A 144,179-nucleotide genomic window follows, 5' to 3' on the forward strand; every position below is an offset into this window, starting at 1 on the left:
TCTGGGCCTTTCTTGTCCTTGTTACTTTTGGTATCTCCTTTGCATTCAAAGAGTTCCTTTTATTATTTTTTAAAATTTTATTTAAAGTTTATTTATTTATTTTGAGAGAGAGAGAAAGAGAGAGCACGATCAGGGTAAGGGCAGAAGGAGAGAGAGAAAGCTAAGCAGGCTCCACACTGTTAGCACAGAACTTGAGTCAAGGCTTGAACCCATGAACCATGAGAGTATGGCATGATCGGGATCCCAGGCTACTCAGGCACCACTTGAGTCCTTTTTAATATTTCTTGTAGGGATGGTTGAGTGGTCATGAACTCCTCTAGTTTTTGTTCGTGTGCAAACTCTTTATCCCTCCTTCTATTCTGAATGATAGCCTTGCTGGAAAGAATATTCTTGGCTTCAGATTTGTTCCCTTCAGCACTTTGAATATATCATGTCATTCCCTTATGGTTTGCCAAGTTTCTGTTCAGAGAACTCCAGCTAGCCTTATGGGTTTTCCCTTGTAAGTTAAGCAGTTCTTTTGTCCTGCTGCCTTTAAGATATATTATTTATCACTATATTTTTCAAATTTCATTGCAATATGTCTTGGTGTTGGCCTGCTTTGCTGATTTTTATTGTGGTTTCTGTCCTTCTTGGATCTGGATGTCTGTTTTCTTCCACAGATTAGGGAAGTTTTCAGCTATTATTTATTCAACTAAATTTTCTGTCCCCTTTTCTTTTCTTCTTCTGGGATGCCTATAATGTGAATGCTATTATATTTGATGTAGTCACTGAGTTCCCTAAGTCTGTTCTCCTGTTGCATAATTCTTCTTTCTGTCTTTTGTTTGGCTTCTTTATTTTCCATTATTTTCTCTTCTATGTCACTAATTTATTTCTCTACTTCTTTACAGCCTGATGTTTTTACATCAAGACTGTTTTCAATGTCATTTACTGCATTCTTTATTGATTCTTTTAAAACTGTTTTATCTCTATGGTAATTTTATCACTTATCTCTTCTATTCTTTTCTCAAGCCCAGTACACTACAGGGATATCCACTCTCACAGCTGTTGTTTAACATAGTGTTGGAAGTTCTAGCATCAGCAATCAGACAATGAAAGGAAATCAAAGGCACCAAAATTGGCAAAGAGGAAGTCAAGCTTTCATTGTTTGCAGATGAAATGATATTATACACGGAAAACCTGATAGACTTCACCAAAAGTCTGCTTGAACTGATATATGAATTCAGCAAAGTTGTAGGATACAAAATCATGTACAGAAATCGGTTGCATTCTTATACACTAATAATGAAGCAACAGAAAGACAAATACAATAACTGATCCCATTCACAATTGCACGAAGAAGCATAAAATACCGAGGAATAAACCTAACAAAAGATGTAAAAGGTCTGTATGCTGAAAACTATAGAAAGCCTATGAAGGAAATTGAAGAAGATATAAAGAAATGGAAAAATATTCCATGCTCATGGATTGGAAGAAGCAATATTGTTAACATGTCAATACTTCCCAAAGCTATCTACACATTCAATGCAATCCCAATCAAAATTGCACCAGCATTCTTCTCGAAGCTAGAACAAGCAATCCTAAAGTTTGTATGGAACCACAAAAGATCCTGAATAACCAAAGCAATTTTGAAGAAGAAGACCAAAGCGGGAGGCATTACAATCCCAGACTTTAGCCTCTACTACAAAGATGTAATCATCAAGACAGCATGGTATTGGCACAAAAACAGACACATAGACCAATGGAATAGAATAGAGACTCCAGAATTGGACCCACAAAAGTATGGTCAACTAATCTTTGACAAAGTAGGAAAGAATATCCAATGTAAAAAAAAAAGACAGTCTCTTTAACAAATGGTGCTGGGAGAACTGGACAGCAACATGCAGAAGAATGAAACTAGACCACTTTCTTACACCGTTCACAAAAATAATCTCAAAATGGATAAAGTACCTGAATGTGAGACAGGAAACCATCAAAACCCTAGAGGAGAAAGCAAGGAAAGACCTCTCTGACCTCAGCCGTAGCAATCTCTTACTTGACACACCCCCAAAGGCAAGGGAATTAAAAGCAAAAATGAACTATTGGGACCTCATGAAGATTAAAAGCTTCTGCACTGCAAAGGAAACAATCTATAAAACTAAAAGGCAACCGATGGAAAGGGAAAAGATATTTGCAAATGGCATATCAAACAACTGCCTAGTATCCAAAATCTATAAAGAACTCACCAAACTCCACACCTGAAAAACAAATAACCCAGTGAAGAAATGGGCACAAAACATGAATAGACACTTCTCTAAAGAACACATCCATATGGCCAACTGGCACATGAAAATATGCTCAACGTCGCTCCTCATCAGGGAAATACAAATCCAAACCACACTCAGATACCACTTCATGCCAGACTGGTTGAAATGAACAAATCAGGAGACTATAGATGCTGGTGATGATGTGGAGAAATGGGAACACCCTTGCACTGTTGGTAGGAATGAAAACTGGTGCAGCAGTTCTGGAGAACAGTGTGGAGGTTCCTCAAAAATTTAAAAATAGATCTACCCTATGACCCAGCAGTAGCACTGCTTAGAATTTACTCAAGGGACACAGAAGTGCTGATGCATAGGGGCACTTGTACCCCAATGTTTATATCAGCATTTTCAACAATAGCCAAATTATGGAAAGTGCCTTAATGTTCATCAACTGATGAATTGATTAAGAAATTGTGGCTTATATACACAATGGAATACTACGTGGCAATGGGAAAGAATAAATTCTGGGTTTTTGTAGCAACGTGGATGGAACTGAAGAGTGTTATGCTGAGTGAAATAAGTCAAACAGAGAAAGACAGATACCATATGTTTTCACTCTTATGTGGATCCTGAGAAACTTAACAGAAGACCATGGGGGAGGGGAAGAAAAAAAAGGTTAGAGAGGGAAGGAGGCAAACCATAAGAGACTCTTAAAAACTGAGAACAGGGCGCCTGGGTGGCTCAGTCGGTTAAGCATCCGACTTCAGCTCAGGTCACGATCTCACGGTCCATGAGTTCGAGCCCCGCGTCGGGCTCTGGGCTGATGGCTCAGAGCCTGGAGCCTGCTTCTGTGTCTCCCTCTTTCTCTGCCCCTCCCCTGTTCATGCTCTGTCTCTCTCTGTCTCAAAAATAAATAAATAAAACAAATAAAAAAAAAAACTGAGAACAAACTGAGGGTAGATGGGGGGTGGGAAGGAGGGGAGGGTGGGTGATGGATGTTGAGGGGGCACTGGTTGGGATGAGCACCGGGTGTTGTATGGAAACCAATTTGACAATAAATTCCATATTAAAAAAAAGAACTGGAAGTTATTATGCTAAGTGAAATAAGTCAGTCCGAGAAAGACAAATATCATATGATTTCACTTATATGTGGAATTTGATAAACTCAACAGATGAACAAAGGAGATGGGAAGTAAAAATAAGATAAAAACAGAGGGAAGCCAACTATAAGAGAAGATTAAATACAGATAACAAACTGATGTTTGCTGCAGGCAGGCATTAAGGCATTAAGGAGGGCACTTTTCAGGATGAACATTGGGTGTCACATGTAAGAGATGAATCACTGGGATTTACTCCTGAAGCCAAGACTACACTGCATATTAACTGACTTGAATATAAATAAAATATTTTTCATTAAAAAATAAGTTCATAACACAGGATTATTTATAAGCACAATATTTTACAGCAGATCTCCAGAACTTAATCTTGCATCATTGAACATTCTTTCTAGAATACATTAATTATTTTCTCCGGTCCCCACAGTTCTCTCAGAGTGTTATCAATTGCTCCCTTGTGAACAATGACAATTTTGTATTAAAACCATTTACTACTGAGGTGTAATTAGCTCAGACTTTAGTCAACATGAGGGAGCTTTGGAAATTGAGTTACTTATAAGGAAAATTAATTAAGAAAGATACATAAGAGTTGGAAAAACTCTACAGAGGTACATGGAAGGTGGAGATTTTTGTCTGCTAACTCTCCTCCTACCTTCGCATGAAGGCAAAGTTTTAGATATTAGTTATCAGCTTGGTTATGAGGAAAGGTATTCAAAAAGATTTCCCCTGAAAATATAGCTAGGGTTAACTACCATCCTTAGAGCTGGTCAGACACCTGGAAGCTAATCTCAGAGAAGGCTTTTTACTTCTTCCTTAGAAAAGGATTACATTTCTGGTCATAAACTACATTGCCCTTTATAAAAGCCCTAGTTAGCACCCAAGGCTCAGCAAAGACTAGGCTTAAAGCAATGTCACAGTTAAGAACCCCTGGATGTATCTGATTTATTAACACTTCCTTGCCACGTATTTCTAGAATATGATTAATATTGTTTTGGAAAAGTTGACAACCATGCCTATATCAGTTCTCATTAGCCACTCTACAGAAAAGAGACAAATGAGACAAATTTCTGAACCAAAAGTAATGAAGGCCCTTTTATTTTCCAAACTTTTACATGGAAGCCTGCTGATATAGGTTGAGTTGTGTCTTCCCAAAAATATTACTCCCCAGTACTTCAGAATGTGATCTTATTTGGAGATAGAATCTTTACAAACATAAGTTAAAATGAGGTCATAACGTTGGGCTTTAATCCAATATGACTGTTGTTCTTATAAAAAGAGGAAATTTGGATACAGAGACAGACATGCAGACAGAAGACGATGTGAACAGACACAGAGAGAACACCATGAGAAATGGGGGGTTATAGAAATACATCTACAAGCCAGTGGAGGCCAAAGATTGCTGGTTAACCACCAGAAACTAAGATGCAAAGATTCTCTCCTTATAGGTTTTAAATGGATCATGTCCTGCAGACACCTTGATTTTGTACTTCCAAACTTCAGAACTGTGACACAATTAACTTCTGTTGTTTTGGGCAACCCAGTTTGTGATACTTTGTTGTGGAAGCCCCAGAAAACAAATAGAGCTAGTATGTAAAATACAAGATCTTTTCTCCCTGAATAAGAGGTGTGGGATGTAAAGTCCAATCTGACAGCATCCACTATTTTCTTTGAGGTGTCCCTGCAAAATCTTAATACAACTCATAACGCATTTGAAAACCACTACTTTGATCCCCTTGTGTTTCTGTGGAGAGGTATGCTTTATAAGTTTTATAGTATAATAAAGTGAAATATTCAGTTTAGTCTAAAAAGACTTCACTTTCCCTCCCAATTTTACAACAAATTGACTCTAAACTAGAGAAAGTCCTTTTTCTCTGGATCTTGGCTTCTTCAACTCTAGGGTCCTTTTTAGTCCCCAAATTTTATAATTTTAAACATTGGTAGAAAGTAAGCAAACCTGTTTCCTCCTAGGAATGCATTCAGTTTAGCTAAATAAACTATGAGCCCACAACCCCAGAATAATTAGGAAGAATTATTTCCTAATGAGTTCAGTAAATTCTTTCTGAAGCTCCATCTAGTTTTGTCCTATCTTCTAGAAACATAAGCCATGGTACTTCACCCATTTAAAGTAGAGAAATGAAGCTCCTAACTGCTTGTTGACAAGGGTAGATCCTGCATGGACTTTTGTAGCCCTCTCTCTCTCTCTGCCTCTGTTTTGTACACAAGTGGTGTATTGAAAGGTGTGTGTTAGTGACTTGGGGAACAATGGGGATGACCCCTTATACATACTCCACAGAGTTCTGTTTGTGCCAAGACTGTTTGAAAAGTGACACATATTTGTGTACTAGAATGAGACCAGCAGTAGATAGGAGAAATTCATTTAAAGTAATACTGGGATTTACAAAGAAGTAAGTCTTCTGGAGAGGGTGCACCAGTCAGGAAGGCTGATATATGCTCTAAAAGTGTAGGCAGCTGATGTCTTTACAAACTGTGACATTGACAACAGGTCTAATGCTGTCTATAGTTACTGGGAATGTAGTCTCAGAAACATGACAAGTGCTACATAATTTAATTCTCACAATTATCCCCTCGTTACAGATAAGAAATGTGAATTTTAGTGATAATGAGTAACTTGGCCAAAGTCACAGATCTGGATGGTGGTTGACTCACACTTCTAGCATAGACAATCTGACTCAAACACTCAAAACCACTAGGGTATAGGTATCTATGCTAAGGAGTATACAAAAGGCATGTATTAGTTGGATTTTTTTTCTTTTCATGGTACTTTGTGTATATCCTAAGCCTGAGTTTTCTTTAATCCATGAAGGGAGGATTTTGGGGTCCTCAAATGTTTGGTTTTTTCAGACGCTATACTTGGGAGTACCTATGGGGCCAAAGATTGGGGAGAAGTAAGGATCAACATTTTTAAGGCTTAAGTTATAGGAATAAGCTTTCTCACAGTATTATGAGGGACAGAGAGGAATCAGACACCACTACTATTCCCAAGGAGTTTCTTACCTAGCAGAGGAGATGAGCCAATAGACAGAAATGGGAATGTGGTCAGTGCAACAGTCAGCAGAGAATTGAGTGTGGAATTGTATGTAACAAATTCTAAGAGTTAAAAAAAGTTTCAAGAGGAGAAGGTAAAAACAGTATACTGGTGGTCTGCGTGGGGAGATGTAATGGATGAGGTTTGTTTTGTTTTGTTTTGAAGGATAGTTAAACTTTTAGAGGTAGAATAGGAGGGATGAAGGGGAGAGGACATAGCAGGGTAGCTAAGTGTACTTAAGTAGTAAGATAAGAATAGTATAGTGTGTGTGCACATGTGCATGTGTGTGCATGCATGTGTGCACAAGTGCTCATGTGTTTCAGTAAAGGAACAATGTTCTACACCAGATTCTATCATAGACCAACCTAAGAATAACTAGTATATGAGTGTGAGTGTGGAAAGCATGAAACATGTTGAGAAGAAAAATGCAAATAAATAATAACTTTATTCTTGAATACTTTTTCTATTCCTATCTACCATATTCTCCTTCCAAAACTGAGGCTCATGCTATGTCTCATCCTAGTGACCTGCCTTGATCTCTATGTACCATACAGTATATACAAAGGGCTTATCAGATGAGAATTCAAGGCCCAGTATTTAACCCTTGCATTTTAGTATGCAATTTTGGGAAACTAAGCTCCAAAGGATTAATTCTATACTGGTGAATTTTTGACCCTGTAGTATGAATGGAGGAAGATTTTTGGTGAGTGGACTTGCCAGTGTACTTCAAACCATGCCATTTGTCTACTATGCTTTCAGAACTAATCTTTATTTCTTATGTTTAGTTATTTATTTTTGAGATGAGAGAGACAGAGAAACAGAGACAGAGAGAGACAGAGAACCTTAAACAGGCTCTGTGCTCTCAGTACAGAGCTCAACCTGGGGCTTGAACTCACAAACCACGAGATCATGAGCTGCAACCAAGAGCTAGACACTTAACCAACTGAGCCACCCAGGTGCCCCAGAACTAACTTGCTTTCAATACTAAACTGTGTTCCACTATTTTTAATGTTGTGGAAACTTTAAAGAAAATGGGGATATAATTATTATGTACATTTGACCTTACTTCTGTCTCATGGTATGAGGATGCTGAGGTAATGCCCACATCCATGAATTTCCCTACATGCATAGACACCCAGGTTGAGACATTTGAAGTCAGGACTATTCAGCTCCTATCCCCATAAGTTACACTAGGGTCACTTACATAGGAGCTACTGGGAAGTTAACGTGAAGTAAAACTATCATTTATTTAATTGCTGCTGCGTGCTATTTGCACAAACTTTACTAAGCACTTTTCATGTATTATCTTGGGCACAAGCATATTATTGACCAGAGTGCTAACATACTACTCATTTGTGGCTTTAGGCAGTTCTGTTTTTCGCAGGAATCTCCCTTTCTTGCTCTCCTTAACCACTTTTTTATGCATTTCTAGTTGATATCTTAGGGATTAGTGTGTTGTGAAACCACTTTTTGGGATCATGTCCAGAAGTTAACAAAAATAGGTTAGGGTAAAAAGAGATAAAATTGGTTATAATAAAAAAGAAAAATAAAAGATTAGAGGGTCTCACATATAGTAAAGATTAATATTCTTTCATGAAACTATTATTGTCAGTATGTGTGTCTGTGTGTATGCCCTACATAAAAAGATTTTCTGTGAGCTGTGGTTCAGAAAATTTGAAAATCACTTATATACAGTGGAAGTAAAGGGCTATCAGGAGCAAACAAAAAACAAGGTTGTCCAACAAGGACTTGCGTTTTACACATAATAATACCACGTTTGTACATTTTCTTTGAGGTTCTAACATTTCTGTACAGGTGAGTGTACAGTCTTGCTACTCAAGATTTTTTGTTGGAGCGCTTGGGTGGCTCAGTCGGTTGAGCATCCGACTTAGGCTCTGATTCATGATCTCGTGGTTTGTGAGTTCGAGCCCTGCATCAGTCTCTGTGCTGACACCTAGGAGCCTGGAGCCTACTTTGGATTCTGAGAGGGAGTTCTCTCTCTGTCCCTCCCATACTTGATCTCTCTCTCTCTCTCTCTCTCTCTCTCAAAAATAAATAAACATTAAAAAAGGGACTTTTTGTTATTTAATACAATAGCCACATATGACTATTGAACACTTGAAATATGTCTTCTATTAATTGAAATGTGCTGCAATTGTAAAATACAAATCAGATTTTGAAGAAAAATATTAAAAAAGATAAGAGTATCTTATTAATAATATTTGGTTTGATTTTATGTTGTAGTGGTAATATTTTTATATATTTGTTACATAAAATACATTGTTATTAAAGTAAGTTTCTGTTATTTCTTTCCGCTTTTTAAATTTTTTCCAGCATTTTATTATAAAAATTTTCAAACATACAGAAAAGTTGAAGAATTGTACAGGGAATATCCACATATCCATCATCTAGATTCTGCCATTTAACATTTTACTGTACTTGCTCTATCATTTGTATTCACTCATTTCTTTGTCCATCTATAATTCTATCATAATTTTATAGTATTGTTTTATTGTTTAAGAATTCAAAATGGAAGGAAAAATAAGATAAAAACAGATAGGGAAGGCAAAACATAAGAGACTCTTAAATACAGAGAACAAACTGAGGGTTTTTGAGGGGAGATGGGTGGTGGGATGGACTATATGTGTGAGGGGCATTAAGAAGAGCACTTGTTGGAATCAACACTGAGTGTTATATGTACTTGATATGTCACCGGGTTCTACTTCTGACTGTAGTAGAGGTCAATACTAGACTGTAGGTTAACTAACTTGAACGAAAATAAATAAATTAAGAATAAATTAAAAAGTAAAATTAAATAGATGTGTCTAGGCAGAACTCACAATAAATGTTGACTAGACTGTAAAAAAGTAATTTCAATAAATGGCAGCATGTACTTAACTTTTTGCAATGTAGTTTTTCTTAGTATTGATTTTTAAAGATAAATTTATACCTGTTCACCCATTTTCCCCACCCTGTACCTGCCCCACCTGGCAACTATTCTAAAGGTGGCTATAAAAATTTTGAATTTACATGTTTAACTTGTATCATATTTATTTTGGACATTATTGATCTATACAACAAATATGCATATAAGAAAAATTTGATAATATCATAATTTGATTATTCTGTGATTATGTCCCTAAGGTTTCAAGAAGGTCCTGTACCCAGATATGACCTCTATATATTTTGTTAAAGGGACAAGGTGCAATGCTTCCCATTCAGCCTTCTTGCACAAATTCTACTTTGTTTGGGGGCTCTAGAAATCACTTAAAATTTAATCTGATCTAATCTCAAAGATCGAAAAGGAAGTTTACTCAGCCTGTATCTCTGAATGTGGCAGAGAACTTATCATCTTTGGGGACAACTTGTTATTTAGATTGACCCCATCTCCTTCTTGTACCTTGTGATCTTAGTTCTATCATTTAAACCTATATACAGCATATCCCTCTTTCATGCTACTGCTCAAATAGTTATCAAAAATGACTATTATTTCTTCCTACTAAGTCTTTTCCAGTCGAAATAGTTTTAGTTTTTGCAGCTTTTCCTCATGATATGATTTCCATCACCCTCATCACTCTATCTTTTCCCCTCTGAACATTCTTCAAATTATCATTGAGACTGTTAAATTATGAGACCTAAAATTGTATTAAGTGGGGCACCTGGGTGGCTCAGTTGGTTAAGTGTCTGACTTCAGCTCAGGTCATATCTCACAGTTTGTGAGTTCAATCCCTGCATCAGGCTCTGTGTTAACAGCTAAGATCCTTGAGCCTGCTTCAGATTCTCTCTCTCTCTCTCTCTCTGTCTCTCTGTCTCTCTCTCTCTCTCTCTCTCTCACACACACACACACACACACACACACACACATAAACATTAAAATTTTTGTTAGGTAAAATTATTCCTTTCCTACTTTGGACATTATGTTTCTTTTAGGGCATCCTAAATTTGACAAAATTAGTTTTCTGGACATTCATATCATTTGTATTCTGGCGTATTGAACTGCACTACGTTGATATTTCTATGTCTTGCTGTTGTTTGTCCTCAACCATTTTATAATCCTTATACAAGTGTAGAAATGGTAATACGTCTCTCTGTGATGCTCCATTTTGTGAGTTTAAATCTATCATTTGAGTGTGCTAAGAATTATTTTTTTAATGTTTTTATTTATTTTTGAGAGAGAGAGAAAGAACAGGGGAGGGGCAGAAAGAGAGGGAGATACAGAATCTGAAGCATCCTCCAGGCTCTGATGTATCAGTACAGAGCACAATGTGGGGCTCGAACTTGAGAACCGCGAGATCATGACCTGAACCAAAGTCGGATGCTTAACTGACTGAGCCACCCAGGTGCTCCAAGAATTTTTTTTGGATCCTTCCTGCCATATCATGAAATTTTAATCTTTCCTGTCTTAAAACCATTTACCGATCTGATTAGCCCCTGGTGCTATCTTTCTGTCTCTAGGGTCAGCCAGATGCCTCTGCTCCCAGAGACCCTCTTTTAATTTTTCTTACTTTCCCTTACTCCTGGTAATGCAGGCTAGTGATGGATGTCCATGCTCTGTGTGCTGCTGAGTCCTATTTATTTCATGTTGGACATCATCAAATCCTTAAAAAAATTCTCCTGCCTATCTTACCCTCACTCTCATTTTCCATCCTGTAGTTCTGTGATAACCACAATTTTCCTCTCATGTTCAGTTGAGGTCTTGGGCCTCCATGAGCTCTGCTTTTCTACATCATGGTCAGTTGGCTTTGAGTAGTCTGTTCTGTCAGTGGTAGAGTCTCTCCAGCAGCTGAAGATAAGAGCTGATCTCATAATCATGTACTAAGCCACAAGCCTTTTTTTTTAAAAAAAATTCAGCTTTATAAGATGTAATTGAAATATAACATTGTATAAATTTAAGGTGTTACAATGTGATAACTTCATATATGTATATATTGTAAGATAATTATCAAAATAGAGTTATTTAGCACATCATCAATTCACATAACAACCTTTTTTTTGGTGAGAACCTTTAAGATATAATCACTTCGCAACTTTAAAGTGTACAACATTGGAGTTTCACTTGGTGCTTTGGTACCCATCTCCCAAGGCACCTGCTTATATTTTTTATTATGGCCAGAATGATGTTCAGAGAGAAAACATATGGTACGTTTATCCTGCCATTTCCTCAGTGGACAGTTATGATTTTGAGAGAGATATTCTGGAACATCTAGATGGGAGGGGTGGCTTTTTAGTCCATTTTAGTCCCTACTATTGTCCATCTCCTGGTGAACACCCCTTTAAAACAAGGACATCAACCCACCACAATTGCTGGCTGACTCCTTCTGGACGTTAAGATAAAGCTTAGAGTGTTGGATTCCATGAAATATTTTCCTCACATGCTTAAAGTAGACCTTGACTCCAGGCTTTCTTGAGCAAAACCAGACTTAATAGGCAATCTGTCTTTACACTGACCCAGAATGGTTTAGGGAGAACACAGTTCTCCCTGACCCAGTTGACTATGCCACAATGGTGTATTTTTAGGATGGCATGGAGTTTCTCTAGAGTAGACAAGCAAACAACCATACTAAGACCCAAATAAAGGTAACAAGTTCATATAGACATAAATGCTAAGGGAATTCCTATGGTGAGTCAAGGAACTGAAGTCCAAAATTTAAAGGAAAAGTTGGAGGTAATTGTATTAATAAAAATAATTAAGTTATGCCTACTTCTCAAGCATTGTGCTAAGTTCTTTATATACTCTGTCTTATTTAGTCCTTACAGCAGTCTTGTATTACGAATGTTATTATTTACATTTTACATATGTAGCATCTAAAAATCCCAAAAGTGAAGTTATTTAGCCAAAGTTGTATGGTCAGAGGGAGACTGAGCTGAAATTTGATTCTCACTATGATAAGATCCAAAGCCTTTCTTTGCTCTTTGCACTGCACAACACTGCCTCCCAGGGGAGGGACAAGGGTTGACATAGGAAAATAACGCATTCAAAGAAAAGAGAGCAGGCTGTTGGAATTGCTTCAAGTGAATATTGGACAGATACCCCAGTATTTCGGGATTGAAAAGCTCATTCAAAGTACCTTCTCCCCTATTTTGAGTGGAATTTGTAAGTTTAAAGAAGTGAAAAAATATCAGTTGATGGAAAATCATGATGCTCTTTCTCTTGAAGAATTTGGAACAGGGCTGTGGGCATGGAAGAAACGTTCAGAAAGTTATAAGGTGCCTGGAGGGTAGATGCTGTGCTATCTCTAATGAGAGCTGGGACACATTTGCTCTTAATTCTCAAACCTACTCTAAACTCACTGTGAAATTAATTTTTCTAGTTCTGTAAGCTCTTTACAGGGCACAGGCTAGTATATGGAGGCTGTAAGATTTTGACTGTTACATGTACCCTTGCCACTTCAAAGAAAGTTTAAAAAGGATAGGATCACTCAAGGTTTCTGCTTGGCTTAATTCTCACTTATTATCTTTCATAGAATCTGCCTCACTCTTCCCAGATATACATTTAGGAAACATGAAGAATATCCAATCTTTTTCCCATATATTAAACCTTCAGAGTTTGAAGGTGATAAACTATGTATGGGTTTTGTCTTTTCAAGAATAAGATATTTTCATTTATTCAGCTTTTCTATCAAAGCCATAGCTTAAGTTGTGCTTCAACTTTCTCAGGATGAGCTCCAATGTTCCAATGACTTTCATAAATGTAGAGTCAAGAACTAATTATAGGACGACTTTCATGAATGTAGAGTCAAGAATTAATTACAAGACTTTAATGGAGTACAACATTGACCTGTCCAAAGCAGAGAGGATGCCACCCCACAAAAAAAAGAATTACAGGCCAATATCTCTGACGAACATGGATGCAAAATTCTCAACAAGATACTAGCAAATCCAATTCAACAGCATATAAAAAGAATTATTCACCATGATCAAATGAGATTCATTCCTGGGCTGCAGTGATGGTTCAATATTCACGATTAATCAGTGTGATACATAATATTGATAAAAGAAAGGATAAGAACCATATGATCCTGTCAATAGAGGCAGAAAAAACATTTGACAAAGTACAGCACCCTTTCTTGATGAAAAACCCTCGCGAAATTCTGGATAGAAGGAGCATACATAAACATCATAAAATTCATATATGAAAATATCACCGCTAATATCACCCTCAATGGGGAAAGGCTGAGAGCTTTTCCCCTGAGATCCGGACCATGACGGGAGTGTCCACTCTCACCAGTGTTGTTTAACATAGTGTTCTAAGTCCTATCATCAGCAATCAGACAACAAAATGAAATAAAAGGCATCAAAATTGGCAAAGAAGAAGTCAAACTTTCACTTTTCACATACAACATGATACTTTACATGGAAAATCTGAAAGACTCCACCCAAAGTCTGCTAGAACTGATACATGAATTCAGCAAAGTTGCAGAGTACAAAATCAATGTACAGAAATCGGTTGCATTTCTATACACCAATAATGAAGCAACAGAAAGATAAATCAAGAAATCAATCCCCTTTACAATTTCCCCAAGAATCCTAAAATACCTAGGAATAAACCTAACCAAAGATGTAAAAGATCTGTATGCTGAAAACTATAGAAAACTTATGAAGGAAACTGAAGATGATACAACAAAATGGAAAAACATTCCATGCCCATGGATTGGAAGAATAAATATTGTTAAAAATGTCAATACTACCCAAAATAATCTACACATTAAACGCAATACCAATCAAAATTGCACTGGCATTCTTCTCAAAGCTATAACAAACAATCCTAAAATTTGTATGGAACTACAAAAGACCAGGAATAGCCAACGTAATGTTGAAAAAGAAAACCAAAGCGGGGGGGCATCACCATCCCAGACTTTAGTCTCTACTACAAAGCTGTAATCATCAAGACAGTATGGTATTGGCACAAAAACGGACACATAGACCAATGGAATAAAATAGAGAACCCAGAATTGGACCCACAAATGTACAGCCAACTAATCTTTGAGAAAGCAGGAAATGGTAAAAAGAGTCTCTAACAAGTGGTGCTGGGAGAACTGGACAACAACGTGCAGAAGAATGAATCTAGACCACTTTCTTACACCATACACAAAAACAAGCTCAAAACGGATGAAAGACCTAAATGTGACACAGGAAACCATCAAAACCCTAGAAGATAAAACAGGTAACAACCTCTTTGATTTCAGCCACAGCAATTTCTTGTTTGACACGTCTGTCTCCAAGGGCAAGGGAATTAAAAACACAAATGAACTATTGGGACCTCATCAAGATAAAAAGCTTCTGCACTGCAAAGGAAACAATCACCAAACCTAAAAGTCAACAGACATAATGGGAAAAGATATTTGCAAATGACATATCAGATAAAGGGTTAGTATCCAAAATCTATAAAGAATTTACAAAACTCAACACCTGAAAAACAAATAATCCAGTGAAGAAATGGGCAGAAGGTATGAATAGACACTTTTCCAAGGAAGACATCCAAATGGCCAACAGACACAGGAAAAAATGCTCAACGTCACTTATCATCAGGGAAATACAAATCAAAACCACACTGAAATACCACCTCAAACCTCTCAGAGTGGCTAAAATTAACAACTCAGGAAACAACAGATGCTGGCGCAGATGCGGAGAAACGGGAACCCTCTTGCACTGTTGGTGGGAATGCAAACTGGTGCAGATGCTATGGAAAACAGTATGGAGGTTACTCAAAAAATTAAAAATGGAACTACCCTATGACCAGCAATAGCACTAATAGGAATTTATCCAAAGGATACAGGAGTGCTGATTCATAGAGGCACATGTACCCCAATGTTTATAGCAGCACTTTCAACAATAGCCAAATTATGGAAAGAGCCTAAATGTCCATCAACTAGTGAATGGGTAAAGAAGATGTCATTTATATATATAATAGAATACTACTTGGCAATGAGAAATACTGAAATCATGCCATTTGCAGAGACATAGATGGAACTGGGGGATATTATGCTAAGTGAAATAAGTCATACAGAGAAAGATACCATATGTTTTCACTCATGTGGATCTTGAGAAACTTAACAGAAGGCCATGGGGGAAAGGAAGGGGAAAAATAGCTACAAACAGTGAGGAAGGGAGGGAAAACATAAGAGACTCAACTACAGAGAACAAGCTGAGGGTTGATGGGGGGGGTTAAGGGAAAGGGTAAAATGGGTGATGGGCTTTGAGGAGGGCACTTGTTGGGATGGGCACTGGGTGTTATATAGAAGCGATAAATCACAGGAATCTATCCCCAAAAGTGAGAGATCACTGGACACACTATATGTTAGCCAATTTTACAATAAATTATATTTTAAAAATAAAATAAAATAAAATAAAATTAAATTAAATTAAATTAAATAATAAATTAAATAAACTAAAGTAAAATAATGAAATAAATAAAATAAATAAAATAAATAAAATAAAATTAAATTAAATTAAATTAAATAATAAATTAAATAAACTAAAGTAAAATAATAAAATAAATAAAATAAATAAAATAAAATAAAATAATAAATTAAATAAACTAAAGTAAAATAATAAAATAAATAAAATAAATAAAATAAAATAAAATAAAATAAAATAAAATAAAATTTCCTGGGGAAAATGCAACAACTTTCCATTATCTGTGCAACTATTTAAGAGCCCATATTATTAGAAAGTTGTTTTTTTTTTTTTTTTAATCTGGCCTATGTCTGTCATGCCACTTTGTTGACCCATTCTTATTTCAATAAAAATGCATATGAACTTTTCACCTCCTTTCTTCAGAGATCTTCTCCCTCCCAATCTATATATAGTTTTCTTTAAGAAACACAATTCCTGGGGCGCCTGGGTGGCTCAGTCGGTTAAGCGTCCGACTGCGGCTCAGGTCACGATCTCACGGTATGTGAGTTCGAGCCCCGTGTCGGGCTCTGTGCTGACTGCTCAGAGCCTGGAGCCTGTTTCAGATTCTGTGTCTCCCTCTCTCTCTGACCCTCCCCCGTTCATGCTCTGTCTCTCTCTGTCTCAAAAATAAAGAAACGTTAAAAAAAAAAAAGAAACACAATACCTAATCTTTCAAACTAGTCCTTCTTGTTTCTTAATGGAGTCTTGGTCCAAGATAGTGGAAATCATGTACATGGAGACCTGTGATAACAAATAGAGGCACAGCCCTCAGCCTGACCTTTGATACTCACAGGAAGGCAAGAGAAATTTCTATAGTTCTGGGAGCTGGGAAGTTTAATTAAGGATGGCCTTTCCTCCCTTTGTTTTTATGCCACTTTATAAATTTCTAAAAAAAAAAAGAGTAGCAATAAACTAGTGCATTAAGAGAGTGATTCCAAGGCAGCCTCAGAGGAAATGGGAGAAGTTCTGCAAGAGTCTGGCAAAGAAACTTTGGGGTGTGAGAGTGTAGGCAAGTAAACCATGAACTAAATTATAGTACTGGATTGAGTTGTGGTCATGGTGATGATGAAAATATAATAGACCAAATTGGGGAAACAGATTTAGAGTGGGAGGATTGAAAGGAGGGGGGCATTACAGAAATCACCTGTGCTAACCTCTCAGACCTCTGAGCTTAATTTTCTTGGCCATCAGGAAACGTAATTTATAGTTCCCCCATTTGACAGCTTTCATGTGTCCTCCGTCCTTTCCTAAGTGAGACTCCCTGTGCAGTGAGGCTTCCCCACTTCCTTTTACCAGTTCTTGCCTTGGTTCAGCATTCTACCAAGACCTCACCAGTAGCCTAAACTTAGTTCCACTTGAGAGATGAGAAAAATACTCTGTTCTCTTCCTTCTGTTGTACTCCAAGATCACCAGGTCCAGAGATATACCACTTGCCACGAGAAGTTGCTTCAAGTCCACTCAAGCAGAGGGGTCAAGCCTGGGAAAAAGAAGCATGGAGGAAAAGAGCATAAAGTGTACAAAGAGTAGGAGAAAGAAAAAGAAAGAAGAGAGAGAGATATATAATTAGAGTATCTGAACCAAAAAAGTGGGAATAAAAAAAAGGAGAAAGAAAATGAAGGCATGAAAGAGACATAAAATGGGCTTGAATTGAGTGTTTTCCACAATGCTGAGGTACAGTAGAACAGCATGTCCCTGGCAAAGCTGAAATTTTGGGCTCTAGCTAAATTGTTCTATTCTAGTGACCTTTAGATAGCTAACTGTCTGTTCAGCACAAACCAAATAGATAAATAAATAAATAAAATTTAAATACAAAAAAAAAAAAAAAGATTTGTAGAAAAACAGTCCAGTAAAGGGGAACTGATCAAAGGTCCCCTGTTCCTCATTATGGTCTGCGGTTAGCTTGCTGTTCCAACCTGCAGCCTGTCTTCCCTGCCTCAGCTTCCTAGGAGGAATGGGGGCATGAATGATGATGCAGGCTGATAATTCCAGAACCTTCCCTCCTCCCTGCCACCAGAAAATTTCAATGAAAACAGAAGTAGAAAACTGTCAGGCCTCATGAGGATTTGTCCTCAAGAAAAGGAGGTAGACTCCAGGCTCTAGCCAAGTAGTGCTGTGGTGTCAACAAACAGAATCGCTTGGGTTGTCAAAATGGTAGGGGACTTTGGAGTGGCAGAAGAAACTCCATGGTTACTGACTCTTCTTCTTATTCCTTTCCAAAACTCACTGGTAAGTACTTACATTTGCCACAATACTTCCTGGTGGCATTTTGTCATCTATAACCTCAGACTTCCCTGCCTTTCTCCTCAAGCTGTCTTTTAACACCACTTAATCAGGTGACTATTGTTTTCCCTGAACCCCTTTGCCTCAGAGCACATACAGGCTCCTGTTCTCATTCCTCAAGATATAGGCAGAACTAGATTATGGTGTCTTATAAACTTTCTTAAAAGGAATTACAATGTAAGAAAGGAAAATATTTAAACTGGACACTAGAGAGGAATTCTCCCAGAGTCGATCTACTATGCCCCATTTCTTCAGTCTATCTTAATGTTGCTAGATGATGTTTCTCTCTGGCCCTGTCAATTCTCAACAAAAACCAGAACCCTGAATCTATCTTCTAAACCTTAGAGGAAGCCAGGTCCCCAAGCCCCATAAATAAACATAAAAGAAACAAAGTTTGCTCCTTCGTTGCTCATTCCAGATTAATATCATGGTTTTAACTTTTCATATCTCTAAGGAACATTGTTCCTTCAAAATAGAACCCATGCCCTCAAATATGATTTTAGGCCTCAATTTCCAGTAGTACAAAAAATCAGGAAATATCTGATGTTAGCTTTGTTTTTTTCCATAAAGTCTTCCATAAACCCAGGTTCATTTCTAGAGCAAGGACTAGAACTGATCAAAGGCCCTCTGTGGGAAGCCTTCCACAGAGGTGAGTAGATCTCTTTAATCCTAACCATTTCAGACTACACCACAGAAGCTTTCCCTACTGCACATCCATCACAGGCGAATCATCTTTCCTATCAATTATGTCATCCCCAAAGCCTTAAAATTATTGAATCAGGTCAGGGGTAGACATCTTTACAGGAAAAATCTATGTAATGGTAAATATTCCCAGTGAGCTGATGTGACAGAAAGAAGTCACAAAGATCTGAGCTCCAATATTAACTGCACCATTTTCTGGCTGTATGAAACTTTGATTAGCCTCTATTTCTTCATCTGTCAAATGGGGATAACAAAACCTAGTTCACAAGTGTGTTGTGAGGATCAAATATCTATTATTGGCCTAGTACATAGGCAGAACTTCATCAACATTTAGCCATATTTTCTTTCTGACAAAATCTTTCCTCTAATCTTGGGAAAAAGCAATGAACTGAGAACTTCAGATACCACAATATAATTAATATCACACTTGGAGGTTTCTTCCCTCTCTATTGCCTTCCTTAGGAGCACAGTTCTTCTAACAAGAGTGGCTCTCAAACCTTCCATGATATTTTTAACTTTTTGCTGACCTCAAATTCTTAACTGTTTGCTCTCCATTTCAATCTTGCTGTCTTAGATTTCTCATTGAACCACTCTGGCTCAACTTTGTAGCCACCCAGGCTTAATATCTTAGCATTGTCATTGACATTGTTTGAATCTTCCATTATCATATGCAACTGTAACACAACTCTGTTAATTCCTTCTTCATGACAGTTCTAGACCCATTCTTAGTCTCCATGATTCTAGTCTCTGTCCTTGTCTTGCTCTTTATCTCCCTATTCTCAAAGCTCTCTGCACTCCCTGTTATTCTTTAAAATATCCTGCATGGTGTAGCTAGAATAATCATTCAAAAATATTCTTTCAAGGCATTATACTCTCCTGCATAATTTTTTCTAAAGACTTCATAACTAACAGGATGAGGCCTAAACTGCTAGACTTAGCATTCAATAGTTGCCATGATCTGGGCCCATTTAACCTTTCCACAGAGAAATAATGTGATTAGTGGTGGCATAATAGAAAGCATAGGGAGTGAGGCCAAACCAGAAGGGTAACCAACCCAGCTGTTTGTTGCAAAGAAGTTACAATCTGAAGATTGAGTAGATATTAGCAAGTAAATAGTGGAAATATAGGAAAGAAAAGTTTTTGAAACAAATGTAGAATGTTCATGCATTTATTTAACACATATTTATTGAGGATTTATCTTATTAAAGGTACTGTGCTAGTCACTAGAATTGTCACAATGAGCAAAACACATGAAATTGAGAGGCCTGAAAAAAATAAAACTTAAAAGCTTAAGTTATGGGAAACTGAAACCTAACCAAGCTTAACCAGCTTGTTCTGTTTCTGTACAATTGCTTGGCGCGCCCATGTATTCCTGATCAATCATAGTTGCCTGGCACAACCGTATATTCTTGATCAACCATTGTTACTTGGCACATCCGTGTATTCTTGATCAATCATAGTTGCCTGGCACTTATCAACTATTGTAACTTGGCACATCCGTGTTATTCCTGATCAATCATAGTTGCCTGGCATATCCGTGTATTTCTGATCAACCATTGTTACTTGGCACATCCGTGTAGTTCTGATCAATCATTATTGCTTGGCACATCCGTGTATTCCTGATTTCCCCATGACTTGTTTGTACCTGTCTATAAAAGGGGTGTGAAAACCTCTCTCAGGACCTCTCGGCGTCACCGGCAACGAGGGCGCAGAGGTCCAGGTTCGAACCTGTAATAAATGACCCTTGCTGCTTAGCTTTGACTCTGGACTCTGGTGGTTCGTTTTTGGGGGTCTCTTAGACTCTGGGCATTTCAAAATGAAGTCTCTGCTGTCAAGGAGCAAATATTCTGGAAGTGGGGGATACCGTGTGTGTGTGTGTGTGTGTGTGTGTGTGTGTGTGTGTGTCTATATCTATAGATAAAGGTGTATAAATAATAAGAAAGTATGAAGAAATTTAAGCACAGCAAGAAGCTAAAGAGTGACAGAATGGGTGGGGTGCTATTATGGATAGAATTGTGTTGATGTTTGGACTGGGTTGTGGAGGAAATGAAGGTGCCATGTGTAAATGGGAGGGGAGAGCAACTCAGGCAGAGGGAACACCAAGTGAAAAGACTGTCAGGTGAAGAGTGTGCTTTGTGTTTTCAAGAGACAGTAGGGAAGCTGGTGACTAAAGTAAGAGTTATAATGTATAATGCCTATAGGCCACGGTAAGGACTTTTAAACATTGGAATATGTAAAAAGGTAGAGAGAGAGAGACAGAGAAGAAGGAGGGAAAGAGGGAAGGGGAAGAGAGAGAGAGAGAGAGAGAGAGAGAGAGAACTCTAAGTAGTTCAGTTTTACTGGAGTAGAGTGTGTATAGTAAGTAGCCAGAGATGAGACTGAAAAAGAAAGCAGGAGTAGACATAACTGACTGGCAAGCTCATTAAGGAGCTTTATTATACCACAAGCATTATGAGGCACCACTGAAGGGTTTTAAGCTAATGAGTGACACGGTTCAATTTGTATATCCGAAAGATCACTCCGGACAGTGGGGAGGGTAGACTGAAGTGGGGAAAGACCAGAGAAGATTAATTAGAAGGATCTTGTAGCCATCTGGATGAGAGGTATGGGGTTTACAAATGAGGTGATATATTTGAGGTATTTAGAAAATAGAATAGTCATGTTCTTAGTCTTAGAAAAAAAAATATTCACCATTTTACTGTTCAACATTCTATAGGTGTCAATTTTGTCTTCTCAAAGTCACTGGCCAGAAGCTATGTATCCCAGTATGTATTATGATATTTTCCTGTAGTTAGTCCATGATTGGAATTATAATCTCTGTGAAAATATGGAATGAGGACGAAAACTAATATATTGGGGGCCTCTACTCAATGACAAGCATACTGCTAATTGTCTTATGTACATTATGCTATAATATCATATATATATATATATATATATATATATATATATATATATAATTGAAATACACACACACACACACAACTTTGTGGAGGGTTTATTCCTATATTACCTATAGGGAAAACAAAGCTCAGACATTCAGCTCACTCAGTGTCAAATAACCAGCAAAACGTTCTATACATGCAGCAGTAAAAGTCTAATGCAATGACTGTGTAAATTACTTTGTAATTTTAAAGCTTTTAATTATTAAGCCTGAAGGAGTGGATAACTATGCTAGAATCCATCTATAATCTTCGTGAAGCAATAGTCAACTGTATTCTCACAGCTGATAGAGACTTAAGTTAGGAGAATCAGAGCACACAGTTTGCTTTCTTGTCTCCAATTGTCTTTTTGTCTTTGGCTTGCCACAGGGTCTGATATAAAAATACATTGTGTACAACCTTTAATGCAGCTTCCCTAAATCTTAATAAATTTATTTTAAAGTGTTTCTTATGCTTTTACTAAAGCAGCTAAATAAGGTTTGATTCAACACACATTAACTGAGTAGACCTACTACATGCAAGTTTCTATAGATGACACAAATGCAACGGAAGAGATATTCCACCTTCTCCCTTCCCTAGAGACCAAGGACTATAATGAAAGAACTAACTATATGAGAAGGAGTAAAATGTCATGGTTAAGCATTTGGACTCTGGAACAAGACTACCTGCTTTGGATTGAATTCTGGCTCCAACAATAGTCCTTGATATGTAAAGAAAGGTCTGTAGCTAGTGTGAAATAAAGAACAGCAAAGAGCTCTATTTGGTTAGAGCATGGACTGTGAGAAGAGTACTTACAAAAGATGAGGGTCAGAGTACAGCCACTCCTGAAGGCCAACCAAAAGGCCTTGGACTTTATTCAGAAGACCAGACCCAGTGTCAACACACTAATGTGTTGAAAGTAATTTGTTACCCATAAGAGTTAAAGTACCAAAGTTTGCAAATGGTTTACCTAAAAAGAAAATCAAGTAAAGTACACTCATGGTTATCCTACAGTAAGATCATCTTCACTAATTTGCTTTCTGATGTGCTTTATTGAGCAGGAAAGAAGGTTGAGTGGAGTTATAAGCTAGCTTACTAAGAATTACACATAACCCTCACCTTTATACTTAGCTTTATTTCTGATTAATTCTGTAACTGGTGGTCTTGATTGTAAGGATTTATAAGCTGCAAATTTGCAGTTATTTTTTTTTCCTTTTTGTTTTTCACCTTACATCTAGGTACAGTCCTTATCAGAAAGAAAGCAATGATAAATAAAGAAAGAAATGTAGCACCCCTACATTTATTTTACACCTGAATCAGAATAAAACTATGAATGCTTCTGTTAATAAGAATACAACAGAAGATAGTGCCTAATACATAGTAAATGCTCTATAAATATATGCTGTGTACATTATTATGTACACAAATGCGATTTTATAAATTCCAGGTTTGTTTGGAGTGATGAAAAAGGCATTTCAAACCACAATGCCTTGTTGGGGGTAGTGTCCAGTAATGGTTGAGGTGTGTGTGTGTGTGTGTGTGTGTGTGTTTGTGTGTGTGTGTGTGTGTGTGTTAAATAAGTTTATTTATTTTGACTTCACTTTTAGTCATCATTTCTCAGCTCATTTTCAAAGGGGATAGAAAAATGAATTGGCTACTAATAAGACTCAGTTGAAGTCTAAGAAATACACTTTGAAAAGTACATTAAACCTTTCAAGAATGTTTTAGCAAACAGTTGCAAAGGTCACAGATGGCTGACTCTTTGAGTTAATGACATTCTGTTAGGATTGCATCTATATAAAATATTATTATGGATTACATAGAGAAATAGCCTGTAGCAACAAATAGCCACACTTTCTAACATTTATTGGCCATATTCAGACTACATAAACTATTCCCAGTTATTTCTTTCTTTCCCAGTTATTTCTTTGCACATATCCCACTAGCCAATACATGTGCTGTTTCAGGTGTCTGATCGAATTATAATCTGTCTGAATTCTAGTGGTCTTGTTACAAATAAGTCATGTTGACTTGATCAATGGTTTCAAACAAGTTAGAGACATTTAAAATAAAATTCTGAGCAAGTTACCCAGAACCTGGCAGGTTACTTCCATCAATTTTATTGCTCATATAAAAAAAAACACTGAAAATGATTTTCAAATGTTAAAAATTATCAAGTAAATATCTTTTGACATCATTAAAATAGTCAAGTGAATTTAAATGGTTAAATTCATTACTCACAGTCCTGTAGGATGCTTCTATGAATAATACACCAAAAATCTGCAGTGAATGTCCTTCACTGCCCTGAAAAATCTGTTTGGGGCCTTACCAAAATCTGAGAATTTTTATGAGAGATTATTGTACATGTGAGCATTGTTTCATTTTAGAAAAGTGGATGAGGACAGCTGCTGTGATTAATATAAAGCCATCGGTGGGGTGTGATCAGGAATGGAACATGATGATCAGTAGGCTTAGGGTTAAGACTCCATCAGAGGTATATATGCTTGGAAGATTAGTGTAGGAAGAGAACCAGGGGTTTGGTAGACCAATAGAAGAATTATTGCTATAACGGTCTAAACTTAATAGCCTAATATAGGAAATGAATGAAAAGATTTGTGAAATTTTGAGGAAGTGTTAGTTACAAAATTACTGCCAACACTTTGTATTCTACAGAAATGGGAATTAAATATGGCTTGACCTAATAAAATTCAAGATTCAGTAACTGACCTATTGTGAAGAATGAGAAAAACAAAGAAGTTAGGATATTGAATACATCATGTCTTCACGACTTAGAGGATAGAGTATAATTGAGTATAAGACCGTTATAATTGTTGATTATACTTATTAAACTTTTATTACGTTGCAATTGCCACTTAAGTGTTTTACATGTATTAAATCATTTAATATTCAGATCAACTCCACAAAATGAGTACTGTTTATCCCCATTTCACAGACGAGGAAACTGAGATATAGAGACATTAATTTCATGTGAAGTAGAACCAAGGTCATGTGCTACTAAGTTGAAGAGCTTGAATTCAAACCCAGGCAGTCTGACCACAGGGCCCAAAGTCGAGTCTATGTTACAAAAGTTTCTGTATATATACCTCTGCGGTGGCTGTTGTAAATGAGGGAGAAGAGGGGACAGATCAACTTGGTCAACTTGGTTTCATTAGCTATCTTTTCTTTTCATAATGTTAAAGTATTTTTTTTAATTTGCAAAAGTAATTCATACTTGTTGAAATCAATAGAGAAGATTATAAAGGAAAAAAGTGAAAGTCTCTCCAAGCACACTTCTCAAAGGTAATTTAGTATATATATTTCCAGATGTTTCTTGTGCCTGTAAAATTTCCATTTACATATAAAGACACTCATATATAATTTTATTTTCTTTACAGAAATGAAATTATACAGTGCATATTAATTTTCAACATACTTTTTAGCTTAATATACCTTAGGCATCTTTCCATATTATTACATAGATATACTTCAATCAGTGCTTGCATTTTATCTTATAGTATGTTTATATTAAATTTCTAAAATCAGTGTTCTTCTATTTTTTTATTTAAAAATAACATCAATGTTCTCTTACTGAACACTTAGGTTTCTCCAGGTTTTTCCTATTGTAAGCAATTACAGTTATATAAATATAGATGCTATAGATATAGATATAGATATAGGTATAGATAGATACAGATAGATGTTGCTGTTTGTATAGAATGGCACCTTCTAGAAGTAAGGTTACTCAGTCATTGGGTATGCATATTTCAAATGTTTGTAGATGTTGCCAAATAACTATCCCAAATCTCTGCCAATTAACAGTCTCATCAGTAATATATGAAAAAGTATGAACCGCTCCTCACTTTCTCCTTAAGTCTAAGCAAGAATAGGTCCAGATGATCACAATCCGGGAGACAGGTAGAGTCTGCTTCATGAGGAACATTTGAAGAATATGGAACTATAGAAACTGGAAAAGAAAAAACTCAACTTGATATAATTGTGGTCTGCAAACATCTGAATGGTAGGGGATATAAGCCTAATACGAATATCCTCAAAGGACAGAAACTTTAGAGAAGCAGATGTTTGTCTATTCAGTATAAGAGTGATTTCTAGGGCCGCCTGAGTGGCTCAGTTGGTTAAGCATCCCACTTCGGCTCAGGTCATGATCTCACAGTTTCTGGGTTCGAGCCCCTCTGGCAGCTCAGAGCCTGGAACCTGTTTCAGATTCTGTGTCTCCCCCTCTCTCTGCCGCTCCCCCACTTATGCTCTGCCTCTCCTTGTCCCCTTCTTAAAAATAAACATGAACAAATAAAAAAATAGTTCTTTCTAACAGATTTGTCCTGAGATGGAACAGTCTATATCTGAGGAAAGTGTGCTCCCTGTTGCTGAAGAAGTACAAGCAGGGGTTGAAAGGCCATCTGACAGGTGTACCAAACCTTGTAAGCAGAATTGGATTACAAAAACTTGTGTACCTTTATTCTGCCCTGAAAGTCTATTAGAAACTACAATTTTTAAAGTAGGAGAGAGAGAGAAGGGGAAACAAGAGTTCTACTTCCCACACAGAATTTCACTGAATTTGGGTAAACCTGGGGCTTCTTGTACTGTTGAATCCCTAGGTGATGGCAGATTTCCAGAAGGCCAGCAGACATTTTATAAACTGCAGAAAACTTCCAAAAGCTTCTCTTAGATTGTTTTCCCAAATCAGCATCATGGGATAATTTATAGGTCAAAGGACTCATCTTTAATGAAGCCAAAAAGTCATTGTCTATACAGAATGGCACTGGGTGACTGGGCCTGATTCTCTAAAGTAGAAGTCCAGCTCTGCCATTGGCTGGTTAAGCATCTTGCACAAATCCCTTCAATATTATGGGTCTCACTTTTGCCATCTGTACAAATAAGGGATTGGGCTGCATAATCTGTTTCTTCCCAACTCTGATGCTCTATAAAATGTCTTTCAGTCATGTACCCCCCAACCTTTGCTTCTGTGGCATGCTGTCATGACCTCTATAACTCCGCTTACTGCTTTGTGTTGAAATTCTGTTTACTCATCCTCCCATTAGGCCATGAAATTCTTGGCTTAACACATGTTCTGATAGGCACTCAGTTCAATGTTTATTGAAATGGACTTGAATTCTTTACGATAACATGTCTATAAGTCTTGGTTTCTGGACAAACTTGAAAATTGATATTACAGAGCCCAAGGGGATTCTACTCTTGAGCTCTACTCCTTTTTCCATTAGCTCCTCAGAAATGAGTAAGTGGAGGCAGGAATCAGTAGTGAAAAGAGGCAGCAGACTGAGAGAGGAATGACTCCTTGCATCCTCTGACATCATGTTTGCTGCTTCTTTTCCCAGCTTCTTTCACCAGTTTGAGCTCAAAGTTCCTTTCTCTTTTCTTAAGCTCCATTGGAATCTGCTGGAATATAATTTCTAAGGATTCTCATTCAGTGTCTCACACTTGGTGAGCCATATTCTTGCCAAAAATATTTATGTCTTCTGTAGAGGTTTATATTTTTTGCACCTTTTCCCTTGCTGAAAGAAAGAGAATATTCTCTACCCATTATGTTATTTGGCTCATTCTCTACCCAGCCCAGCATCAGGATTCCTGGTAGGAAGCACAGGCCAAGGTCTGCCCTTTCCCCATCCTCCTTTGAGACACCAGATGTAAAGCAAGTGGTGACAGCAGCACAGTTCCCTGTACTTTGGAATCTGGCTGGAGATAATGACCAGCTGGGGTAGATTTCATTTATATTAAGACTTGTTCCAACCCAAAATTAACAGAATAATAAATAAAGATAGAAGGAGAGATATTAGGGAGCATATTTTGGGGAGAGAAACATTTCATGTCTGTTTACCTTCCAGTTTTGGAGCCTGGCCCATCCTACCTAAATAGTAAACCCCTCCCACATAGTCCTGAATACTGCACAGTGGGAGCGGACAAAAAAAAATTATGAAAATGTTCAGGCTCTTCCTTTCTGCCTCCACAAAGCTAGAGATCAGGAATTAAACAGACTAAGGGTGTGCCAACACTATAAGGCTGAGATCAGTCAGCTATAGCCTTCCTTTGCCTGCATAACAGCTATTCCTAGGAGCAAGAAGGGTGTCCCAATGCAGTACTCTTCATGTAGGACACTCATCTCTATGCCTTCATCTGCAGACTTTTAGACTGTCAGCGCTATGGATTTCAGGATAATTTAATTTGTTTGGGATTTTTTGTTGTTGCTGGTGGTGGTGGTCAGTTGGTTTGTTGGTTTTTAGTGAAATCATTCTTCCAAATGAAATCTAACATTTAATTAAATATCTATGAAAGAAAAGGCAGAGCTGCTTTGTAAGAGCAGGGATATGGACACAGCCCACTTTATCAGTCTCCTTTGATTTTGTGAAGTGCCTTATAAAATAATTCATGAGGGTTCCAAGGAAACATATTCATCTAGCCCAATTTTCTCATGTTGTAAATGGAAAAACTAAGGCAAAAAGTCAGACTGAGGTTTAGTTCATTTCCAGATCTAGAGCCCACACTTCTTGATAAACTAAGGGCCTTTTATGGTTCCATGCTTTATCTTCTTATAAACTTATTCTTAAATTCCTATGGGCTAGAATACTTTTTCCAAAACAACAGGAATGAAAACTGAGGTCCCACTGGTAATTGGTTTTGCAGAGAGCATTGAAGTGATACATTTTGTGATCTATAAAAATCAACAATACAATACCAGATTTCAGAAGCTTGTGAAAAAATTAATGCATGATGTTAATAGAAAACATATTTGTCTGACTAAAGTGGAAACAATGACTTAGTTATAATTTAATCATCTGTATCACTATGTAAAGGGAGAATGTGTGAATCTGGAAGAGAAGGGATCATTATGGACAGAAAGATACAAGGTATCGGAAAGATCCTAGTTGCCAATATCTATTCATGAAAATCTAAGCAACCATAAGAATCTCAAGGACATTCAAGTCACTAGAAAATGTGTTCTTAAGAGGTAAAAATGGTTTAAACAAATTATGCCTTAAATTTATCCCTTTTTTTGTCTGGCTCTTTGCTCATTAAATAACCTTCTCATCTACTTAATAATTTGGCTTTCCATAAGGTGAAAGTAGTCCCTTGCAGGTTCTTTTCTGTATTTTCTGTCTCCCTTTCACTCTGCACTCTCACTGGGCAATTATCTCTACTGCCACAGTTTCCACTTCCTCCTATAACTAATGAATCCCAAATCTCTAGATCTAATTTAGTCCCCTATCCTCAACTCCAAATCTTTTGTCCAATTCTTTTTTAGTGTATGTCTCCAAGCTCCACATGACCTTCAAATGCAGTCTGTTAAAAATAGTGGATTAGTTAGGGTCCAAACCAGAAGCCCACAGCATGTGCAATGTAGAATTATTTAAGCCAAGGTTGCTTTTTTTTTTTTTTTTTTTTGCTTGTTTTGTTTTGTTTTACAAAGATACTATTTACAAAGGGGTAGATGTAGGGTGTAGGAGAACAACATGGAATTAGGGCACTATGCCAAATTAGTAGCCCTTGAGCTGTTATCACCCCTAGGGGAGGACTAAGGGAGGGAGCAGTTGCTAGAATCTGGAAGAAGATACAGTTCTGTAGAGTAGGCCACCTTGAAAGGAGCAATTTTTTTCAGTTGAGAGACTCATGCAGCCCCAGGAAAGTTCTCAGAGGGAAAATCAAGGGAATAATAATTATTTCTCACTGTTTTTCATTAAGCTTTCTGATAGTGCCTCCTGTTGGCTGAAACCTGAAGACATGGCAGCCCCAAAATGAAATTCATCCATGTCAGCCTTTCTGGAATTGGATTTTGAGGAGCAAATAAAATCTATCTGGCATGAATGTATTTTTGTGTATGCACATGTACACATCACACACACACACACACACACACAAACACTATTCTTGATACCCAACCTACATCAAAAAGACACCATACTGTGGAAGGCACACCAGGCCTTGCTTAACCAACATCAGAGTCTTCAAAGGAAGAATGCAGCTCTCCAAAAGGGAGTCTTATAAAACAGCATTTTTATAGGATTTAATAAAAAATTTATTAAAAAATGAGGGAGCCTGACTAGCTCAGTTGGTTAAGCATCCGACTCTTGATTTCAACTCAGGTCATGATCTCATGGTTTGTAAGTTCAAGCCTCTCATCGTGTTCTGCACTGAAAGTGCAGTTCCTGCTTAGGGTTCTCTCTCCCCCTCTCTCTGCCCCTCCCCTGCTCCCTCTCTCTCTCTCTCTCTCTCAAAATGAATAAATAAACTTTAAACAAGTTTAAAAAAAGAAAAAATGGACTCTGATTAGATAAGCTTGAAAAATACTGGGTGAAACAAGGTTTAACAGTATTCTATACTTTAGGACTTTCAAGACTTTCCATGTAATATTCTAATAAGCTTTATACATCTCTAAGAGAAACATAATATTTAACATTTCAAATAATTCTGTTATTAAATCTCTTTTTGCAGAGGATTTCATGGAACTACTGTTACCAAGAATACACTGTGAAATTTTGGACTAATCTAATCCTCCCATTTGATAGATAAAAAAATCATGTTCAGAGAAGAGAATGAGGTTTTCCTAAGGTTACAAGGTGGCTCATTGAGAGGGTCAGAACTCAAACCGAGAAAGCAGGCATCTGTGTTCCACTGGTTTTTTTTTGTTTTTTTGTTTTTTTTGTTTTTTTGTTTTTTTTTTTTTTTTTTTTTTTTTTTTTTTGCAGCATATCGCATTGCCTTACTAGCTTAACTTAATGACAGCATATTATACATTTATTTTCTATGACTTTACTTAGACCTTTTTGGATTTTATTTCAATTTCTACTTTATACTACCTGTTGGAGTAACAATTACTTAAAATTGCTATTTTCTGTGTAAAATATCACTTTATTATTTGACTTAAAATGATCTTTTTCAACCTTTAAGGAAGAGGCTCCAAGTTTTCTTATTCTGGGTTTTGCAAGCAAAACTATTTCTCCCCTCTTCATGTTTTTCATAATGATAGTCTTTGATATTTACTCCCTCTTAGTCTGTCTTTTAATCCCGAAAGCACATAGAATTAGGAGTTAGGAGTGGAAATAAGGCTAAGCTCTGCTAATGAGCTGCACAGTAATCTTGAGCAAGGCATATTTGTGGTCCTCAGTTCCTTGACCTGTAAAATTACAGTAACAGGGGCTGGCAAATGGTTTGGTAGATGCTCAGATGATGTTTTAGAATCTGTAATTTAGAATTCTTAGTCTTCACATAGTACTCTCAATGTAGCTGCCTCTTACGTTACATAAGAACAAGATGATGATGGGTAGGGGAGGTAGTATGCTGTTTCTTATTTTTTTTCCAATTATGATTAAGGATGAGTAAATTTTACTGATTTCACTCATCGTTATATAGGTGTAATTTCAAACCTTTTACTGTGTTGCCTTATATTTACCCATGATAAAACCCATCGTACCATGTTCCTACTCTTTCACATAGCCCCTAGAAAGCACCCTGATATTTATGCTTGTAAGGTGGTCATTTTTCTACCTGCAAGAATTATATTTAAGCTTCAATCCCTATTCCACATAATTTATAGGGATATTAAGATGCACTCAGAACAACAGAAGAGTTTCAAGTTTTTAGCTTAAAATGTGAAATGATTTCTCCTGATATTTTATTCTGAAATTTTTAAAATATACAGATAATTGGAAAGGTAATGAGTATCTCTATCACTTCATCATCATACTTAAAAAAATTATCACAATTTAGTGATGTCATTTAATATATAATCCATATTGAAATTTCCCCAATTGTCCCCCAAATATATTTTTTTTAGTTCTTGATCCAATCAAGTTTCATAAGTGCATGTTTGAGGTCTCCCTAGTTTCTTTTAACCTAGAAGAGTTCCCATGATGCCCCCTTTATGATGATATCTTCTTCCTCCAAAAAATTAAAAATATAAATACCATATGACTCAGTGATTTCACAACTGTTTACCCAAAGAAAATAAAAACACCAATTCAAAAAGATATATGCATCCCTATGCTTATTGAAACTGTATTTACAATAGCCAAGATATGGAAGCAACCCAAGTCTCTATCAATAGACAAATGGATAAGGTAGATGTGGTATATATATGCAACAGAATTTAATACTACCATAAAAATATGAAATTATGTCATTCGAAATAAGATGGATGAACCTAGTAAGTATTATACTAAGTGAAATAAGTCAGAGAAAAACCACTTTTCTTCTTTTTCTTCTTCTCCTTCTCCTTTCTCATCCTTTTCCTACTCTTCCTCTTCCTGCTCTTCTTCTTCTTCTTCTTCTTCTTCTCTTCTTCGTCTTCTTCTATTCTTCTTATTATTCTATTCCTCCTCTTCCTCTTATTGTTTCTTATCCTCCTCCTCCCCTTCCCTTTCTCCCTCTTCTTCTTTCTCCTCTTCCGTTTTTTGTCTTTTCTTCTTCCTTCTTTGTCATCATCATCATCATCATTGTCTTTGTCTTAGTCTTCTGTTTTAAAAAATTGTAAGCTCCTTAATTTGTCATATAAGTTTTAGAATTTGCAAACCAAGTCTCCATCCATAGATAGATGGAAAAAGAAGGTGATATATGTGTGTGTGTGTGTATATATATATATATATATATATATATATATAAAATATTATTCAGCCATAATTAATAATGGACTGTTGCCATTTGGAACAACATGGATGAATTTAGAGAGTATACTGCTAGGTGAAAAAAGTCAGAGAAGAACAAATACCATATGATTTTACTCATGTATGGAATTTAGGAAACAAAATAAATGAAGGGAAAAAAGAGAAAAAAAACACACTCTTAAATATAGAGAACAAACTGGTGGTTACCAGAGGAGAGGTGGGTGAGGGGAAGAGTGAAGTAAGTGAAGGCAGTTAAGATTACACTTATCATGATAAACACTAAGAATATATAAAATTGTTGAATCAATATATTTTACATCTGAATTTAATTAGCACTGTTTGTTAATTGTACTTCAATAAAAATAGCAGTACCTTGTAATTTCTTAAAAGAAGAGAATTCTCCTGAGATATTGAGATTTAATTTGATTGAGATCTGTATATCAATTTAGGAAGAATAGATATCTTAACAACATTGAGTGTTTTAAGCCATTAATATGATATAGCTCTTCATTTATTATGGCTTTTTAAAACTTATCTCAAAAATATTTTGTAGTTTCTGTGTGCATTTTTTTCAATATATTTTCCTAAAATTTCCCTGAGCACTTAATTTTGGTATTTATTGCAAGTGGTAATGTTTTTAAATATTATTTTCCAGTTGTAGCACATAGAAATACAAATATTTTTTGTATATTGACTTTGTAACCTGTGAACCTGAAGTTACATATCAGTTCTTATAGTTTTTCTATAGATCCTTGTAATTTGTTTGGTGATGATGTCACCTGTGAATAAAGACAGTGTTTTTTTTTTTTTTCTTTTAAACTGTTGAGGCAGGAAGCCTTTTCTTGCTTTGTTGTACTTTTTAGGACCTCTAGAACAATGTTTTATTGGAGTGATGAGAGTGGAAATCCTTGACTTATTTCCTATTATGGGAGAAAATCATTCTGTATTTAATCATTAAGTATTATATTAGCTTTAGGTATTTGTAGATACCCTTTATAGGGTTAGTGAAGTTTCTTTACATCCCTAGAATTTTAACCACAACAGTTTTATTCCTTTATTATGAATGTGTGTTCATTTCACTTACCAAACCATTTATAATGAATAAGTTTTGTGGCATGACTTTTAAATATCTATTGAAATAATCAAGTGTTTTCCTTTTGGTAGTCTGTTAATATAGTGAATTAAATTGATTTTTAAAACACTTTTATTGAAATGTAATTTATATATATGCCATAAAGACCATCTACATAAAGTAAATAATTCAATAGTGTTTTGTATATTCACAGAGTTTTGGAACAATCACTACTATATAATTTTAAATATTCTCCTCATGAAAAAGTAAGTTCTGTAAGTAATGACTTCCTATTAACACCCCCTCTCCTACTCCAGCAACCAGTAGTATGATTTCTATCTCTATGGATTTGATTCACCTATTTCAGGCATTAAAAAAATGTAATCATGCAACATATGGTGTTTTATAACCAGACTGTTTCAAATTACCATTATGATTTCAGAGTTCATTGTAGAATGTATCAGATATTCATTACTTTTACCTCTCTGGTAACCATCAGTTTGTTCTCTACAGTTAAGTGTCTGTTTCTAAAAAAAAGCCACCTGGGTGGCTCAGTCAGTTAGGCATCCCACTTTGGCTCACAGTTCCTCGGTTCAGCCCTGCATCAGGGACCATGCTAACAGCTCAGAGTCTGGAGCCTGCTTCAGGTTCCGTGTCTCCCTGTCTCTCTGTTCCTTGTTTTGTTTCCTTCTTTAAAACTGCTTATTTATGGGAGAAGCAAAGATGGCAGAACAGCATGGAAGTTTTTTTGCATCACACATCCATGAAATATAGCCAGATCAATGCTAAACCACCCTGCACACGTAAAAAAAAAAAAACTGATTTGAGGATTAACACAACAATCTGCATAACCTGAGCCACAGAACTAAGCAGGTACATGGTGTGGAGAGTGAACTGGGGGAGAAAGAAGCTGTGAAGGTCAGAGAGTTGTTTTGGCTTGCAGAGAGAGGACAGAGATGGGGGGAGAGTACAGGTAAATCATCCCCCCAAAGAAGCTGGAGTGAATGTAGAAAAGTGGAAAGCACTGCAGGGACTGAACTAAAAAGGAGAAAGAAGAAAGGAGAGGGTTTAAATTCCATTAAGACTCTATAAACAGGGGGAGGGCAGAGTCTGAAACTCTGTAACTAGATACCTGGTGGTGCTCTGGTGAGAAGGGCGAATCCACAGGAGTACAGTGAAGTCTGGAGGATCTTCGGGCCACATGGGGAGAGGCAGTTACCCTGCTGGAAGAACATTTGGTAGAGGCTGTGTGGCCACCTGATCCCAGCAGACCCCAGAGAGCAACCACATTCACTGGTGCTGGAACAAGGTCCTTAAGGGTGAAACCTGGTACCAGAGGTATGTTGTGATTTTCCACAATCTCTGAAACGCTGATGATACACGATCCCATGAACTTTTTCTGGCACCGGCTGGCACCCAGATGCAGTCTCTGGGCATTAACAGCAGGACAGACCCATGGATGTTCCTGGGTGGGGCTGGGACCCGGCCATTGCCCGGTAAGACCCTTCCCCAGAGAGTCTGAGTGGGTCAAAGCTGCAGTCCTTCAGAAGTGAGGCGTCAGGAAACACAGCCGATCTGAGATATAGCACAGGAAGGAAGTGCCACCTGGCAATCTGAGGAGTAGGTCACAGAGTATAAAAGCAGGGAGTGGACAGAAGCCAGAGACAAAGGATGGGTGCACGGTTGCTGATCAGGGAGAGCACAGAGTTCAGATATTAAAAACTGGGTAGCTGGGTGATCCCATTTTCACCCCTGCCACATATGCACATACACAACTACATGGACCACAACAATCCACCCCAGTAAGCTAAGCAGCACCATGGAGTCGTCACACTAAGCCCCGCCAAACACCACAAGTCTCTTCTCCTGCTTAGTTTACGAACTATAAAGTGCTTCATAGATTGACTTCTAGGGGAAAACGATGCAATTTCTATTGTATTTCAGTCTATTTGGTGGTCCATCTATTCAATTTTTTTCCTTATTTTTTGTTTCTTTGCTTTTTCTTGAGTACAGAAAGAGAAAAAATTATTTTTTAATTTTTATGAAAAATATTTTTCTTTAATTTTTATACTATATTTTTACATTTTTTGTAAAATTTTTCAAATTCTATATTACTTCCATCATTTCATATTATTCTATTTCATTGTATTCATTTTGTCAGATTTTCAAACGTTTTCTTTTTTCCATTTTTTTCTGTAACCTATCAAGCTCCTTTCAACAACCATATCAAAACACACCTACGATCTAACATCATTTATTTGATGTTTCTGTATGTGTGTGTGTTGTTTTTAATTTTTAATTTTAATTTATTTTTCTACCTTATTAATTATTTTTTCCTTCAAAATGATGAAATGAAGGAATTCACCCCAAAAGAAAGAACAGGAAGAAATGACAGCCAGGGACTTAATCAACACAGATACATGCAAGATGTCTGAATGACAATTTAGAATCACTATAATAAGAATATTAGCTGGAGTCAAAAATAGATTACAATCCCTTTCTGTGGAGATAAAAGAGGTAAAAGCTAGTCAGGATGGAATAAAAAATGCTATAACTGAGCTGCAATCTTTAATGGATGTCATGGCAGCAAGAATGGATGAGGCAGAGCAGCAAATATGAAATATAGAAGACAAACTTATGGAGAATAACGAAGCAGAAAAAAAAAGAGGCAGACTAAGGCAAAATAGCACGATTTAAGAATCAGATAAATCAGTGATTCATTACAAAGTAACAACATGAGAATCATAGGGGTCCAGGAATATGAAGAGAGAGAAAAAGGGGGAGAAGGGTTATGTGAGCAAATCATAGTGGAAAACTTTCCTAACCTGGCAAAAGACACAGACATCAAAATCCAGGAAGCACAGAGGACTCCCATTAGATTCAATAAAAACCAAGCATCAACAAGGCATAGCAAAGTCAAATTCACAAAATACTCAGTCAAGGAAAGGATCATGAAAGCAGCAAGGGAAAAAAATGTCCTTAACCCACAAGGGAAGACAGATCAGGTTTGCAGCAGACCTATACACAGAAACTTGGCAGGCCAGAAAGGAGTGGCAGGATATATTCAATGTGCTGGATCAGAAAAATATGCAGCCAAGAATTCTTGATCCAGCAAGGCTGTCATTCAAAATAGGAGAGTTAAGAGTTTCTCAAATAAACAAAAATTAAAGGAGTTCCTGAACACTAAAACGGCCCTGCAAGAAATTTTTAAGGGAACTCTCTGAGGGGAGAAAAAATGGGGGAAAAAAGAAACAAAGACTAGAAATGACCAGAGAACACCGCCAGAAACCCCAACTCTATAAGAAACATGCCAATAAACTCATATCTTTCAGTACTCACTCTAAACGTCAATGAACAAAATGCTCCAATCAAAAGACATAGGGTAACAGAATGGATAAGAAAACAAGATCCATACATCCTTCTCCAGTGCACATGGAACATTCTCCAGAATAGACCACATCCTGGGACAGAAATCAGCCCTCAACATGTACAAAACATTCGAGATCATGCTGTGCATATTTTCAGACCACAATGCAGTGAACCTTGAAATAAACCACAAGAAAAAAAAATTGGAAAGGTATCAAATACTTGGAGACTAAAGATCATCCTATTAAAGAATGAATGGGTGGGCTAACCAAGAAATTAGAGGAAATTAAAAAGTACACGGAAGCCAATGAAACTGATAACACCACAGCCCAAAACCTGTGGGACATAGCAAAGGCGGTCATAAGAGGGAAGTATATAGCAATCCAGGCCTTCCTAAAGAAGGAAGCAAGGTCTCAGATACACAACCTAACCTGAAACCTTAGAGAGCTGGAAAAAGACCAGCAAATAAACCCCAAACAAGCAGAAGACAGGAAATAATAAAGATTAGAGCAGAAATCGATGCTATCAAAACCAAAAAAACAAAACAAAACAAAACATTAGAACATATGAACAAAACCAGAAGCTCGTTGTTTGAAAGAATTAACAAAATTGATAAACCCCTAGCCAGTTTGATCAAAAAGACAAAAGAAAGGACCCAAATAAATAAAATCAAGAATGAAAGAGGAGAGATCAAAACCAACACAGCAGAAATAAAAACAATAATAATAGAATATTATGGGCAATTATACGCCAATAAAATGGGCAATCTGGAAGAAATGGACAAATTCCTAGAAACATATACAGTACCAAAACTGAAACAGGAAGAAATAGAAAATTTGAACAGACCCGTAACTGGTAACGCAATCAAATTAGTAATCGAAAATCTCCCAAAAAACAAGAGTCAAGAGCAAGATGGCTTTCCAGGGGAATTCTACCAAACATTTCAAGAAGAGTTAACACCTATTCCCTTGAAGATTGTCCAAAAAATAGAAATGGAGGGAAAATTTAAGCTTTCTATGAAGCCAACATTACCTTGATTCCAAAACCACACAAAACCCCACTAAAAAGAACTATAGACCAATTTCCCTAATGAACATGAATGTACAAATTTTCAACAAGATACTAACCAACCGATCCAACAATATATTCACCATGACGAAGTGGAATTTATACCTGGGATGCAAGGATGGTTCAATATCCACAAAACAACCAATGTGATTCATCACGTCATTAACAGAAAAGACAAGAACCACATGATCCTCTCAATAGATGCAGAGAAAGCATTTGACAAAATACAGCATCCTTTCTTGATAAACCCCTCAAGAAAGTAGGAATAGAAGGATCCTACCTTGATATCATAAAAGCCATATGTGAAAGATACAATGCTAATATCATCCTTAATGGGGAAAATTTGAGAGCTTTCCCCTTAAGGTCAGGAACAAGACAGGGATGTCCACTCTCATCACTGTTATTCAACATAGTATTGGAAGTCATAACCTCAGCAATCAGAAAACACAAAGAAATAAAAGACATCCAAATTGGCCAGGAAGAGGTCAAACTTTCAGTCTTCTCAGTTTACATGATACTCTATATGAGAAACCCAAAAGATTCTACCAAAAAACTGCTAGAACTGATCCATGGATTCAGCAAAGTTGCAGAATATAAGACCAATGCACAGAAATCGGTTGCATTCCTATACGTCAATAATGAAGCAACAGAAAGAGAAATCAAGGAATAAATCCCATTTACAATTGCACAAAAACCCATAAAATATCTAGGAATAAATCTAACCAAAAGGTAAAAAAATCTATACAAAGCTTATGAAAGAAACCGAAGAAGACACAAAAAATGGGAAAAAAAATATTCCATGCTCATGGATAGGCAGAACAAATATTGTTAAAATGTCAATAATACACAAAGTAATCTACATATTCAATGCAATACCTATCAAAATATCACCAGCATTCTTCACAGAGCTAGAAAAATCCTAAAATTTGTATGGAACCAGAAAATATCTGGAATAGCCAAAGAAATCTTGATAAAGAAAACCAAAGCAGGAGGCATCACAATCCCAGACTTCAAGCTATACTACAAAGCTGTAACCATCAAGACAGTGTGGTACTGGCACAAGAACAGACACTCAGATCAATGGAACAGAATAGAGAACCCAGAAATGGACACAAACGTATGGCCAACTAATCTTTCCAATGCAGGAAAGACTATCCAATGGAATAAAGACAGTCTCTTCAGCAAGTGGTGCTGGGAAAACTGGACAGCGACATGCAGAAGACTGAACCAGGGCTACTTTCTTACACCATACACAAAAATAAACTCAAATGGATAAAAGAACCAAATGCAAGACAGGAAACCATCAAATTCCTCCAGGAGAAAGCAGGCAAAAACCACTTTGACCTTGGCTGCAGCAACTTGTTACTCAACACGTCTCTGGAGGCAAGGGAAACAAAAGCAAAAATGAACCATTGGGACCTCATCAAGATAAAAAGCTTCTGCACAGAGAAGGAAACAATCAACAAAACTAAAAGGCAACTGATTGAATGGGAGAAGGTATTTGCAAAGGCCATATCAGATAAAGGGTTAGTATCCAAAATCTATAAAGAATTTATCAAACTCAACACCAAAAAAGCAAATAATCCGATGAAGAAATGGGCAAAAGACATGAATAGACAATTCTCCAAAGAAGATATCTAGACGGGCAACTGACTCATGAAAAAATACTCAACATCACTCATCATCAGGGAAATAAAAATCAAAACCACAATGAGATGTCACCTCACACCTGTCAGAATGGCTAACATTAACAACTCTGGCAACAACAGATGTTGGTGAGGATGTGGAGAAAGATCTGTTTTGCACTGCTGGTGGGAATGCAAACTGGTGCAGCCATTCTTGACAACAGTATGGAGATTCCTCAAAAAATTAAAAATAGAACTACCCTATGACCCAGCAATTGCACTACTAGGTATTTATCCAAATATTACAGGTATGCTGTTTTGAAGGGGTACATGAACCCCAATGTTTATAGCAGCAGTATCAACAATAACCAACATATGAAGAATCCAAATGTCTTTTGATGAATGAATGGGTAAAGAAGATGTGGTATATATATACAATGGAGTATTACTCGGAAATCAAAATGAATGAAATCTTGCCATTTGCAACTACTTGGATGGAACTAGAGGGTATTATGCTAAGTGAAATTAGTCAGTCAGAGAAAGACAAATATCATATGATTTCACTCATATGAGGACTTTAGGACACCCAACAGATGAACATAAGAGAAGGGAAGCAAAAGTTATATAAAAACAAGGAGTGGGAGAAAACATAAGATACTCTTAAATATGGAGAACATATAGAGGGTTCCTGGAAGGGTTGTGTTAGATGGGATGGGCTAAATGGGTAAGAGGCATTAAGGAATCTACTTCTGAAATCATTGTGGCACTATATGCTAACTAACTAGGATATAAATTTAAAATTTTTTTTAAAATGCTTATTTATTATTTACTTTGAGGGAGACAAAGAGAGAAAGTGAGAGAGAGAGAGGGAGAGAGAGAGAGAGAGAGAGAGAGAAGAATCCCAAGCAGGCTTCATGCTGTTGGTGCAGAGCCCTTACATGGGGCTCTATCTCATGAACTGTGAGATCATTACCTGAGTTGAAATTAATAGTTGGATATTTTAATGTATGGTATAAATGTATGGTAAAAATAAGGAATTTTACTTCATTTTTTGTATGTGTATATATACTTGCCACAGATCATTTGTTGCAAAGACTATTCTTGTTATTAGTTCCAGCAGTTTTTTAATAAATCCCTAGGAATAGGGGCACCTGGGTGGCTCAGTCGGTTAAGCGGCCGACTTCAGCTCAGGTCATGATCTCACAGTTTGTGAGTTCGAGCCCACGTCGGGCTCTGTGCTGACAGTTCAGCGCCTGGAGCCTGCTTTGGATTCTGTCTCTCCCTCTCTCTGACCTTCCTCTCTCTCTCTCTCTCTCTCTCTCTCTGTCTCTCTCAAACATAAATAAACATTAAAAATTTTAAAAAATAAATCCTTAATATTATCTGTATACAAGATCATGCTATATGTTAATTTAGTTTTAATCATTCTTTTCCAATCTGAATGACTTTAATTTTAATATTTTGCCTAATTATTCTGTTAGAAATTCAAGTACAATTTTTAATAGTAGTGGTAAGACTGAACATCTCTTGTTCTTTATCTTATCAAGAAAACAGTTTTTTTACTATTAAGTATGATGCTCACTGTGAGTATCCCATAAATGACCTTTGTCAGATTGAGGAAATTTCTATTTCAAGTTTTGAGTGCCTTTATCATTAGAGTATTGGATTATGCCAAATGCTTTTTGTGTGTCTATTGAGAAGATCGTGTAGATTTCTGTCATTTGTTCTCTTAATATGGTGTATCACATGAATTGATTTCCATGTGTTAAACCAACCTTGAGTTTCTGGGATAAATTCCAGGTAATCATATTTTGTAATCTTTTTTATATATTGCTGATTTGGTTTTCTAGTATTTAGTTCAGCATGTTTGCATGTATATTCATAAGGGATATTAATTTGTAGTTTTCTTTCCTTTTGATGTCTTTGGTTTTGGTATCAGAGTAATAGTGGCCTTGTAGGATAAGTTGAGAAGTGACACTACATCTTCTATTTTTTTGAAAGTATTTGTGAGCTATTGGTATTAACTCTATGTAAATGTTTCATAAAATTAACCAGTGAAGCCATATGAGCTGGGGCTTTTATTTGTAAGTTATAAAATTTCTAACTCATTATCTTTACTCAAACTATTGAGATTTTTGTTATTTCTGGGTGAATTTTTATTGTGTCTTTATAGAAATGTGTTTATTTCTTCTAAGTTATCTGATTTATTGTTATACAGTTTTTCATAGTATTCCTCTCTGATCCTTTTTATTTCTGTAAGATTTGGAGTGATGCTTCTTCTTTTAATCCTGATTTTAGTATTGTAAGTCTTTTCTTACCTGTCTAACTATCATTATCTATCATCTATCTATCTATCTATCGATCTATCTATCATCTGTCATCTATCTATATACTTATTGATGGACAATCTAAGAGTTTGTCCATTTTGTTGATATTGCCAAAGAACCAGATTTTGGTTTTACCGATTCTATTGTTTCTCTATTCTCTTTCTTATTTATTATACTCTCACCTTTATTATTTCTTTTATTCTGATTGCTTTAGGTTTAGTTCTCTCTTCTTTTTCCACTTGATTAAGTATTTGTTAATTTAAGATGTTACTAACTTTTTCCCACCTTAGGTGTAATCGACATATAACATGATGTTAGTTTTTGGCATGCAATACAATAATTTGATATTTATATACACTACTAAATGATCACCACAATAAGTCTAGTTACTATTAATCAAAATACTATGTTAAGTTTTTTTCTTGTGATGAGAACTTTTAGAATTTACTCTCTTTGCAGCTTTTATTTATGAGCTATAATGTTATTGACTACAGTCACCATGATGTACATCACATCCTCATGAATTATTTATTTTATACCTGGAAGTTTAAACCATTTTATGGAAGCACAATTAACATACAGTTTTATAATTGTTTCATGTGTACAATATAATGAGACAACAATTCCATACATCCTCAGTGTTTATCAAGGTAAGTGTACTCTTAATCCCCTTTATCTATTTCACTTACAATCCTCCCTCCTGGCAACAACCAGTTTCTTCCTTGTATTTAAGTTTCTATTTTTCGTTTGTTGTTTCTTTGTTCATTAGTTTGTTTTGTTTCTTAACTTCCACATGTGTGTGAAATCATATTGTGTATGTCTTTTCCTGACTGACTTACTTCATTTAGCATTATACTTTCTGGGCCCAACCACATTGTTATGATTGGAAAGATTTTATCCTTTTTATAATTGTACAAATTTGCATTCCCACCAACAGTGAAGGAGGGTTCCTTTTCCTCCAAATTGTTGCCAACACTTATTATTTCTTCTGTTCTTTTTTTTTTTAATTTTAGTCATTCTGACAAGTGTAATGTGACATCTTGTGGTTTTGATTTGAATTTCCCAGATTATTAGTGAGGTTGAGCATTTTTCCATGTGTCTGTTGGTCATCTGTATGACTTCTTTGGAAAAATGTCTATTCAGGGGTTCAGCCCATTCCAATTGGATTATTTGTTTTCCCAGTATTCTGTTCCATATTTTCTTTATTTTTGGATATTAACTTCTTACCAGATATATCATTGGCAAATATATGCTTCCATTCACTAGATTGCTTTTTTGTTTTGTTGATGGTTTTCTTTGCTGTGCAAAAGCGTTTTATTTTGGTTTAGTTCCAATAGTTTAATTTTAATTATTAATTCTTTAATAGCTTACTTTTCCTTGCCTGAGGAGACATATAGAAAAAATATTTCTGTACCCAATGTCAAAGATATTACTGCCTATGTTTTCTTCTAGGAGTTCCATGATACCATGTGTTATGTTTAAGTCTATAATCCATTCTGAATTTTTTGTGTATGATGTAAGAAAGTGATCCAGTTTCATTCTTTTACATGTAGCTGTCCAATTTTTCCAGCATCATTATTTGAAGAAACTGTCTTTTCACCATTGTATATTCTTGCCTCCTTTGTCATAGATTAATTGACCTTATAAGTGAGAGTTAATTTCTGGATTTTCTATCCTGTTCCATTGATTGATGTGTCTATTTTTGTGCCAATACCATATTGGTGTGGTTACTACAGCTTTGCAGTATATCATCAAATCTAGGATTGTATTAGCAACAGCTTTGTTATTTCTCAAGATTGCTTTGGCTATTTGGGTCTTTTGTGGTTCTATTCAAATTTTAGGATTATTTGCTCTAGTTCTGTGAAAAAATCTGGGTTTTTGATAAGAATTGTATGAAGTCTATAGATTACTTTTGGTAATTTGGAGGTTTTAACAATATTGGTTCTTCCAGCCCACTGGAAAGATAAATATCTTTCCATTTATTTGTTGCACCCTCAGTTTCTTTCATCAGTGTTTTATAGTTTTCATGGTACTGGTCTTTCACCTCCTTGTTTAAGAAGTTTTTTTTATTGGTATTTTATTCCTATTGGTACACTTATAAATGGAGTTATTTTCTTTATTCCTCGTTCCACTACTTCATTAATAGTGTTACAAGTGCAGCTGAATTCTGAATATTACTTTTGTATTCTACCACTATACTGAATTCACATATCATTTTTAGTAGTTTTTTGGTGGATACTTTAGGGTTTTCTAAATATTATATGCCACCTGCTAATAATAAAATTTTTACTTCTTCCTTATAAATTTAGTTTTTTTATTCATTTTTCTTGTCTGATTGTTGTGGCTAGGGCTTCAAGTACTATGTTGTATAAAAGTGGTGAGAGTGGAACTGTGAGGAAGATGGAGGCATAGGAGGACTCTAGCCTCACGGAGTCGGCTGACCACTTAGATTCCAACCACATCTGCCTAAATAACCCAGAAAACCTCCAGAAGACTAGCAGAATGGACTCTCTGGAGCCAAGTGTAGACGAGAGGCCCACGGAAGAAGGTAGGAAGGGTGGAGAGGCAGTGAGGCTACATGGACTGGCGAGAGGAAGCTGGGCAGTGGAGGGGCAGCCTGCCCAGCAAGGCAGAGCCCCCAAGTCTGGCTTTCAAAATTGGAGGGGCTGGACTGCATGAGTTCTGACAGCCAGTGGGACTTAACATCTGGAATGTCATACGTCAACAGCTCTGCTCCCAGAGCAGGAAGACTAGAGGACAACAGGAGGGAGAGCTGTTGAGCCTGTGAGGACAGAACTCAGCTTGGTGGAGAAAAAGGTGCTCGCCAGCGCCAGCTCCCTTGCCCATCCCCCAGCCAAAATCCCAAAGGGAACCAGTTCCCCTCACCGAACTTGCTTGCACCGTGCAAATACCCAACGCTGTGCTTCTGTGGATCCATCCCTCTGACGGATCTTTCTCACTCCCTGTGGCACAAGGCCCCTCCTTAAGCAGACCACTGAAGGCAAAGCAAGCTCAGTCTGCCCCCCACCCCGCCCCTGTGCACCTTGTGGATCCACCCTGGCTAATACGCCAGATCCCATAGAAGTAGCACCACAAGCCTGGCAGTGAGCAAGTAGCCCAGACATGGGCTACACCACACCACAGTGAGTCCTGCCCCTTGGAGAGGGGAAGAAGAGGTACACACCAGTCTGACTGTGGCTCCAGCGGTGGTCTGGGGGCAGACATCAAGTCTGACTGTGGCCCCGCCTACTCACGCAAGTTACACCAGACAGCACATGGGAAAAGCCCTGCAGTTCCCCGCGCTTCCAGGGACTATCCAAAATGACGAAATGGAAGAATTCTCCTCAAAAGAAACTCCAGGAAGTAGCGACAGCTAACGAACTGATCAAAAATGATTTAAGCAATATAGCAGAAAATGAATTTAAAATAATAGTCATAAAATTAATCGCTGGACTTGAAAAAAGTATAGAGGACAGCAGAGAATTTACTACTAAAGAGATCAAGGGACTAAGAAACAGTCAGAAGGAGCTAAAAAATGCTATAAATGAGCTGCAAAATAAAATGGAGGCGACCATAGCTCTAATTGAAGAGGCAGAGAATAGGTGAAATAGAAGATAAAATTATGGAAAAAGAGGAAGCTGAAAAAAAGAGAGATAAAAAAATCCAGGAGTATGAGGGGAGAATTAGAGAACTAAGTGACACAATTAAACGTAATAATATACGCATAATTGGGATTCCAGGGGGTGAAGAAAGAGGGAAAGGTGCTGAAGGTGAACTTGAAGAAAACATAGCTGAGAACTTCCCTGATATGGGGAAGGTAAAAGGCATTGAAATCCAAGAGGTACAGAAAACTTCTTTTAGACATAACTTGAGTCAATCTTCTGCATAACATATCATAGTGATATTGGCCTGTAGTTCTCTTTTTTTACTGGGTCTCTCTCTGATTTAGGAATCAAAGTAATGCTGGCTTCATAGAATGAGTCTGGAAGTTTTCCTTCCCTTTCAATTTTTTTTTTTGAATAGTTTGAGAAGGATAGGTATTATTTCTGCTTTAAACGTCTGGTAGAATTCCCCTCAGAAGCCATCTCTTCCTGGACTCTTATTTGTTGGGAGATTTTTGATAACTGATTCAATTTCTTCGCTGGTTATGGGTCTGTTCAAGCTTTCTATTTTCTCCTGATTGAGTTTTGGAAGGGTGTGGGTGTTTAGGAATGTGTCCATTTCTTCCAGGTTGTCCAGTTTGTTGGCATATAATTTTTCATAGTATTCCCTGATAATTGCTTGTATTTCTGAAGGATTGGTTGTAATCATTCCATTTTCATTCATGATTTTATCTATTTGGGTCATCTCCCTTTTCTTTTTGAGAAGCCTGGCTAGAGGTTTATCCATTTTGTTCAGTTTTTCAAAAAACCAACTCTTGATTTAATTGATCTGCTCTACAGATTTTTTTTAGATTCTATATTGTTTATTTGTGCTCTGATCTGTATTATTTCTATTCTTCTGCTGGGTTTAGAGTGTGTTTGCTGTTCTGCTTCTATTTCCTTTAGGTGTGCTGTTAGATTTTGTATTTGGGATTTTTCTCGTTTCTTGAGATAGGCCTGGATTGCAATGTATTTTCCTCTCAGGACTGCCTTCGCTGCATCCCAAAGCGTTTGGATTGTTGCATTTTCATTTTCGTTTGTTTCCATATATTTTTTTTAATTTCTTCTCTAATTGCCTGGTTGACCCATTCATTCTTTAGTAGGGTGTTCTTTAACCTCCATGGTTTTGGAGGTTTTCCAGACTCTTCCCTGTCGTTGATTTCAAGCTTCATAGCATTGTGGTCTGAAAGTGTGCATGATATGATCTCAATTCTTGTATACTTATGAAGAGCTGTTTTGTGACCCCATTCTCCACCTATGTTGGAGAATGTTCCATGTGCACTCGAGAAGAAAGTATATTCTGTTGCTTTGGGATGCAGAGTTCTAAATATATCTGTCAAGTCCATGTGATCCAATGTATCATTCAGGGCCCTTGTTTCTTTATTGATCCTGTGTCTAGATGATCTATCCATTGTTGTCAGTGGAGTTCTAAATGCAATTATCACATTCTTATCAATTAGGTTGCTTATGTTTGTGATTGTTTTATGTGTTTGGGGGCTCCCATATTTGGCGCATAGACATTTATAATTGTTAGCTATTACTGATGGATAGACTCTGTAATTATTATATAATGCCCTTCTTCATCACTTGTTACAGCATTTAATTTAAAGTCTACTTTGTTTGATATAAGTATGGCTACTCCAGCTTTCTTGTGACTTCCAGTATAATGATAGATAATTCTCCATCCCCTCACTTTCAATCTGAAGGTGTCCTCAGGTCTAAAATGAGTCTCAAAGCATAAGAGACTCTTAAAAAGTGAGAACAAACTGAGGGTAGATGGGGGGTGGGAGGGAGGGGAGGTTGGGTGATGGGTATTGAGGAGGGCACCTTTTGGGACAAGCACTGGGTGTTGTATGGAGACCAATTTGCCAATAAATTTCGTATTAAAAAATAAAATAATATAAAAGTGGTGAGAGTGGACATCCTTGTCTCATTTCTGATCTTAGAGGGAAAGCTCTCAGTTTTACCCAATTGAGTATGATGCTAGCTGTGGTGTTTTCATATATGGTCTTTATTATATTGAAGTATGTTTCCTCTAAACCTATTGTGTCGAGAGTTTTTATCAAAAATGGATGTCATATTTTGTCAAATGTTTTCTCTGCATCTATTAGGATTATCATGAGGTTTTTATTATTTTTCTTGTTAATGCAATGTATTTTATTAGTTGATTTGAATATATTGAACCACCCTTGCATCCCTGGAATGCACCACTTGATTATGGTGAATAATTTTTCATGTGTTTTTTTATTTTTTTTACTAATATTTTCTTGAGGAATTTTGCATCTATGCTCATCAGAGATACTTATCTTAGTAGTCTTTTCTTCGTTTATTTTTTTCTGTGGTGTTTTTGTCTGGTTTTGATTTTAGGTAATGCTGACCTCCTAGCCTGTTTTTGTAAGATTTCCTTTCTCTTGTATTTTTTGGGTGATTGAGAAGAATATATATTAATTCTTCTTTAAATGATTGTAGGGTCACCTGGGTAGCTCAGTTGGTTGGGCAGCTGACTTTGGCAAGAGTCATGGTCTTGTGGTTTGTGGGTTCCAGTTCTGTGTCAGGCTGTGTGATGATGGCTTGGGACCTGGGGCTGGCATCGTATTCTGTGTCTCCCTCTCTCTCTGTTCCTCCCCTGCTCGTTCTCTGTCTCTGTCTCTGAAGGATGAATAAATGTTAAAAACAATTTTTAATTATTGTAATTGGTAGCATTCATCTGTGAAGCCATCCTATCATGGACTTTTGTTAATTGGGAGGTTTTATATTAATGATTCAATTTCATTCCTAGTAATTATTGTGTTAAAATGCTCTATTTATTCTTTATTGATTCAGTTTTAGAAGATTATATGTTTCTAGGAATTTATCCATTTCTTCTACGTTGTTCAATATTTGGCATATAATTTTCCATAATATTCTTTTATAATCCTTTGTAGTTTTCTGCTAGTGATTATTATTTCTTCTCTTTCGTTTTTTATGTTATTTGTTTTTTTTTTTTTTCCTTCTCTCTTTGTCTCTCTCTCTCATTGACTCTGGCTAGATGACTATCCATTTTGTTTATCTTTTACGGGAATCAGTTCCTGGTTTTATTGATCCTGTTTTTTCCCATTTATTTCATATATCTAATCTTTAGCATGGCCTTCATCCTACTGGATTTGGGCTTTGTTTCTTCTTTTTCTACTTTTTTGTTGTTGTTGTTGCTGTTTTTGTTGTTCCAATAAGGTTAGTCTGGTATTTCAAATAGTGCTTGTTTATTTTTTTAAATATAGAATTTATTGTCAAATTGTTTTCCATACAACACCCAGTTCTCATCCCAAAAGGTGTCCTCCTCAATACCCATCAACCACCTCCCCTCTCTCCCACCACCCATCAACGCTCAGTTTGTCCTCAGTTTTTAAGAGTTTCTTATGGTTTGCCTCCTTCCCTCTCTAACCTTTTTTTTTCTTCCCCTCCCCCATGAGCTTCTGTTAAGTTTCTCAGGATCCACATAAGAGTGAAAACATATGGTATCTGTCTTTCTCTGTATGGCTTATTTCACTTAGCATCACACTCTCCAGTTCCATCCACGTTGCTACAAAAGGCCAGATTTCATTCTTTTGCATTGCCCTGTAGTATTCCATTGTGGATATAAACCACAACTTCTTTATCCATTCATCAATTGATGGACATTTTTAGGCTCTTTCCATAATTTGGCTACTGTTGAGAGTGCTGCTATAAACATTGGGGTACAAATTCCCCTATGCATCAGCACTCCTATAACCCTTGGGTAGATTCCTATCTGTGCTATTGCTGGGTCATAGGCTAGGTCTATTTTTAATTTTTTGTGGAACCTCCACACTGTTTTCCAGAGTGGCTGCACCAGTTTTCATTCCCACCAACAGTACAAGGGTGTTCCCGTTTCTTCACATCCTCGCCAGCATCTATAGTCTCCTGATTTGTTCATTTTGGCCACTCTGACTGCCGTGAGGTGATATCTGAGTGTGGTTTTGATTTGTATTTCCCTGATGAGGAGCGACGTTAAGCATCTTTTCATGTGCCTGTTGGCCATCCAGATGTCTTCTTTAGAGAAGTGTCTATTCATGTTTTCTGCCCATTTCTTCACTGGATTGTTTGTTTTTTGGGTGTGGAGTTTGGTGAGCTCTTTAAAGATTTTGGATATTTGGATACTAGCCCTTTGTCCGATATGTCATTGGCAAATATCTTTTCCCTTTCCGTTGGTTCCCTTTTGGTTTTGTTGATTGTTTCTTTTGCAGTGCAGAAGCTTTTTATCTTCATGAGGTCCCAGTACTTCATTTTTGCTTTCAATTCCCTTGCTCTTGGGGATGTTTCAAGTAAGAAATTGCTGCGGCGGATGTCAGAGAGGTTTTTCCCTGCTTTCTCCTCTAGGGTTTTGATGGTTTCCTGTCTCACATTCAGGTCCTTTATCCATTTTGAGTTTATTTTTGTGAATGGTGTGAGAAAGTGGTCTAGTTTCAATCTTCTGCATGTCGCGGTCCAGTTCTCCCAGCACCATTGGTTAAAGAGACTGTCTTTTTTCCATTGGATATTCTTTCCTGCTTTGTCAAAGATTAGTTGGCTGTACTTTTGTGGGTCTAGTTCTGTGGTTTCTATTTTATTCCATTGGTCTATGTGTCTGTTGTGCCAATACCATGCTGTCTTGATGATTACAGCTTTGTAGTAGAGGCTAAAGGCTGGGATTTTGATGCCTCCTGCTTTGGACTTCTTCAAAATTACTTTGACTATTCGGGGCCTTTTGTGGTTCCATATGAATTGTAGGATTGCTTCTTTACTTTCGAGAAGAATGCTGGTGCAATTTTGATTGGGATTGCATTGAATGTGTAGATAGCTTTGGGTAGTATTGACATGTTGACAATATTTATCCTTCCAATCCATGAGCACGGAATGTTTTCCCATTTCTTTATATCTTCTTCGATTTCCTTCATAACCTTTCTATAGTTTTCAGCATACAGATCTTTTACATCTTTGGTTAGATTTATTCCTAGGTATTTTATGCTTCTTGGTGCAATTGTGAATGGGATCAGTTTCTTTATTTGTCTTTCTGTTGCTTCATTATTAGTGTAGAAGAATGCAACTGATTTCTGTACATTGATTTTGTATCCTGCAACTTTGCTGAATTCATGTATCAGTTCTAGCAGACTTTTGGTGGAGTCTATCAGATTTTCCATGTATAATATCATGTCATCTGCAAAAAGTGAAAGCCTGACTTCATCTTTGTCAATTTTGATGCCTTTGATTTCCTTTTATTGTCTGATTGCTGATGCTAGAACTTCCAACACTATGTTAAACAAAAGCGGTGAGAGTGGACATCCCTGTTGTGTTCCTGATCTCAGGGAAAAAGCTCTCAGTTTTTCCCCATTGAGGATGATGTTAGCTGTGGGCTTTTCATAAATGGCTTTTATGATCTTTAAGTTTGTTCCTTCTATCCCGACTTTCTCGAGGGTTTTTATTAAGAAAAGTTGCTGAATTTTGTCAAAGGCCTTTTCTGCATCGATTGACAGGATAATATGGTTCTTTTCTTTTCTAATGTGATGTATCACGTTGATTGATTTGTGAATGTTCAACCAGCCCTGCAAGCCAGGAATGAATCCCACTTGATCATGGTGAATAATTCTTTTTATATGCTGTTGAATTCGATTTGCTAGTATCTTATTGAGAATTTTTGCATCCATATTTATCAGGGATATTGGCCTGTAGTTGTCTTTTTTTTACTGGGTCTCTGTCTGGTTTAGGAATCAAAGTAATGCTGGCTTCATAGAATGAGTCTGGAAGTTTTCCTTCCCTTTCTAGTTTTTTTAATAGCTTGAGAAGGGTAGGTATTATTTCTGCTTTAAACGTCTGGTAGAACTCCCCTGGGAAGACATCTGGTCTTGGACTCTTATCTGTTGGGAGATTTTTGATAACTGATTCAATTTCTTCGCTGGTTATGGGTCTGTTCAAGCTTTCTATTTCCTCCTGATTGAGTTTTGGAAGCGTGTGGGTGTTTAGGAATTTGTCCATTTCTTCCAGGTTGTTCAATTTGTTGGCATATAATTTTTCATAGTATTCCCTGATAATTGCTTGTATCTCTGAGGGATTCGTTGTCATAATTCCATTTTCATTCATGATTTTATCTATTTGGGTCATCTCCCTTTTCTTTTTGAGAAGCCTGGCTAGAGGTTTATCAATTTTGTTTATTTTTTCAAAACACCAACTCTTGGTTTCGTTTACCTGCTCTACAGTTTTTTTTTTTTTTAGATTCTATATTATTTCTGCTCTGATCTTTATTATTTCTCTTCTTCTGCTGGGTTTAGGCTGTCTTTGCTATTCTGCTTCTATTTCCTTTAGGTGTGCTGTTAGATTTTGTATTTGGGATTTTTCTTGTTTCTGGAGATAAGCATGAATTGCAATGTGTTTTCCCCTCAGGACTGCCTTTGCTGCATCCCAAAGCGTTTGTATTTTTGTATTTTCATTTTCCTTTGTTTCCAAATATTTTTTAATTTCTTCTCTAATTGCCTTGTTGACCTATTCATTCTTAAGTAGGGTGTTCTTTAACCTCCATGGTTTTGGAGGTTTTCCAGACTCTTCCCTGTGGTTGATTTCAAGCTTCATAGCATTGTGGTCTGAAAGTATGCATGGTATAATTTCAATTCTTGTAAACTTATGAAGGGCTGTTTTGTGACCCAGTATGTGATCTATCTTGGAGAATGTTCCATGTGCCCTCGAGAAGAAAGTATATTCTGTTGCTTTGGGATGCAGAGTTCTAAATATATCCATCAAGTCCATCTGATCCAATGTATCATTCAGGGCTCTTGTTTCTTTATTGACCATGTGCCTAGATGATCTATCCATTTCTGTAAGTGGAGTGTTAAAGTCTCCTGCAATTACCACATTCTTATCAATAAGGTTGCTTATGTTTGTGAGTACTTGTTTGATATATTTGAGGGCTCCTGTATTCGGCACATAGACATTTATAATTGTTAGCTCTTCCTGATGGATAGACCCTGTAATTATTATTTAATTCCCTTCTTCATCTCTTGTTACAGCCTTTAATTTAAAGTCTAGTTTGTCTGATATAAGTATGGCTACTCCAGCTTTCTTTTGACTTCTAGTAGCATGATAAATAGTTCTCCATCCCCTCACTTTCAATCTGAAAGTGTCCTCAGGTCTAAAATGAGTCTCTTGTAGACAGCAAATAGATGGGTCTTGTTTTTTTATCCATTCTGATACCCTATGTCTTTTGGTTGGCGCATTTAGTCCATTTACATTCTGTGTTATTATAGAAAAATATAGGTTTAGAGTCATTGTGATGTCTGTATGTTTTATGCTTGTAGCGATGTCTCTGCTACTTTGTCTCACAGGATCCCCCTTAGGATCTCTTGTAGGGCTGGTTTCGTGGTGACGAATTCCTTCAGTTTTTGTTTGTTTGGGAAGACCTTTATCTCTCCTTCTATTCTAAATGACAGACTTGCTGGATAAAGGATTCTCGGCTGCATATTTTTTCTGTTCTTCACATTGAAGATCTCCTGCCATTCCTTTCTGGCCTGCCAAGTTTCAGTAGAGAGATCAGTCATGAGTCTTATAGGTCTCCCTTTATACGTTAGAGCACGTTTATCCCTCGCTGCTTTCAGAATTTTCTCTTTATCCTTGTATTTTGCCAATTTCACTATGATATGTCGTGCAGAAGATCGATTCAAGTTACGTCTGAAGGGAGTTCTCCTTGCCTCTTGGATTTCAATGCCTTTTTCCTTCCCCAGATCCGGGAAGTTCAGCTATTACTTCTTCATGTACCCCTTTAGCACCTTTCCCTCTCTCTTCCTCCTCTGGAATACCAATTATGCCTATATTATTTCTTTTTAGTGCATCACTTAGTTCTGTAATTTTCCCCTTATACTCCTGGATTTTTTTATCTCTCTTTTTCTCAGCTTCCTCTTTTTCCATAACTTTATCTTCTAGTTCACCTATTCTCTCCTCTGCCTCTTCAATCCGAGCCGTGGTCATTTCCGTTTTATTTTGCAGCTCATTTATAGCATTTTTTAGCTCCTCCTGACTATTCCTTAGTCCCTTGATCTCTGTAGCAAGAGATTCTCTGCTGTCCTCTATACTGTTTTCAAGCCCAGCGATTAATTTTATGACTATTATTCTAAATTCACTTTCTGTTATATTATTTAAATCCTTTTTGATCAGTTCGTTAGCTGTTGTTATTTCCTGGAGATTCTTCTGAGGGGAATTTTTCCGTTTGATCATTTTGGATAGTCTCTGGAGTGGTGTGGGCCTGCAGGGCCCTTCCCCTGTGCTGTCTTGAATCACTTGCATTAGTGGGTGGGGTTGCAGTCAGACCTGATGTTTGCCCCCAGCCCACCGCTGGGGCCACAGTCAGACTGGTGTGTGCCTTCTCTTCCCCTCTCCTAGGGGCGGGATTCACTGTGAGGTGGCGTGGCCCATCTGGTCTACTTGCACAATGCCCCGCTTGTGGTGCTGGGGATCTGGCATATTAGCTGGGGTGGTTAGGCAAGTTGCATGCAGATGGGAGTGGCTGGCTCAGCTCACTTCTCCTTCGGTGGTCCGCTTCGGGAGGGGCCCTGCAGCAGCGGGAGGGAATGAGACCTGCTGCCAGAGGGGTGGATCCGCAGAAGCATAGTGTTGGGTGTTTGTGTGGTGCAAGCAAGTTCCCTGGCAGGAACTGGTTCCCTTTGGGATTTTGGCTGGGGGATCGGCGAGGGAGATGGTGCTGTCAAGCGCCTTTGTTCCCTGCCAAACTGAGCTTTGTTGTCCCAGGGCTCAGCAACTCTCCCTCCCATTGTCCTCCAGCCTTCCCACTCTCCGAGCAGAGCTGTTAACTTATAACCTTCCAGATGTTAAGTTCCGCTTGCTGTCCGATCACACTCTGTCTGGCCCCTCCACCTTTGCAAGCCAGACTTGGGTTCTCTGCTTGGCTGGTGGGCCGCCCCTTCACCCAGGCTCCCTCCCACCAGTCCGTGTAGGGCACACCACCTCTTCGCCCTTCCTACCCTCTTCTGTGAGCCTCTAGTCTGCACTTGTCTCTGGAGACTCTGTTCTGCTTGTCTTGTGGTGGTTTTCTGGGTTATTTAGGCAGGTGTAGGTGGAATCTAAGTGATCAGCAGGACGCAATGAGCCCAGCATCTTCCTACACCACCATCTTCCCCTGTCTCAAGAAGAAAATTTTTTATTCTGAAATTTAAAAATTTTATCAGAATGTGAACTGGTGTTTATAAGTCTGTCTCTTTTTTCTCCTGTAATATAGCATGTTTCTTGGTTAATTCTTTTTCAGTTCAGAAATCTTACATTATGTTTTCAGTGTTTTTTAAAATTCCATTTTCTGAGTAGTCTCCTTGCTGGACAGCAGTTTTCCTAATGGTAGCCCAGTGTTGACCCCCTTGCATTGCTAACTTTTCTTTAATTTTTTTATGATTGTGTATTTGCTTTGCATTCACTATGAATATTTCAATACCCTTTTCCCTGTCTTCAGCCATGTACATTACTTTTTTGCATTTTTGTTTTCTTAAACTTATTTTTTAAGTTTATTTACTTGAGAGACAGAGACAGCATGAGTGGAGGAGGTGCCAAGAGCAAAAAGAGAGAATCCCAAGCAGGCTTCGCGTTGCCAGTGCAGAGCCTGATGTGGGGCTCAAACCCATGAAGCCATGAGATCATGAACTGAGCTGAAACAAAGTTGGATGCTTAACAGACTGAGCCACCCAGGTGCCTCATATTTTTGGTTTTTAAATTATCTCTTTTGTGATGTTGTTTTGGTCCTCTGCTAATTAGCTCTGCAATCTCCTTTTTTTTCACTTTCAAGTTTTCTTTTTTACCTAATGTTTGAAGTCTTGTCTCATTAAATTAATATGTAATGTAATTACCTCTCTAGTTTGAGAGAGTGATAGAATTGTTCTTTCAGTTTTTGTACCATTCTCCAATAATGAGTTCTTCATATCTTAGTGTTGACTCTTTCTTTCCTTCTTTCTTTCCTTAAATGGTTGTAATATTTTTGCACACCAGCCAAAACATTTCTTTGAATTGTTTATATTTTCAAATTGGGTAGGCTAATCAATGTCTTATATTTTCTCAGATATAATATAGGTAAATCCTTGACTTCTGTTCCAGTTTATGTGGGTCTGTTTTTCCTCAGAATTTTCATTTAAGGCCTGGGTATTGCTAATTTCATTGTTTTCTGTGACTAGAGAGCTTAAGTAGCCTGGAATGGTATTGCTTGTGTTGCAATCATGATTCAAGAATCTGGACTTGGCTTTCTTTTATGTAATCTTGATATATACCCTGTGCACAATTCATTCCACCTTAGCTAAAGTGTATCCTATTCCTATATATGGAGGCTGCCACTTCACTCTATACATGTCCCTAATTTATGGTGAAACATTGGTAGCTTAGTCTCCAACAGGGACAATCATATTGTTTACTTCTTCCATCTCACCCTTGTCTCCCTAACAACTATGTTTATTATCTTCCAAAAAGTGATGGAAAATATATGTAAAACTCATGGGCTATGACCTAGGCATTATTAATTCAAAAGGTTTGGAGGGGCTTTAACTGTCATTTTCTTTGTGAATCCTCTCCATGGCTTGTCTACTCCATTGAATAATCTTTTTCTATTTACTCTTTTTTCTTTTGAGCTTCTCAATCCTCAAATATTACTGGAATTAATTATCTATTATTGTTTGTGATAATTCTGTTTGCCATCCCTACCTTTCCTTCCAGTTAGGTGAAATGAAAATGGCAGGCCTCTGCTTAGATACTGAGGTTGAGGGAAAAAAAAAGAAGGTGTTTGTTCTCAAGGGATTTGGAGTGTACCTACACAAACCCTTCTGCTTTTTCATATTAAGTTTGAGGTTTATTATTAATCCTTTTCAGTATATTGTTTACTTATCTTCTCTCCCTCTATCAATAGTTGCTTTAAATAGGCTGTGATTCTTTCTTCAGAAGTATTTATCAGAATATTATATTAGATCATGACCCTTTCCATATTTGTTCTGCTCCTTTCAAAATGTATCACTATCGTAAACTTCTTTTTCCTTTACTTATTTTGATTTGGAAACATTCTATAATATCTATCCTGGTAACAGTTATGGAGTTCTTACTATATTCCAGGCACTAGTGATGCACAAAACACCTACATGCCTCTGGTAAGTGAAAAATTAAGCTTGAGTTTTGTTTAGTTGTTCTTATACAGAACTTGACACATAAAATGTTCTACTTTTGAAAAAAGTGCATATGTTTTTCTATTATTTTATGTTATTAAAAAGATCTGAAAGGATATATATCAGTTAATACTATTATTTTAGGGTGATGATAAGGTTTACAGAAGACATTCATGTTATATTTCATTCATGTCGGCATTTTTAGCTCTTTTATGAGAAGATATTTTATTTTATAATCAAAATAAAATGATATTCTTAAAACTATTAAGCTTTAATTGTTAGTATGTTATTTAAGACAGAAGATTTTTATCTCCCGTAACTGTCCAAAGGTGAGTAGTCTAGGCTTATAAAGCCTCTTAGATTTATGGGTTTATTTAGGAGAAATTTCCAGAGATAAAAAAGATGAAATGAGCTTGTTCTGTGAGACGTTTTCTAGAAATAGAACAGCTGAGGCCTTCCCTTTAGTTACTCCACCATTTCTTGAGATGTTTTATATATCTGAATGACTTACATTAATTCACAACCATCTATACTTTCAAGCCCATGGGGTGAGTGAGTAAGAAATTTTGTGACAACAGATTCATCTTTAAGAATACAATCAGGAGATTGAATATATCATGGTCCATTTGCAGCCTATTGGATAGAAGTCAGTAGCATTGCCATACATATTTGCAAAGGAAGCTAGAAAATTTTGCCTCTAACTGGAGCCCCATGTATTTAGCTGAAGTTAGGGACAATTCTATTACTAAAAGAAAAGAGGAAAGAATGAATACTAAGGGATAGTTAGCGGTCTCTTCAACAGTACAGTTCCCAGTTTTGATATAACTTGGGTTCATTGTTGATATTCAGCCATTACTGGAGACGGTTAACTTACCAGGGATTTTTTTTTTTTCCTATAAAGGACAAATAAGTGTCCTGAAAGAAAAAAAAAACTCACCCTAAAAGAACAGAAGACCAACAAACAAGGTTAGATCAATAACACAGTTCAATTAAAGAGAAAAAATGATACCAAATTCAACATGGCAAAAGTAATTTGTATTTTTCCAATGGTTCAGATCTTCAAGCCCTCATTTCTAAGCCCTTCAGAGAGGACACTGTGAATAAAAAATTGAATAGATGGTTTCATGAAAACTTCTAAATAAACAAGGTAACAAAGTGTGACAAAATATAACACCAAAGGGAGAAGGGATACTCTTTCCTTGTCTGCTTACATATATCTTGGTTTCTATACCCCTAGTGTATCCTAGAACACAGTATAGAAACCACACTAACTAGTACAACCTCAGGGATCTTGCTCCTTAACTATTCTTTAAAATTTATCAAGCACTTGCTATATGCAAGACCCTGTATTAAAACCTTTTATGTGTATTTTCTTATTAAATATTCAGAACAACTGTGTAAGTTAGTTCTTTTGTTAGCTATTAGTAAACTAAGGGACATAATATTTAAAATTAACTTTTCCAAGGTCAAAAGCCAGTAGGTGGTGAAATTTGCATTTAACTCAAGTCTCTCCCAACTACACAGTCCTTACATATAACCACTGTATGGCAAAAAATCATTAAAGAAAGAAGTAAAAAACAAAACAAAACATGAAGGGTGCTTGAAATCCTTAAATAGTAGGCAAGAAGGAGGACTAGAGAATTGCAGTTGATTACTTAAAATTCCAGAGCAGCATGATCTAGAAAAGTACAAATTACCCTGAAAATTATCTGTTTAATGGTAACTACATTGAACTATGATAGTGTCGTCACTGAGTTTTGCAAAAGAGACTATCCCAACACGTGGAGAATCATTAACTCTGCTTATCTAAAAGGAGAAATGGCAGAAATTAAAGAATTTTCTAGAAGAAAAACCCTTCAAAGGGAGAAAACAAATGCTTGAGGTTTTAATTTAAGAGAGTGTATTTGCCTAAGGATAGAGAGAAAGTCACTGGTAAACTTTAAATGTCCAGTGGACACACATAGTACTTATTTGCATGGTTCTCTTTCTCTGGGAATTCAATTTCCAGTATAATATTTTAAGTTTCAGTTTGGTATTTGCTCTTTGTGACATTTTGTGTACTAATGCTTAAATGGAGATTTTACATTTTCCCTTAAATATGTGATTTGGGGGTGGGGCACATGGGTGGCTCAGTCACTTAAGCGTCTGACTTCGGGGATTCAGCTCATGATCTCATGGCCCGTTACTTTGAGCCCTGCATCAGGTTCTGTGCTGACAACCAGAGCCTGGAGCTTGCTTCACATTCTGTGTTTCCATCTCTCTCTGCTCCTCCCCTGCTCGCACTCTGTCTCTCAAAAATAAATGTTAAAAAACACTTAAATATGTGATTTGGAAAAGCTTTCTGTTTGGGAAATATGAGTTAATTTAACTGTTTTAAACATAATGTTTATGTCTATTATAGATTATGCTTTTTATTAATAGATCCTTTAATTTATTTATGGTATTTATTTATGGTACTGTTATGTTTATTATTGAGCTTTTGAAAATTATATTTTTGTATACGTCTAAATACATCTTCATTTATTATTGTTATTTACAAAGTTGGCATCTAAAAACTAATTATTGGGGCACCTGGGTGGCTCAGTCGGTTGAGCGTCTGACTTCGGCTCAGGTCACGAACTTGAGGTTTGTGAGTTTGAGCCCCTGTCGGGCTCTATGCTGACAGCTCGGAGCCTGGAGCCTGCTTCGGATTCTGTGTCTCTCTTTCTGCCCCTCCCCTGCTCATGCTCTCTCTGTGTCTCTCAAAAATAAATAAATGTTAGTTTTTTTAAACTCATTACTAAGAAAAATATATATTTAATTTTTGGTAGAATGTTTTTCTTTTCTCAGGAAAATATGCACTTCATGAAATGAAGCATGCATTTAACATCTGTTTTTGTTTTTTAGTGTTTTGGTGTATTATGTGGAAAGGGCATGCATCTGCTGAAAAATACATCAATCATAAAAGTGATTCCAAATAATTGAAATGGGATCTGTAAAATTAGATAAAATAATTCTCTGTATCTTCCACACATTTATGCTTAACATTGAGAAGACCACTTTCCCTCTGTAGGCCTTAGTTTCTCCATAAAGCATAATGACAAAGGACTTCTATAACTCTAATATTCTTGGAATTTAAGAAACATAATTTTTGTCTGGGGTAGGCTAGATAGTTTCTTTATTTATGTTTAAATGTTTATTTTTGACAGAGAGAGAGACAGACAGACAGAGTGCGAACTGTGAAGAGTCAGAGAGAGGGAGACACAGAATCCGAAGCACGCTCCAGGCTTTGAGGTGACAGCACACAGTCAGATGTGGAGCTTGAACTCATGAGCAGCAAGATCATGACCTGAGCCAAAGTCAGACATTTAACTGACTGAATCACCCAGGCGCCCCAGATAGATACCTTCTATTTTTCCCTTCAAATCTATGTCCCTCCTTCTGTTCACTAGGAGACTGGCCCAAGTAGAGTTTTTGATTGGGTTTGTTCAATGGGTGGCCTGGAAGGAGATTAGCGAGAGAGGTATCTAGGGTATTTATGGACCCTGTTTTCTCCCGTGAGGGAGGGGTTTTTCCATGACTGCATCTTCAGGTGTTCCTCCTTTTTTACAGTAGTGGTGGTGGCGGTTAAGCATCCTATACTGCTATAGTCTCAAGCTACTACACTACCCTATCTGTATCTTCTGTAAACAGGCTATTTTTCTTATTAAGCTCACTTTAAATTCCCAATTGATTGTGACATCCATTTCCTGTCAGAACCTTAGCTGACAGAAGGGGTGACTTGATACTCTTAGAGAATCTGAAGATTAACTCCAAGAATGGTGCTGGCAAAGTGTTTTATCTCTGTTGAAGAGAGAAGAAGGGATAAAGTTCAGATATTGTAATAGAAGAACATTGTATTTGGCAGAAAAATGATATGATGAAATGATTTTAGTCTCGATTGGTAAGATTATTCAAAACATAATTTAGCCTAATATTTACAAATACTGGTGCCCAAGGGCTATGTGGCTATATTTGCACTGGTGCATTGTAAATGATAAAAATGAGAACTATGCTGTAAGTTTGCATAAAGCTACATTTTACTAGTTAAAAAGCAATTGACTCTACTGAGATTAACCATACCTACTTTTTTGGTGTTGAAATATCCCTTAAGAAATGGTGGAATCGGTAGTTTTATTATGGTAATGTCCTTTCATGGCAAAACAAAGAGCTGACAGCCTTATGAAGATCCCACTAAAAGAAAATGTGTTAGTTTATGAAATCCACAAGTCTAAAAAGCACTGGGCAAGGTTGCCCACCTCTCCAAGGATTGCAGAGTTAAGTTTTTCTGAGGCAGAGAGTTAAGATACACATTATTATCTGAACTTTTTTTTTTTTTTGGACGGGGAGAGAGAGAGAGATTGAGTATGAACAGGGGAGGGTCAGAGGGAGAGAGAGAGAGAATACTAAGCAGACGCCACACTCAGTATGGAGTTGGATGCTGCGCTGGATCATGACCTGAGTTGAAATCAAGAGTCAGGCGTTTGACTGAGCCACTCAGGCACACTTATCCTATTCCTGTTGAGTTGTTTGCAGCTGAAAACTCAAGTATGAATCAAAGATTGTTCTGCCTTTTACAAATGTCTATGACTTCTTTTTAAAAAAAATGTTTATTTTTGAGAGAGAGTGAGAGAGGGAGAGAGAGAGCATAAGTGGGGGAGAGGCAGGAGAGAGGGAGACACAGAATCTGAAACAGGCTTCAGTCTCTGAGCTTGCAGCACAGAGCTCAACGCAGGGCTCGAACCCATGCACTGGGAGATCATGACCTGAGCCAAAGCCAGACGCTTAATTGACTGAGCCACCCAGGCTCCCCAAGTGTCTATGACTTCTAAGCATATCTTGATATCCAGGCTATAGGAGGAGTGGGAGACTTTTATTTTTGTTCTACTACTTTTTTCATTTGTAATGTAAAAGAAAAAAATAGTTTCACAGCCTTGTATTAGTGTTCTTTTCAAGCCTCAATAGGAACTTCAAAGTTCTGAAAGCTCAAATGTTTTTTCCTCATAACTAAATTCCTTATCATCTCCTTGATAATAGGCTTGCTTTGATGATTTTCCTGGTGGACTTAAATGTAGATGCATTTTCCACTCCCTCCCTTTCATTCTCCTTTTTATCTCTTGCAACTGCCTGGCTCACACAGAGGCTTGATTCCTAAACAGGGCAAGTTTACCTGGCATTCAAGGTCAGTTCAAGAGGTTATTAGCAAAAGAGAAACCACCAGGACCCTTCAATATCTACCATCCTACATAAAACCATTGACTGTCAGATCTGAAAAGATTCCTTTGATAGTATCACAGGCTTCTATCCTGTGTGTCATGGATCACTGTGGGATCCTAGAGTTATGAATTATGAGTTATGATAAGAATTCCTTGAATCCATAGGTACATCTATAGGTTAAACAAACTATCTTTCTTGAATATCAAGGGGCTACAGGTTTTAAAAGATTTGTAGATATAGCTGTGTTACGGAGTTAGTGTGGCTTTCAGTATATGCATGTTTTTTTCTCAATCACCTTATACTAAAATATTAACAATGATCTTATAGAAAACCTCAGAGTTTTAAAAATAAAAAAGGAGACTATAAGAAAAGACTGCCATGATTTTTATTAAGTGAAAAGGGCAGGTGATAGAACAACATGTATAGTATAATTCCATATACATTTTCAAAAAATTAGTCACACAAGAAAACTGTGGTATCTTGGGAAAAGATAAAGAGGAGGTTCATTATTTATTTTACTCAACTACTATTTGAATTTTTACAATAACTATATATTATTTGCTTTGGATGAGTTCCCAGTCAAGTAGGGGGAGAAGTGGCACAAACTAATAACGATGATGCCAGTACATGTGAATAACACTGGAATGATGGCAATAAAAGTAAATACTTCTGTAGCACCTATCTTGTGTGTGCCACTGTTTTAAGTGTTTTAAATACATTTACTTCATTATTATCTTAATTTTAGAAACTGAAGCCTGAAAATTAATTCTTTTGCATAAGGTCACATAGCTAAGTGATAGAGCAGGATTTGAACCCAGTCAGTCTGAGTCCTAAATCCATTCTTCTAACTACTAGATTAAGCCTGAGGATTCATACTGATTAAGTGAGTTTCCTAAATACTGTACCTCATATTATCAACAGAGGATTAGAACAAAGGGCAGAGTACCATACCAGGCTCAAAACTCCCACCTGTTGCTTCTGCTACCTTTCAGCCTCTGGATACATTGTTAATTAGGGAATTTCCTGTCCAGTCCCCTACTGATGCTGTGGATGGACTAAAAAGTCAAATGCTTCCTTACCATCTTTTCATTTGACACTCACTATAACCTTATGGGACAGATAGTGTCATATTTACATATGGAGAATCTGAGCTTCAGAGAAGTGTCTTGCTCAACTTCATACAACGAAGAAGTGTTTAGAATTTGAAATCCAAGTATTCTGATGCTAGAGTGATTTCTCTTGACTACCTTATGGTATTTTGGATAAATATGTTGACTGTGGCAGTGGAATGGGCCCCCCGACCCTTCCCATGCATTGCACTGGTGGTCCAGGAGCTTCCTTGTGTGACTCAGTTTCATTTGTTCTCTAACCTTGCCTCTCCCACTTCTGTCCTTATATGATTATGACCAATAGTCTAGTGCCAAAGGTGGAATTAGAGTTTTTCCCTTTCTAAATGAGTGAACCTTTACAGAAAAAGCACAGACTCACAGAAGTGAATAAAATAAAGATGACTTTTAGGGTCACTTCTTGTCTAGACCAGGGAAAATAAAAGAATTAGAGTTTCTTCTTCTTGCATAGACTATAGAAAAGGAAGGTAGGTCTGTCTTCTTTGATTATAGAAAATAAGTGCAATGAAAGTTTCTAGCAAGAATAACATTGTGCCCAGCTATATTAGGCTGCTCAAAATAGAAGGCCTTGGGAATAGCCACAGCTTTCATCAAGAGCAGCCAGGCATTTAGGACCTAGGTTTACCAGACACTAGTAATCCACCAGTCCTTTTCAATAATATTACTAAAAGTCACTATTACATTTAAAAATGTAGTATTTGGGTCCTAATAATACTGAGGAATTATAATCAATTTGTTTTTGGGTGTCTGGGTAGCTAAGTTAGTTGAGAGCCTTGTTCTTGATTTTGGCCAGGTCATGATTTAATAGTTCATGGGTTCAAGCCCCACGTTGGGCTCTGCACTGACAGTCAAAGCCTGCTTGGGATTCTCTCTCTCCCTCTCTCTCTGCCCTTCCTCTCTCAAAATAAGTAAATGAAACTTATAATCAATTTTTTGGCTGCCTTTCATTTAAGGCTTGTAGCGTTTAAATCATTAAAAGAACACTGTTTTTCAGGATCAGTTCTAGCTGCTTTTGGCAGAGTCTTTCAGGTTTTTCAAGTTATGTCACCTGTGAAGAGTGAAAGTTTGACTTCTTCCTGGCCAATTTAGATGCCTTTTATTTCTTTATGTTGTCTCCTTGCTGAGGCTAGGACTTCCAACAGTACGTTGAACAACAGTAGTGAGGGGAGATATACCTGTCATATTCCTGACCTTAGGGGGAAAATTCTCAGTTTTTCCCCATTGAGGATGGTATTGGCTGTGGGTATTTCATATGTCGCCCTTTGATCTTGAGGTATGTTCCATATAACCCTACTTTCTTGAGATATTTTTATCAATAAAGGATCCTGTATTTTGCCAAATGCTTTGTCTGCATCTACTGAGAGGATCATATGGTTCTTCTCTTGTATTTTACTGTGATGTAATATGCTGATTAATTTGCAGATATTGAACCAGTCCTGCAGCCCAGAAATAAATCCCACTTGATTGTGGTGAATAGTTCTTCTAATGTATTGTTTGATTCAATTAGGTAGTATCTTGTTGAGAATTTTTCATCCATATTTATCAGGGAAATTGGTCTGTAGTTCTGCTTTTTAGTGGGGTTTTGCCAAAGAAGTAAAAGATCTGTGTGCTGAAAATTACAGAAAGTTTATAAAAGAAATTAAAGAAGACACAAAGAAATGGAAAAATATTCCATGCTCATGGATTGGAAGAACAAATATTGCTAAAATGTTTATACTACCCAAAGCAATCTACGCATTTAATGCAATCCCTATCAAAATAACAACAGCATTCTTCACAGAGCTGGAACAAACAATTCTAAAATTTGTACGGAACCAGAAAAGACCATGAATAGCCAAAATAATGTTGAAGAAATCAAAGCTGGAGGCATCACAAGTCTGGACTAAGCTGCATTACAAAGCTGTAATAATCAAGAAAGTGTGCTATTGGCACAAAAACATACAGGTAGATCAATGGTACAGAATGGAGAACCCAGAAAAGGACCCATAAATGTAAGGCCAACTAATCTTTGACAATGCAGGAAAGAGTATCCAATGGAAAAAAAGTCTCTTAAAAATGGTGCTGGGAGACCTGGACAGCAACATGTAGAAGAATGAAACTAGACCACTTTCTTACACCATACACAAAAATAAACTCAAAATGGATGAAAGACCCTAACATGAGACAGGAAATAATCAAAACCTTAGGGGAGAACACAGGCAACAACCTCCTTGACCTCAGCCACAGCAACTTGTTACTAGACACATCTCTGGAGGAGAGGGAAACAAAAGCAAAAATGACCTATTGGGATAACATCAAGATAAAAAGATTCTGAAAAGAGAAAGAAATGATTAAAAAAAAAAAACAACTAAATGGCACCCAACGGAATGAAAGAAGATATTAAACATGGCATGTTGGATAATACGTTAGTATCCACAATCTATAAAGAACTTTTCAAACACAACACCCAAAAAACAAGTAACTCAGTGAATAAATGGGCAGAAGACATGTATAGGCACTTTTCGAAAGAAGACATTCAGATGGATAACAGACTTATGAAAAGATGCTCAACATCACTCATAAACAGGGAAATAACAAATCAAAACCACAATGAGATACCACCCCACACATGTCACAATGGCTAAAATTGACAACTCAGCAAATGACATATTTTGGTGAGGATGCAGAGAAAGGAGAACATTTTCTGGTGAGACGGCAAATTGGTGCAGCCACGCTGAAAAACACTATGGAGGCGACTCAAAAAATCAATAATATAGCAACATTATGCCCAGGAATTGCACTACTAAGTTTTTATCCAAAGGATAAAAAATGCTATTTCAAAGGGGCCCATGCACCCCAATGTTTATCACAGTGCTATCAACAATAGCCAAATTATGGAAAGAGTCCAAATATCCATCAGCTGACAAATGGATAAAGACAATGTGGTATTTGCATCAAGAATCATAAAATACCTAGGAATAAACTTAACCAAATATGTAAAAGATATATATGCTGAAAATTATAGAAATCTTATGAAGGAAATTGAAGAAGATATAAAGAAATGGAAAAACATTCCATGCTCATGGATTGGAAGAATAAATTTTGTTAAAATGTCAATACTACCCAAAGCTATCTACACATTCAATGCAATCCCAATCAAAATTGCACCAGCATTCTTCTCAAAACTAGAACAAGCAATCCTAAAATTTGTATAGAACCACAAAAGACCCCCGAATAGCCAAAGTAATTTTGAAGAAGAAGACCAAAGCAGGAAGCATCACAATCTCAGCCTTTAGCCTCTACTACAAAGCTGTAATCATCAAGACAGCATGGTATTGGCACAAAAACAGACACACAGACCAATGGAATAGAATAGAAACCCCAGAACTAGACCCACAAACGTATGGCCAACTAATCTTTGACAAAGCAGGAAAGAACATCCAATGGAAAAAAGACAGCCTCTTTAACAAATGGTGCTGGGAGAACTGGACAGCAACATGCAGAAGGATGAAACTAGACCACTTTCTTATACCACTCACAAAAATAAACTCAAAATGGATAAAGGACTTGAATGTGAGACAGGAAACCATCAAAACCCTAGGGCCGAAAGCGGGAAAAAACCTCTCTGACCTCAGCCGCAGCAGTTTCTTACTTGACACCTCTCCAAAGGCAAGGGAATTAAAAGCAAAAATGATCTATTGGGACATCATGAAGATAAAAACTTCTGCACTGCCAAGGAAACAATCAACAAAATTAAAAGGCATCCAACGGAATGGGAACAGATATTTGCAAATGACATATCAGACGAAAGGCTAGTATCCAAAATCTATAAAGAGCTCACTAAACTCCAGACCTGAAAGACAAAAAAATCCAGTGAAGAAATGGGCAGAAGACAAGAATAGACACTTTTCTTTTTTTTTTTTTTTTAATTTTTTTTTTCAACGTTTTTTTTTTTTTTTATTTATTTTTGGGACAGAGAGAGACAGAGCATGAACGGGGGAGGGGCAGAGAGAGAGAGGAAGACACAGAATCGGAAACAGGCTCCAGGCTCCGAGCCATCAGCCCAGAGCCTGACGCGGGGCTCGAACTCACAGACCGCGAGATCGTGACCTGGCTGAAGTCGGACGCTTAACCGACTGCGCCACCCAGGCGCCCCAAGAATAGACACTTTTCTAAAGAAGACATCCAGATGGCCAACAGACACATGGAAAGATCTCAACATCATTCCTCATCAGGGAAATACAAATCAAAACCACACTGAGATATCACCTCACACTGTTCAGAGTGGCTAAAATGAACAATCAGGAGACTAGATGCTGGAGAGGATGTGGACAAATGGGAATCCTCTTGCACTGTTGGTGGGAAAGCAAACTGGTGCAGCCGTTCTGGAAACAGTGTGGAGGTACCCCCCCCCCGCCCCGCCAAAATAAAAATAGATCTACCCTATGACCCAGCAATAGCACTGATAGGAATTTACCCAAGGGATATAGGGGTGCTGATGCATAGGGGCACTTGTACCCCAATGTTTATAGCAGCACTTTCAACAATACCCAAATTATGGAAAGAGCCTAAATGTCCATCAACTGATGAATGGAGAAAGAAATTGTGGTGTATATACACAATGGAATACTAGGTGGCAATGAGAAAGAATGAAATCTGGCCTTTTGTAGCAACGTGGATGGAACTGGAAAGTGTTATGCTAAGTGAAATAAGTCATACAGAGAAAGACAGATGCCATGTTTTCACTCTTATGTGGATCCTGAAAAACTTAACAGAAAACCATGGGCGAGGAGAGGGGGGAAAAAAGTTACCAAGAAGGAAGGAGGCTAACCATCAAAGACTCTTAAAAACAGGGTAACCTGAGGGTTGATGGGGAATGGGGGGTGGGGAAAGTGGGTGATGAGCAATGAGGAGGGCACCTGTTGAGATGAGCACTGGGTGTTGTATGGAAACCAATTTGACAATAAGTTTCATATTAAAAAAAGAAAAAGAAAGTGGGGCACCTAGGTGGCTCAGTCGGTTGAGCATCCGACTTCTGTTTAGGTCATGATCTCGCGGTTTGTGGGTTCAAGCCCCGTGTCGGGCTCTGTGCTGACAGCTCAGAGCCTGGAGCCTGCCTTGGATTCTCTGTCTCCTTCTCTCTATGCCCCTCCCCAACTTGTGCTCTCTCTCTCTCTCTCTCTCTCTCTCTCTCTCTCTGTCTCTCAAAAATAAATAAATGTAAAAAAAATTTTTTAAAAGAAAGTAAAAGAACCTTTGAGCCCAGATGGTATCTAGAACTTCCCTCAGAACTCTCAAGACATCCAGGGCATATCGGATGTATTGGCCCAATATATCATAGCTTTCCTGCTGAGTTCACACCCAATAATTTTGGGATAAAAGATTACAAATTCTCTCTTTTTATTCCAAATTCCCTTTCATTCCCAGTTCTGTTTATCCCTATTCCCCACTAACTCTCCCCAACCCACCCCCCAATAGATATCAGAGCCTAGTTCATCCTGGAACACACCTGTCTGTATCCCCACAAGAGGAAGAAAGTTGAGCATTAGGATTATGTTGTTTAGGCCTATTTGAAACCAAAAGGGCCAACTTGGAAGCTACTCCAGATGCCAAAAATCTGGAGATATCCAGCTCTGTGCAATTTCTTAGTGGTATCTATTGTGAATAGAATCAGTGTCAAGAAATTAGAGGTGTTTCTCTAATTTCATTCTTGCTCTCATCTCCCCTAGAAGAGTAGACCCCAAAATGAACAGCTGCTAACTGTAGGGTGGCTTTTCTGGGCCAGGTCTATTCTTGCCAACCCCACCTGCAGGGCTTTGGTTAAGATATGCCAACATGGAAAATATTAACATAAAATAAAAGCACCTGAAAAGAGGATATGAAAGCCATGACTGGTTTAACTTCAGAGTGAAGCTTCCAGCAGCTTTTTCCAAGCTTCGGCTGTCACTGCTGGAAGTAACAAGAAAAAGATGAATGAAATTCAACAGCAATCTACTGCACTTAGACCTTGTGCTCTGTATTGTGCTACACACTGTGAGTGACAAATAAAGGAATAAGTTCTGGCCTTGAAAATAAGGAAAAATGGATGAAACACACACTTACATACATTAATCAAAGGCAGAAACTGATAAACACTATAATGAGATAGGTCCAAATAAATTACTCTGAGAGTGCTGAATGGGGTGGGTAGTCTTCTAACTAGAGGAATCCAAGAAGGATATACAGAAGAGGTAGCATTCAAACTGGGCCAGGGAGAATGAATTGGATTTATTTATATACATATGAGGTGCAGGGAACAGCATGGATAAGTGCACAGACTCAGGACAATGCAGAAATACAGTGTTTAGTGACGCTAGTGAGAGAAGACAAGGACAGAAAGTAATACTGATAATATTTGTGGATCACTTACTATAGTGTAGGCACAGTGCTGAGAGTTTAATATGTATTAGCTTATTTAATCCTCACAAAAACTCTATGAGGTAAATATTATTATCATCCCCATTTGACATATCAAAATCTGAAGCCTAGATAAATTAAGTAACTAGATCAAAGGCCACAGCCTGTAAGCAGCAGAACTGTGGTTTAAACCTGGGAAGTTTGTAACCAGACAAAATCTATGCTCACAACCTCTATATTACCTTTCAATTAAGTCTGGGAGAAGATTATGGAAATACTTGAATGTCAAGACAAGGATTTGAGGCTCCATCTTGTTTTTTGTTTGATTTCCAGCTCTAGAACTTAGAGTTGACTGACTTTGGGTAAGTTTCTTTATCCAAACTCTCATTTCTAAATATTCTAAATATGTAAAGTGAAGGTAATATAAAATGTCATGGGGATTAAATATGATATAAAGCACCATAGATTGGCCTGTAATGGATACTTGGTCAATGTAGTGGCCATTATTTATAGTAGAATTAGTATTAAATGGGGGGGCATTCCAGGTAGAGGGAATAGAATTAAGTTTTTGGTGTTGTTGGAATATAGGCTATGATGATATGTGTTGATGAGGCGGTGAAAGAAATGTGAGAACCAGCTTATGGAACACTTTGAATATGATCCTAAAGCATTTAGTTTTTATCTTAAATAGGGCAAGGAATCTATTAAACAGAATTAATTTTAAAATAGTATATGTGAAAGGTGGGAAAAAAAAACCTACATAGCCATAAGTGATATCAAACAACCACTTGTTTTATATTTGATATTCACCTAGATACTGTGAGACATATAAAGATGAAGTTTCTGTATTCTAACCCACAGAGGCAATAAGACAAACCCAAAACTGATTCACCAAACTCAGATGATGTAGTAAGAGTATAAAATGGTATGGCCACTCTGGAGGACAGTTTGGCAGTTTCTTGAAAAGGTAAAAATATACTCATTTTATGGCCAACTTCTAGGTATTCAACCTAGAGAATTAAAAACTTATGCTCACCCCAAAATCTGTACATGAATGTTTATAATAGCTCTATTCAAAACCATCAAAAACTGGAAGTGACCCAAATGTCCATCAACAGTTGAAGGGATCAATGAACTTTGATACATTTCTACCATGGTATACTACCCAGGAATACAAAAAAAGCAAACCAAACCAAACCAAAACACAAAACCTACTGATATAAGTGATAATATGGATGAATTTGCAAGTTCGTTATGCTTAGTAGTAGAAGCCAGAGACAAAAGGCTAGGAGGTGGGTGGGTGGATGGGTGAAATAGGTGAAGAGGATTAAAAGTACACTTATTGTGATGAGCACTGAATAATGTATTTGTTGAATCATTATATCATACACCTGAAACTAATATAACATTGTACGTTAATTATACTTGAATAAAAAAAAAGGCTACTTACTATATTATTCTATTTACATGACATTTTAGTAAAAGAAAAACTACAAGAACAGAGGACAGATCAATGGTTACCAGGGGTTAGGGGTTGGGAAGAATTTAACTATGATGGGAAGTTTAAGGGCATAATTTGGGGTCATTAAAACTGTGGTTTAGGGGCGCCTGGGTGGCTTATTCAGTTAAGCGTCCAACTTCGGCTCAGGTCATGATCTCACGGTCCGTGAGTTCGAGCCCCGCGTCGGGCTCTGTGCTGACAGCTCAGAGCCTGGAGCCTGTTTCAGATTGTGTGTCTCCCTCTCCCTCTGCCCCTCCCCTGTTCATGCTCTGTCTCTCTCTGTCTCAAAAATAAATAAATGTTAAAAAAAATTAAAAAAAAACAACAACTGTGGTTTATCCTGATTGTGGTGATGGTTACATTAAGTGATGCATATGTGACAGCTCACAGAACTATATACCTCTTCAAAATAAATATTTAGAAAAGGTAAAATATAACATTTTACTGTGGAAAAGTTTCAGTTCAGACAAGAGTTTATATTTTCAAAAATCTATGTCAATAATGCAAATAACATTTCCTGTGATAGTTATAAAAAAGACACAATATTAGTGTTATTTTTTTTTCCTTTACAGGATTACTAGACTGACAGTATGCAGGCAGATGTTGACTAACACCTTATAGAAATCTAGTTACTCAATGTTGTGACATCCTTGTGGACTGTTGGGTGAGTTAGTAACTACACAACTGATTTTCATGGGGGATAATTAATGTGGAAGTCTCTATCAGAGTAGCTGTATCCTACTTTATATTGGTATCGGTAACTTAGATAAAAGTATTTGTTCTTCCAATTTATGGATGATATCAAGCTGGATAGGATAGTAAATTAGGATTTTAAATAATTGCACATTTATTTGTGCAGGTTGGAGCAAAATGACATTTAGTGGAAAGAATATTAAATCCCTGTGTAAGTACATGGTTGACCATACAAAGGAAGGCAGCATCTATAACCTAGGTTTAGGGGGATTCTGTGATAAGCATCTCAGTGTCAGACAGCATTCAGAGTCTGTCTCTACTGAATAAACCCTCACTTAGTATACATGCAAAACGTGGGCCGTCAAATATTAATAATTTTAATAATGTTGAAAATACATTGAAATTTGTCCAGAGAGTAGTGGGGAGATTGGAGAGAAACTGGAAGCTAAGATCCCATTAGGGACAGCTGAAGAAAATGGGGATGTTCTGCCTGAAGAAGATTCAGAAGGACCGACTCTTAGACCTGAAAGGACTCTCACAGGGCAGAAGAAGTAGATGGGATCTAAGAGACCCTGTTAGCCACTTCAGAGCAAGAAGATATTTTATCTTATTGTAATAAATAGCTTTTAGGGGCTCCTGGTTGGCTCAGTTCATTAAGCATCCGACTTTGTTTCAGGTCATGATCTCACAGTTTATTGAGTTCGAGCCCCATGTCAGGCTCTTTCCTGACAGATCAATGCCTGAAGCCTGCTTCAGATTCTGTCTCTGTCTCTCTGCCCCTCCTCTGCTCATGCTCTGTCTCTGTCGCTCAAATATAAAATAAACATTAAGAAAATAAAAAAAATAACTTTTAGCTAGTCAACAATGTCCCTGGACAGAGTGGGCTACTTCAGGGAGTAGTAATTTTTTTTTTTTTTTTTTTTTTTTTTGCCAGCAGATCTGTACAAAGAGAAGTTGCTTTAGTATTAGTGTGGAGCCAGATTTCTACATTAAATATAATGATGGTTCTCAAACTTGATGGTGTGATGCATCAGTGTCACCTGGGAAGCTAGATATAGATCCAGAATTTTTGGCTTCCGGCCTAATGTTCCAATTCAGGAGGTCTTGGATGGGGCCTATGGATATGCATCTCTAACAAATGCTCCTAAGTATTTCTAATCCCACTTTGGGTAATAGTGTGTTTGGGGTTGATTGATTAATACATCCTGAGGCCATTGAGGAGGGTTAAGAGCACTGGACTTGTAGTCAGGCAGGCTCATCTCCTGTCCTACCTTTTACCACCAGAGAAACTTCTGCAAATCTCTTCCCCTTTGGGGCCCCAGGCTGTACCATGGTGAATGTCCTTCTAAAATCTTCCCCTTAATTCAAGGTAACTCATTCTTTCTTCAAACTAAATCTTATACAAACTCCCAATAATTGAAGCAAATATTGAGCCATTCTGATGTCTCTATATATGTGCATATAATAGAAGGAGTGTCTTGTCCACTTACCATGCCCCACCCAAAACCACAGAAGCTCCTCTATGGTGTTTGAAAGTCATTACTCTGGGGTCTGCCAGATGCCTGGGCCCTGATGACTGAGTGCCTTTGGGTTTTGTGACACTCATGCCTGAGTCCTTGTACTTGTCTCTAACCTGATACCTGTGTCCAGCCCTGCTGTCTCTCTCTATCTTACATACTCTGAGACCACGTGAACAGTGTACCCCATTAATCTTCTGAATAAGGTTTTCTCCACTACCTCATGTTCTGTTCACTGGTCTCTCACTCTTTCCTAGGGCCTGCCTGTCCTCCTAAAGATCCATGCTTATTTGATTACCCAGCCTGTAGTTCCACAGTGCATTCCTGTCCATGAAAATAGCTTTGAACAGGGCTTTGGAAAGCCTCCCCCAGATCCTCTTGTCTAAACTTCAGTTCACCAAATTGCTCTCAAATCTGCTCTATGAACTCCACTACTTCAGATGGCTTCCCATGCAGGGAAGACCAAGAGCCATTGGCGATAAGCCTCTGCTTATTTCTCCAGTTTTAACTCCAGCCGCCTCATCAGATTTTGTTGCTGAGGACTGGCTGTACAGAGGTTTAATATATTCAAACTTCATAAAATCCAGTAAAAAGTCAAAGGACCTTAGAATTGTCTGCCTGAGACTGGGTGATAAAATAAGATTTGAGGGCCATTTGGAACCAAAGAGATTATGGGAATAATAACATCTATCATTTATCAGGTCTTTCCTATATGTCAGCCAGTTTTCTGTTCATTGCCTTATTTAATTTTCACATCAACCTTTTGAATTCAGTACCATTAATACCCCTGTTTTCTAGATGAGGAAACGTAGGCTCAGAGTAGTTAGCCTGTTGAGATATAAATATAAATACAAAATAGGATTATGGGCCCATGGTCTGTTGATCACTGATGTGGTAATTTTGAACTTCATGACACGTAGCAATAGCTAGAGATTATTCTGGCCATTCTAGAGGAATAGGCACAAAGTCCTAGTGGAGTGCAATGTGTAGCTTCCTGTGTTCCTGGAATATGTCATCATTTTCTCAGTTCTATTACTACCTGGTGGAAAAATTATGCTCTGAGTCTCCATGAATCTGCAATATGGGAATTTCCTACTGCTTAGCTGGGCAGTGCCAGAAAAGGGGGAGGAAGCACAAATGGATGCAGTGACCCTGGGCTTTTCCTATGAAAACAGGAAAAGCAACAGTCCCTGGACTGGGTCAAATTAGACCCACAGTTTTTAATCTTGATTGGGCATAAGAGTCTCTCATAGAACAGTGCACATGCAGGTTCCTGGACCCCATCCCAGAAATTCTGATCAAGGAAGTGTCATTAAGATCCAGGAATATGCATGTGAAATACACTTACCAAGTGATTTGGATGCAGGTTTTTCTGGACTACCTTGTCTTTAGTAGAGAGTTAAACCAAACAGCTTTCAGGTCACTTCCAATGTTGAGATCTTTGCCGTTTATTATTAGGCTGCTTGGCATAAAAGATAAGTATCATGTTCAAATCAGAAAGACAGGGGAGAAATGGGAATGTCAATAGTTAGAAATGCATGGTCAAAGATGGTTCTAATAACAGAAATGATTATAGTTTATGTGTGGGGAGGTATGGTGGGAAGACCAAGATTAAGGAACCCTGTCAGTCTCCAAAGAGACAGATGACTTTGGTGAAGAGGGACCAAATAGAAGTGGGTATTGGATGCTACCGAGAGAATGTAGACTTGAGAAAAAAATAGGGACATTTGTAAGCTCTGATGCATGAAAGTAGGGGTGTCTAAAGCAATATTTTAGAAAATTTTCTGAAAATGTACATCATTGTTTGGTACATTCACACGTGTGTGTGTGTGTGTGTGTGTGTGTGTGTGACAGAAACCAAATTTTCCCAACAACAATCATTATTAAGAACCAATGAGATGCACTCAGCTGTCATGTGTATTTTTTTGTGTGTATGAAGTAAATTGAATATGTGGATACATATATTTAATACATGCATATTTACATATAAAATGAATATACACACATACATTAATGCATATAAATTGAAAATACAGATAGATATGAAACTGCTAGTACAAGTCCACCAATTAAACTAATTTCACAACTTCCTAAAGGGTTATAAGTCACAGCTTGAGAAACACTGATCTAAAAGAAATTAGGTAATCTCTATCCTTGTTGATTACTGTTTGTGTTTAAAGGTAGCTATTAACTGACATAATGGGAATGCTTCAGAAAATGCAAATATTTGATTTAAAAAATTTTTAACGTTTATTTATTTTTGAGGCAGAGAGAGACAGAGCATGAACAGGGGAGGGTCAGAGAGAGGGAGACACAGAATCTGAAACAGGCTCCAAGCTCTGAGCTGTCAGCACAGAGCCCGACGTGGGGCTCGAACTCACGGACCGCAAAATCATGACCTGAGCCGAAGTCGGCCGCTTAACCGACTGAGTCACCCAGGCGCCCCTGCAAATATTTGATTTTAGTGTCATCTTTGAAATTATATTTAAAGATGGAATGTAGGAACAAACATTCTTAAAATGTCCATAAACCCAAAGGATTCTACACATTTAATGCCATCCTTATCAAAATACCAACAATATTTTCACAGATTTAGGTAAAAAATCCTAAATTTTTTTTTCAATATATGAAATTTATTGTCAAATTGGTTTCCATACAACACCCAGTGCTCATCCCAAAAGGTGCCCTCCTCAATACCCATCACCCACCTTCCCCTCCCTCCCACCCCCCATCAAACCACAGTTTGTTTTCAGTTTTTAAGAGTCTCTTATGCTTTGGCTCTCTCCCACTCTAACCTCTTTTTTTTTTTTTCCTTCCCCTCCTCCATGGATTTCTGTTAAGTTTCTCAGGATCCACATAAGAGTGAAACCATATGGTATCTGTCTTTCTCTGTATGGCTTGGTTCACTTAGCATCACACTCTCCAGTTCCATCCACGTTGCTACAAAGGGCCATATTTCGTTCTTTCTCATTGCCATGTAGTACTCCATTGTGTATATAAACCACAATTTCTTTATCCATTCATCAGTTGATGGACATTTAGGCTCTTTCCATAATTTGGCTATTGTTGAGAGTGCTGCTATAAACATTGGGGTACAAGTGCCCCTATGCATCAGTACTCCTGTATCCCTTGGGTAAATTCCTAGCAGTGCTATTGCTGGGTCATAGGCTACGTCTATTTTTAACTTTCTGAGGAACCTCCACACTGCTTTCCAGAGTAGCTGCACCAATTTGCATTCCCACCAACAGTGCAAGAGGGTTCCCATGTCTCCACATCGTCGCCAGCATCTATAGTCTCCTGATCTGTTCATTTTGGCCACTCTGACTGGCGTGAGGTCATATCTGAGTGTGGTATTGATTTGTATTTCCCTGATAAGGAGCGACTTTGAGCGTCTTTTCATGTGCCTGTTGGCCATCCGGATATCTTCTTTAGAGAAGTGTCTATTCATGTTTTCTGCCCATTTCTTCACTGGGTTATTTGTTTTTGGGGTGTGGAGTTTGGGGAGCTCTTTATAGATTTGGATCCTAGCCCTTTGTCCGATATGTCATTTGCAAATATCTTTTCCCATTCCGTTGGTTGCCTTTCAGTTTTGTTGGTCGTTTCCTTTGCTGTGCAGAAGCTTTTTATCTTCATGAGGTCCCAATACTTCATTTTTGTTTTTAATTCCCCTGCCTTTGGGGATGTGTCGAGTAAGAGATTGCTACGGCTGAGGTCAGAGAGGTCTTTTCCTGCTTTCTCCTCTAGGGTTTTGATGGTTTCCTGTCTCACATTCAGGTCCTTTATCCATTTTGAGTTTATTTTTGTGAATGGTGTGAGAAAGCGGTCTAGTTTCAACCTTCTGCATGTTGCTGTCCAGTTCTCCCAGCACCATTTGTTAAAGAGACTGTCTTTTATCCATTGGATGTTCTTTCCTGCTTTGTCAAAGATTAGTTGGCCATACATTTGTGCGTCTAGTTCTGGGGTTTCTATTCTATTCCATTGGTCTGTGTGTCTGTTTTTGTGCCAATACCATGCTGTTTTGATGATGACAGCTTTGTAGTAGAGGCTAAAGTCTGGGATTGTGATGCCTCCTGCTTTGGTCTTCTTCTTCAGAATTACTTTGGCTATTCGGGGTCTTTTGTGGTTCCATAAAAACTTTAGAATTGCTTGTTCTAGTTTCGAGAAGAATTCTGGTGCAATTTTGATTGGGATTGCATAACCTTTCTATAGTTTTCAGCATACAGATCTTTTACATCTTTGGTTAGATTTATTCCTAGGTATTTTATGCTTCTTGGTGCAATTGTGAATGGGATCAGTTTCTTTATTTGTCTTTCTGTTGCTACATTGTTAGTGTATAAGAAGGCAACTGATCTCTGTACATTGATTTTGTATCCTGCAACTTTGCTGAATTCATGTATCAGTTCTAGCAGACTTTTGGTGGAGTCTATCGGATTTTCCATGTATAATATCATGTCATCTGCAAAAAGTGAAAGCTTGACTTCATCTTTGCCAATTTTGATGCCTTTGATTTCCTTTTGTTGTCTGATTGCTGATGCTAGAACTTCCAACACTATGTTAGACAACAGCGATGAGAGTGGGCATCCCTGTCGTGTTCCTGATCTCAGGGAAAAAGCTCTCAGTTTTTCCCCATTGAGGATGATGTTAGCTGTGGGCTTTTCATTAATGGCTTTTATGATCTTTAAGTATGTTCCTTCTATCCCGACTTTCTCAAGGGTTTTTATTAAGAAAGGGTGCTGGAATTTCTCAAAGGCCTTTTCTGCATCGATTGACAAGATCATATGGTTCTTATCTTTTCTTTTATTGATGTGATGTATCACGTTGATCGATTTGCGAATGTTGAACCAGCCCTGCATCCCAGGAATGAATCCCACTTGATCACGGTGAATAATTCTTTTTCTTTGCTGTTGAATTCGATTTGCTAGTAACTTATTAAGAATTTTTGCATCCATATTCATCAGGGATATTGGCCTGTAGTTCTCTTTTTTTTTCTTGGGTCTCTGTCTGGTTTAGGAATCAAAGTAATACTGGCTTCGTAGAATGAGTCTGGAAGTTTTCCTTCCCTTTCTATTTCTTGGAATAGCTTGAGAAGGATAGGTATCATCTCTCCTTTAAACTTCTGGTAGAACTCCCCTGGGAAGCCATCTGGTCCTGGGCTCTTATTTGTTGGGAGATTTTTGATAATGATTCAATGTCTTCGCTGGTTATGGGTCTGTTCAAGCTTTCTATTTCCTCCTGATTGAGTTTTGGAAGCGTGTGGGTGTTTAGGAATTTGTCCATTTCTTCCAGGTTGTCCAATTTGTTGGCATATAATTTTTCATAGTATTCCTTGATAATTGTTTGTATCTCTGAGGGATTGATTGTCATAATTCCATTTTCATTCATGATTTTATGTATTTGGGTCATCTCCCTTTTCTTTTTGAGAAGCCTGGCTAGAGGTTTGTCAATTTTGTTCATTTTTTCAAAAAAGCAACTCTTGGTTTCATTGATCTGCTCTACAGTTTTTTTAGATTCTATATTGTTTATTTGTGCTCTGATCTTTATTATTTCTCTTCTTCTGCTGGGTTTAGGCTGCCTTTGCTGTTCTGCTTCTATTTCCTTTAGATGTGCTGTTAGATTTTGTATTTGGGATTTTTCTTGTTTCTTGAGTTAGGCCTGGATTGCGATGTATTTTCCTCTCAGGGCCGCCTTTGTTGCATCCCAAAGCGTTTGGATTGTTGTCTTTTCATTTTCATTTGTTTCCATATATTTTTTAATTTCTTCTCTAATTGCCTGATTGACCCACTCATTCTTTAGTAGGGTGTTCTTTAACCTCCATGCTTTTGGAGGTTTTCCAGACTTTTTCCTGTGGTTGATTTCAAGCTTCATAGCATTGTGGTCTGAAAGTATGCATGGTATAATTTCAATTCTTGTATACATATGAAGGGCTTTTTTGTGACCCAGTATATGATCTATCTTGGAGAATGTTCCATGTGCCCTCGAGAAGAAAGTATATTCTGTTGCTTTGGGATGCAGAGTTCTAAATATATCTGTCAAGTCTATCTGATCCAATATGTCATTCAGGGCCCTTGCTTCTTTATTGACCTTGTGTCTAGATGATCTATCCATTTCTGTATGTGGAGTGTTAAAGTCCCCTGCAATTATCACATTCTTATCAATAAGGTTGCTTATGTTTGTGAGTAATTGTTTTATATATTTGGGGGCTCCAGTATTCGGCGCATAGACATTTGTAATTGTTAGCTCTTCCTGGTGGATAGACCCTGTAATTATTATATAATGCCCTTCATCTCTTGTTACAGCCTTTAATTTAAAGTCTAGTTTGTCTGATACAAGTATGGCTACTCCAGCTTTCTTTTGGCTTTCAGTAGCATGATAAATAGTTCTCCATCCCCTCACTCTCAATCTAAAGGTGTCCTCAGATCTAAAATGAGTCTCTTGTAGACAGCAAATAGATGGGTCTTGTTTTTTTTATCCATTCTGATACCTTATGTCTTTTGGTTGGCGCATTTAATCCATTTACATTCAGTGTTATTATAGAAAGATACGGGTTTAGAGTCATTGTGATGTCTGTATGATTTATGCTTGTAGCGATGTCTCTGCTACTTTGTCTCACAGGATCCCCCTTAGGATCTCTTGTATGGCTGGTTTAGTGGTGACAAATTCCTTCAGTTTTTGTTTGTTTGGGAAGACCTTTATCTCTCCTTCTATTCTAAATGACAGACTTTCTGGATAATGGATTCTAGGCTGCATATTTTTTCTGTTCAGCACATTGTAGATCTCGTGCCATTGCTTTCTGGCCTGCCAAGTTTCAAAAGAGAGATCAGTCATGAGTCTTATAGGTCTCCCTTTATATGTGAGGGCACGTTTATCCCTTGCTGCTTTCAGAATTTTCTCTTTATCCTTGTATTTTGCCAGTTTCACCATGATATATCGTGCAGAAGATCGATTCAAGTCACGTCTTAAGGGAGTTCTCTGTGCCTCTTCGATTTCAATGCGTTTTTCCTTCCCCATTTCAGGGAAGTTCTCAGCTATGATTTCTTCAAGTACACCTTCAGTACCTTTCCCTCTCTCTTCCTCCTCTGGGATACCAATTATGCATATATTATTTCTTTTTAGTGTATCACTTAGTTCTCTAATTTTGCCTTCATACTCCTGGATTTTTTTATCTCTCTTTTTCTCAGCTTCCTCTTTTTCTATAACTTTATCTTCTAGTTCACCTATTCTCTCCTCTGCCTCTTCAAGCCGAGCCGTGGTCATTTCCATTTTGTTTTGCATTTCGTTTAAAGCGGTTTTCAGTTCCTTCTGAGTGTTCCTTAGTCCCTTGATCTCTGTAGCAAGAGATTCTCTGCTGTCCTCTATACTGTTTTCAAGCCCAGCGATTAATTTTATGACTATTATTCTAAATTCACTTTCTGTTATATTATTTAAATCCTTTTTGATCAGTTCATTAGCTGTTGTTATTTCCTGGAGATTCTTCTGAGGGGAGTTCTTCCGTTTGGTCATTTTGGATAGTCCCTTGAGTGGTGCGGGCCTGCAGGGCACTTCCCCTCTGCTGTGGTGTATAACTGGAGTTGGTGGGCAGAGCTGCAGTCAGCCCTGATGTCTGCCCCCAGCCCACTGCTGGGGCCACAGTCAGACTGGTGCGTGCCTTCTCTTCCCCTCTCCTAGGGGCGGGATTCACTGTGGGGTGGCGTGGCCAGTCTGGGCTACTTGCACACTGCCAGGCTTGTGGTGTTGGGGATCTGGCGTATTAGCTCGGGTGGGTAGGCAAGGTGCATGGGGGCAGGATGGGCAGGCTTAGCTCGCTTCTCCTTAGTTGATCCACTTCAGGAGGGGCCCTGTGTCAGCGGGAGGGAGTCAGACTGGCTGCCGGAGGGTTTGCTCCGCAGAAGCACAGAGTTGGGTGTTTGCGTGGAGGAGCGAGCAAGTTCCCTGGCAGGAACTGGTGCCCTTTGAAATTTTGGCTGGGGCATGGGCGAGGGAGATGGCACTGGCGAGCGCCTTTGTTCCCCGCCAAACTGAGCTCTGTCGTCCTGGGGCTCAGCAACTCTCCCTCCCTTTGTCCTCCAGCCTTCCCGCTTTCCGAGACAAGCTGTTAACTTATGACCTCCCAGATGCTAAGTCGCGCTTGCTGTCGGAACACACTCCATCCTGGACCCTCCGCTTTTGCAAGCCAGACTCGGGGGCTCTGCTTGGCCGGCAGGCTGCCCCTCCACCCCGGCTCCCTCCCGCCAGTTCGTGCAGCGCGCACTGCCTCTCCGCCCTTACTACCCTTTTCCGCGGGCCTCTCGTCTGTGCTTGGCTAAAGGGACTCCGTTCTGTTAGTCTTCTGGTGGTTTTCTGGGTTAGTTAGGCAGGTGTAGGTGGAATCTAAGTGATCAGGAGGACATGTGGTGAGCCCAGTGTTCTCTTACGCCACCATCTTCTTAATTCCCCAAAAATCCTAAAATTTGAATGGAACCACAAAAGACCCTGAACAGCCAAAGCAAACTTGAAGGAAAAAAAAAAAAAAAACAAAGCTAGAGGCATCACAATTCCATACTGCATGCAGTATAACAAAGTTATAGTGATAAAAACTGTATGTCATGGCACAAAAATAGACATATAGATCCATAGAATAGAAAATCTAGAAAGAATCCACAGCTATATGCTCAATTAATCATTGACAATGCAGGAAGGAATATCCAATGGGTAAAAGACAGTCTCTTAACAAAGGGTGCTGGGAAAACTGGAGAGTAGCATACAAAAGAATGAAACTGGAACTTCTTACACCGTACACAAAAATTCAAAATGGATTAAAGACCTAAATATGAGACGTAAAACTATAAAAATCCTAGACACAGTAATGCCTTAGACATCAGCTGTCACAACCTCTTTCTAGATATGTCTCCTGAGGCAAGGGAAGCAAAAGCAAAAATAATGGGGGACTCATCAAAATAAAAAGCTTCTGCACAGTGAAGGAAAAAATCAACAACACTAAAAGACAACCTACAGAATGGGATAAAATATTTGCAAATGACATATGTGATAAAGGATTAGAATCCAAAATATATAAGGAACTTATAAAACTCAACACCCTCAAAATGAATCATCCAATTAAAAAATGGGCAGAAGACATAAAAAGACATTTTTCTAAAGAAGACATACAGATAACTGATAGACACATGGAAAGATGTTGATCATAACTGATCATCAGGGGAATACAAATAAAAAATGAGATACTATCTCACGTCTGACAGAATGGCTAAAATCAACACAGGAAACAACAGGTATAGGTGAGAATATGGAGAAATGGGAACCCTCTTGTGGTGTTGTTGGGAATGCAAACTGCTTCAGCCACTGTGGAAAGCCATATGGAGGTACCTCAAAATTTAAAAATAGGACTACCCTACAATCTAGCAATTGCACTACTAAGTGTTTACCCAAAGAATGCAAAAATACTAATTCAAAGGGATATGTGTACCCTGATGTGTATAGCAACATTATCTATAATAGCCAAATTGTGGAAACAGCCCAAGTGTCATTGGGTGATGAATGGATGAAAAAGATATGAGATTATATATCATTTGTTGTGATGAGTACTGGGTATTGTAGGGAAGTGTTGAATCCTTATATTATATACCTGATACTAATATTACACTGTATGTTAACTAACTGGAATTTAAATTAAAACTTAAAAATAAATAAATGCAGTAAAAATTTATACTCAAATATATAAATGTGTGATGTACTAAATTCAAGCTCTTTGGAAACCAGTTATGCATTAGCCTGGAATGCATGGTTAATTTGTTTTTCATGCAGACATTGTAATAAGGCTCATGGCAGGTCTGCACTTTATATTTAACCTTACTTTAAGTGTGTCATTGTTAATGGAGGTGCTAGTTCTGTCCTAGTCTTGCTTTAAATTCAACCCATACTCATGAACTCAAATGAGCAACTAAGTTCAGGCCCATTGGTTTGGTATATACACATCTTTGGGCATGATAGCTGTGCAATATCAAAAAAAAAAAAAAAAGAGGTTAGAGAGGGAGAGAGCCAAAGCATAAGAGACTCTTAAAAACTGAGAACAAACTGAGGGTAGATGGGGGGTGGGAGGGAGGGGAGGGTGGGTGATGGGTATTAAGGAGGGCACCTTTTGGGATGAGCACTGGGTGTTGTATGGAAACCAATTTGACAATAAGTTTCATATTAAAAAAAAGAAATACAGTTACCAAAAAAAAAAGAAGTATATGTAACATGTTAGATTGTGATAATAGTCTATTATGGATAGTTTAAGCACTTTCACTAAATTTTAGGTATGTTCTTTCTAACATATATATTTATTACTAGCTGTCTTAACTGGTGCTGCCCAGTGACATCAAGAATCTAATTAAATACAGTTTAGAAGAACTAATAAAATAATTATTCTTGGATTTATACTATTAATTATATTAACTGTGATAATTTTAAACTCTGAAGCAAAGTACAGACTACCTTTCCTGTTCTATTATAAATCCATGAATCACCTTACTTTACAGCATGCTATGTAGAGTTGTCCATGTGAGAAGCAACTTCATCACAAGTTAATGCCTGCCTTTGCTATTGTGACTTATAACAGTGGTTGTGCTATAGAGCAAATATTCCCGGATATTAAAGATTTTGAAAGCAAATGAGGTCACTCAAGGGCAGCTGGAGGATTTATATTTATGCCCTTTCAAATGCCACACCATTTTGAAATAACTGCTGTAACCTTTGTTTTCCGCTGTGTTCCAAATGTACTCCACAAATTCAGTTTTTCTGTGCATTGGGATCTGAGAAGCTGGCTCCAACATGACCTGACCATTAGAACAGACTGTACTTTCAGGCTTACCTTTCCATTTCAGGGACTGAAGCAATCTTAGATTACTTAGTCTATTTGAGCTTATTTGAAAGTTGTTTTCTGTTTCCAGTGCTTGTCTCTTCCAAGTGGCTGCCAAATGTCCTTTTTGCTGGACTTTTCAAGTGTATGGGAAAGAGTCTCTGCTTGTATTGGCTATCAAGTGAGCCCTGGATTCTATCTCACTTCCATCTGTTCTGGAAGCAAATGTTTCTTTTCTGATATTCAGCTTTTCTCATGTTAAGCCTCAGTCACAGTTGCTGCTATGTTACTGATGTCCAACACAGGCTAGGCATATGGTAGGTGCCCCATAAATCTTTGTTGAAAGATGAATAAAATATCACTTTGTGCATGAAGGTATCTCTGGTCCATCCAAAATTTATTGCTTCCTTCTTTCAGATCCAATGACATTCTTTCCATATGTTTATTAAACCTCTTTGTATTGCCATATTGTAATTATTTATATATACATTTTATTTTTTATTTTTATTCCAGTAGTTAGCATGCAGTGTTATATGTTTGTTTCAGATATACAATATCTGAATATTGTACCATACTGTTCCATACATCACTTAGTACTCATGAAAATATTCCCCCCTCACCTATTGCACCCATCCCCCCACTTAGCTCCTTCCGATAATCATCAGATGTTCTCTACAGTTAAGAATTTGTTTCTTGATTTGTCTTTCTTATTTTTCTTCCTTTGCTCATTTGTTTTGTTTCTTATATTCAACATATAAGTGAAATCATATGGTATTTATTTTTCTCTGACATATTTCACTTAGCATTATACTCTCTAGCTCCATCCATGTTGTTGCAAATGGGAAAACTTCACTCTTTTTCGTAGCTGAATAAAATTCCATTGTATATAGAATATTATATATACCATATATATGTATATATATATATGCCACTTCTTCCTTATCCATTTATCTATCCATGGATATGTGGGCTGTTTCCACAATTTGGCTATTGTAAATAATGCTGCAATAAACATAGGGACGCACATATCATTTCAAATTAGTGTTGTTGCATTCTTTGGGTAAATACCCAGTAGTGGAATTACTAGATCATAGGGTAGTTCTATTTTTACATTTTTGAAGAAAATCCATACTGTTTTCCACAGTGGCTGTACTTGTTTGCATTCCCACAAACAGTTCAAGAGAATTCCTTTTTTTCCACATCCTCACATACACTTGTTGTTTCTTGAGTTTTTGATAATTAGCCATTCTGACAGCTGTGAAGTAATATTTCATTGAAGGTTTGATTTACATTTCCAAGATAGTGAGTGCTGTCGAACAACTTTTAATGTGTCTGTTGGCCTTCTATATATCTTCTTTGGAGACATGTCTGTTCATGTCTTCTACCCAATTTTAATTGGATAATATGTGTGGTTTTGGGTGGTGAGTTTTATAAGTTCTTTATATATTTTGGATGCTCACCCTTTATCAGATATGTCATTTTCAAATGTTTTCTTCCATTCAGTAGATTGTCTTTTAGTTTTGTGGCTTGTTTCTCTTGATGTGCAGAAGCTTTTTATCTGAGGTACTCCCAATAGTTTACTTTTACCTTTGTTTCCCCTGCCTCAGGAGACATACCTAGAAAGAAGGTGCTATAGTCAATGTCAAAGAGGTTACTGCCTGTGTTCTCCTCTATTATTTTTATGGTTTAATATCTCACATTTAGGTTTTTAATCCACTTGGAATTCATTATTGTGTATGGTGTTAAGAAAGTGGTCCCGATTCATTGTATTGCATGTAGCTGTCCAGTTTTCCCAACACCATTTGTTGAAGAGACCTTTTTCCCATTGGATATTCTGCTTTGTTGAAGATTAATTGACTATGTAATTGTGAGTTTATTTTTTGGTTTTCTATTCCCTTCTATTGTTCTATGTGTCTATTTTTATGCCAGTACCATACTGTTTTCATTACTACTGCTTTGTAATATAACTTGAAGTCTGGAGTTGTGATGTCTCCAGCTGTGCTTTTCTTTTTCAAGGCTGCTTCAGCTATTTGTGGTCTTTTGTGAGTCCATACAAATTTTAGGATGGTTTGTTCTGGTTCTTTGAAAAATGCTGTTGGTATTTTATTCAGGATTTCATTAAATGTGCAAATTGCTTTGGTTAATACAAATTTTAATATTTTTGTTCTTTAAGTCCATGAGCATGAAATGTCTTTCCATTTGTTTGTGTTGTCTTTAATTTCTTTCATGTGTGTTTTATAGCTTTTAGAGTACATGACTTTGAACTCTTTGGTCAGGCTTATTCCCAGGTATCTTATAATTTGGGGTACATTTATAAATGGGTTTGTTTTCCTAATTCCTCTTTCTGCTGCTTAATTATTCGTGTATGAAAATGCAACCGATTTCTGTACATTGATGTGTATCATGCAACTTGACTGAATTCATTTATCAGTTCTAGCAGATTTTTTATGACGTCTTTCATGTTTTCTATATATATTATCATGTGATCTGCAAATAGTGAAAGTTTTACTTATTCCTTGCTAATTTGGATGCCTTTTATTTCTTTTTGTTCTCTTATTTCTGTGGCTAGGACTTCCAGTATTATGTTGAAGAAAAGTAGTGAGAATGGACACCCTTGTCTTGTTCCTGACCTTAGCGGAAAAGCTTTCAGTTTTTCCCCATTATGGATGTTGAGAGCTGTGGGGTTTTCATATATGGCCTTTTTTTTTTTTTTTTGAGATGTGTTCCCTATAAAACTACTTTGTTGAAGATTTTTTTTTTTAAATCATAAATGGATATTGTACTTTTTCAAATGCTTTCCTGCATCTATTAAAATAATAGTATGGTTCTTATTCTTTCTCTTATTGATGTGATCACACTGATTGATTTGTGAATATTGAACCACTCCTGCAACCCACAATAAGACCCACTTGATCGTGATGAATGATTTTTATAATGTATTGGTGAATTCAGTTTGCTAGTATTTTCTTGGAATTTTTGTATCTATGTTCATTGGAAATATTAGCCTGTAGTTCTCTTTTTAGTGTTTTCTTTATATGGTTTTGGTATCCGGGTAATGCTGGTCTCAGAACAAATTTGAAAGTTTTCCTTCCTTTTACATTTTTGGAAATAGAATAAGAAGAATATATATTTATTCTTCTTTAAATACTTGGTAGAAATCGCCTGTGAAGCCATCTGGTCCTGGACTTTTGTTTCAGGTTTTTTGATTGCTGACTCATTTTCTTTGCTGGTTATCAGTTTTTTCAAATTTTCTATTTCTTCCTTATTCAGCTTTGGTAGTCTGTATGTTTCTAAGAATTTATCCTTTACTTCCAGGTTGTCCAATTTGTTGACAAATAGATTTTCATAATATTCACTTATGATTGTATTTCTGTGGTGTATATAATTTCTTCTCTCTCATTTGTGATTTTATTTACTTGAATCCTTTCTCTTTTTGTCCTAGTAAATGTGGCTATAAGTGTATCAATTTTATTAAGTTTTACATTGAACCAGCTCCTGGTTTCATTGAGTTTTTTGTTTGTTTGTTTGTACAACACTTATTTATTATTTAATATTTATTATTTCCTTTATTCTGCTGGTTTTAACTGTCATTTGTTGTTCTTTTTCTCACTCCTTTAGGTGTAAGATTAGATTGTTTACTTGAGATTTTTACTGCTGCTTCAATACACCTGTATTACTATAAATTTTCCTTTTAGAACCATTTTTGATGCATCCCAGATATTTTGGATCATTGTATTTTCATTTTAATTTGTTCTCATGTACTTTGTGATATTCTCTTTGATTTCTTCATTTACCCATTCATTTTTAGTAGCATGTTATTTTATCTCCATGTTTTGTAATCTTTCTCAGTTTTTATTTCTTGTGTTTGACTTCAAATTTCACAGAATTATGGTCAGAAAACATGCATGGTATGATTTTAATCTTCTTGAACTTGTTGAATTTTGTTTTGTTTCCATGTGAACTGGAAAATAGTGCATATTCTAAAGTTTTAGGGTGCAATATTCTGAATATATATGTTGAGTCCAACTGTTCTAATTGTCATTCAAAGTCATTTTCTCCTTCTTTATTTTCTGTTTAGATCTTCTGTCCATTGATGTAAGTAGGTGGTTTAAGTCCCCCACTTTTATTGTATTTTGTTTCTTTATATTTTTTATTAGCTGTTTTATGTATTTGGGTGCTTTGTGTTGGGTGCATGAATATTTGTAATTGTTATATCTTCTTCTTGGATTGTCCCCTTTATTATTAGATAGTGCCCTTCTTTGTCTCTTGGTACATTCTTTGCTGTACAATCTAACTTCTCTGATATAAGTATCACTACTCTGCCTTTCTTTTGACATCCATTTGCATTATTGATATTTCTCCATCTTCTTATTTTCAATCTGCAAGTGTCTTTAGGTCTAAAATGAGTCTCTTATAGGTAGCATATGGATGGGTCTTCTTTTTTTTAATACATTCTGTCATGTCTGGGAAACTCTTTATCTCTCCTATCTCTCCTTCTATTCTGAATGATAGCCTCGCTGGATAGAGCATTCTTAGCTGCAGATTTTTTTTCCCTTTCGACACTTTGAAAAATCATGACACTCCATTATGACCTGCAAAGTTTTTGCTGAGAAATCAGCTGATAGCCTGGTTGGGTTTCCATGTATACAACAACTTTCTTTACTCTTGCTACTTTTAAAATTATCTGTCACTACTTTTTGACATTTTAATTACTATATTTCTTAGTGTGGACCTCCTTGGCTTGATTTTGTTGCAGAATATCTGTGCTTACTCGATCTGGATTTCTATTTACTTCCCCAGATGAATTAGGTTTTCAGCTATTATTTCTTGAAATAAGTGCTCAGCCCCCATTTTCTCTTTCATATCCTTCTGGGATCCCTATAATGCAAATGTTTTTACAGTTGATGGTGTTGCTGGATTCCCTAAGCCTATTCTCATTTGCGTAAATTTTTCTCTCATTTGTTTAGCTTGATTCCTTTCCATTACTTTGTCCTTCATTCTTCATCTTGTAGCCTCCTGTTTGTTCCATATAGTGTATTTTTTATTTCATTTATTGTGTTTTTCATCTCTGATTGGTTCTTTTTTATTGTCTTTGTTGACAATCTCACTGAAGTCCTCCACTGTTCTCTAAAGTCCAGAAGCATAGATGAGAGGTCCACGGAAGAGGTTAAGAAGGGCGGAGAGGTGATGCACTCTACACAGACTGGAGGGAAGGAGCTGGGGTGGTGGAGGGACAGCCGTCCCACCAGGCAAGGCAGAGCCCCTGAGTCCAGCTTGCAAAAGTGGAGGGGCCTGGTGGAGTGTGTTCTGACAGCCAGCGGGACTTAACATCTGGAATGTTATAAGTCAACAGCTCTGCTCAGAGAGCGGGAGGGCTAATGGACAATGGAAGGGAGAGTAGTTGAGCCCTGGAGGACAGAGCTCAGCTTTGGCGGGGAACAAAGGCGCTGGGAAGCGCCATCTCCCTCGTCCATCCCCCAGACAAAATCCCAAAGGGAATCAATTTCCGTCACAAACTTGCTTGCACTACACAAGCACCCAACGCTGTGCTTCTTTGGATCAGTCCCTCCGAAGGGTCTGCCTCCCTCCTGGTGACAAAGGGCCCCTCCCAAAGTGGACGACCGAAGACAATAAATAAACCGCTGGGCTTGAAAAAGTATAGACGACAACAAAGAATCTACTACTACAGAGATCAAGGGAAAAAGAAACAGGAAGAGCTAAAAATTGCTATAAATTAGCTGCAAAATAAAATGGAGGTGACCACAGCTCGGACTGAAGAGGCAGAGGAGAGTATAGGGGAATTAGAAGATAAAATTATGGAAAAAGAAGAAGCTGTGAAAAAGAGAGATAAAAAAAATCCAGGAGTAAGAGGGGAGACTTAAAGAACGAAGTGAAATAATTAATCGAAATAATCTATGCATAATTGGGATTCCAAAGGAGGAAGAGAGAAGGAAAGGTGGTGGTGTACTTGAAGAAATCATAGCTGAGAACTTCCATGAACTGGGGAAGGAAAAAGGCACTGAAATCCAAGAGGCACAGAGAACTTCCTCCAGACGTAACTTGAATCGATATTCTGCATGACATATCATAGTGAAACTGGCAAAATACAAAGATAAAGAGAAAATTCTAAAGCGGGTAGGGAAAAACATGCTCTAACATATAAAGGGACACGAATAAGACTCCAGACGGATCTGTCTACTGAAACTTGGCAGGCCAGAAAGGAATCACAGGAAATTTTCAATGTGATGAACAGGAAAAAAAAAAAGGCAGCCAAGAATCCTTTATCCAGCAAGTCTCTCATTTAGAATAGGAGAGATAAGGGTCTTCCCAAACAAACAAAAACTGAAGGAATTCCTCACCACTAAACCAGCCCTACAAGAGATCCTAAGGAGGATCCTGTGAGACAAAGTACCAGAGACATCACTACAATCATGAAACCTATGGACATCACAATGACTCTAAACCTGTATCTTTCAATAATAACAATGAATGTAAATGAACTAAATGCTCCAACGAAAAGACATATGGTCTCAGAATGGATAAAAAACAAGACCCATATATGTTTTTAACGTTATTTTATTTTTGAGACAGAGAGAAACAGAGCATGAACGGGGGTGGGTCAGAGAGAGAGGGAGACACAGAATCTGAAACAGGCTCCAGGTTCTGAGCTGTCAGCACAGAGCCCGATATGGGCCTTGAATTCACGGACCATTAGATCATGACCTGAGCCAAAGTCGGACGCTTAACCCACTGAGCCATCCAGGCGACCCAAGACCCATCTATTTGCTGTCTACAAGTGACTCATTTTAGACTTGAGGACACCTTCAGATTGAAAGTGAGGGGATGGAGAACTATCTATCAGGCTACTGGAAGTCAAAAGAAAACTGGAGTAGCCATACTTACATCAGACAAACTAGACTTTAAAATAAGGCTGCAACAAGAAATGAAGAAGGGCATTGTATAATAATTACAGGGTCTATCCATCAGGAAGAGCTAACAATTACAAATGTCTATGTGCCGAATGTGGGAGCCCCCAAATATAGAAAACAATTAATCACAAACATAAGCAACCTTATTGATAGGAATGTCGTAATTGCAAGGGACTTTAATATTCCACTTACAACAATGGATAGATAATCTGGACACAGGATCAATAAAGAAACAAGGGCCCTGAATGATACATTGGATAGAATGGACTTGACAGATATATTTAGAATTCTGCATCCTGAGCAAGAGAATATACTTTTTTGCGAGTGCACATGGAACCTTCTCCAAGATAGATCACATACTGACTGGGTCACAAAACAGCCCTTCAAGCCCAATACAAGAATGGAGATCATACCATGCATACTTTCAGACCACAATGCTATGAAACTTGAAATCAACCATAGGAAAAACTCTGGGAAACCTCCAAAAGCATGGAGGTTAAAGAACACCCTACTAAAGAATGAATGGGTCAAGCAGGCAATTAGAGACGAAATTAAGAATTATATGGAAACAAATGAAAATGAAAAGACAAAAATCCAAATGCTTTGGGATGCAACGAAGTCAGTCCTGAGAGGAAAATACATTGCAATCCAGGCCTATCTCAAGAAACAAGAAAAATCCCAAATACAAAATCTAACAGCACACCTAAAGGAAATAGAAGCAGAACAGCAAAGACACCCCAAACCCAGCAGAAAAAGAGATTTAATACAGATCAGAGCAGAAATAAACAATATAGAATCTAAAAAAATCTGTAGAGCAGATCAATGAAACCAAGAGTTGTTTTTTTTGAAAAAAAAAATTGATAAACCTCTAGCCAGGCTTCTCAAAAAGAAAAGGGAGATGACCCAAATAGATAAAATCATGAATGAAAATGGAATGATTACAACCAATCCCTCAGAAATACAGGCAATGCTCAGGGAATACTATGAAAAGTTATATGCCAACAAACTGGACAACCTGGAAGAAATGGACAAATTCCTAAACACCCACACACTTCCAAACTCAAACAGGAAGAAATAGAAAGCTTGAACAGACCTATAACCAGCAAAGAAATTGAAACAGTTATCAAAAATCTCCCAACAAATAAGAGTCCAAGACCAGATGGCTTCCCAGGGGAATTCTACCAGACATTTAATGCAGAGATAATACCTATTCTTCCCAAGGTATTAAAAAAAATAGAAAGGGAAGGAAAACTTCAAGACTCATTCTATGAAGCCAGCATTACTTTGATTCCTAAAGCAGAGAGAGGCCAAGTAACAAAAGAGAACTGCAAGCCAATATCCCTGATGAATATGGATGCAAAAATTATCAATAAGATACTAGCAAATCGAATTCAACAGCATAGAAAAAGAATTATTCACCATGATCAAATGGGATTCATTCCTGGGATGCAGGGCTGGTTCAACATTCGCAAATCAATCAATGTGCTACATCACATTAATAAAAGAAAAGATAAGAACCATATGATCCTGTCAATCGATGCAGAAAAAGCATTTGACAAAATTCAGCATCCTTTCTTAATAAAAACCCTTGAGAAAGTCGGGATAGAAGGAACATACTTAAACATCATAAAAGCCATTAATGAAAAGCCCACAGCTAATATCATCCTCAATGGGGAAAAACTGAGAGCTTTCTCCCTGAGATCAGGAACATGAAAGAGATGTCTGCTCTCACCGCTGTTGTTTTACATAGTGTTGGAAATTCTAGCATCAGCAATTAAACAACAAAAGGAAATCAAAGGCATTAAAATTGGCAAAGATGAATTTAAGCTTTCACTTTTTGCAGATGACATGATATTATACATGGAAAATCCGATAGACTCCGCCAAAAGTCTGCTAGAACTGATACATGAATTCAGCAAAGTCACAGGAAACAAAATCAATGTACAGAAATCAGTGGCATTCTTATACGGTAATAATGAAGCAACAGAAAGACAAATAAAGAAAATGATCCCATTCACAATTGCACCAAGAAGCATAAAATACCTAGGAATAAACCTAACCAAAGATGTACAAGATCTGTATGCTGAAAACTATAGAAAGCTGATGAAGGAAATTGAAGAAGATATAAAGAAATGGAAAAACATTCCGTGCTCATGGATTGGAAGAATAAATATTGTTAAAATGTCAATACTCCCTAAAGCTATCTGCACATACAATGCAATCCCAATCAAAATGGCACCAGCATTCTTCTCAAAGCTAGAACAAGCAATCCTAAAATTTGTATGGAACTGCAAAAGACCCTGAATAGTCAAAATAATTTTGACGAAGAAGACCAAAGCAGGAGGCATCACAATCCCAGCCTTTAGCCTCTACTACAAAGCTGTAATCATCAAGACAGCATGGTATTGGCACAAAAACAGACACATATACCAATGGAATAGAATAGAAACCCCAGAACTAGACGCACAAAAGTATGTCCAACTAATCTTTCACAAAGTAGGAAAGAATACCTAGTGGAAAAAACACAGTCTCTTTAACAAATGGTGCTGGGGGAACTGGACAGCAACATGCAGAAAGATGAAACTAGACCACTTTCTTACACCATTCAGAAAAGCAAAATCAAAATGGATAAAGGACCTGAATATGAGACAGGAAACCATCAAAACCCTAGGGGAGAAAGCAGGGGAAGACCTCTCTGATATCAGCCGCAGCAATTTCTTACTTGACACATCCCCAAAGGCAAGGGAATTAAAAGCAAAAATAAACTATTGGGACCTCATGAAGATAAAAAGCTTCTGCACAGCAAAGGAAACAATCACCGAAACTAAAAGACAACCAACGGAATGGGAAAAGATATTTGTAAATGACATATTGGACAAAGGGCTAGTATACAAAATCTGTAAAGAGCTTACCAAACCCCACACCCAAAAAACAAATAACCCAGTGAAGAAATGGGAAGAAGACGTGAATAGACACTTCTCTACAGAAGACATCCAGATGGCCAACAGGCACATGAAAAGACGCTCAACGTCGCTCCTCATCAGGGAAATACAAATCAAAACCACACTCAGATATCACCTCATGCCAGTCAGAGTGGCCAAAATGAACAAATCAGGAGACTATAGATGCTGGAGAGGATGTAGAGAAACGGGAACCCTCTTGCACTGTTGGTGGGAATGCAAATTGGTGCAGCCACTCTGGAAAACAGTGTGGAAGTTCCTCAAAAAATTAAAAATAGACCTAGCCTATGACCCAGCAATAGCACTGCTAGGAATTAACCCAAGGGATACGGGAGTACTGATGCATAGGGGCACTTGTACCCCAATGTTTATAGCAGCACTCTCAACAATAGCCAAATTATGGAAAGAGCCTAAATGTCCATCAACTGTCGAATGGATAAAGAAACTGTGGTGTATATACACAATGGAGTACTACGTGGCAATGAGAAAGAATGAAATATGGCCTTTTGTCGCAATGTGGATGGAACTGGAGAGTTTTATGCTAAGTGAAATAAGTCATAGGGAGAAAGACAGCTACCACATGTTTTCACTCTTATGTGGATCCTGAGAAACTTAACAGAAGCTCATGGGGGAGGGGAAGAAGAAAAAAAAAAGAGGTTAGAGTGGGAGAGAGCCAAAGCATAAGAGACTCTTAAAAACTGAGAACAAACTGAGGGTTGATGGGAGCGGGAGTGAGTGAAGGGTGAGTGATGGGTATTGAGGAGGGCACCTTTTGTTATGAGCCCTGGGTGTTTTATGGAAACCAATTTGACAATAAATTTCATATTTAAAAAAACATAACAGCACAATAAAAACTGCTAAGGCTATATTAAAATTATTTTTATATAATTATGTTAAATCTATATCAAAGTTGTCTGAATAAATAGCAATTGTACTACAGCTATCTTATGCGAGCTCAAGAATTATAACAATTCATGGGTCAAGCTGTGATAGATGCTTATTACATAGTAGAATATGAATTTTTAAAATGTACTGCATATATCCTTATGTCATTGAAATAATGTTACAAAGGTTCTATCAAATCCATTCCTATTAAGAGATTTTAATAATAGTAACCACAGGTCTATCCCAGAAGACAATTAGATGTCTTTCAGTTTATTTTTCTTATTTTCAGAATGAATGATTTCAGCAATTGCAACTTCCTTTAAGAGGAAGATTAAGACATGACTGAGAATGGGAATTGGGTGAGTTAGTATCTGTAATGTCTATCAGTCCACTTCCCATACAACCCGCAAAAATTCAGACAGAGCTTTAAGACAAATCTCATATGCTTTGCAGAAACTTTTTTATACTGATAGTCCCAATAGTTTATTTTCACTTCTATTTCCCTTGCCTCAAGAAACATCTAGAAAACTATTGCTATGGCTCAAGTCAGAGATCTTATTGCCTGTGTCTCTTCTAGGATTTCTATGGTTTCAGGTCTTACATTTAGGTCTTTAATCCATTGTGAATTTATTTCCGTGTATGTTATAAGGGAGTGGCCCAGTTTCATTCTTTTGCATGTAGCTATCCAGTTTTCCCAATACCATTTGTTGAAGAGACTGTCTTTTGCTTGTTGCATATTCTTGCCTCCTTTGTTAAAGATTAAATGACCATATAATCGTCCATTTATTTCTGCACTTTCTATTCTGTTCTATTGATCTGCAGGTCTATTTTTGTGCCAGTGCCATACTGTGGTAGTACCATACTTTTACTACAGCTTTGTAATATAACGTGAAATCTGGATTTGTGTTACCTCTAGTTTTGATTTTCTTTTCATTTTTACTTTGGCTATTTGAGGTCTTTTGTAGTCCCATACAAATTTTAGGATTGTTTGCTCTAGTTCTGCTAAAAATGCTGCTGGCATTTTGATAGGGATTGCATTAAATCTATAGATTACGTTGGATAGTATGGATATTTTAACAATGTTTTTTCTTTCATTCCATAATGTGGAACATATTTCCATTTGTGTCATTTTTAATTTCTTTCATATTTTATAGTTTTCATGATACAGACCTTTCACCTCCTTCATTAAGTTTATTCCCATATGTGTTATTATATTTCACGCAATTGAAAATGTGGATATTTTCATAATTTCTCTTTCTGTTGTTTCATTATTGATGTATAGAAATAGAATAGATTTATCTACATTTATTTCGTATCCTGAAACTTTACTGAATTATTTATCAGTTCTGAAAGATTTTCGGTGGAGTATTTAGGGTATTATTCAACTATAAAAAAATAATGAAATATTTCCATTTGCACCAACATAGATGGAACTAGAAAGTATAATGCTAAGCAAAATAACTCAATCAGAGAAATAAAAATACCGTACAATATCACTCATAAGTGGACTTTAAGGAAAAAATACAAAAAAAAAAAAAAAAACAAAGGGGAAGAGAGAGAGAGAGAGAGAGAGAGCAAGAAACAGATTCTTAATTATAGAGAACAAATTGATGGTTACCGGAGGGGAGGAAGCAGGGGGATGGGTTAAATAGGTGATGGGAAGTAAGGATTGCACTTATCATGATAAGCACTGGGTTATGTATGAAATGTTGAATCATTATATCATACACCTGAAACTAATATGACATTGTTTGTTAACTAACCGGAATTAAAATAATAACTTTAACAAAATTAAAACTAGCAAAAACAAGCAAATACAACTGTATGGATGTTCATCAAAAAATTAAAAACAAGACTACCACATGATCCACCAATTCCACTTCTGGGTATGTAACCAAAAGTGATGAAATCACAGTCTCAAAGGTCTATCTGCATCCCATGTTCATTAAAGTATCATTTACAATAGTCAGGACATGGAAATAACTTATGTGTCTGTAGTAGGTTAACAGATAAAATTAAATTAATGGTAAAGAATATATATATACATGTATATTTATATATGTATATTCTATATATACATATACATACATGTATGTACACATGAATATATGCATGTATGTACTTGTACATATATACATTATATGTATATACATATATACATGTATTTGTACATATATGCATATATGTATATGTTTATATATACATGTATGTATTTACATATATATGTATATATTCAATCATATAAAATAATGAAATCCTGGTTTTAAAACAACATGGATAAACCTTGTTGTCAATAGGCTACATGAAATAAGTCAGAAAGAGAAAGATAAAAAGCGTGTGACCTTACTTTTTTGTGGGATTCAAAAAATGAATTCAAAGAAACAGTAGGTTGGTGGTTGCCATGGGAAGGGTATGGGGATAGGAGAAACAGTGGGATGCTGGTCAAGGATACAGATTTGCAGCTATAAGATGAATAAGTTGTGAGAATGTAGTGCATGGCATAGTGACTATAGTTACCATCCTAAGAGAGTCGACCATAAATATTACTCCTGAGTAGGGAAAACAAATGTTAGATCAGTTTGCACTAGTCAAGTTGGAAGTTTGTATTCTCCCTCTATCCTGAATAAACTACCTGGAGGTAGTCTAGTAAGAGGAAAGATGCACTATAAAAGCATGATAGGTACCTAGAGATGACAACCATGCCTGTCTTTCCCCACTATAGACAGCCAACTTAAAGCAGACAAAAGCTGAGGGAAAGAACTTTAATTTTCAATGAAGTCAGAGCTTTCAATTTTTGTACTGGGAAGAGCATATTAATTATTAAATAAGATTATTCTTGTGACTGAAAGTGAACAAGGCTTTTTATTATCTAAAAATAAGCAGATAAGCTATGGAGTGTGCCCAAAATTTCTTCCAATACCAGGGAAGGAACTACCTTGACACAATAGGTTCAAATGGGCAGTGGAATGTAAAAATTGGGTTGTTTGCAGATTGCACTATAAGAGTCCTATGTGTCCAATATAACTGAATTTTTGTAAATTGTGGATATAATAAAACACAAAGATAACATCAAAAAATGTAAATTCAACAATCATATACTATATATTTTTTAAACAATAATACTCCTTGTATGAAGAGATTGAGTCTGTATCCTTTCCTTGAATCTGGGAGGGAGATTTGTTACTAATGTGATAAATATAATATGTTGGAAGTGGAACCTTTACAAGTACCTGGTCCCAGTCCTTAAGAAACTGCAAGATTGAACTTATTGTCTCTTGAATTACTTGCCCCTGTAACCATTAGCTGCCTTGTACATTACTATCTTACATTTGCTGTGACAAGGTACCATGAACTGGCTGGCTTTAAAGAAACATAAATTTATTCTCTCACAGTTGTGGAGGCTAAAATTCCCCAGTTGAGGTGTTGACAGGACCGTTCTCTCTCTGAAGGTACTAGGGTAGACTGTTTCACAATTTTTTTCTTAGTTTCTGGTGGTTTTGGAAATCTTTGATATTTCTTGACTTGTAGATGCATCATTCCAATCTCTGCCTCCTTCAGCAGAGTTCTTCCTGTGTGTCTGTTTCTGTCTCACTTATCTTCTTATAGGGAAACTCATATTTTAGAATAGAGTCCATCGTAGTCCAGCAGGACCTCAACTAACTCATCTGCAATAAAACTATTTCCAAACAAAGTCGCATTCTGTGGTCCCTAGGATTAGGACTTCAATATAATTTATGGGGGACACAATTTAATTTATAACAATACAACTTCTAAGAGCTTAATATATATTAAGAACATAACAATAAGTCTAGACAAAATCACAATTAAAATTAAAATTTCTGGGACTCAGGGAAAGATGGTAGAGTAGGAGGTTCCTAACCTTCACTGGTACCTCAAATGCAACTAGATAACATTCACATCAGAATAAATATCCCATAAAACAACCCAAACACTATAGAATAAACTTCAAAATTAAAACTGAGAAGAGGCCACATCAAAGAATGAAGGAAGGGCAGAGATGTGGCTTTGGAGTAAAAAAGATTGTGGCCATTTGTAGCCAAGTTGATTTCAGAGGCCTAGAAAAGGGTGAAAAACAGACTATCACACCAGAAAGCTTGCATGGAGAAGATAAATTCCCATAAGATTTAGCTTCAAGAGTGAGAGGGGCTGTTTCGTGAGTTCTTACAACCAGTGGGAATTTAAATTAAATTAAATTAAATTAAATTAAATTAAATTAAATTAAAGCCTAAAATTATAAAAATCAGCGGAGCTGGCTCAGAAGAGAACCTGGAGCACATCAGGAAGCTGAGTCTGAACCTTCAAACAAACAGCAGGACAAACAGCCTGCAGAGATACAGCATAGAAGCAGCAGTATTAAAAATATCTTGGATCCTAGGATAGTTCTATTTTTAGTTTTTTTTAAATTTTTTAATGTTTATTTATTATTGAGAGACAGAGAGAGAAGGATCATGAGCATGGGAGGTGCAGAGAGAGGAGACACAGAATCTGAAGCAGGCTCCAGGCTCTGAGCTGTCAGTATAGAGCCTGACGCGGGGTTTGAACTCACAAACCGCGAGATCATGACCAGAGCCAAAGTCGGACGCTTAACCGACTGAGCCACCCACCCAGGCGCACCTATTTTTAGTTTTTGAGGAACCCACATATTGTTCTTCAGAGTGGTTACACCAGTTTGCATTCCTACCGACAGAACAAGAGGGTTCCCCTATGATCCAGCAGTTACACTATTAGGTATTTACCCAAAGAATACAAAAATACAGACTTGAAGGAGTATATTCACCCCAATGATTATAGCACCATTATCAACAATAGCCAAACTATGGAGAGAGCTCAAATTCCCATCAACTGATGAATGGATACAGAAGATGTGGCGCGTGCGTGCGTGTGTGTGTGTGTGTGCAGGCGCGCATAATGGAATATTACTCAGCCATCAGAAAGAATGAAATCTTGCCATTTGCAATGACATGAATGGAGCTGGAATGTATTATGCTAAGCAAAATAGGTCAATCAGAGAAAGACAAATACCATATGATTTCACTCATATCTGGAAACTAAGAAACAAGAATGAACATAAGGAAACTGGGGGAAAGAGAAGAGGGAGAAACAAACCACAAGACTCTTAATGATAGAGAACAACCTGAGGGTTGATGGAGAGAGGTGGGTGGGAGATGGGCTAAGTGGGTGATAGGTATTAAGGAGGGCACTTATTGAGATGAGCACTGGGTGTTGTATGTAAGTGATGAATCACTGAATTTTACTCCTGAAACCAATATTGCACCGCATGTTTAAAAAATAAAAAAATCTTGGATATAGGGGAGGGAGAGTCATTTACTCATCTCAGAGTATGTCCTGGAGAGGCAAAGATAATAAGGAGACACATCCTTGAACCTACAAAAGATGGCAGGTGACATAGCCCTTCTCCCCCCCAAGGATAAACATAAGGCCAAATGCAAAACAATCTCAGCACTGACACTCACTACCTAACTTGCTCACACCGTCCCTCGACCATCATGCTTCTCTGGATTTTCCCTTCCCAGTCATGCTTTCTTCAGTCCCAGTGCTGTAAGCACCCTACCACAGACCAGCACAAACCCTGAGAATATCACATCTCTGGCCCATGCATTTTGTAGGACCTCAAGTTTGGCAGCAGCAACGGCAGGTCTCATTTCACAAGAAGACCAGTGAGCACCTTCTTAAAACACTTCCCACACAGGCCAAGACCAAACACTGCTCACAACAGGTAAAGAGAGCCTCAGGAGATGACCAGGCTGAGAGAAAAAGAGGCCAGGAAACAACAGGTCATAGGCAACACACATAAAGGAAATTCCGTGAAGCACTAGGAACTAGAGAAGATGGGACACTGCACTGCAAGGTATTACAGGACCTCTTCTTCATAACATCATTACCTTCAAGAAAAAGAGATGTAGCTTACCTTCCTAACACATAGAAAAAGACAGAATTTTAGTCAAAATGAGGAGATAGAGGAATGTGTACCAAATGAAAGAAAGGACAAAAACCATAGCAAGATAAAAAACTGAAATTGTTGTAAGTAATATGTCTGATTGAGAATTTAAAGTAATGGTCATAAAAATACTAGACTTGAGAAAAGATTCGAGGACCTTTAAAAAAGAGGAAAAAAAATCCGAGATGAAATCAATCACATGAAAAACACAATAAATGAAATTAAAAATACTCACGAAGGAATAAATAGGAGACTAAAGAAAACAGAGGAATTAATTAATAACCTGGAAGAGTAATGGAAAATAACCTGTTGAGAAAGTGAGAGGAAAAAATAATTATGCAAATTGAGAATACATTTAGGGATCTCTACCTCCATCAAGTGTAATAAACATTTGCATTATTAAGAGTCCCAGAACAAGAAGAAGAGAGAGAAAAAGAGACATAAAATTTACTTCAATATTTTTTTAATATTATTTAAAAGAAAGTGAAAACTCCTCTAATCTGGAGAGGGAAGCAGATATCCAGACTGAGGAGACTCAGAGATGCCCCAACAAAATAAACCCAAGGATATCCACACTAAGATACATAATGATTAAAATGGCAAAAATTAATGATAAAGAAAATAATTAAAAACAGCAAGACACAAGACAGTTAGAAGAAACAGGAAAGCCCTTAAGGCTATCAGAAGATTTCTCAGCAGAAACTTTGCAGGCCAGAAGGGAGTGCCACGGTAAATTCAAAGTGATGAAAAGGAAAGATCTGCAGCCAAGAATACTCTATCCAGTAAAGCTATATTTTTTTAATATAAAATTTATTGTCAAATTGGTTTCCATACAACACCCAGTGCTCATCCCAACAGCTGCCCCCCTCAATACCCATCACCAACCCTCCGCTCCCTCCCACCCCCGATCAACCCTAAGTTTGTTCTCAGTTTTTAAGTATCTTTTGTTTTGGCTCCCTCCCTCTCTGGCCTCTTTTTTTTCCCCTTCCCCTCCCCCATGGTCTTCTGTTCAGTTTCTCAGGATCCACATAAGAGTGAAAACATGGTATCTGTCTTTCTCTGTATGACTTATTTCACTTAGTATAACACTCTCCACTTCCATCCACGTTGCTACAAAAGGCTATATTTCATTCTTTCTCATCGCCAAGTAGTATTCCATTGTGTATATAAACCACAATTTATTTATCCATTGATCAGTTGATGGACATTTAGGCTCTTTCCATAATTTGGCTGTTGTTGAAAGTGCTGCTATAAACATTGGGGTACAAGTGCTCCTGTGAATCAGCACTCCCGTATCCCTTGGGTAAATTCATAGCAGTGCTATTGCTGGGTCACAGGGTAGACCTAGTTTTAATTTTTTGAGGAACCTCCGCATTGTCTTCTATAGCGGCTGCACCACTTTGCATTCCCATCAACAGTGCAAGAGGGTTCCTATTTCTCCACATCCTTGCCAGCATCTATAGTCTCCTGATTTGTTCATTTTTGCCACTCTGACTGGCGTAAGATGTATCTGAGTGCGGTTTTGATTTGTATTTCCCTGATGAGGAGCGATATTGAGCAACTTCTCATGTGCCTGTTGGCCATCTGGATGTCTTCTGTAGAGAAGTGTCTATTCATGTTTCTGCCCATTTATTCAATGGATTTTTTTTCGGGTGTGGAGTTTGGTGAGCTCTTCATAGATTTTGGATACTAGCCCTTTGTCCAATATGTCATTTGTAAATATCTTTTCCCATTCTGTTGGTTGACTTTTACCTTTGGTGATTGTTTCCTTGGCAGTGCAGAAGGTTTTTATCTTCATGAGGTCCCAATAGTTCATTTTTGCTTTTAATTCCCTTGCCTTTGGGGATGTGTCAAGTAAGAAATTGCTGCAGCTGAGGTCAGAGAGGTTTTCCCCTGCTTTCTCCCCTAGGGTTTTGATGGTTTCCTGTCTCACATTCAGGTTCTTTATCCATTTTGAGTTTGTTTCTGAGAATGGTGTAAGAAAGGGGTCTAGTTTCATCCTTCTGCATGTTGCAGTCCAGTTCCCCCAGCACCATTTGTTAAAGAGACTGTCTTCTTTCCATTGGATATTCTTTCCAACTTTGTCAAAGCTTAGTTGGCCATACCTTTGTGGGTCTAGTTCTGGGGTTTCTATTCTACTCCATTGGTATATGTGTCTGTTTTTGTGCCAATACCATGCTGTCTTGATGATTACAGCTTTCTCGTAGAGGCTAAAGGCTGGGATTGTGATGTCTCCTGCTTTGGTCTTCTTCATCAAAATTATTTTGACTATTCAGGGTCTTTTGCTGTTCCATACAAATTTTAGGATTGTTTGTTCTAGCTTTTAGAAGAATGCTGGTGCCATTTTGATTGGGATTGCATTGTATGTGCAGATAGCTTTAGGGAGTATTGACATTTTAACAATATTTATTCTTCCAATCCATGAGCACGGAATGTTTTTCCATTTCTTTATATCTTCTTCAATTTCCTTCATCAGCTTTCTATAGTTTTCAGCATACAGATCTTGTACATCTTTGGTTAGGTTTATTCCTAGGTATTTTATGCTTCTTGGTGCAATTGTGAATGGGATCATTTTCTTTATTTGTCTTTCTGTTGCTTCATTATTACCGCATAAGAATGCCACTGATTTCTGTACATTGATTTTGTTTCCTGTGACTTTGCTGAATTCATGTATCAGTTCTAGCAGACTTTTGGCGGAGTCTATCAGATTTTCCATGTATAATATCATGTCATCTGCAAAAAGTGAAAGCTTAACTTCATCTTTGCCAATTTTGATGCCTTTGATTTTTTTTGTCTGATTGCTGATGCTAGCACTTCCAACGCTATGTTAACAAAAGCAGTGAGAGTGGACATCCTTGTTGTGTTCCTGATCTCAGGGAGAAAGCTCTCAGTTTCTCCCCATTGAGGACGACATTAGCTATGGTCTTCTCATAAATGGCTTTTATGATGTTTAAGTATGTTCCTTCTATCCGACTTTCTCCAGGGTATTTATTAAGAAAGGGTGCTGAATTTTGTCAAATGCCTTTTCTGCATCGATTGACAGGATCATATGGTTCTTATCTTTTCTTTTATTAATGTGATGTAGCACACTGATTGATTTGTGAATGTTGAACCCGGACTGCATCCCAGAAATGAATCCCACTTGATCATAGTGTATAATTCTTTTTATATTAGCTGTTGAATTCGATTTACTAGTATCTTATTGTGAATTTTTGCATCCATATTCATCAGGGATATTAGCCTGTAGTTGTCTTTTTTTCTGTGTCTCTGTCTGGTTTGGGAATCAAAGTAATGCTGGCTTCATAGAATGAGTCTTGAAGTTTTCATTCCCTTTCTATTTTTTGGAATAGCTTGAGAGGGATAGGTATTATCTCGCTTTAAATGTCTGGTAGAATTCCCCTGGGAAGCCATCTGGTCTTGGACTCTTATTCGTTGGGAGATTTTTGATAACTGATTCATTTTCTTCGCTGGTTATGGGTCTATTTAAGTTTTCTATTTCTTCCTGTTTGAGTTTTGGAAGTCTGTGGGTGCTTAGTAATTTGTCCATTTCTTCCAGGTTGTTCAGTTTTTGGTGTATATTTTTTTACAAGATTCCCTGATAATTGCTTGTATTTCTGAGGGACTGGTTTTAATAATGCCATTTTCATTCATGATTTTATCTATTTGGGTCATCTCCCTTTTCTTCTTGAGAAGCCTGGCTAGCGGTTTATCATTTTTGTGTATTTTTTCAAAAAAACCACAAAAAACAAACAAACAACTCTTGGTTTCATTGATCTGGTCTACATGTTATTTTAGGTTCTATATTGTTTATTTCTGCTCTGATCTGTATTATTTCTCTTTTTCTGCAGGGTTTGGGGTGTCTTTGCTGTTCTACTTCTATTTCCTTTAGGTGTGTTGTTAGATTTTGTATTTGGGACTTTTCTTGTTTCTTGAGATAGGCCAGGATTGCAATGTATTTTCCTCTCAGGACTGCCTTCGTTGCATCCCAAAGCATTTGGATTTTTGTCTTTTCATTTCAATTTCTTTTCATATATTTTTAAAATTCTTCTCTAATGGCCTGTTTGACCCATTCATTCTTTTTTTTTCAATATATGAAGTTTTTTGTCAAATTGGTTTCCATACAACAGCCAGTGCTCATCCCAAAAGGTGCCCTCCTCAAAACACATCACCCACCCACCCTCCCTCCGACCCCCCATCAACCCTCAGTTTGTTCTCAGTTTTTAAGAGTCTCTTATGCTTTGGCTGTCTCCCACTCTAACCTCTTTTTTTTCCTTCCCCTCCCCCATGGGTTTCTGTTAAGTTTCTCAGGATCCACATAAGAGTGAAACCGTATGGTATCTGTCTTTCTCTGTATGGCTTATTTCACTTAGCATCACACTCTCCAGTTCCATCCACGTTGCTACAAAGGGCCATATTTCGTTCTTTCTCATTGCCATGTAGTACTCCATTGTGTATATAAACCACAATTTCTTTATCCATTCATCAGTTGATGGACATTTAGGCTCTTTCCATAATTTGGCTATTGTTGAGAGTGCTGCTATAAACATTGGGGTACAAGTGCCCCTATGCATCAGTACTCCTGTATCCCTTGGGTAAATTCCTAGCAGTGCCATTGCTGGGTCATAGGCTAGGTCTATTTTTAATTTTTAGAGGAACCTCCACACTATTTTCCAGAGTGGCTGCACCACTTTGCATTCCCACCAACAGTGCAAGAGGGTTCCCGTTTCTCCACATCCTCTCCAGCATCTATAGTCTCCTGATTTGTTCATTTTGGCCACTCTGACTGGCGTGAATTGATATCTGAGTGTGGTTTTGATTTGTATTTCCCTGATGAAGAGCGACGTTGAGCATCTTTTCATGTGCCTGTTGGCCATCCAGATGTCTTCTTTAGAGAAGTGTCTATGCATGTTTTCTGCCCATTTCTTCACTGGGTTATTTGTTTTTCAGGTGTGGAGTTTGGTGAGCTCTTTATAGATTTGGATACTAGCCCTTTGTCCGATATGTCATTTGCAAATATCGTTTCCCATTCCGTTGGTTGCCTTTTAGTTTTGTTGGTTGTTTCCTTTGCTGTGCAGAAGCTTTTTATCTTCATAAGGTCCCAGTAGTTCATTTTTGTTTTTAATTCCCTTGCTTTTGGGGATGTGTCGAGTAAGAAATTGCTGCGGCTGAGGTCAGAGAGGTCTTTTCCTGCTTTCTCCTCTAGGGTTTTGATGGTTTCCTGTCTCACATTCAGGTTCTTTATCCATTTTGAGTTTATTATTTGTGAATGGTGTGAGAAAGTGGTCTAGTTTCAATCTTCTGCATGTCGCGGTCCAGTTCTCCCAGCACCATTTGTTAAAGAGACTGTCTTTTTTCCATTGGATATTCTTTCCTGCTTTGTCAAAGATTAGTTGGCCATACATTTGTGCGTCTAGTTCTGGGGTTTCTCTTCTATTCCATTGGTCTATGTGTCTGGTTTTGTGTCAATATCATGCTGTCTTGATGATTACAGCTTTATAGTAGAGGCTAAATCTGGAATTGTGATGCTTCCTGCTTTGGTCTTCTTCTTCAAAATTACTTTGGCTATTCGGGGCCTTTTGGGGATCCATATGAATTTTGGAATTGCTTGTTCTAGCTGTGAGAAGAATTCTGGTGCACTTTTGATTGGGATTACATTGAATGTGTAGATAGCTTTGGGTAGTATTGACATTTTGACAATATTTTTTCTCCCAATCCACGAGCACGGAATGTTTTTCCATTCCTTTATATCTTCTTCAATTTCCTTCATCAGCTTCTATAGGTTTCAGCATACAGATCTTGTACATCTTTGGTTAGATTTATTCCTAGGTATTTTATGCTTCTTGGTGGAATTGGGAATGGGATCAGTTTCTTTATTTGTCTTTCTGTTCCTTCATTATTAGTGTAGAAGAATGCAACTGATTTCTGTACATTGATTTTATATCCTGCAACTTTGCTAAATCAGTTCTAGCAGACTTCTGGTGGAATCTATCGGATTTTCCACGTATAATATCATGTCATCTGCAAAAAGTGAAAGCTTAACTTCATCTCTGCCAATTTTGATGCCTTTGATTTCCTTTTGTTGTCTGATTGCTGATGCTAGAACTTCCAACACTATGTTAAACAACAGTGGTGAGAGTGGACATCTCTGTCGTGTTCCTGATCTCAGGGAATAAGCTCTCAGTTTTTCCCCATTGAGGATGATGTTAGCTGTGGGCTTTTCATAAATGGCTTTTATGATCTTTAACTATGTTCCTTTTATCCCGACTTTCTCGAGGGTTTTTGTTAAGAAACGTTGCTGAATTTTGTCAAAGGCCTTTTCTGCATCGATTGACAGGATGATATGGTTCTTATCTTTTCTTTTATTAATGTGATGTATCACATTGATTGATTTGTGAATGTTCAACCAGCCCTGCAACCCAGGAATGAATCCCACTTGATCATGGTGAATAATTATTTTTATATGCTGTTGAATTCGATTTGCTAGTATCTTATTGAGAATTTTTGTATTGATATTCATCAGGGATATTGACCAGTAGTTCTCTTTTTTTACTGGGTCTCTGTCGGGCCTAGGAATCAAAGTAATACTGGCTTCGTAGAATGAGTCTGGAAGTTTTCCTTCCCTTTCTATTTCTTGCAATAGCTTGAGAAGGATAGGTAGTATCTCTGCTTTAAACACCTGGTAGAACTCCCCTGGGAAGCCATCTGGAACTGGACTCTTATTTGTTGGGAGATTTTTGAAGACTGATTCAATTTCTTCGCTGGTTATGGGTCTGTTCAAGCTTCTATTTCCTCCTGATTGAGTTTTGGAAGCATATGGGTGTTTAGGAATTTGTCCATTTCTTCCAGGTTTCCAGTTTGTTGGCATATAATTTTTTGTAGTATTCCCTGATAATTGCTTGTATCTCTGAGGGATTGGTTGTAATAATTCCATTTTCATTCATGATTTTATCTATTTGGGTCATCTCCCTTTTCTTTTTGAGAAGCCTGGCTAGAGGTTTATCAATATGGTTATTTTTTTCAAGAAAACAACTCTTGGTTTCGTTGATATGCTCTACAGGATTTTAAGATTCTATATAGTTTATTTCTGCTCTGATCTTTATTATTTCTCTTCTTCTGCTGGATTTAGGCTGTCTTTGCTGTTCTGCTTCTATTTCCTTTAGGTGTGCTGTTAGATTTTGTATTTGGGATTTTTCTTGTTTCTGGAGATAGGCCTGGATTGCAATGTATTTTCCTCTCAGGACTGCCTTCGCTGCATCCCAAAGCGTATGCATTGTTGTCTTTTCATTTTCATTTGTCTCCATATATTTTTAAATTTCTTCTCTAATTGCCTGGTTGACCCATTCATTCTTCAGTAGGGTGTTCTTTAACCTCCATGCTTTCAGAGGTTTTCTAGACTTTTTCCTGTGGTTGATTTCAAGCTTCATAGCATTGTGGTCTGAAAGTATGCATGGTATGATTTCAATTCTTGTATACTTATGAAGGGATGTTTTGAGACCCAGTATGTGATCTATCTTGGGGAATGTTCCATGCGCACTCGAGAAGAAAGTATATTCTTTTGCTTTGGGATGCAGAGTTCTAAATAGATCTGTCAAGTCTATCTGATCCAATGTATCATTCAGGGCCCTTGTTTCTTTATTGACCATGTGTCTAGAGGATCTATCCATTTCTGTAAGTGGAGTGTTAAAGTCCCCTGCAATTACCACATTCTTATCAATAAGGTTGCTTATGTTTGTGAATGATTGTTTTATACATTTATGGGATAATGTATTCGGCGCATAGACATTTATAATTGTTAGCTCTTCCTGATGGATAGACCCTGTGATTATTATATAATGCCCTTCTTCATCTCTTGTTACAGCCTTTAATTTAAAGTCTAGTTTGTCTGATATAAGTATGGCTACTCCAGGTTTCTTTTGGCTTCCAGTAGAGTGATAAATAGTTCTCCATCCCCTCACTCTCAATCTGAAGTTGTCCTCAGGTCTAAAATGAGTCTCTTGTAGACAGCAAATAGATGGGTCTTATTTTTTTTTATCCATTCTGATACCCTATGTCTTTTGGTTGGCACATTTAGTCCATTTACACTCAGTGTTATTATTGAAAGATATGGGTTTAGAGTCATTGTAATGCCCATAGGTTTCATGGTTGTAGTGATGTCTGTGGTACTTTGTCTCACAGGATCCCCCTTAGGATCTCTTGTAGGGCTGGTTTCGTGGTGACAAATTCCTTCAGTTTTTGTTTGTTTGGGAAGACCTTTATCTCTCCTTCTATTCTAAATGACAGACTTGCTGGATAAAGGATTCTTGGCTTCATATTTTTTCTGTTCATCACGTTGAAGATTTCTTGACATTCCTTTCTGGCCTTGCATGTTTCAGTAGAGAGATCAGTCACGAGTCTTATCAGTCTCCCTTTATATGTTAGAGCACGTTTATCCCTCGCTGCTTTCAGAATTTTCTCTTTATCCTTGTATTTTGCCAGTTTCACTATGATATGTCATGCAGAAGATCAATTCAAGTTACGTCTGAAGGGAGTTCTCTGTGCATCTTGGATTTCAATGCCTTTTTCCTTCCCAGATCTGGGAAGTTCCCAGCTATGATTTCTTCTAGTGCACCTTCAGCACCTTTCCCTCTCTCTTCCTTCTCTTGAATACCAATTATGCGTAGATTATTTCTCTTTAGTGCATCACTTAGTTCTCTAATTTTCCCTCATACTCCTGGAGTTTTTTTTTCTCTCTTGTTCTCAGCTTCCTCTTTTTCCACAATTTTATCTTCTAGTTCACCTATTCTCTCCTCTGCCTCTTCAATCTGAGCCATGGCTGTCTCCATTTCATTTTGCAGCTCATTGATAGCATTTTTTAGCTCCTTCTGGCTGTTCCTTAGTCCTTTGATCTCTGTAGCAAGAGATTCTCTGCTGTCCTCTATACTCTCTTCAAGCCCAGCGATTAATTTTATGACTATTATTCTAAATTCACTTTCTGTTATATTGGTTAAGTCCTTTTTGATCAGTTCGTTAGCTGTTGTTATGTCCTGGAGATTCTTCTGAGGGGAATTCTTCCGTTTTGTCATTTGGATAGTCCCTGTAGTGGTGCGGGACTGTGGGGCACTTTCCCAATGCTGTCTTGAATAACTTGCATTGGTGGGCTGGGTCGCAGTCAGCCCTGATGTCTGCCCACAGCCCACAGTTGGGGCCACAGTCAGACTGTTGTGTGCCTTCTCTTCCCCTCTCCTAGGGGTGGGATTCACTGTGGGGTGGCTTGGCCCATCTGGGCTACTTGCACACTGTCAGGATTGTGGTGCTGGGGATCTGGCATGTTAGCTGGGGTGGATAGGCAAGGTGCACAGGGGCGGGAGGGGCAGGCTCAGCTCTCTTTTCCTTCGGAGATCCACTTCGGGAGGGGCCCTGTGGCACCGAGTGGGAGTCAGACCCGCCGGAGGGTTGGATCTGCAGAAGCACAGCATTGGGTGTTTGCAAGGTGCAAGCAATTTCCCTGGCAGGAACCGGTTCCCTTTGGGATTTTGGCTGGGGGATGGGCGAGGGAAATGGCGCTGGCAAGCGCCTTTGTTCCCCGCCAAACTGAGCTGTCGTCTGGTGCTCAACAACACTCCCTCCCGTTGTCCTCCAGCCCTCCCATTCTCTGAGCAGAGCTGTTAGCTTATAACCTTCCAGATGTCAAGTCCCGCTTGCTGTGGGAACACACTCCATCCGGTCCCTCCGCTTTTGCAAGCCACACTCGGGGGCTCTGCTTTTCAGGCGGGCCACCCCTCTGCCCCGCTCCCTCCCGCCAGTCCGTGTAGCGCGCACTGCCTTGCCACCCTTCCTACCCTCTTCCGCGTCCCTCTCGTCTGTGCTTGGCTCCGGAGACTCCATTCTGCTAGTCTTCTGACGGTTTTCTGGGTTATTTAGGCAGGTGTAGGTAGAATCTAAGTGATCAGCAGGACACACGGTGAGCCCAGCGTCCTCCTACGCTGCCATCCTCTGACCCATTCATTCTTTAGTAGGGTTTTCTTTAACCTCCATGCTTTTGGAGGTTTTCTAGACTTTTTCCTGTGGTTGATATCAAGCTTCATAGCATTTTGGACTGAAAGTATGCATGATATGATCTCAGTTCTTTTATATTTATGAAGGGGTGTTTTGTGACCCAGTCAGTATGTGATCTATCTTGGAGAAGGTTCCATGTGCAGTCAAGAAGAAAGTATATTCTGTTGCTTCGTGATGCAGAGTTCTGAATATATCTGTCAAGTCCATTCTATCCAATGTATCATTCAGGGCCCTTGTTTCTTTATATATCCTGTGTCTAGATGATCTATCCATTGTTGTAAGTTCTGTATTAAAGTCCCCTGCAATTACCACATTCTTATCAGTAAGGTTGCTTATGTTTGTGATTAATTGTTTTCTATATTTGGGGGCTCCGTTATTCGGCACATAGACATTTGTAATTGTTAGCTCTTCCTGATGGATAGACCCTGTGGTTATTATATAATGCCCTTCTTCATCTCTTATTGCAGCCTTTAACTTAATGTCTAATTTGTCTAATATAAGTATGGCTACTCCAGCTTTCTTTTGACTTCCAGAAGCATGACAGGTATCTCTTCATCCCCTCACTTTCAGTCTGAAGGTGTCGTCAGGTGTAAAATGACTCTCATGTAGACAGCAAAGAGATGGGTCTTGTTTTTTTATCCATTCTGATACCCTATGTCTTTTGGTTGGAGCATTTAGCCCATTTACACTCAGTGTTATTACTGAAAGATATGGGTTTAGACACATCGTGATGTTTGTAGGCTTCATGCTTGCAGTGATGTCTCTTGTACTTTGTGGTCCTTGCATCATTTCACTCACAGAATCCCCCTTAGGATTTCTTGTAGGGCTCGTTTAGTGGTGATGAATTCCTTCAGTTTTTGTTTGTTTGGGAAGACCTTTATCTCTCCTTCTATTGTAAATGACAGACTTGCTGGATAAAGGATTCCCGGCTGCATAGATTTCTGTTCATCACATTGAAGATTTCCTGGTATTCCTTTGTGGCCTGCCAAGTTTCAGTAGATAGGTCTGCCACTGGTCTTATGCATCTCCCTTTGTGCGTTAGAGCCTGTTTATCCCTACATGCTTTCAGAATTTTCTTTTTCCTTGTATTTTGCCAGTTTCACTATGATATATCATGCAGAAGATTGATTCAAGTTACGTCTGAAGGGAATCCTCTGTGCCTCTTGGATTTTAACGCCTTTTTCCTTTCCCAGATCAGGGAAGTTCTCAGCTATGATTTGTTCAAGTACACCTTCAGCCCCTTTCTGTCTCTCTTCCTCTTCTGGTATTCCTATTATATGTATATTGTTCCGTTTGATTGTGTCACTTTGTTCTCTAATTGTCCTCTCATATTCCTGAATTTTTTTATCTCTCTTTTTCTTAGCTTCCTGTTTTTCCATAATTGTATCTTCTAATTTACCTATTTTCTCCTCTGCCTCTTCAATCAGTGCTATGGCCGCCTCCATTTTATTTTGCACCTCATTTATAGAATTTTTTAGCTCCTCATGACTATTTTTTAGTCCCTTGATCTCTGTAGCAATAGATTCCCTGCTTTCCTCTGTGCTTTTTTCAAGGGCAGCGATTAATTTTATGACTATTATTCTAAATTATTGTCCCATTATAGTTCTTAAATTGTTTTTGGTCAATTCGTTAGCTGTAGCTACTTCCTGGAGCTTCTTTTGAAGAGAGTTCTTCTGTTTCATCATTTTGGGTAGTCCCTGGGGTGGCTCCAAACTGTAGGACACTTCTGTGCTGTCCAGAGTAACTTGTTTTGGTCGGCAGGGCCACTGTCAGACCCACTGTCTTTCCCCAGCCCACCGCTGGGGTCACAGTCAGACTGGTGTGTACCTTATCTTCCCCTCTTCCAGGAGCAGGACTCACTGAGGAGTGTTGTGGCCCCTGTCTGGGCTACTTGTACACTGCCAGGCTTGTGGTGCTGCTTCAGTGGGATATGGCATATTAGCCAGGGTGGATCCACAAGGTGCACAAGGGCAGGAGGGGCAGGCTTAACTTGTTTTGCTATTGTGGTCCCATGCAGGAGGGGCCCTGCAACACCATGAGGGAGGCAGACCCATTGGAAGGATGGATCCACAGGAGCAAAGTGTTGGTTGTTTGCCCTGTGCAAGCAAGTTCAGTGATGGGAACTGCTTCCCTTTGGAATTTCAGCTGGTGGATGGGAGAGGGAGATGGTGCTTGTCTGTGCCTTTGTTCCCCACTGAGCTGAGCTCTGTCTTCCAGGGCTCAACAACTTTCACTCCCAGTGTCCTCTCGCCTTCCTGCTCTCTGAGCAGAGCTGTTGACTTTTAACATTCCAGTTGTTACATCCCGCTGGCTGTCAGAACTCATGCAGTTTGGCTCCTCCGGTTTTGCAAGCCAGACTTCAGGGGCTCTGCCTTGCTGAGTGGGCTGCCCCCCCACCACCCTGGCTCCCTCCCGCCAGTCCATGTAGCATGCACCGTCTCTCCTCCTCTCCTCTTCTGTGAGCCTCTTGTCTATGCTTGGCTCTGGAGATTCCATTCTGCTAGTCTTCTTGCAGTGTTGTGGGTTATTTAGGCTGCTGTGGGTGGAATCTAAGCGATCCGCTGGACACAGTGAGCCAGCGTCCTCCTACATCACCATCTTTAAACCCAGTGTGATTAAAAATGTTTTAATGTTTATTTATTTTTGAGAGAGAGACACTGACTGAGCATGATGGGGGGGCAAAAAGAGAGGGAGACACAGAATCTGAAGCAGACTCCAGGCCATAAGTTGTCAGCACAGAGCCCGATGTGGGGCTCAAACTCACAGAAGGTGAGGTCATGTCCTGAGGCAAAGTCAGATGCTTAATCGACTGAGTTGCCCAGATGCCCCTGTAAATATGTATATACATTTAAGTTATATTTATTTCTGTAATCTCTACATCCAATGTGGGGCATACACCTATGACCCTGACATCAAGAGCTGCTTGCTCCTCTGAATGAGCCAACCAGGTGCCCTGATTTCTTTGTAACAATTGCAAATAGATGATGTAGATATAGATATAGATATAGATATAGATATAGATATAGATATAGATATATAGATATAGATCAACATGAGAGCACTTAGATACATAAAAGTGTTAATAACAAGCATAAAGGAAATAATTGGTAGTATACAATAATGGGAAGGGACTTTACCACTACACTCACATCAATGTACAGATCATCCAAAGAGAAAATCAAGAAGTAAACAGTGGCTTTGAATGACATGCTGGACCAGATTGATTTAAAAGACATACAAAACATCCCATCCTAAAACAGCAAAATACACATTATTTTCAAGTGCACATGGAACGTTTGCCAGAATGGAACACATAACAGGCCCAAAACAAGTCTCAACAAATTTTTAAAACTTGAAGTCATACCATACAACATTTCTGAACACAACACTGGAAACTGGAAATCAACCACAGTCTTTAAATGTTTGGTAGAAATTTCCTGTGAATCTATCTTGTCATGAACTTTTGTTTGTTGTCCAATTTGTTAGCATATACGTTTTCATATTATTTTCTTACAGTTGTTTGTTTCTCTGTAGTGTTGGTTATTTCTCCTCTTTCATTAGTGAATTTGGGTTCTTTCTTTCTTTCTTTCTTTCTTTCCTTCATCTGGCTAGAAGTTCATCAATTTTGTTGACCTTTTTCAAAAACCAGTTTCTTGTTTCATTGATCTATTTTTTTTAGTTTGTTTGTTTATTTATTTATTATTTGAGAGAGAGATAACATGAGCAGTGGAGAAACAGAGGGAGAAAGGGAGAGAGAGAATCCCAAGCAGCCCCTGCACTGTCAGTGCAGAGCCTGATTCAGGGCTCCATCTCACAAACCATGATATCATGACCAGAGATGAAATCAAGGAGTTGGAAGCCTAACTGACTGAACTACTCAGCGGCCCTCTTTTTTTTTAGTTTCTATATAACTTATTTCTGGTTTATTCTTTATTATTACCTCCCATCAGTTGATATGGAGTTTTGTTTTCTGTTCTTTTTCTAGCTACTTTAGGTTTAAGGTTAAGTTGCTTATTTGAAAGTTTTCTTGCTTCATTGTACAGGCTTTTATGGCTATAAACTTTGAGATCCGCTGTTGCTGGATCTCAATGATGTTGGACCATTGTGCTTTAATTGTCATTTATTTTCATGTATTTTTTGATTTCTTCTTTGATTTATTGGTTGACCCATTTGTTGTTCAGTACAATGTTATTTACCTCCATATATTTGTGCTTTTTCCATATTTTTTCTTGTGGTTGATTTTCAGTTTCCTCTCACATTTTAACTATAAGATGTAATATTTTCACCTCTTTTTATTTTGTGAATTCCTTGACTGATTTTTACAGAAATATTTTTTACTACTTTTATGCATTTTACTTTCCATACTCTCACTTACGCATTTCCCTTTCCACTCAGGGTTCCCTTTAATACTTCTTGTAGAGATAGCTTAGTGTACATGAATTCCTTTAGGGTTTGTTTGTCTGAGAAACTATGTATCTGTATTTCTATTCTGAATTATAGTCCTGATGGGTAGAGTATTCTTGGTTGCAAGTCTTTCCCTTTCCATTTCCTTCTGGCCTGCAAAGTTTATACTGAAAAATCCACTGATACTTTTGGGGTTTCCCTTTCATGTAACTGTCTTCTCTTGCTCCTTTAACATTTTTTTTATTCATTACTTTGCTATTTTAATTACTATATTTCTTGTTGTGGACATTTTTGGGTTGATTTGGAGAGGTTTCTTTATATCCAGAACAGGATATGTTTGTTTCCCCAGATTAGGAAAGTTTTCAGCTATTATTTCTTCAGATAAATTTTCTTCCCTCTTTTCTTCCTCCTCCTTCTTCTTCTTCTTCTTCTTCTTCTTCTTCTTCTTCTCCCTTTCCTTCTTCCTCTTCACCTTCCTCTTCCTTTTCCTCTTCTTTGATCCTTATAATGAAAATGTTATTATATTTTGTGGAGTTACTGACTTCCCTAAGACTATTTTCAATTTGCATAATTGTCTTTCCTTTCCTTTGCTCAGCGTGGTTACTTTCCATTACTCAATCTTCCAGGTCATTAATTAGTTGTCCTGCTTCATCTAGCCTACTATTTATTCTATCAAGTGTATTTTAAAATTTGTTTAGTGTGTTCTTCATCCCTGGTTGGTGCTCTTAATAAGAGTATTGCTGATGGCCTCCATTCTTTTCTCAAGTCCTGTATCTTTATGATCATACTTTAAGTTCTCTATCAGGCATATTACTTACATCCATTTTTTTTTGTCTCTTACTGTGGTATGATCCTGTTCTTTCATTTGGGAAATATTTCTCTGTCTCCTTATTTTATCTTTCTTTTTTTAAATATTTATTTATTTATTGTTGAGAAAGAGAACAAGAGAGAGAGAGAGAGAGAGAGGGAGAGCAGACGAGGGGGAGAGAGAGAATCTCAAGCAGGCTGCATGCTGCCAGCAGAGAGGCTGCTGTGTGGCTCGATCTCACAAACCACAAGATCATGACCTGAGCTGAAACCAAGAATCAGAGGTTAACTGACTGAGCCACTCAGGTGCCCCTTGTTTCACTTTCTGTGTCTGTTTCTGTTTGTTAGGAAATTCAGTTACTTCTCTTGCTCTTAACAATATTAGCCTTATGGAGAAGAGCTCTTCTAATGCTGGGCAATGCAGTATACCCATTCCTCAGAGTCTGGTGCTTCAGTGAGTGTCTCTTATGTGGTTCATGTGTGCTCTGCTTTTGAGACTTGACCTCTTTTTCCTTCAGCCTAGTGGTCTTCAGAGGCTCTCTTTGCCTCTGAGCAAATGCCTCTCCTTGCATTCTCAGGAATGCAAGGTTTCTTTAAAATTTGAAAATCACTTAGTGAAATAATATCAATAGAATTTAAACAATCATATGATCATCTCAATAGACAGAAAATGCCATTGGCAAAGGCTGGGAAGTTGTTGCTTCCCAGCAGGGGTGGGGCACATTTTTAACAAAGTATGTGGTAGTCTGCTCCCACCATCTCCAGAATGGATGTCCCACAAAGTGCATGTCTCAGGAGATGTGGTGTTAGCAGGGTTTGTACTAGTCTTATGGGTAAGGTCCCATAGTGCCTGGAGTTGGGCAGAGTGGCTGTGAAGGATGGATATACAGAAGCATAGGGGTGTGGGCTTGGTGGAAGCACATTAGAAAGGAGTGTAGGGACTTAGCTGCTTCCAGCAGATAACCATCATTTATGCTGGGAGGTGGAAGAGGAAAATGGCACTTGCCAGCTCCTTTGTTCCTGGAGAGGTCTCCCTATGATGCTTTTCTCTCTGAGGCATGCTGGGATGAGCAAATCTCTTTCCCTCCCTTCTGCCCCCATTGTTTTTCAAAATGCTTGTTCTGTGCTGTATATTCGTGAGCTGTTTGTCATGTTGTCTCCTTAAGGTCAGGGAATCCACTTAAAGTCCTCGAGGCTCTTCCATAGCCAAGCCCACTGACTTTTAAAATTCCAGGCTTTTGGGGTGCCTGGGTGGCTCAGTTGGTAGAATGTCCAACTTTGGCTCAGGTCATGATCTCCATCCCCACATCAGGCTCACTGCTGCCAGTGCAGAGCTCACTTCAGATATTCTGTTACCTTCTCTCTCTGCTCCTCCCCTGCCCATTCTCTTTCTCTCTCAAAAATAAATAAACATTGGGGCGCCTGGGTGGCTCAGTCGGTTGGGCGGCCGACTTCGGCTCAGGTCATGATTTCACAGTCTGTAAGTTCGAGCCCCGCGTCGGGCTCTGTACTGACAGTTCAGAGCCTGGAGCTTGTTTCGGATTCTGTGTCTTCCTCTCTCTGACCCTCCCCCGTTCATGCTCTGTCTCTCTCTGTCTCAAGAATGGATAAACGTTAAAAAAATTAAAAAAAATAAACATTTAAAAAGTAAATAAAGTTCCAGGCTTTAAATCCAGCAGATTGTAATAAATCACAAAATTAAGCCCCTCTCGTGTTCAAAGGTGAACATTATCGAGATTTGTCTTCCCATGAAAATAGATATAAAAAATCTTTTTTTTTTTCCCTTCTCTGTGCCACTGTCTCCCTTCCCACTGCAGACAGCCTTGGTCAGTTTTGTTTCCAGACTGTGTCTTCACACTTCCTGCTTTGTTTGATGTACCTCTTCTCTATCATTTTACTTTGTGGAGTTTGTTATAACAGCCTTTGTGTCATTTTCTGGGTTATTTATGCTAATATGAGTGGAATGTTATCTTGTTGTATCAGTGGGATGAGGCAGACCTAGGATCCTACTCTGCCATCTTCTCAGCTGACCTCCTAATTTAACAATTCTATATATTACTTCGTGCTCATCACAAGTGTACTCTTAATAGCATTCATCTGTTTCACCCATTCCCCCACCCACTACCCTTTTGGCAACCAGCAGTTCTCTATATTAAAGAGTCTGGTTTTTTGGTCTTTTTTTCTTTTTCTTTTGTTTTGATATATATATATATGTATATATATATATATATATATATATATATATATACATATATATACACACACACACACATATATATATATATATATATAATTGCTGATATATATCAGTATTTTTTTTTAAACTGCCCACAAAAGAAAAGTAAGACCCAGTTATCTTCACCTCTGAATTCTACCGAACATTCAAAGAGGAGTTAACATACATATATAATATAATATGTATTATATATTATATATATAATGAGATGTTACTTCTCAGCTAATTTTATGTAGTCATTTTTACTTTGATACAAAAAGCAGATAATGACATCACAAGAAACTTTAAGCCAGTACCTATTATGAAGATCATAGAACATTAGAACATTAGAACATTAGAAATCATCAACAAAGTACTATTCATCTGCATCTACCAACACATGAACGGAATTATACACCACAGTCAATTGGTATTTATCTCAGGAATGCAAGGTTTCTTTAAAATTTGAAAATCACTTAGTGAAATAATATCAATAGAATTTAAACAATCATATGATCATCTCAATAGACAGAAAATGCCATTGGCAAAATCCAATATCCTTTCGTGATAAAAACACTGGACAAGTTAGGAAGAGAAGGAAGCTTCCTGAAGCTGATAAAGGACTCAAAAACTCAAAAACTCACAGACATCAATCATACTTAATGATAAAAAACTGAAGGTGTTCTTTCTAAGGTAAGGATGTTTACTCTTACTACTTCATTTCAACAGTGTACAGGGATTCTATCTAGGGCAATTAAGCAAAAAAAAGGAAGCAAAGGGCATCTAAATTGGAAAATAAGAACTAAAGATATCTCTAATTTTAGATAAATGACTGCAGATGAATAGAAATATGGATCAAATGGAACAGAATTGATAGTCTAGAAATAACACAATGCATCTATGGTCATATTATTTTCAACAAGGGTGCTAAGACCTTTTGATGGGGAAGGAATCTTTTCACAAATGGTGATGGCACAAATGTATAGTCACATGCAAAAGGATGACATCGTAACTCAAAATTAGTCAAAGTCCTGAATATAAGAGAAAAACCTATAAGGATACCTGGGTGGCTCAGTTCATTAACCATCTGACTTTGGCTCAGGTCATGATTTCACAGTGATCTCACTGTTCCTGAGTTTGGGCTCTCTGCTCTCAGCATAGAGCCCACTTCGAATATTTTGTCCCCCTTTCTCTCTGCCCTTCCCTCTCTTATGCTGTCTCTTTCAAAAAAAATCAATAAAAAATAAAGAGAGAACACCTTATAAAACTCTTAGAAAAAAAAAACACATAAGGGTAAATATTCATGACTTTGGATTTTGTAACGGATGCTTAGGTATGACACCAAAGCACAAGTCACAAAAGGAAAAAAAATGATAAATTAAATATATTAAAATTAAAAGCTTTTGTGTTACAAAATACACCATCAAGAAAATGAAAAGACAACCCAAAAACTGTAAGAAAACTGAGAACAAACTGAGGTTTGATGGGGGGTGGGAGGGAGGGGAGGGTGGGGGATGGGTATTGAGGAGGACACCTTTTGGGATGAGCACTGGATGTTGTATGGAAACCAATTTGACAATAAATTTCATATATTGAAAAAAAAGAAAATATTTTCAAACCATATATCTGACTAAGAGACTTGTATTTAGAAAATATTGTGGGGCATTTTGGGTGAGTTAGTCGGTCAAGCAGCCTGACTCTTGATTTTGGCTCAGGTCATGATCTCAGGGTCTTGAGATATAACCCCACATCAGGCTTCATTCTGGGCATGGAGATGACTTGAGATTCTTTCTTCCTCTCCCTCTGCCCCTCCCACATTGGCATGGGCACACACACTCTGTCTCAAAAAAATTTTTTTAATTAAACCGATAGATATATAAGTATTTTGGGTTAGTTTCAGTGTATCAGTAGTGATGCTATTGGATAAAAATGCCTGGGAGCACTCACCTGGGCTTAAAATATTTGTGTCTAGCCCTACAGATATATATATATATATATATATATATATATATATATATATATATATTTTTTTTTTTTTTTTTTTATCAGAGCCAATATTGTAGCTGGACCAGTGCCTTTGCTTTTTATTATCATTACAAGACACACCTCAGCAACTTCTATCAGGAAACTTTGAAAGAAAAACAAGATTTATTACAAGTCCTGGAGGTTACACAGCACATCTGGGGCCACATAGCAAGGTCATGGGTAGAGAGAAAGAGAGAGTGGACCTGGAGTTCTACTTTTATTAGGGTTGAGACTGAGATACCAAAGTTTGAAGGGTTCACTTTTAATTGATGAATTTAAAACATAACAATGAGTTATGAGTTAAACAATCAGTTATCTAGGTCAATCAGAGATTTATGGGGAAAAAAAGGAACTTCATGGGTGGGGTGGCTTAGTTATTTATCTAATTGAGTAGCTGGCAGTGTGTTTATTCAAGATGCATGTCCTTGAAATGAATACCTTGACAAATCAAAAACTTAATGTCAGGCAATTATGTTAAAATCAAAAAATCTAATTGCCAGGGGCTTACACTACAAGAATAAACACTTACAACTCTACAATAAAAATATAAATAGCTTCATTTAAAAGTAAACAAATGATTTGAGTAGACATTTCTTCATATATATGTATATATATATATATATAGCCAATAAACGCACGAATACTCAACATCATTAATCACCTGGGAAATACAAATCAAAACTATAATATGATACCACTTCACATCCACTAGGATGGATAGAATAATCAAAACTCAGATAATAAATATTGGCAAGGTTATATAGGAATAGGAACTCTTTTACATTTTTGTGTAACAATCTGAAAGTTCCTCAAATGATTAAGCATAGAGATACCATATGACTCAGTAATTTCACTCCTAGATTAATACAGTCAAGAAAAATGAAAATATGTTCCGGACAGACACTTGTTATAGCGGCATTATTCAGAAGACCCTACAGGAAACAATCCTGATGCCCATTATCAGATAAATGGATTAAAAAATGTGTTATATCCATGTGATGGAATATTATTCAACCATAAAATGACTGGAGTAATAGTACATTCTATACTATGAGTAAGTCCTGAAAACATGCTAAATGGAAGAAGTCAGTCACAAGTCTTACACTATATGATTCTATTCTTATGAAATTCCAGAATAAGGAAATATATAGAGACAGAAAATAAGGTTAGGGTTGTGGGTTGGGGATGTAGGAGCTTAGTAGGCAAAGGGTAAAGCATACCAGGATTTCTTTTTGAGATGATGGGAATGTTCTAAAATTAACTGTGATGATGGCTGTACATTTCTGTGAATATATCCAAAACCACTGAATTGTACACTTTAATGGGTAAATCATAAGGTATTATTTCTATAAAGCTGTGTAAAGAAGAAGGAATTAATTAATGATTGAATGAATGTAGATAATTAGAGATGAACATAAGTTCAACCAAATAGCATAAAATCTGAATTAATGTGATTTGCATGAATAGGTATTTTATTATCTATTACCTATAAGCTACGAATCAATGCATACAGATGAATTTAACACTAATTATTAATGTGTCCAGAAATAAGAGTCCTAAAGATGACTTTGAACCCGGTTGGAGTGAGTAGAAGACATAGTTTCAAGAACTAAGCAGTGTTAAATCATAAGCTCATGAATACAAAATGCATTAGAAGTATATGGTTTGAATTTTGCAGTACAAGAGACTCTTAACAATAGAGAACAAACTGAAGGTTGATGGAGGAATGTGAGTGAGAGATGGGCTCGATGGAGAATGGGTGTTGAAGAGGGAATTTGTTATGATGAGCCCTGTGTATTGTAAGTAATGAATCACTGAATTCTACTCCTGAAACCAATATTGCACCTGTATTTTAACTAACTGAAATACAAATTTAAAAAACTTGAAAAAGCCTATAGTTTGCGAGTGATCAAAGGGCCATTGAAAAATATGAAAATAATAGCAAATAAGGCAAGAAATCAAGATAGAGGAAGTTGGGCTATTTACATCAAGTCCATCAAAGAGTGTCGAAGCTAGTGATTCTTCACCCAAGCTGTATGCAGGAATCATCAGGGGAGCTTTTTTTTTTTTAATTTTTTTAAATGTTAATTTATTTTTGAGAGACAGAGAAAGACAGAGCACAAGCGGGAAAGGGGCAGAGAGAGAGGGAGACACAGAATCCAAAGCAGGCTCCAGGCTCTGAACTGTCAGCACAAAGCCCGACGTGGGGCTTGAACTCACAAACCATGAGATCATGATCTGGGCTGAAGTCCAACACTCAACTGAGCCATCCAGGCACCCATATCAGGGGAGTTTTTAATTCACAATCTCTGCGAGTGGGGCCTAAGCCTTGGCATTTTAAAAGTTTCCTGTGTAAGTGTAATGGACTGACAGAGTGGAAAACTACTGGGCTAGGCCTAAAGGAACAATATATGGCCAAGAGAGAAGGGACTGAGGGAGGAATGCCTACTTGGAAGATTGATCCAGTTGGCTCTTAAGTGAGTTCTTAAGGTCGTAGGGAGTCAAATACCTGGGTGTGGTAAGTAGGGTTATTCTGAAGCCTAAGATTTCAGATCTAAAAGAGCTTTTAGTAATTCTTAAGTCTAACTTCTGCACACATACCCCCGCAGCCTTCTTCACCTAGTGTGTATGAGGCACATATAAACAGAGAAGGGAAAGGAATTGCCTGATGTCACAGTGAGTTATTGGATGACCCCAGACCTAGTGACTCCAAGTTAGTGCCTTTTATCCTGTCCCACTGCCTTCCTTTTTTACAGTATGAAACTAGGTTTAAAAAACAGGCAGTTCTTAAATGATATATTAATGCATTCAGTCTTTTCCATAACTTTCTTTCCAAACCTGCCTAAGGGCTTCATATCTTTATCTTAAATACAGCTTTTGGAAGCTACATTACATAATCAGTTCAGCAATAAACCTCTCAAGTTATATGACTTAGTTAAAGCAAATCTTTTAGCTTTGTTTTCCTGCCAAGATTCATGACTCCTGCCTGTCTTATACTATGAGCATAATAAAAAGTATCCTATGCTGAATGCCAATAGCAGACTGGGTACTCTAAGGCACTTGGGACTTAGGAAATGATAAAGGAGATATAGCTTGATCCCAGTGCTATCCTTTTTTTTATCTGGACCTTTTTCCCTTCTAAAGATCATAAATACCGTGTACGTACACCTAGTCATCTCCCCAAACTCTATTATTACCATGTTTGATAAAGGAAGTTTGTTGCAATTGTTTTCTCAGCCAGCTGAAATTCTTTCCTTGCTTATTCTTTCTTACTGTCTCAAAGTGTGGTGATTTTTGCTATTTTAAGTGTATGTGTTGGTGCCTATTGTAAGTTTAATTTAACTCTTTGGTGAGTTGGCTAAAATCTTCCTACTTGTATAATAACATGCTCATTATCCGTGTCTCTATCTGCCCTTTCCCAGACTAAACTACTGCTTCCCAATTGCACAATTGCCTTCACCAGCTCAGTTCACAATTTCCCCTCCTAGCCCATGAGCTGACACTGACATACAAAGTGTAGTGTTTAAAAAAAAAAAACAAAACAAAAACAGAGAATAGTGTTTCTACTTGTCTTGACCCTATGTATTTACTCCTAGAAGCTAAATACATATTTAGGTTACAGGTAAAGCTTTTAACCAGTCCTGGGTTTTCCTATGTCCAGAAGTAGTGCTTCAGGGTGGAATGAATGGGCTAGGGACAGAGGGAACTGAGGACTTTATTCTGCCACTACCTTAGCTCTGGTAGTTTCAGATCACATTCACCAACATTTTTATGGCTTTACTTTGGTCACTGTTTAGGTGTTTTGTGTGGCATTCAATTGCCAGTTAAGCTTCAAAGGAATTGGCTTTGGCACTTGAGAATGTCCTAAGCCCATTTCACACAAGCACTCTTCAGAGATGTCATAAATGATAGACTGCCCCAGAATCTTCCATCCTGAATACAGAAAAGACAGAAAAGAAGGAAATGAACATGGTCATCAGATTCCATGGGGAGAAGGCTAGAATAGTTGAGATGCGAAAATAGGAGGCAAGGAATTCCCACAATCTTCCTTTTATTTTAAGGTTTTTCCAGTTTGTTTGAGGCACAGGCAAAATGGTACTGATTCTAATTCATTGCTTTAATATTTTCAATGGTAACTTTTTTGTCTGAGTTTCCCATCAGTTCCACCTAGCCATAAGTGGAAATAATGTGCATGTACTCAGTGCACAGATGTGTGGGTTTGACTCTCAATCCTGCAAAAACATTTGCAAAACATTAAACTTCTCTCAGCCAGTTTCCACATATGAAAAAAAAATGAGATATAATACATAGCTTGCAAAGCTTTTTTGAGAATTCAGTAATATAACTTTTATGTAAGAACAAGATATCTTCCATGGAGCAGGGACAAGAAAAATAATTTGTTTATGTTTGTCTTTGACTCCCTTCCAGGAATTATTTCTGTAACATCTACTTTCTGAATAGTCATAACCTGGCTGGGTCCTGGCCTACAAGACTTTAGGTTGTTTCCAAGGGATGGGAAAATAGTAATGATAATAGTTAACTTATACATAGAGTTAGCTTACTATAGTCTTAGACACTGAGCCAAGTGTTTTACATTCCTCATCTAATTTAATCCTCACAACTACCCTATGATATAGATTATTATCTTCATTTTACACATAGAACAACTGAAGTATAAGGAGGTTCAGTAATTTGCCAAAGGTATACAGCTAGTTATAGTGTGAGAATTTCAGCCAAAGCAGTCTAATTTAGAGAGTCTTTATTTTTAGCTGCTGCATCAGATGTCTGGTAAAGCTAGACTTAGCTTGAGTGGAGGAAATGCCAACTCAAAACCCCCATTTTTTTTTCTCTTTAAGGCCTGTCCAGAGAAGCAGAGGTCAGAGCCATCCTGTCTATGGACTGCAACTACCCAGTGTGGCAACTTTTCCCTTTCACCTTTATGTTCAATGACTAAGGCCTGTGAAGAGAGCAGCATTATAATTCTTTGGCGGGGGAGCATGATATGTAAGAATTCCTCAAATGTACTTTGCCCCAAACATTGTTGCTGTCACCACTTTGCTACTGCAGCAGCCAAACTACTTCCCTGGCCTGAGAAGACAGTCAGCACTCTTTCTCTACCTGTCACTCTGTAGTCAGCTAGGAAGGTTAAAGCTTGTGTTCCAACTTGACCATGTGTTGATTGGGTGAAGACATTTTTAGTGGACTAAGAAATTTGGATGCAGAGGTGTGTGCTTCCAGGCCAAAGATGGTAGCTTTGTACAATATAATCATAGGTATACCAAAAAACTAGCCAGGTGAGGGGGAAAGTGTCTCCTGTCTGCAGGTACCAAGAGCATTCAGAGAGTAGCTCCCCTTTTACAGATATATCCTCTAGGGATAATGTGTTGTTTCTTGCCCCTATTCACCATAGGGCAGCTGGCAGTGAAAGCTGTGAGGTTGATGCCAAATAATAATTGGGTTGAGGTCATGAAGCTCTGGCCTGAGTGTGCTACTGACTGATTTAACTGTGTGATCTTGAACAAATTATTTTTTGTCTCTGAGACTCTATTTCCCCAACAATGTGATAAAGGAGTTAGAATAAATTGGTGGTTTTCTAATTATTTTAAGCAGAAATTACTTTTTAAAAATGCATATTATCTTAAAAGGGTTTTAACTTAATCAAATACTGATATGTAAAACAGAAAAGCAGGATAGTTGCTCTTGTGGATTGGGAATGACAAGAATGACAGGGACAGCATTTGAAGGAAAGAAATTATGCCTTGGAGCCCTACCTGTTTATACTCACCTTCACACCCACATGGTAGCTCCTGAAGTATCTTTGGGGGATACAATATGAAGACTTCTGATTTAGTCTTCAGGTCACCACCAAAATAGGATGTTCTTACAGGTGAGAACACTAAGTAAAATGGGGTACCTGGGTATAAGGAATAGGAAAATGCCCAGATAATGCTAAAACAACACTTCTCAATATTTCAGAGAAAAAAAAATAATCCAGGAACATTGGTGGGTTGTTAGGTGGTGAGTGAGGTTGAGAAAGTGGCTTTACTCACCACAACCCCTGCTCCTAAGGATAAGAATGAGAGACAGGAGTTGGAAGACATTGTGGGGAATAAGCTTAGGAATTCCCTGAGCCTACACTATGGGTTAATAAGGCATAAAGAATTAGAAATCCATAGGATGTACATACCCAAGTTTAGGTGAACAAGATTAGATAAATAAGAACAAGTAAAGTGGAGCAAAGTCCCCAGTATAGAACAAAGGTATATGAGGTAAACAAGATTAGGTATTCAGTGTGGAAACACCCTCCAATTGAGTACTATAACAGAAAGTTACTTTCACAGGAAGGAAGGACCAAATTAGGTAAACAGGTAAATAGGGCTACAGACCTCTGTGGGGCAAAGTTGTCCAGAGAGGAGCTAATTAGCAAAAGAAAGGTGTCTTGTTGACCTGAGGTAGCATGCTCTGTCTTTCTCATCCCCTAGACCAGTATAGGCAAACAGATGTGGTGCCTCATGTCTGCTATAAGCAATCTTCCACAGGTTGCCAGGATTTTGTTTTGTATTAACCCAAACTCCTAACACCGCAAATCTTTAAAACCATTTCCCTCACGTCCATGAGTTAATGTTCACATTTTCATTGTCTCTTTGTGAATGTCCATCACCATGTTTGTAAGCCTTCTGATCCTAATAAAAATGGAGCAAGAACACTTAATCAGGGCTCTTGTCTTCTCCCAGACATTAGCCATTTCTCGCATTTTAATTCTGTGTCCCACTTTCTTGGTGGACTTTAAGAACTCCAGACCCAGAGTTACAACAAGGCATGAATTCAATCTGGAAATGATATATCCAGTGGTAGGTACCAAGAGTTCCTGAGTCCTCATCTGGTTTCAGCCCTGACTTGCTGTGCCACCTTTGTCAGGTAAATCTCCCTCCTTCTCTGGGCATTTTATTTATTTATTTATTTTTTGCCTTTCTGATACTAGAAGGACAACACCAACCAACATGGGTAGGCTTAGGCAGCTCTGATGGAAATGTTGGCTGTTGGAAAAGAAAATATTTCCTTTGTCTTTATGCCATGTCCCATTTTTTAATCCCTTAGCATCTTTCCTCCCTTAAGAAGTCCTGTAAAATGTCATCAATTTTTTTCTGGACTCTTCCTAGGACCAGTAGAAAAAAAAATATGTTTCCTTCCAATTTGGAATCCAGGCCTTAGGCCCTGTTAGTGAATGACATGAAGTAAGAAACAAATTGAAATAATGGAAAGGAATTCTAAAATGGGCGGGACTCTGCCCTCTTGGAATGTGCTTTTTAGCTTAGAAAGGCACTTAGACAAACATCTTGAGTACTGCCTAAGGGCCCACTGTGATAGGGTCCACAGAGTAAAAAAAGACAGAACATTTTAGGGTACCTTGGGCAACACATGAAAATAAAACCAGGTTCTTCTTCTCTCTAATGTGTGTCTGAAGCTCAGTAACAGAAGACTGTACAGAATTTACAGAAGACTATAACAGAACTGTTTTCCACAGATTTTCCTTGCACTTTGGTCCCAGAAGGAAATAGTAAGCACAAATTAGGAGAATACAGGGAGGGTTTAATAAAGAGACTACAAAGGTATGAGTGGGATATAAGGAAACTACAAGGCATAGTTCAGTGCTCACAATGGGGATTGTCATCACTCTTAAGCTTGAAGAGGTTAATGGAGGCAGTTACTGAAATTAGGAGGGCAAGGTTCTTATGCAAAGGACTGTCAGAAGAGGAGCTGAGATCTTTGACAGGTACAGCCAATTCAAAGTGACCATGCAGTGAGGGAGCTAGGAGAATAAAGACCCTGACTCCATTCTCCTTCCCTCAAATCTTCAGCTAGGGTTTCCACATGACCAAAACCAACTGGAAGCCAAAGGGCACTGGAGCTTGTCGAGGTACAAGTCAGTCTCTTGGGCCAGGGAGCAGATTGGAGAAGAGTATAATGGATCTGGAGACGAAAAAGGAAGTTAGCCAGCACAATTTGGCTGATCAATGCTGCTCCCCAAACCATTTTCCCCTACCTAAAATCTATTCAGACTCTCTTATTATCTCTATTCTGACATCCTTTCAGATCAAAATTCTCTGATTCCAAAGACTTCTACCTCCAGCATCCAGTCTAGAACATTCTAGTCTCAGGAGGTTCTAGTATCAGAAATTTCCTAACATCTTTGATTCCATAATTCCACTTCTCCAAAAACCTTTTAGGAATCTTTGTTCTGAGAACCAAATTGATTCTAAAGTTCCCTTTACCTATAAATTTAGCTGTAGTATAAGCAGCATGGCTTAATTGCTTCAGCTTTAGGACAAGAACTGGGTCTCTTTCTCCTCTGTGAACAATATAGGCAAGCCATTGTTACTATAAATAATAAAAGATGAGTTTCATAAATCACAGGCTCATGCTGCTTACTGGGCAGACCAGCAAGGCAGGGTGGAAGATGATTTGAGGATTAAGGAGGAAGAAGGGTGACCAAGTGGAAGGAAAATGCTAATCTGGCTAAATGGAATGACCTCTACCCCATTGCTAGTTGATATAGAAAAGGGTCCAGAAACAACATCTAAAGCTTAGCCTCTGCATCCTAGATTAATCTCTAGAGACAGAAGTGTATAGTCTTAATCTCTCATGCAGAGTGCTTTCACCCAAAATGTATCCACCCTACCCATGGCAGGTAGGTGTTACAGTGACAATAGCCCTGAATTTTTTTATCAAAACATCTGGGTTCAAGCCTTTTCTTATTACTCATTGTGTGAAATTGGGCCACTTTTTTCTCTATGGTCTTTAGTTCATCTAATAGGGATAATGGTCCCCTTCATGCTTCCTTTCCCAGGGTTGTTTCTGAGGACCCAGTGAGATCATGTTTGGAAAATCAGCAGTTTGTACACTGTAAAATGTTGGGTCCAGAGTGCTTCCATAGTGAGTATATGAGTGGGTGAGTGATATAGTGTGCATGAGTGAGAGACTTTCAGCATGTTAGTGTGTAACTGAATATTTATGATTGGGTGTGAGAAAGTAGAGGAAGGAATAATAGGAATGTGTGAGAGGATATGTATGAAAGAATAAGTAAAAAGTAAATGTATGTGGCTATTTGTATTATAGCTAATATGTTTTATTGGAAACACATGAGAGAGAATGTGAGCAAGGAAATATGAACACTTGTGAGTTTGTGAGATCCTTTGAGTTTGTGAGAGAGTGAATGTGGATTGTGGTGTGCATATATATGTGAATGTGAATGTTTAGGTTGAGCCATATGAAATTGCCATTTTTTAGGTTCATTATGGTTTAAAATTAAGAATTTCATACCGTTCAGCTTACTATGTAAGTATGTAAGATTGCATATGTATTTGGGGATGTATCAGTAAATTGTGCATGAACTAGGCAAAATTCATATTTGTAAGTTAGTTAATGTGTATGTTCAAGAAAATATGTTTTTTTATTAAATGAATTGTGTGTGCAATCTAACGTGTACAGTTTTGGTAGACCACATGCGAATGTGAATCTAGATAAGCATGCACATTAATGTAAGTGTTTGGAAGGAAGGATGGAGTGAGTTCAAGCATGTGAGTTCGAGTGTGTGTGTGTGTGAGAGAGAGAGAGAGGCTGAGAGATTGAGAGACAGCATATCTAGCCTTTGGACTCTGTACTATTGAACAGATGCCCTCTTTTCGACTCATAACTTTTCAAAGAAAACAAGCTTTCTAAGCTGAAATTTTCCACACAGGCACTCCACCCCAAAAGGGGGCCTTTTATTTTTTATTTTTTTCTCTTTCCTTTGAGCTGCATGCCTAGCCATTTTGGGCCAAGGAGAGGACTAAGTGCCCACCTCTACTCAGAGAGTAATTGGGAACATTTTGCTACACACAAAAAACTGGAAAATGCCTGGCATGTGGGACTGAAACTTGGTGCAGGCTGTAGACTGCAAGACAAAGAGCCCCTCAGCTACTTTATTTGTTCTCTTTGAAAGTAGCCTAAGTGGATGAAATATCGCTCGCCACCACAAGCAGTATGAAATTTCACCACCAGTTGGAGTTACATAACCATCTCCATGGCAACCAAAGCCCATAAACATGCAGGATCACTGTTGGCTGGTTACATAGTAGTGATTTTAGTGCCCCACCACTCCTCCTCTTCAGCCCTTTCTATGTTGTTTTTTTTTCTTTTGTTTTTATCCTTCTCCTCCAATTTTTCTTTCCTGTCAAAATCAAGAAAATTAAATGTTGAGTAAAATGACTGGAAACTGAAGCTTCTTAGGCAGCAGGTGCACGTGAGGTTACTCTTCTCCGAGGAACAATGTAGGTGCTCGGCTTACCTGCAGGCCATCTCACACCAGGGAAATTACTGCCTTTCACCACTATACCACAGCCCACAGACACACACACTCTGTAGTGGCTACTTTTCAATGGAAATCAGGCAGGCTGAAAACAAAGCAGGTACAGGGCCTAAAGGAAAGCCTAAAAATTCATCCTCATAAGACCCCTTCTTTTGAGTATTCCTAGGAACTCTGGAACAGTGATAACATGTAAATGTGGTAGGAGATGTTTCTCAGTTGAGAGAATGAGATTTGGGGAAATGGGGACACAACCATCTTTAGTCACTATTGCTATATTTCCCAGAGCTTGAGGCCAGACTCTGTTCCAACCTTAGTCAAGAAGCAGGATCTGAAATCAAAAGTACAGCAATAGACATGATTTGTGGATTCTAAGCCCTAGATCCATCTCTTAGTAACTTTATGAAATCTAACAGAATCTCTGGGTTGCTGTATGCCTAAAAAGGCATGCTACTATCCTTTGCTCAAAAACTTACAGTGATGGAGAGATCTTTGCCTATGAACATGACCCATTTTTCCCCTGGACTACCATAAGAGCTAATTATTTTTTGTATTGAACTAAAATTTAGCTTCCTGTAGATTCCATCCACAGGTCTTTTCTCTATCCCCTGGACTCCCCCAACTCTAGATGTTCTATTTTCTTTGTGTGAAGCCCTTTGGAAATGATTCAGATACTATATCATCAAAAGTCTTCTCTTTTTCCAGGCAAACATCCACATTTTCTTCAATTTTCACTCAAGAGTTTTGGGTTTTACCTCTTTCATCTGACTACACTTCTCTGAACAAGTTCCTGATTTTATGTTTCCCCCATTAAAATGTGAGGCCAAGAATTTGATATAACTTTCCAGGTAAGGTGTGACCAATTAGCTATGTGATAAATTCCAGGAATGGGATTGCAGTCCAAGGTAAGAAGGTGCACAAAATGTCAAAAAGGGGGAGAAAGCTCAGAAATGCTTTTCTCCTAGGATCAGTCTCTCTATACTTGAAAACTGGACATTAAAATCTTTGTGTCACCATTCTAGATCTAATCTAAGTCTAATATGCAGCTCTCAAGTCCAGATGATCTGTTTTCCCACAATTCCATGCCCATCAGTGCTCCACCCCTTGTGTCACTGGCACCTGAGTATGGGATATACATACATAGCCCCTATGGTAACTCTTATTGTTCCTGCCTGAATCCCTAGAAACATTGGTCCTGGTGACAGCAGGTCCTTAATCTTCATAGAGAACTTATATACTCTGCTCACAGCCAGAGCTGTTCTTTTTACCCTGGTTATTGCAGAAAAGGCTCTCAGCTTCCAGTCTGAGTCTCTCTGCAGCTAATCCTCTGAGTTTACCTACAAACTGTCTGTTAAGGACAATGTTAGAGTCAGTGGATAGTGTCAGAGTGTCAAGTGTAGTGAAAGAGGGGAAAAGAGATGGGAAGCTTTGAGACCTACCCACTCTTCCCTGATGGTGATGGTTTCAGAATCTTCATATAAAGAGGGAGGGAGACAGTTTTCTGGGCAAGTACATTGATTTTATATACAGTATGTATATTTGAGGTGCTTTTGAAAGGCTAATGGATATTATTATAAGCCTTTCAAAAGGGGGTGTGTTATTTTTCCAAACCTATCCTTTTGGCAAGCCTCTCTTTTGGCTTACATTTATTTATGTTCAGATCTCTATGTATATGTGTGCACATATGTGTACCCAACTGTCAAAGTTCCTGATGGGAGAGTAATATGAAGACTTGAGGAAGCCTGGAGTTGGGCTTTTGTCATCAAGACTGGTTTGCTGCTTATAGGCATGCTGAAAAGACTGTGCAAGAGTAGAGAATGAAAAAATGAAATCATCAAGGGCCATCAGCTCCAACAGGAATGGAGTTAGGTCAACCAAAGACTGATAGTTAAGAAAACTGTCATTCCTTCAGTATCTAAACTATGTGCCAGATATGGTATTAAATTATTTCATATACATTTATGTTATTTAATCCTCACAACCCACTGACCATCCCTTCCATGTCCCTATCCAAGGTAGGTATTATACTCCTATTTCACAGAGAGAAAAATGAAGACTAGAAGAAATCTGCTCAAGCTCATGTGACTATAAGTGAAAGAGCTAGGATTCAGTCCCAAGAATATCTGCCTCTAAAAGGAACTGCTTTCTGTTGTTTGAAGCAGCAAGTTTTACTTGAACATAGGTAATGGCCAGAGGCTCCTTCTCTTAACCTGAGACCATTTTAAATGTGGTGTGCTATTGAGCATGGGAGTTGATGCTGGGTTGGCATGAGAGTGAGGTCCATTTCCACTGATGTGGGCCCACAACATCAATCCCCAGTGCCTTTCCATTGATCCATTGTGTGATATTATACAAATCCTTTCACTTCCTGTGTCTCAGATTTACACTTGTAAAAGTAGTTGCGGTAAAGGCTAAATCAGATTACTTAGCACCATACTTTGCATCTAATAGGGATATAATAAATAGTAGCTAAAAAAGTAATCGGGTGGATGATCTTCCTATTGGAATAATTTCTGAATTTGTGACTCTAATTGTCAGGAAAACACAATGACCTGCACTGAAAAGGATAGCATATCACTTGAGATGGCAAAATCACTTCCTTCAGCAAACTTTAGCCAAATACCTCCTCTCAAGTCTTACATTTTGTTATCATTGGGATAGATGTTGGGGCTTCTGTACTTCATAATGTGTGGGCCTTGTTTTGTAGGTGTTCCCTGAGAGAATCAGGATGGGAAGAGAGTTCAAGAATAGATTATGAGAACAGAGAAGCAAAAACATCCCTAATTGACCTAGGAGGGAAATGACTGAAGCAGGGCACTGGGGGAGAGAACTAAGGCAACTTGAAAAGGCACTCAGAATAGGATGGTGGAAGCCAGAGGTGGTTTAAAGAACAGCAGTAATAACGGCATCAGTAACTCATGCAATGATCTACAAGGCCATTTATGATCTCCTCCACTACCTCTCTGGTCTCATCTCCCACTACTATTCACCTTGCTCACTCCAGCTTCACTGGCTTCTTTGCTATTTTTGAACTCTTCAGGCACACTATTATCTTCACATTTGCCATTCCCTCCCTCTTCCCTCATATATTCAAATAGATCACTCTCACCAACTTCTGATGTGTATTCAAATCTCACCTTCTCAGGAAGACTTTCCTTTGCCATCCTATCTAAATTTACACCTCCCCTCCCAATATTTCTTAACCATCTGCCATGCTTTATTTTTCTCCTGCTTAACACTTGCCACTAGCAAACATATTATGTATCTTGCTAATTCTCCTTGTTTCTGCCTTTATCATTAGGCTATAATTGCCAGGGATTATTTTCTCATTTTCCTACTTCTGTATCTCCACTGCCTAAGACAGTATTAGAACATAGTAGGTACTCAGTAAATTTCACTTCATTTTAAGTAGTCAACTGTTCTTTTGAGACTCTACTAAAAGACATGGATGCGCTTTGTGAAATAATGCATGTACTCTTCCACCTTGCTAGATTATCAGCTCTTTGGAATTCACAATTGATTACATTCCTACAACCACTTTGTTGAAGAAAGCATTTACTATCTATTTTGCTTGTGAGAACAGTGAAGCGCAGAAAGGTGAGCTAAATTATCAAAGACCATGGAGTGAGAAAGCATGAACTACAACCAAACTCTCCAGTGTTCTGACCACTGTCATTTGCTGCCCCAAGGCACATGGTATGTTTACATTGTAAAAAGTTAGGGCTGGTACTAGGGCTTGATAACACCACTGTGGTAGACAGTTTCTAACATGACATACAATGATCCTTACTTCCTGGTATTCTTTTTTTTTATTTTTTTAATGTTTATTTCTGAGACAGAGAGAGACAGAGCATGAATGGGGGAGGGGCAGAGAGAGAGGGAGACACAGAATCAGAAGCAGGCTCCAGGCTCTGAGCTGTCAGAACAGAGCCTGATGCGGGGCTCGAACTCACAGACTGTGAGATCATGACCTAAGCCGAAGTCAGTTGCTCAACCTACTGAGCCACCCAGGCGCCCCACTTCCTGGTATTCTTACCATTCCTTAATACCCTCCCCTTGACTATGGTCTGAATCTAGAATAGAATAGAATAGAATAGAATAGAATAGATTGTGGTAAAAGTGATAGGATGTTACTTCCAATGTTAGGTTATGGCATATTTTCCTCTCTTGCCCTCTCACTTACTCCCTCTGATAAAAACAGCCTTCTGTGGCAAGGAACTGAAGGATTCCTCTGTTCAATAGCAAAGAAGGAACTGAGGTCCTTGGGTGAACTGTTCACAAGAAACTTAATTATGCCAACAGCTACATTAGTAACCTTAGAAGCTGATCCACCCCCAGTTGACTTCTAAGATGACTACAAACCCAGCTGACCCTTTGACTGCATTTTGTGAGAGACTGAAGCAGAGGCATCCACGTAAAGCATGCCTGGTTTCCTGACCCACAATAAAATAATAACTGTGCATCGTTTTAAGAAGCTAAATTTTGAGATAATTTGTCATGCAGCAATAGATAACTAACAAAACCAAGAACACAAAATGGCCTATAACACATTGGCTTCACTGCTTCAGCTGCCATACCTCCCTCCCTGGTCCTTACTCCCAAAACCTAGCTAATATGTTGGGAGCAATAACACATTTGGGATTATAAGAGGCTGGAGCTTGAATAGTAACAGCAAAAGTGTAAATAGGGTAGTAAGTAGGAGATTCTGGTGTTTTTTAGCTGAAAAAAAATTGTCTAATTCACAGCCTAATTTCTTTCAAGCCTGGGTTGTTTATAATTATGGTTTACTGATAAGACTTATCATATAGAAATCAGGAGATAGGGGTTATTGCAATCAAGTGGGCTACAATATTATTAAACTGCCATTTTTGGGCCTGGCATTATGTTTTGTATTGAAAAGACTGTGGAAAACAAATTATATCTAGTGCTTGCCCTCACAGACTTTCAATATAATAGTTATACTTCTGGATTGACCACTCAAAGTGGACCCATGGGCAATTCTTTTCTCTCTGCCCTCAGTTTCCTCATTGGTAAAATGGGTGACAGCTGGAATGCGTAGGAGGTCTATTTCAGCTCCACAACACTCGACTTTTATAAAAAGGCAAAGCTTGTGCTCAAGTGATCAAGGGAGCTGCCTCCTGTCTGGTTGGTTACCCAGGGTTATCAAGGTTAAAGGATGTGCCCAGGGTCACATAAGCAAATGCTGGCAGTATCCTGAGCTGCCTCTCAAAATTACATTAACATTTATACCACAAAGAAAAAAAATGTGTTTAATCATGCTTGCTTAATGACACTCTGTTTCTGAATAGACAGTAAACAAACAGGGTGAAAAGAAAGAAATTGTTAATGATTTTAATAACCAAATAATATTTAAGTAACAGACAGTAATTATATTATTAAATCTAAATGAACAACAAAGTGAAGTTCTTTGGATGCTGAGGCATCTAGAAACTCTAAAAGTAAAGATTATCTGCTCCACTGCAATCTTTATGCTGAAAAAACATTATTTCCTGGATGTGGTAAGTCAGGTTGGGATGGGAATAGGACCAAGGGAATAAAACCAAAGCTGTTGTTTGATAAAATGTTTCTGAAATGAAGAAAAGAATTCTGGGCTTTTAGAGGACCAGAGATAGGCAAAAGAAAGGTAAATATCTTAATATAGATATGGAGATGCATAGAAGAGAATGACTTATCCAAGATTACTAACCTTTTTCAGTGAGAAAGCTTAGACTATAATCTGTGCTTTTCTGTGACACCACCCTGTACACAAGTAATTTCACCAGAATGGGTGATATCTAGTAGTTAGGAGCATCGGTTCTCAAAGCAAATGAACTTGTTTCAAATTTATTCTCTGCCGTTTATGTTACCCTGAGTGAGTTACTTTACCTCTATGCACTTTACCTCCCTATAAAATAGGGATGATAATATTACCCATCTCTTAAGGTTGTCAGAAACATAAACTGAGTTTATATTTATAAAGGACTTGGAACTTGGAACAGTGATTGTCACAAAGTAAATACTGTATAAGTATTTGTAAAACAAAACAAGATTTTTACTTAGTTATAAGCAAAGCCCAGGCCAGCCAGTAGCAAGAGGAAGACATTCTTAGAGATCCTCAACTCTCTTTTCTGAAGCTTTCCCCTTGTCTTGTTATACTTCAATGCCCCACTCCCCATCATGCACCACACTCCTCTTCAGGTTGCCAGTACCCTTGTACTTTCTCATCCACTTTTCTGATGGCAGGAACTGATCAATCCAAAGACCTCTCACATTTGTCTTATCAGATCAGCATAACTCAGTGATAGGCCAATGACTTTTATTTGTATTTTAGAAATGAGTACACAGAAGTCTAGAAACTTGATGTAACAGATACGACTCTTTAGGTTTAACAGGGTGCCATAGTTATAGTCCAAACTTCACTAATGACTTGCTGTGTGAACTCAGGTAAATGTTTTCCCATCTGTGCCTCAGTTTCTTCATACACTCAATGTGGTGATTGGGCAAGATAATCTTACAATCTGATTTGAAGGTCACACAACTTGTTTGTAGTGGAACAAGACCTGACATCCTGCTGGACCACTCCTTGAATTTTCCCTGATGCCTCTTTTTAACAAATGGATAAAGAGTCCTAGGGAGTTTAAAGAACACAGTCCCTCATTTGCCCTTTTATTTCCTTTCCCTTTTCCTTTACCTAGCACCATGGGATTAAGCAACAAGTAGGACAGAACATTTACTTTGCTACATTAAAGAATGATTTTAAGACTAAAATGTCAAAGCAGAGAGGGCCTTTGGACATATCTTCTAGATACCTGGTTCTGAAACTGAAATGCATATACTAAAAGGTTCTTCCCAGTGCACTGGAGGTACATGGGCTATAGGGCCACTCTTCCCTGGAGAATTGACTTTACAAAGAATTATATTAAAATAAGTACATATTTGTTATGGAATATAATGCAAAAAATACACATGAACTTTTTAAGTTAAAACAAATCTGGGGAACATGGGTGGCTCAGTTAGCTAAGTGTCCGACTCTCAATAATGGCTCGGGTCATAATCTCATGAACCGTGAGATCGAGCTCCACATCGGGCTCTGTACTGACAGGATAGAGCCTGCTTGGGATTTTCTCTCTCCTCTCTTTGCCCTTCCTTCTGCTTCCTCATGCTCTCTCTCTCCCTCTCTCTCAAAATAAATTTTTAAATAATTTTTAAAAGAATGTGTACTCTGACTTGGATTTGAAAAGTCTGAAATACAGTCTCCTAAATCATTATATTGCAATTGGGAAAACAGATATCCAAAGAAAGGGAGAAGAGTCTTCTTCACCAGAGTCACAAAGACTTAAAACAAAGAAATGCCTTGAATTCAAACCTCTGGCTTCCTGGACAATTGAGCATTCCTCCATCTGGCTACTTCTTTTGGCTCAGACACTAGAAGGCAGGAGAGAGCCAAGGAGGGGTTGAATACTGTTTCCTGGTGGTGGAAGGAGCACCTTACTTATATGGATTAGTGGTTTTGCTGATCAAGGCCTCAGCTTTTTCATCTGTAAGAAGATGACAAAGTATAATGAATGGATAATAACTTGGGCTCTGGTTTAAAAATGACTGGAGTTGAATCCTAGCACTGTGACTATCTACTTGTCTGATCTTGGGCTTTCTTTGCTTCAATATCATGTAAAAATGAAGATAAAAATAGCACCCATCTCATAGGGCTGTTGTGAGAATTTAATGCGTTTATATAAGCAAAGCTCTTGGAACAGTGCTAGTTAACTATTATTGTTAAAACTGAGAATTCATGGAGCACAGCTTCCTCCTTAGACACATCTGTGGGACCACCAAGGTAGAAAACATAGTTCATAACCCACAAGTCATTGTAAAGTTGGTCTATATCTGGGTTGTTGGAAATGGGATGTGTGACAAGCTGAGAACTTTTTAGGAAAAAAAAATTACCCATACTCTCCTGATGTTGATATAGATTTTAGGCCTTGTATGAGCTCCTGAAAGAGTTGTAGTAGTGTCTTATATGGGCATTGAAATATGTGCTTATATTTTCTTAAAAACACTAATTTCTCTCAGGTAAATGCCTAACTGTATTGACACCAGAGAGAAAAACACAGTAAAATAATTATTGGAAATAGTTTTGGATAGTGGGAAATGGGCTCCTAGAGAAGCAGATTCTCAGACAAGAGGATTTGTTACCCTTGGCAGTGGAGAGACTTAAACAGAGTAGTGGGAGAATTGCTGAAGGCAGGGCCTGGTACTCTGGCCTTTCCTAGGCAGGCACTTGGGGGTTCACTATCTGGTTACTCCATTTCTATGGCCTCACCAAAGCCCTTTGAAGCTTTCCCTATTTATCTTTTTCAGTGTTTATTATAACTTTCACCCCCCTATTATGAGGCAAACATTTAACAGGTCTTCCATGGTCCCACAGTCCCCCTTTAGACCCATGGGTCTCTGAGTTATAGCACTTAACAGTTAAATCATAATTCACTAAGTTTGTATCTTAATTTTTACATATTATGCCCCATTAACCTTTTGAAACAGTTATTTTAAAACTGTATCTCATGAGCCATAAAGTATTCTATGGAGGTATCCAAGGAATTACCTGAAAGGGATGGTTCCCCACTTCACCCAGAACGGCTCCATTTTTATCTATTTTCTACACCATGAGTCCCTATTGAATTTTACTCATGGTAAAAAGTTCTATTGTTAAAAACAAGTTGGTAATCCTTATAGTAAACTGCTGAAATTATTTCAGTAGTTCAGAAACGTCAATATATTGACAACCAAAGGACATTTCTTGTACTCTGAAGAGTGTCAGACTGCAGGTCCTTATATTTGAGGTGAAAACAAAAATACAACACAACACAACAAAAACAAACAAAAAACATAACACATGAAGATTTGATTCCTTCCTTCAAGGAGATGAGGCTCATATTAAGAAGGCAGGAAAACAGCTTGGAATCACCTGAGCCTTTAACAGTTTAGAGCAAAACAATGTGGCTCAGATTTTAGGAACTCAGAGGAGATAGACCCTGAGGGAAAAGTGGAATTGCAGTTGACATCTAAAAGATGAGAAAGTTGGGGGTGCATGTGTTGCTCAGTTGGTTAACCATCTGACTTTTGATGTTAGCTCAGGTCATGATCTCATGTTTCATGGGATTGAGCCCCGCGTTGGGCACTACATTGACAGAGCAGAGTTTGCTTGGAATTCTTTCTCTGCCCCTCCTCCCTCTTTCCCTATCAAAATAAATAAACTTTAAAAAACAAGATGAGAATGTAGGCTGACTACAGGAAAGAAAATAGAGACCGGTAAAGAGGCAAAGATTGGAGTAAGTATACTATTGGAAATATGAGAGGAGAAATGACTTTGTAAGGAACTAGGACTGAGAATCATGGGTGATTGATACTGGGGACCAGTGAGAGAGAGGCTCACTAAAGCCAGGGTGGGGAGACCCTAGAGTACCAAGTAGAGGAATTTGGAATTGATGTGCCATCTGATCGTGTACAGGGTTGGTAGTAAAGGTAAGGGGACACTGAAAGAAGTAGCACTCAAAGGAGGACTTAAAGAGTGATCCAGGTGAGGTCAACTCAAAGTTTGCCTTGGAGACAGAGGCCCACTTACCATTGCTCCTCAGCTCAGTGTTTGTTATTCTAGTCATCATTCTTTGCCTTTTCTTATTGCTAGGCAAGACCCATATCTCCATCTCTCATAGCACCTAGCATGATATTCTACACATAATAAATGTTCAAGAAATGTTTGTGGACACAGAATGAAAGCCATTAAAAAAATCAAAATCCTTTGTTGGCCAATGAAAGTTGGGGGAAAGCTTCAGGGAGAGGTCTGTGAACCACTGTAACTACCATCACTCTGGAACTTTCCCATACCTCAGACTATCTGCACAACCCCTCTGCCCATAAGACCTCTAAACAGAGTTCATTATTCTCATTTTACAGATGAAAAATCTAAGATTTAGAAAAGTAAAGCAACTAGTCCAAGATCACCTAAGTAATGGCATAGCTGTGAGTGAAACCTGGGGCTTCTGACTGTAAATCCATTTCCTTTTCTGAACGCTTTGTTCTAGGGTTCAAACGCTAAAAGCCACCTTCAATTATCTGTGTACTATCCAGTGAAATATATAAATTCTCTCTTCCTTTACCCACAGAGATGATTATTACATAGATTTAACTAATGTGAAGTTGTAGGGACAATGGACTTGAAGTCAAAAGCCCTGGATTCTAGTCAGATCTGTCAAAGCCTCAGTTTCCCAATCTGTAAATAGGGCACCCTGGAGAGCTTTCTTGAATAGTTCATGTTCTCAGGCCAAGAGGCATGCATCTATCTCCCTAGCCTGCTAAGTTAACCCAAGGTTACAATGCCCTTGATCCTGATTATTTCAAACTATCCCCTTATCTCCCAATGAGATAGATGAACTTGTCTGGGAGAGGTCTGGAGACCTAGGATCATGGGAGCCTTTTTAATAATTTAGTGATGCCTTGAATCACTGGAGCTGGCTGGCTCTAGTATGTTCACTCCACTAAAGCTTTTATCAAAGTGGTCCCTTCGATTACTTCACAAGTTCTTTCCTAATCAGGAGGTTTTTAAATTCTGTTCTTCGTCTTGCTCCCTTCCTGTAAATCATTCTTAGATACCCAGAGGCGATTGCGATTGGCACATCCTTGCTCATAAATCTGGGAGATCAGATGACACAATTTAATTATCACTGATGATTCAATGACAGGCAACTTCCAATGACTGCAGCAAATAAATAAAATAAAATAAAGATGAACTCCCTTGTCCTTTTCTGTTAAATAAATAGTTGCCTATGGAGATTATATCGCTGAGTAAACAGAAGATTAAAACATTATCTTGTTGAAATCTTGCTTGACTGGGGTCTCATTTGAATAACTGATTTCTCCCCAGCCTCATTGGTCTTTGTGTCTGCCTCTGCTTTTTCATCAGAGTAGGTAACATGTGTTCATCAGAAATACCTGAGGACAGAAGACAGGGCATAAACTTCAGTCTACCTCTCCTCTCTTACATCCCTTCAAAAACCCACACCATGAGGAGCCATATTCCCCATATCCCAAGCTGAGTACCTTAGCTTTCAAACACCCAGAAGTAACCCACACCCTCCCAACAGAGAAATTTCTTTATTTTCTGGCCACTAAGGCAGCCACATGTTGTAATGGAAAGAGAATATCTTCAGAGGTATTAGCATCTGGGTTCAAAATCACATTTACTAATAGTAGAATCTTGAGGAAGTGACTTTTCTCTAAGTCTCGGTTGAGAATTAGTACAGGATTACAGCTAAAAACTTCTGCTATAAATTTATACTGGGTTCAAATTCTATGTGGGTTTGGGCAAGTTGCTTCACCTCCCTATGCCTCAATTTACTCATTTATAAATGCGTATCATAATGGAATAAGCCTTGTATGGTTATTGAACAAATTAAATGAAATAATCTGTGTTATGGGCTCAGCCTAGTGCTTTGAACATAGCAAGTAATCAATAAATATTAACCATTATTACTAATAATTAAATCAGGAAAAGAGCAAAAGCATTGCCATGGAAAGAGCACTGTGTCTAAAAAGCCTTGGCATTAAATCCCATCTTTGTTACTCATTATCTGGTTTAGACTTTGTTGTACCCTTAACCTCTCTCAACTTCAAGTCCTCATTAATAAAATGCGGACGATATTAGTGTCTATTACACCAGGTTGTTGCAAGAACAGCACAAGATTAGTAGTTATTGAAAATGTTCCAGGGCAGGGGCACTTGGGTGGCTCAGTAAGTTAGGCATCCAACTTCAGCTGGGGTCATGATCTCACGGTTTGTGGGTTTGAGTCCAGCATCGGGCTCTGTGAGGACAGCTCGGAGCGTAGAGCCTCCTTTGGATTCTGTGTCTCCATGTCTCTCTGTCCCTTCCCCACTCTCACTCTGTCTCTCTTTCTCTCTCTCAAAAATAAATAAACGTTATAAACAATTTTAAAAAAGAAAATGTTTCAGGGCACCTGGGTGGCTCAGTCGGTCAAACACTCTTGATTTTAGCTCAGGCATGATCTCACAGTTAGTGAGATCTTTGCTGACAGTGTGGAGCCTGCTTGGGATTCTCTGCCTCCCTCTCTATCTGTCTCTCTTTCTCAAAAGTAAATACATAAACATTTAAAAAGAAAATTGTTTGTATTCAAGTTTTGCCAGCTGACATTCTTGAAGCTCCCTCTGTGTACTAAGCTATGGGCTCAGGGCTGGGAAGAAATCAATTAGTAAGATTATGGTCTTACTATTCAAGATCTCTTGGTCTAACTGAGGCAAAGAGTCCCATGAAAAAATCATTGAAGTACAAAATGTGAGTTATCACTAAAGAAGTGTGTACAAGGTCTAGATGTTGTAAAATATAGTGAATTCCTATGTCAAGGGAGGAATGTAAGGTGTCAGTAGTCAGGAAGGCTTCATGAAGGAGGTGACAATCTGAAATAGGTTTTGAAAAGAGAAAAGGAATTCTCTTCACGAGCTAAATAAGAAGGAAGAACATTGGACAATGATGCACGTATTTCATTCTTTGGGGATGCAATTTTAAGGGGAAGCAGTATGAAATGAGAATAGAGGGGTGCTTGGGTAGCTCAGTTGGTTAAGTGTCTGACTCTTGATTTAAGCTCAGGTCATTATCTCATGGTTTGTGAGACTGAGCCCTGTGTTGGGCTCTGTGCTGACAGCTAGGAGCCTGTTTGGGATTCTCTTTCCTTCTCTCTCTCTGCCTCTCCCCCACTCTCTCTCTCTCTCTCTCTCTCAATAAATAAATGAACATGAAAAAGATTTAAAAAAATAAATGAGAATAGAGAAATAAATAGGGGCCTGATGAAGAAAAAAAAAACAAGCATCATACTAAGGAAATAGATCATTTGTTTAATAATAATTATTTTTAAACAGCATTGATATAGCACTTACTATGCACTAACCACTATTCTAAGCACTTTACACATATTAACTAATTAAATCCTTAAAAAATAAGATAGTAAGATATTACTATTACTGATGCACACAGAGATTAAGTAACTTGTCCAACATCTCACAGAAATTAAGTAGCAGAGCCTGGGTTCCTATCAGAGAATTTAGGTGCCAGAGTCCATACAGAGGTGAGGACTAATAATCTCTTTGTTGTATCCCCATCAAGGCCACTTAAACCCACACTCTAAGCCAATTCTGAGACCATATGTTTATGTTGTCTTGTTCCACATGAGGTTGGCTGTCCATCTGGCCTTCAGACCTTTTTATCTCTCTGGACCTCTTGGAGCTCCAGGGTTTGGTCTCTTTCTCAGTATTGGTAATGATCTCATGACACACTTTCTGCTTGACTTTCTGACCTTAATTAATAATTGTCTAATAGTGCTGAATAACTACTAGACATAACCTCACTTCTCATCATATTGTGGAATCCACATCATGATTTGCATGGATGGAGGGCTATGATGACACTAGCAATATGTGGGCTCTGGAAGCTTCAGAACCTTCTCTGAATCCAAGCAGCCACATACACACAACCTCACTTCTCCCAACCAAAATTCTCTGCAGATGCCAAGGGTAAGGGAAAACTACTCTTTGTTGTGTCTCTTACTTCATGTTATCTATCTGCCTAAGCTGGCATCATAGGAATCACCTATGTTTTTTATTGGCATTTATATTCTGTGACATACACACACACACACACACACACACACACCCTTTCACATAT

The sequence above is a fragment of the Panthera pardus genome, unplaced genomic scaffold (assembly GCF_024362965.1).
Source record: "Panthera pardus isolate Hobbes unplaced genomic scaffold, ASM2436296v1 HiC_scaffold_27, whole genome shotgun sequence".
NCBI classification, from domain to species: Eukaryota; Metazoa; Chordata; class Mammalia; order Carnivora; family Felidae; genus Panthera; species Panthera pardus.